The 106,653-nt window shown below is 46.4% G+C and overlaps 2 protein-coding genes and 3 long non-coding RNA genes across 17 annotated transcripts; all 5 read right to left on the minus strand.

Annotated features, from left to right (window-relative positions):
• Positions 1 to 8,692: 8,692 nt before the first annotated feature.
• LOC311429631 lies at positions 8,693 to 12,326 on the minus strand. Its single transcript, XR_014688307.1, has 3 exons — positions 12,179 to 12,326; positions 10,568 to 10,696; positions 8,693 to 9,885 (listed from the first exon to the last, which is right to left on the minus strand). It is a non-coding gene; the product is annotated as an uncharacterized lncRNA (long non-coding RNA).
• Positions 12,327 to 12,542: 216 nt separating this feature from the next.
• LOC311429630 lies at positions 12,543 to 16,953 on the minus strand. Its single transcript, XR_014688306.1, has 3 exons — positions 16,746 to 16,953; positions 14,926 to 16,099; positions 12,543 to 13,230 (listed from the first exon to the last, which is right to left on the minus strand). It is a non-coding gene; the product is annotated as an uncharacterized lncRNA (long non-coding RNA).
• A 6,784-nt stretch (positions 16,954 to 23,737) lies between these two features.
• Positions 23,738 to 63,244, minus strand: PFKFB3 (6-phosphofructo-2-kinase/fructose-2,6-biphosphatase 3). 5 transcript variants are annotated; one of them, XM_084505572.1, is made up of 17 exons: positions 63,171 to 63,244; positions 44,563 to 44,677; positions 39,494 to 39,619; positions 39,277 to 39,373; positions 38,763 to 38,829; positions 37,987 to 38,061; positions 37,644 to 37,700; positions 35,982 to 36,106; positions 35,067 to 35,274; positions 34,113 to 34,259; positions 33,638 to 33,742; positions 32,714 to 32,843; positions 32,433 to 32,495; positions 32,226 to 32,290; positions 30,653 to 30,823; positions 29,477 to 29,499; positions 26,627 to 29,220 (listed from the first exon to the last, which is right to left on the minus strand). In XM_084505572.1, the coding sequence occupies exons 2-17, from the start codon at positions 44,639 to 44,641 to the stop codon at positions 29,187 to 29,189; spliced, it is 1,572 nt and encodes a 523-aa protein (XP_084361698.1). In that variant the 5' UTR covers positions 44,642 to 44,677; positions 63,171 to 63,244; the 3' UTR covers positions 26,627 to 29,186. The 5 variants fall into 5 exon arrangements, with proteins under 5 accessions (XP_084361700.1, XP_084361699.1, XP_084361701.1 ...); XM_084505574.1 differs by lacking the exons at positions 26,627 to 29,220; positions 63,171 to 63,244 and adding an exon at positions 23,738 to 26,610 and having other exon boundaries at positions 44,563 to 45,016; XM_084505576.1 differs by lacking the exon at positions 63,171 to 63,244 and having other exon boundaries at positions 26,627 to 27,578; positions 44,563 to 45,016.
• A 7,056-nt stretch (positions 63,245 to 70,300) lies between these two features.
• On the minus strand, positions 70,301 to 72,280 carry LOC311435745. The gene is made up of 3 exons (XR_014692350.1): positions 72,197 to 72,280; positions 71,061 to 71,166; positions 70,301 to 70,418 (listed from the first exon to the last, which is right to left on the minus strand). It is a non-coding gene; the product is annotated as an uncharacterized lncRNA (long non-coding RNA).
• Positions 72,281 to 77,076: 4,796 nt separating this feature from the next.
• RBM17 (RNA binding motif protein 17) lies at positions 77,077 to 91,205 on the minus strand. Of its 9 annotated transcripts, none has more exons than XM_084517201.1 (12): positions 91,126 to 91,205; positions 89,445 to 89,585; positions 87,258 to 87,374; positions 86,199 to 86,365; positions 84,678 to 84,772; positions 83,669 to 83,725; positions 81,159 to 81,300; positions 79,376 to 79,527; positions 78,557 to 78,630; positions 78,073 to 78,171; positions 77,503 to 77,575; positions 77,077 to 77,357 (listed from the first exon to the last, which is right to left on the minus strand). In XM_084517201.1, exons 2-12 carry the CDS (start codon positions 89,565 to 89,567, stop codon positions 77,254 to 77,256), a joined length of 1,203 nt encoding a protein of 400 aa, XP_084373327.1. In that variant the 5' UTR covers positions 89,568 to 89,585; positions 91,126 to 91,205; the 3' UTR covers positions 77,077 to 77,253. The 9 variants fall into 9 exon arrangements, with proteins under 9 accessions (XP_084373327.1, XP_084373325.1, XP_084373322.1 ...); XM_084517199.1 differs by having other exon boundaries at positions 78,557 to 78,633; XM_084517196.1 differs by having other exon boundaries at positions 84,678 to 84,775.
• Positions 91,206 to 106,653: the final 15,448 nt, after the last annotated feature.

The following is a 106,653-nucleotide window of genomic DNA, read 5'->3' on the forward strand; positions in this document are numbered from 1 at the left end:
TGCATCCCGCCGCAGCAAGCTGAAGCCAGCACCGGCACAGCGTGCTGATATCAAGGCTGTTTGCAGTGGGTCCCAACACAGCAAACTTTGCACAAGTACCCCCAAATCCTCCATCCTTTTGCAGAGAGCAGTTCCCACTGAGGTTGACTTGAAGAGAAATCACAGCTTATCTACTGTTTTTTAATATTTTTTTTTCTAACCCCACTCCCTTACTATTTTCAGGTTATTGCACTGAAATATCAGCTTGGGGCTGCAGGCAGCTGCTTCACTTTTCTTTTCTGAGCAAGGTTAGCACCTGCCTATTGCTGGACACGGGGCCCTGACCTTCCCCTTTCCTCTCAACATCCTTCCCCACATGCTTACACCCATACCAAGGATGAATTATGAGCTGTGAAGACACAAACATGTAAAAATAAAATAAAATAAAATAAAATAATAAAATAAAAATAAGCAAGGCAATGCCTCTCCTTTCATTAGAGGAACCAATATGTTTGCAACCTGCAGGACTACACAAGGCTACAGTAAGAGACTTTTAATCTGGTTTATCAACAGGTCATATGAATCTCAGGCAAGTGCTCCAGTCTACCTCATCCTCTCTTTTTTTTTTTTTTTTTCTTTAAATAAATAAATCAGACTTCATAACATAAGCAAGATGTTATGAGAAACGCCCCTGAGTTCTGGTAAGGATATTTGTTTTTTCAGCTTGTTTTTTTTTTTTTTTCTTTTTTTTTTTTTATTTTATTTTATTTCTTTCTTCTTTTTATTTCTTTTTTCCCTTTGGGGGTGTGTTTTTTAATCTTTTAATAACTCTGTCCGGAGTTGTTCCTGCATGAAAATTGCCACTCTGCTCTCATAAAAAGTAGAAATAATAATCTGACACCAATGCAAAGGGCACCTTTTTGTTATTTTAATTTACTTTTAATAAAAGGGAATTGGGGATTGAAACAGGTGAGTCAAGGAGGGAAGTTTTGCCCAGAAGCACCTTTTTAGTGTATACAGCTGTAAACCTGCCCTCTGCCCTGAGCTTTCTGGGCTCTCCTGGTTTATCCTCCCCAGTGCCTAGCAAGGATTCAGCCCCCTCGACACCAATCCCTCATCATTCCACAAGTCTCCACAAATTTCTGCATTGCTTCCTTGCAGATATTTAACTGAGATGTTTTATGCTGAACAGCTGGGACCCAGTGTACAAGAAACAGGTTTCAAAACATCCGACAGCTACATCCAGAGCCGTCCAACCCTATTTTCCAAGCAGCTCAGACCAAGTGGAAGACACAGAGCAGAAATAACCCACTTTCCCAGCAACCTTCCTATGTGTGTTTGTGTGCTTGTCTTGGTCTCACAGCCTGGATCTTCACTACAAGGAGGACAGGAGGCTGCAGCTGGGGTTGGTGCATCTGGATGCAAGTGGCATGGCTGCTGCAACAGACCTCAGAGTTAGCAAACCCCAGGAGCCAGGACGGGTTTGTCTTTGGAAATGCTTGTCCATGACTCCCAAGCACTAGAAGAGCACCAAGGGAGAAGGTTTCCATATCCCAGACATCGCTTCTGGCCACAGTGTAGGCAGACCATTGGGCTGATCCCATATGGCTGCTCTCACGCTCGTCGTGTTCTTGCAACATTTGCCTCCCCTCATTTCAGGGCTGACTCCCATCCCACTCATGTGCTCGTCTCAGGCACTTCGGGCTGGAACCAAGCAAACACAAGAGTTGTATTTATTTGTACAAAACAACAGAAAAATGACCGCACTATGGCCTTCTAGCCCGGTATTATGGTTGACAGAAGTGACCTAAGGGAAAATATGACAAGATAAACATACAGTGACTTTTTCCTGAACGCTCTCCCAGTGAATTTGTCCAAATAATTTTCAGATCCCTGAAAGCAGCAGGGCTGTGTCCATGGCATATTTGGTGATGGAAAGTATGTCCCTGGCAATAGAGACTGTCTGTGGACACGTACAGCCCAGCTTTTCATCCCTCTTTATTTTAAGAGGCTGAGACAAAGAGGCTGAGTGTGGAGCAGCCCCAGGGGCAGTACCCTCCAGGGGTAGGCATGAAAGTCCTGGGGAAGCAGGACAGCATCCTGCAAGGTCAAAACTATCATTTTTGTGGTTAGATTTGAGTTATTTGGGAATAATGGTACCTGTCAAATTAAATAAAATTTTGCCTGAACTGTGTTATCTGGAGCAACTCTATTAAAGCCAGTCCTGCTGCACTAAAGCATGAGCAGTGTGAGTTGAATCCAGCTGTCTGATGTGCTGGATAAGGATCTCTTTGTGTCCCCCAAAACAGCCACGTCTGTGTTAGATTTCTTCATGGGCAGGTGTTAGATTTTGCTGGTAGGTGTACCAGCTATTTCAGAGTTTGGCTGCAAATATCCCAGGCTACAAAATGCCTGTGTCCCCTGAAAAGCCCAAGCCTTTAAAGACAAGCAAATCATTTTGGAATTTAGAGGAGGTGAAAAATCATGAGGAAGTGTGGAAAAGGAATGTGCATAATATGACACGATCAAGTCACCTTTCTTTAAGCATTAGAAACTGCAGGGGGGGGAATGACTTAAAAGAACTGAAACTGTCTAGGCTCTGCCTTAACAGCAGTACCAAGGTTTGTTTCAGAACCAGTTGCAAGAGAATGGTTGTAAGAAATATCTCATTCTCAGCCAAGCTGCTACTCAGACATATTCTGCCACAACAAAATAGGCCCCCTCACCAGAATAATCCTGCAGATGAACAGTTTTTGCCTGCCTTGTAGCAGAGCATCCATGGATATCGGAAAAGAGTCACGTGGAGGCACGCAGGTGCCTTGATGTGCATCCTCCACTGGAGTGAACCAGAAGCAATTGCAACCCATTTCTGCTCCCTGTTCCTTTGTATCCAGCCGCCTGGAAAGGTAGGACTGATGAAAGCACATCTCAGCTGATCTGACATTAGCATATAATAGGATGCCTTCAACAAGTCCGACCCATTAACCCTAATCTCATAAATACTCTGTGATTGATCAGGAAGTGTGTACTAATTAGCAGGGCATTAACAGAAACACACCAAACCCATGAATCATGAGCTGAATTATCAGCTCCTCTCTTGTCTTCATTAGGGTTGGAACTACAGCTGGCAATATTATAATCACCCTCTTTTTGGATGGAAATGGCATGCAATTACATGAGAAAATGAGCCTCATCTTTTGTCTCACACCATGTGGCTTTTGTCAGCATCTCAGTGGCAACACAGTCCCAGAAGAATTCACATCACACAATGGTCTAAATGTCAGCCAAGTCTAGCCTTGCTCTTTGGATGACACTAACTGAAAATGAAAGGCTCACAGATGATTCACATTTATGCTGCCTCCTGTTCTTACTCAAAATGACCTGGGAAAACCAGAGGCTGCCAGGTAGAAACAACTTGGGACCGCCAGGCTGCAGGACCCACACTGGATGTGCAACTCACTTGCATTTTCCAGTCTTTCCCTCTATCTGGGTTGGAAGTCCTGGTGACCAATGTAGGCAGTTGGTCCTTGCAGAGGTCTCCTCCTGGAACTGCTCAAGTTTGCTCCTCCTGGGGAGGAACACAGACTTCATCTAAGAACATGCCCACCTGGTGGGGCTCCTACAGTGGTGTCAGGTATGGTGGAGCTGAATGGTTTTGCAAGGCTGGAACCTGCTGGGATTTATTGAGAGACTGGGATTTTAAGGGAGATATTGTGCAGGGAAAGCCTCCTTCCTAAGCTCTGCAGGGCCCAAGGGGAGGGCAGGCCCATGGGAAGGGCATCCTGCTATCGATATACAGTCACACCAGGGTTCCCATAAGGTTTCTCGTCGTAGATACAAGGTGCACAAGGTTCAGGGAAAGGTGTCACATTTAGATGCGTTGGCTATCTCCACGGGACAAGTTGCACCTCTGCCTGCCATCTCGAACTTTAGCCCCAGGTTTCACAAAGGGCAGGGAGCTGGGCCAACTCCAGAGCACCCGCTGGGGACAACGCGGAAGAGGAAAGAGCTTCGGGCTTTGCAGCCTCTCACTTTTCAGCTCACACAGACAGCATTTTTGCCAAAAAAGGAGCTGGGACTGAACAACGTGATTTCTACCTGCAGGGTCTTGTGCAATGCTCAAGAGGAAAAGCCAGGGGCAAAGGGCTGTTTGGTTTCACATCACCATTCCCGCTGAAGATTAGGCATTTCTGGTCTTATGAGTCCTGTGACTGAGGGTTCAAGGAGAACCAGCTGCACACAGGGGCTGCCTTTCTCCTTCCCTTTCTGCTTCTGTCTCCTGGGGGCATTGCACTCACCATTTTACCATGAAGCACAGCATTTTGCAATCACCTCTTATACTGCTATCAGTTTCCCCACAAAACACCCAGCCCTCCCAGTGCTCTCCACAGTGCCCAGTGTGCAGAACTGGGACAGCAGCTGGCACATGGGTGCCCCTGGTCTCACACAAATAAATGCATTTTGCAGAAATGCTGCACTGGTGAATTTTGTGATGCTTCTGCACCTGATGGGAAGGACGTTGTGGTGCTCCTCATCAGAAAATTTTAGCTTTTTTTTCTTTTTCATTAATTAAAGTTGATATTATTGATATATTGCAGTGTGATATCAGTGCATTTAATGACTAAGAACATCCCTGGATTAGCACTCTGATAGTCCCCAAGCAAAGAGCTCCCTCCCACACAGCCCGGGTTGAACCTGTGCTCCATGACTGTGCGTCAGGACTGAGTACATTCAGCTCCTCACTTGTCACATTAAAAGCCAGTTTTAATTTCCATCTTATTTCTTATTTCCAGTGTAGAAGGAATAAAATAATAATAAATAAAAAATAAAGAAAAATAAAAAGGCCATTGTTTTCCTACTAATGTCTGAAAGGTGAGAATACAATTTTCAAATATTCCCTAAATATTTAGGTCCCTAAATCCTGGCCAGCTCCCATACCAAGAGATTAATCTTCTAAGAGTGTTATTCTGCTTCATGTCTTTGAGAACTTCTGCAATTAAACCTCAGGCTTTTCGTCCCAGACTGATAAATTACCTGCTAGCTTCAAAACTCCGTTTTCAATTCTTGTGAGCAACTTGTGACTGGAAACATTGACAGAGGCGGTACAAAGTCCCCCCTCTAATTAGCAGCCCGCCCTGCAGCAAGGATCAAATTCCACCGCTGCATGTGGTGCGTTTTGCCCTGACCTTGGGATCTTTCTGCTTCACGTGCCTGGAAGGCAGAGTCTATACTAATAATAATGATATTCCTGCCTTTACAGTCTGTCTTTCATCCAAGGACCTTAATGTGCTTTAGAAATACGGAAAAGCTCTGGCCAAGTTAAACATCACAACTCTCCCTGAATTGTTTTTATTCACTATTGTTTCAAGCACCACGTTTGCATTCCCTAAACATCGCTGATTGCTTAGAAAACTGGAAATGTTCCACACTGGTTGACTTTGTATCCTGCGTGTGACTCATTGTGCTTCCCCATGATTTTGGTGTGATTCCTTGCAGAGCTGCAGGAGGGCACAGGTTGGATGCTCATGTAGGCAGGACTGAAAAGACAATTTTTCCCCGACTCAGCTTTCAACTTGGGGTGAAGGACTCTTGGAAATGTGAGTCGAAGTCACATCCTTCAGAATCTCTTCTTACTTTTATGGTTCTTCCACACATCAACTCAGAAGTGATGGGGACCTGGGGAAAATAAATAAATAGATAGATAAATAAATAAGAGAGAATGAGAAAAAGAGGGGAAAAAATGGAAATTGCTAAAGCACAAATAACAGCACAGAATGAAAAACACGTGTAAGAGGTGAACCTGTGGTGGATGAGAATGGATTGCATGTGCCCCTTTGCCCCTTTTCTCCCACAAAGGGTATTTTATCTATTTTTAAATCATTGTTTGAAAATACTTATCTCCATGGGTCTGAACATAGCCACATCTCCGAGAAGGCAGTCAGATGCTGCAGTCTGACTAATTAAAAGTCTGAGAGTAAAAGAGAAGCAACTTCGATGTGGAGAAACATCCTCAGGAAAGCACCCATGGGTAGAAACCACATGACAGGCACTCAGCTCAGACCTGCAGACCACATCAGCTGAACTTGATTTTTTGACTTTTCATGTAGAAAAACTCAGTTGTCAGTCAACTTAGAGTCTATGTGTAACTTTAAAAATCTCTTTTATTATGTGTTTGGAATAGGGCAGATTTGCCCCAGCATTTTCTACCAGAGGTGTGGATTCCTTTTGCTCATGTTAGTTGTTGCAAACCAAACAAAAACTTGCTGCCACAGGCCCCTCCAGAGCTCTGTGTGGATGCCAAGACCACAAACTGAAGCCACGGGGAGGAAAATGATAAGCACTTTTGCATTCCCTGGCACTCAGGGCTTATCTAGTGAGGAATTCATCCTCTCTCCAGACAGCTCAGTAATGTTTGCACTGTTTTACATGTGGGTAATGTGAGCCACTGAGATGCTCAAGTGTCCTGGCCAAGGTCTTGGAGATGTCATGGTCATGGATTCAAGAGCAGAGCTCGGGTGTCTCGTCTCTAAATCCTGCTGACTGAGCCCTATAAAAGTTTCTTGTCCCATCACCTCAGGTAGATTCCTTTGTGTTAAATCACTGGTAGTAAAAAGGCTACAACAATTAGAATAATTAACTCTCACATAACCAAGTCATGGTGCAGTTTGCAGAGATCTCCAAGAATTCCTTAGCATTGTTTTCATTGTTTTTTAATCTGGGTCCACTGAAGCACTAGAAAGTGAAATCAGTCAACCCCAGACCTGTCCTTTTGAGGCACAGGTGTGTCTGAGGTCAGAGGACCCCCATTATGAACTCCCAAATCCCAGCTGTCTGCATCCTAGGGTGCAGGGCTGCCAAAAAGAGTTGCAATATTTGGCAATCCCAGGAGACCAAAAAGGGGTGAGAAGATGTGTTAACCTTACTACATGCCTGCAAGCCATGCCAGGAGGGTTGGCTGCAACACATCTTCCCTCGAGTATGCAGCAGATTATCAAGGTCCTATTCTGCATGTTAAATTTTCCAGCTGGAGACCTGGGCGATCCCACTAGGAATTTGGGTGCGTTTGCATGAATGTACTTTTCTCTTTGCATTCAGCAGAGACAACACAATAATAATAGCTAGAGAGGATGCTGAATGTGGCAAAATTCATGTGTGTTTCTTTTATTGTTGTTGTTTGTTTGTTTGTTTTTGTTTTTCAGGAGGCTCTCTTCGGGTGGAAGAAGTCCCCATTACTCATTACCCCTTTGCAGGAGTGGTCATTGGGACTGTTATTCAGCAGAGAAGGCCAGTGTTTCAACTGGAGTTTTGTTTCTGCAGAAACCACTCTGCATTTTTTTGTTGTTTATTTTTTTTGGAAGGGGAAAGCCTTCAGGTTGCTATACAGAGGACTCCAGATTAATCCAATCATCTGCAGCAAAAATCTGGTGACTAATCAGCACCAGTTAGAGCCTAGCAGAAGCATTTAGGTTGCAATTATGCTAGGCTATGTTCTGAACCTTCGTTAATAGAAACCTCTTAATTCTTTCTAAAATCTGCTGCTTTCCTTACAGTGCTGAATCATGCTGACCATATCCTCACCAGAAGACCATGCAAGAAGTCCTGAGGTGGTATTTAACTCATAGCCTAGATGTGGTCCTAGATGCCTGATGGTAGCACAATGCAAACTTTTTAATGAGCTCAGTCTCCAGTTTTCAATTTCTCTTCCAAAATCTCATTGCTTTGGGGTTACAAATTCCTCAAAAACTCATTTATTTTCCAGGTCATAGAGTGTCTGACAAAGTATCAGACCCTGGGGGAGGTAAAGTGGTATGGGAATGTGCTGAGATCTCTTCCCAAATCTCTCAATCAAGAAGTCCAGGCCACCTGTAGGATTCCCTGAACTGTTCAAGGATCACAGGAGAGGTAATTAAAGTTGAATGTACAAAATATATGAAAATTGTGACTTGGAGCCATCCCACAGCCCTCTCATTAGCTCAAAATGATCTCAGTTCCTAACAATGATTTCACTAACCAGTAAAATTAAATGCAAACAAATGTATCTTAGCTTCTTGGCCATCAGCTAACACGAGCAAAAAATGTGCTCCCTAAACAGAAGCATATTCTTCTAAAAGAAGGTTGAGGACAGGGATTTTTCTGGAGCCCCAGACACCTCCACTTGCATCAGTAGACCAGGAGATATCCAAGTCCTGCTCATTATGTTGAAAACCTTTCATTGCCCTGTGATAGATTTACAGATGGTGCAAAATGCTTCCACATCATGGTGCTCATTCCCCCTTGCCTACGGCATGGAGTACTGAGACTAGAAAATGCTGAAGCTTCTGCATGGCCCTTTGGGCTCATCTACAGAAGATGCAAAGCTGAATGGACTTGGTATTGGGTCTGTACTTTGGAAAGTTATTTACCAGGTTCTTGCAGGGAGAAAAGAGGAGCAAGTGCATCTCCTACCATTACTACCACTGGAGAATGAAGGGGAGGAGCTTGGCTCACAAAATGCTTTAACATGACACCAGCTCCCAAATGGCTAAAGAGATGGTTTCTGCACCTGGTCATCAAAGCTGTTATCATATCGATGAAATCCTGAGGCACATTACAGATGATTTGCTATCCTGATCTACAGATTAGATCTTTCATAGTCCTGGCAGAGCTGTTGAACTTCTATGTTCTCCCCAGAAAGAACGCGCTGAACCAAGTTCTGAGCTAATTACAAGTGCTGTAAATTCAACGTGACTTCACAGATTCCAGACGACTTGCTTCAAGGTGATTGAGATTAGAACATGATGTAGAGACGCATATTGCTTCAGCCACACCTATCCCGTCACATGTTCATCTAACGCTCCTTCGCTGCTTAATGCAAGGAATGTTTCAGACCTGATGTCAGACGAGCCAATAAACCCAAAGCGATAACCACTCTGCTTCCCTCTGACCTCCACCGAAAGGTCTACTCAACCTTCACTTTATAAGGTTATGCTGACAGCAGAGAACACGATAGTGGAGAACATCCTAGAGCCAGAAACAGACCAGAGGGAACAGCACCGTAGCAGTTTTTTTCCCAGCTTTTGCTCAATGCCAGACGAAACTCCTCAAGTATTTGCTTTTTCTTGCCTTTTATATGAACCACGTTTTGTTTCCATACATCAATACATTTTAAAATTTGCACTCAGCCCATAGGATCTGCAGGGCAGTGGTCGTTACTATCCCTATCCTGTGCGTCTAAAAGTCTCCCCTAAACCCGTTCCTGCAGGGATGACAAGGGAGCCAAGGCTTAGCGTGGCAGTAGATGGCGCTGAAGACCTTGGAGCAAACCAAGGACCCTCAGACAACCCACAGCCACCTTGCAGGGATTCCCGAGAAGCTTTCTCCCCCTCCGTTCATTTCCAACAGAGAAAGCACCACAGACTGACACGGGAAAACGCAGCCACTGCAACTTGGGTCACTTTGGGATCGTGCAGAGCAGGAGCTGGCTTATGCTGAGCTCAGAGAAACTCTTCTCAGAAGGGGGGTTGCACACTGCTGGTGACAGTTACTGGGTCTAGCAGGGAGTATAAAAACAGCAGCAAGCGACAGACCGTAGAAGGACCCCATTTCTGGACATCAGCCATGTGCAATGCCTTCTCCATCACTTTGCCACCAGTCTATTCGGAGGGTTCTGAACGATGGCGGAGCAGTGGATGTCTTTCTTTTCCCTGATGTCAGTAATCTCCTAAGATGCAATTAAGTTTATAGCTTCACAGGTGTGTCTCCAATTACCAAAGTGCTGCAAGTCAGCTCCAAGCCACTGTCTGCCACTGTTACCACGAGGCTGCTGGGAACTTGTGACAGCCTGTACTGTGAGATTTCAGGTCAGGAACCATCATACCTTCTCTTATCTGATAGAACATGTTGTATCTTCTATGGAACTCAATGTATCTGATTGAAATGAATAAAATAAAATAAAATTGACCTTGACCTCCCAGACTTCTCTGCCTGTTCTTCCTGGTTTCAGGGCAAAAGGAGAAGAAAGTACTCGCTTGGTGTGTTACACAGCAGGGGATGTACATGTGTTATGGCACAGTGCCATACCCTGTGTTGCCTTGGCTTTGGGATTACATGGGTTTCCTAGGTGGAAAGTGCAAATTTGTGTCATTCCAGTGCCAGCTAGGTGCATCTGTGGCAGAAAAGCACACTTAGAGGCGCCCACGGCTATTAGCGGTGGAGGGATGACTGCAGGTGCATCATGTGTCATAGTGAACCACTTTCTGGCATGACTAACACAGGTCTTGCCTTCTATCCATCCTAAAAACACAGAGGGCAGAGCAGATCTGATGCTCTCCAGAGCTGCCTGAGCTCCCCATCCAGTCAGTGGTATCGATGGTACAAGGACTTTTTTATTGCCTGTGCCTAAAGAGAGCATCACACCCACTGCTTGCACTGTGAGCCAGGCATCGCCCACCTTTGTCTCGAACTTAAACTGCAATGTGGGTGCTGAAACATGTTGCAGGTGCTGCAGCGGAGCATCTCCATGCAGGTTTGTGTCCTTTTAGAAAATTGCTGCCATAAAGACTATAAAAGCAGATTGTCACTGATAAGGATAAAACACCTCCTTAATTACCTGTGGGTTTAAGGGGCAGACAGAGCTGGGTCAGAACAAAATCTCCAAGCTGTCCTTAACACGTCTCTGAGTTCAAATTCACTCCCTGAGACTCACCAGGGCAACAGAGAATCACCCTAAGGATCACTTCTGAAAAAAAAAAAAAAAAATCCTGGCTCAATAAAACACTCAGGTTGGATGAGGGCTCCCCTCCCTTTAATATCCTCGAAGACATTCCAAAAAAACCTTTCCCTGGGGCCCATTCCCTGACCTCTTGCAGCCCATCAGCTATTCATCACATTGCAGGTCATCATGACCATTTTAGGCAGGAAATTAAGCTTCTCGCTAAACACCCTTATCTTATCACCACAGTCAACATTTCGAACTCACTTGCCCCACAGACATTTCCCTTAATATCCATAAAGCTGGGACAGATCAAAGGGTAGTTATCACATGTCATGTGTGCTCACCATTAAGGAAAGCTTTTCTCCCAGGTGCCACACCTTCACATTTTCCCCGTGGCTTAATTCAACCTACCAGTGGATGAAGTGCATTAGTGGCCATGGGAGTCAATCAGGAACTTTTCCTCTTGAGTCATACAAGGACATTTAATTCTTTTCTTGGTAGCTACATCAGAACGATCAGATCATTGAGGCACACTTAGATTCATATTGATTCAACCAAATAAAATTGGTATACAGTTTTAACTAAATGGTTCTACTGTTGTTTGCTCTGGTAGAGATATCAAGGATTTTATGTTTATTCAACCCCATTCTCATAAAAGAGCATACTGGTGTTAAGTGCATCTCTATATTGACATGTTTGTAACGAAGCAGACTGAGAAAAGATGTGCATGCAAAAATAAAAATGGCATCATGTGCCACGTATTCATTTCTGCAGACATCAGATATATGCAATATTAATGCCAATGCATCCAGACTATCACTTCCAGCAATGGATTCATACCTGGGTGAATGTGGGTGGATATATTTATATATGTATATATGTATATATGTAAATGCATATGCACACATACACACAAATATATGTAAAAATTTGTGCATGCATGAGGATAAATGGATGGATGGATGAGTGATCCAGAAGAGCATTTGAGTGGAGGTCCAGATATCCAAAAAAAAACATTCTTGTGCATGTGGACATCAAATTTCTAGATATTCTAGCATATTTATAAAAACCTTGCAGGCAGGATATCCTTCCTGCCCTGCCTCTGCAGACAGAAGTGAGCCCAGGTTCTTTGGGAAGGAAGGTGTCTGGCATGCAGCGTCGATGTGAGTGTGTCCATGAGACAAAGAGAAACAAATATTTGTATGCTGAGTGGTGATGAACAAATACTTGCCAGTGTTTATCCCACACCCCAGGGTGGGGCTGGCACTCAGGCTGATCAAGTGAGCCTTTTTTGTATTTGTTCTGGCACTCTCTGGGGTTTTTCCCCAGACCTTTCCCAGCCCTCTGGAGGGGTTTGGTTTGGGAGGTAGGGGCGTGCTGGACAAAGCTGCTCTGTAACTATCAAGGGTGCAGAGATGGGATGGGGACTGGCTGATTGGGGAAGATTAATGAGCAGTGTGGGGAAAGGGGAGGCATCTCTCTAAATACAGAATGAGTCAAACTCACCTCTGGGGAAGGGAGAAGACAACCTGAAGCAGAGAAGAGGCGTTGACGAGGTACCATATGTGCACTCAGTCACATCCACTGCTGTTTACTTAAGCTGGAGGGATGTGAGCAGAAGCAGAACCTGATTTAGGTCACATAAGCCTTTCTCTTTGCTCAGTGCTGGAGTCAAAACATCCCTTGAGCAAGAGAAGGAGGAGACAACGAGCTGGTGCATTGTGTGGGTGATCAGATAGGACGTGATGCACAGTCCTGGATGATGCCATTTCTCCCAGCTGAGTGCTCCAAGCAGAAGGCGGTTTTGCAGATCTCTAAATCCCTTTTTTTTTTTTTTTTTTTTTTTTGGTGTGGACCTTATAACAGGCTATTTTGGTTTTATCTGACACTTTATTTTCATAACCATGCGGCTTTGCATAAGTAATGAACACTGCTCTCAACACGTTCTGTAAAGCAAACACTAGCTGGCAAGGAGCTCGCCGTATTTATGCACCTAAAGGATGGGCATGGTTTGGTTCCCCATCTCCCTTCCCTCCCACGCTGCCTTCTCAGTGCACAGCCTCTGGGCTCTGCATGAAACCTTCTGGATTGTTAATTCTGGGCTCTGTACAAAACCTTCTGGATTGTTAATTCAGCACAGCGAGGACCTATGTACAGCTCCATGTCCATGCACGGCTCCGTGCCACAACAGTTGCATCTTGGTCAGCCTCTAGGCACTGCCCTCAGGACTTAATTGGACTCACCTGCAATTTTCTGACTTGAGGACCTGAGTTTCCAAAGTCCTTAGAGGTTTTGGTGAAGTCATGGTGTTCAGCATCTCTGAAACAAAGACAGAAGGTGCCATGCCAGGAGCACCATGGCAGCTAACCCAAAGCACCTGGACCACTTCTCTCAATTTTTTTTCAAGTGTAACAGTGGTAGAGCTAAACGTAGGTCCAGGGGCAAGACATTAAATCTGCCAGGCTGGCAATTCAAGGGAATTGACTGGCAGAAACCCTTTCACCAGGAGATTACATGTAGAGAAGCATCATAAAATCAGCGTTGATGGATGGTTGTCTCTGCCAGGGCAACAACAACAACAAAAAGGAAACAAATAAAAAAAAAAAAAAAAAAGGAGACTTTAAGACCTGTGACCAAGCAATAGGAGAGCTACCCAAAATCTGCCTAGCCATAAATTAGACATGGGTTTTGCCTAAGCCATGCAGAGCACACCAATTACTGGAAATGAGTCTCTGCAACACATGGTCACGTCCTTCCCCTCCTCCCCTTCCTCCCCCCTGCTCGCGGCCGCAGCTCTGCCCTTTCGTTTTGAGCAGCTGTGCTGCTTCCAGCAACCAGGCGAAGATGCAAATCTCAGTCACTTCTTCCACTCACTGCATGTGAGAGGACTGCATTTACTGGTGGAGAGCCATCACTACCCACGGCTTTAAGTGCTGCTGTATGCAAAGCCTCCAGACTTTCTTATTCAAGGGAGACGTCAACCCCACATGTTTTCTACAGGCTTCATTATAAATGGATAGTCAAATCCCATTTGAAGTCAACCAGCCTTGTTGCTTAGCAGGGCTGCTGCAAACTTTTCTCCATCCGGGTGGAGAATTAGGCAGTGCAATAATTAAACAATGGTTGCCAGCTGCAAGAGAAGCTGCAAATTTTTGCCAGGGGCAGCATGTGCCAGGCAAGGCACAGGTTGTAAATCAAAGCATCAGCACTACTAAACACAACATCAAGAAGTTAAGGATGGAGTAAACATCCAATTTCCCTTGTGTTTTGTGGCTCCACCAGCCCACCATCTGCTAGATCTGTGACTCTTGCTAGAGGCTACACCAGGAATTTATATGCAAAGAAAGACCGATCCCTCCAGGGATCAGTGAAGCCTGCCTGGGAATCCTGGCAATATGTAAGGTGACGATCTACCACTCCTTCTCCCAGATGTTTCCTGGACAAAAAGAAACCACAAAAAGGCTTTGGGCTCCTGGAGAGCTATTACTGAATCCACTGTGCCACCTGCATCTCTCTCTGACCTCCTGAGGTCGTGAGCATGTGACACTCCCAGGCATAGTAATAGTGATAGTAGTAGTGATAGTAATAGTGATAGTGGTAGTAAGTCATAGTAATAGTAATAGTAATAGTAATAGTAATAGCAATAGCAATAGCAATAGCAATATTAATAGTAGTAACACAATAATAGCAACTATAATAATAACTACAATAGTATTAGTAATAATAGCAATAGTAAAAATAATCATAATTATACAACTTTTCCATCGATCAGGAGACCAACCCATTTTGGGATGATTTGCACACATAGAGCCCAGCACAATGGGGGACCTTCAGCAGCCCAACACCTCCTGCCATGCCTTGCAGCTGCAAGGAGGTGGTCACAGAGGTAGGGACAGAAGAGATGTTTATCTGCACCCCACTGCACCATTTTGGACCTCAAGCAAGAGCAAGCTGCTGCTCAAGATGTGCTTTCTGGGGCACAAGGAGCAGCAGCTGCACATCTCACCTGGCTGTCCCCATAGAGGAGGAAGGAGGGCACTGTGGGTGAGGAGCAGGATGGAACCCAGGTGGTGACCACATTGAGCATCTCGCTGAAATCCCTCCCAGGGCATGTCCCCGTCACTGCTTTGGGAGGAAACCTGAGCAGGATGAGACCATCTCCTTCCATATCTGCTCCACAGGGTGATGCCCTCCATCAGAGGGGTGCACCATGGAGATGTCCCAAAAGGCAAGTGAGGAGCAGTGCCACTCACCTGTCCTCCTGGCAAACCAGAGACAATGTGCTCCAAAACCATCTTCTGCCCCTCAAAAGCCCACTCCTCCTGCCTTCCACATGCAAACATTTGGGACGCATTGGGACTGAGTTTTGCTCTGAGCTCTGGGATTTGCCCACTTGTGGCATGACCACGGTGTGCATCACGCCCTGGTCTGCTCCTTGCCCAGCAGTGCCCAGGCTTCTCCAGTGCAGCTGTCACAGAGTTTGAGCAGCCCTTGCCCTGACCCTGATTGTTTTGCCAATACAAACATGGCCTGGCATGTTCCTGCAGAAAGCTTCAATTTTTGACTAACCAGCCTTTTCTGATGGAAAGAAGCTCGCCCAGAAGAATCCTGTCTGGCTTTGCCTGCACTCCCAGCCCTGTTTAAAAGGAGCTGACTTCTCCCACAGCCTCTGCTCTGCTCCATTCCTGCTCGGGCGAGCTCCTGCAGACAGCGCAGCTATAAATAATCCTAGCCAGCATAAGAAACAGGCTCCTTGACAGTTTTATTTTCTGCAGGCATGACCAATCTCAATGATTTCATTTGCTCTTTGTGCATATTTGCTTTGGTTCCTTGCTTAATTACTTGAAAGCAGATGCTACTGGATTTCCACCCTGGAATATATCTGTTTTGCAACGAAAGCCTCAGTGCTGTGCATTGTCTCATCTGCCACAAGCAGAGGTGATGATAACCAAGAGCAGCTGGGGAGCAGTTAATGAGATGCAAAATGTATCCAATTCAATGGAGGAGACAAATCCTGATTCTGCAATATCTCTTAGGCCTATTTCTTTCGGCACATTTATTCCTAAGCCCTCGCAGCAAATGTTTATTCACACAGAGGTGTCTTGACCTCTGGCATTTGTGCACTATTTGCTTGAGACTTCCCACGCGGCCTGGCTTTGAGCACCCTCCCACAAAACTGGACTCAGAGCACTTGCAACAATGGGTCCTGCAGGTGTTTATCTCGAATCACCCATTCAAAACAATGGAGGGATGTAACAGCTGCTCGGTATTTCATCTGACATTTGCACCAGGGGCAAACACAACCCCTTTTGAAGTAGGTGGCCAATTTGCTTGTGCTCATTAGCACTTTAAATATCGACTTCCAGGGCAGAATGTCATTATTAGATATTGCTTGTGCTTCTTTTTGCACTGATGTTGATCCATAACCTGCAAGGGATGCACAGACAAGAGAGCTCCTATTATCACGCAGTCAAGGAATGGCCTGGGCATTACGCCTGTGTGGGGTCCTGCCTGCTCCTAGCAAACATCACACTTTGCAAAAACCCCTGCAGTGCCACGGAGGACAAGCCAGGAAGCCCAATCCTCCTTCCCAGAACAGCAGATAAACCCACTGGCACAACCAGATAGGGAAACATTGTGCAACGCACTGCTTGCACTGCCACTGGGAAATACCGGAGAGTTGTATTCCCTTGTTGCATCTATGCAGAAAACAAAAATAAAGCCTCCCAAAGAAGCTGAAAAACTCACTTTGTGGGCTCAGACACATGCCAGTGGCAGCCCACCAGCTAAATCCCAGCGGCCGAGCACGCGTGTGCTCTCGCCCCGTGGCAGGCGTGCGATCACCTGCCTTCTCCTAACCCTCACGTCGCTGCTGAGTCAGCCTCCTCGTGGACAAATCAGCTTCGTAAAGAGCCTTCCCGGGCTGCCTGACATCCTCAGAGCCCTTAATCGCCCTGTCCTGTCCTTGCTGGTCCTCAGAGCAGCCATGCAGGCAGCGGCGGCTTTGCAAGGAGAAAGCGGCCGGCCGCAGACATGCTCAGATCAGCTTAGCAGATAGGAATGTAATTAATACCTGCACTAAGCCCACCGCAGACACACGGGTGGGCTTTCTGTTTGAGCTCACTCCTCCCAACCCTTTCAGCCTGTCTGGTGGCCATCCGTCTCACGTGGTTTCCAAGAGCATTTCAAGGGGAGATAGCGAGACGCTGGAGACGCGGGGCTGAATCCTATCTGCATTCCTCAGCCCAGAGCTGCTTTCTGCTGGCTCTCCCAGGAGGGGCCTGCAGGTGACCTGTTGTGTGGGTAAGGCGTGTGACCAGCCCCACCTGAGATAAGAGCAATGAAACCCTCGTTTCCTCTTCCAGGAGCAACAAAGAGTGGTCCCCCACTCTATCACTATTGCTTCTTTATCCCCCAGCATTACCATAAATTTATTCAGCACAGTATTTCCCAACAAAGCAATGTTTTGACAAAAACAGGCCAATGGTTTGTTCCAAATATCTTCAGCTCAATGGATGGAGGACCACAAGAAGAGTTTTGCCCATTTTCCAGATCGTCTCTGCAGAGCGAGGGTTGTTGGAGGCTGCTCCAATGCACAGGGATCCACTTGGGACCTCTCCCCTTGCCATTGCTGTCAGGGGACAAGGATATCTTTTTTTTCAGTAAGTGGAAAGGAGCTTTGGAAATGTTAAAACTATTGGTTTCCATCCCATTTGGACAGGCAGATGTTTTTATTTTTATTTACATTTTTAAGACAAAATCTCTGTTGAACTGAAAGCCTTGTTTTTCACCCAAATTTAACCAGGAGTCCTGCAGACCTTTTATTGCAATCCTCCTGATTTCATTCACCTTGTTTCCAGTCCCATCTCTCTCCAGTGCTTTCTGATTCTTACAAATGACTTTATGATGTATGCAGACCTACATTTCTCACCTTTGTGCAAGTCAGGGGAAAACATGCCAGAAGAAGAGGCTCAAAATTAGCTCCTGTACCATGTCTGAGCTCAGGAATACTCACTACAAGCCTGTGCTCTGGTTTAGCAAGGATGGAAAGGCATCCTAGTCATTCTTAAAAATTAATTATGGTGAATATTAGTGCATTATTACTTTATTATCCCTTATTTATACAGCAGCTTGTCCCTGCTGGGTAATTTATAGACAAATAAGAAAACAACTTCTATCCTCCAAGTAGCTTGTAAATGGAGGGATAGAGTCCGACCAGCTCATTCACGTGGATGGGGGCTGTGACAGTGCAAAAATTTCAATGAGAATGCACCCAAAGAGATGGTTCCCTCCCAGGAAAAGCTGTGAGAAAATATTAAAAACATAAATCCAGGTGCTGGCTGGAAATGGGTTGGGATTTTGTGGCGATGATTCTGATGGGTACATCAGCTGGGTACATCTCAGATGGAAAAGGCAACCTCCTGCTCCTGGAACCTGCCCTGGGGACAGCCCCAAGGTTCCTTTTCTCTCCTTTTCTCCAGGAGGTTAAAGCCACCAGTGCAGCCACAAAAACCTGATGTCTCACCCTGGTACCCGCACAGCAGAAGCTGGGCAGGGGGAGCTGCTGCTGGTTGAGCAATTATGGGATGTGTTAATTAAAGAGATACCTGTAGTCTGTCAAAGGATAAAAGGGATGCTGTTCAAGGAAGACAAGCTCGGGGGATGCCTACACTGCACCAAAAATACAGAGTGAGAAGGGGCAAATGCCTGGCACATGGAGGGAGCAGGGCAGTCAGAAGGAGCAAGGTGGATGCATGGCAGGAGAGCACGTCTGCCACTTGTCACAGATGAATCAAGGCTGGGCAGAAGGATGAGCGGGTGAGTCAGGGTGCCTGTGAGGGTGGCGGCACCCGTTGGAGTGAGTGACATTAATCCTGGCTGGAAGGTGAAGAAGCAGCCCTGGAACAGCCAGAGTAAGTCACTGTCCCTGCAGCATCACCAGTGGGAGAGACAGGAAGGAAATAAGCTATTAACACTTGTACCACCACCCCAAAAACTAGGTCAATGGTGTGATTTGCCTGTAGGGTCCCTCCAAGGATGGTGTGCTTGCAGTGCAGAGTGAACGGGGTGACCAGAGAGCTGTATGAAACATTTTTCCCCTCCCTTCTTCCCCTCCTAAACTGATGCCTGGGGTAACGGGTGGCTAGAGATGGACCAAGATCCAGAGAAATGCACAGTGACACTTGCTTCTCCATGCTGCCATATCATGGGACTCCTGCTTTCCTGGGAGGACATCAGTATTTTTAGGTACCCTTTGCTTTCCCTAAACCAACACATCCTCTGCTATCCAAAAAGCCTTCTCCTGCCTTCAAGAAAAGGCAGCTCTGCCCACAGGTTGGCATCCAGCTTTGGTGAAAGCATCCAATGCAGTGCAATGCTCTCCAGTCTGGTTTGGATGACATTTATCAAAATGCTGGGTTTTCTTTTTGTTGATGCTGAGTCAGTTGTTTTGGTGGATAAAGGCAGCAGAAGGCAAGAGCCAGCTCTGGAAATACCTCCTCATAATGACCAAAATCACGGCTTAATTGTGGGGTTTGAGCTGCAGCTAGAAATATCTGGATTTGGGGCTGTGCTCCTTCTCGAGCCGCCCTCCGCAATGGTAATTAGTTGTTAGGTCTTAATTACTGCTTCTCTTCATAGCTCCCATTCAGCTGTGCTTTTTGGTCACAGCCTCAGCTGCCATCCACTTCCACATCAGGCCACCCACCCGTTGGTACAAATCTTTGCCAGCGAGGATGTGAGTGCAAAGAGCACCGAGATACCTGTCGTGGCAATAAAAGCCGAGTAACGTCTGCCGTGTCTGACATGAGGTGTGGGTGCAATCCAAGAGCCTGCACCTTGTACTGGAGAGAAGCATTTCACAAAGCCTGGGTGGTTTCAGACCTTGTCTCATCATTGTCCCTTCAGATCATGCTCACTCCATAGCTGAGGAACATGTCCAAGTCTTCTTAGACTAGCAGGGAACGATCGTCCCTCTTTGCCAACTTGTTGGGTGACCAGATGCATCAGCTGGGTTTTTGTCAGCCTTGCCATGAGGCTCACCAGACTCATTCACCCTCTTGTCACGTTCTTATCATGCTGCTGATTAGTTTTTCCTTAGGATCATGGAAGATAACACTGGAGGAGACCTCTTGAGGCATTTAGCACATCGTTGGTTGGTTTGGAGCTGCTGGCTCCTCAAGGGATTGTGTTGGATCATGAGGGGAGAGCCTGCCAGGAGATCTGAGGCTTGGCAGCCCTCAGTATGACAGAAACTGTTTTTCTTTTGTGTTATGAGTGTAGACACCACTGGTTCTGGGTAGGAATAGGTTCCCCGTGCACCACTTGGGACCACCTAGCACAGAAAAGCCCTAAGTCCAACCTCCAGTGTTGAGGAGCAACCAGATATCAGCAGAAGTTTGTGTTGTGTTGACTCTTTCTAACAGGGAGTTCATCCACATTTGTAGTTAGTGAAATTCAGATGTAGCCAAAAAATGCCTCCTTTAATCCATCAGATGGGGTTTTAGGTCCACACAGAGCACCGGTGTAGCCCCAAGACAAACCTATCCCCTTTTTGAATACAAAACACTCAAAACATTATTCCCTTTTTGGTGGGGCCAGTTTTGGTTCCTGTTTCTCAGGAAAAAATAAAATGGAGAGCTGGTTCTGACCCCATCACAGGGACATTTAATCAAAGAAGGTGCTCCTATGTCAGGAGAAGCCTGAGGTGCTGTTCTGCAGAGGGAGATGGGCCAAGCCCCAAAAAGTTTCTTCCATTAAGAGAGGATGCTCAGGACAGCTGCTCTGTAACTACTCACCCATGAAAAAAAAAAAAAAAAAAAAAAAAGGTCAGTTTGGACAGAGACTCAGCAGGGCACTTAATGGGGGGACACGAAACAGAAGCCAAATTTGTGAACACAGGCACTGAGCAAGAATTTCAGGGCAATGCCAACCATTTCAGCATTGCTCTCACTGCTGTTTTGCTGTTTCCCCATCCACGCGATGCAATTTCTTCTAGCATTGCTGACAACTAGATTCGGTTTCAATTCTCTTTTTCTACCCATCTCCTTCCCAGAAATACTCCCAGCAGGACCCAAGGGACCAAACCTTTAAGGTGTCCCCCGGGTTCTGCTATGGCTGTGTAGAATGGAGGCTGGATCATCCATGGCCAACAGGTCGGACCCCAAGAGGAAGAGATTAGAAAGAAAAAGCACATGGCTAGGGAAATGACACAATCTGGTTTCTCCTTTTGACCCCATCACCTGAAAAAAAAAAAAAAATCTATGTATTTGTTCAGGAAGCTGCAAGGGGTTGTCACAAAGCATCTGTCACTGGAAGGCCAGAAAGGTTTCCGAGCACCTCTGATGGCTGCTCCCACGGGGTGAGACACGGGCCAGGAGGGCACCATGCAATAGGAGGTTTTTTCTCTTTCACTTTCATCCTTTTTTATTTGACCTTTAAATTCAGAGAGGTTTTCAAAAAACACTCAGTGTCTGTAGGATTTGTGGATAGAGCAGGTAGGTTCTCCAATTTATTACCAGTAGGACAGTGGCTGGTGCAAAGCCAAGGCAAGGATAGTCTGGAGAAACCCCTGATGGGCATGGGTGAGCATCACTACAAATAAACCCTTCTTCACTGCTGTGCCTCCATCCACCTGGCCTTCTCCTGCCCCAGCTGGGTTTACCACCAGGCATTGCCAATCCCATTCCTGCAGATACAGGAGGGGTTGGTTTTCTTCCAGGTTTTTGGGCTTCCAATTTATTTTCATGTCTTGGAAGGGAGGAGGAGGTGGGAGGAAAAGAGCTTGGGGTCACCAGTGGGAGCCATGAGCAAAGGGTTTTATTGGGGTGCCAGGAATGAGCTCGCACTCCCTGGACCCACACTGAGCCCGGCTGCACATGGGATGGGCTGCATCACACCCAAAGATTGGGGAGATTGAGGAGACAAGCCCAGAGCTGCCCCCATCCCATTCCACCCCATTGTATCCCATTGTATCCCATCCCATCCCATCATAGAAAACATGCACACCTGCAGTTAGCTCCCTGGAACTGTTGCAAAGCTAAACAATCCCTATTAAAACCCTCAATCAGCAAACAGCTTCCTTGCAAAGCAAGGAAAAAAATCCTTTTTATTTTTTTTTCTTGCAGTGGAAAATAAAAACGACCCCCCCCAGATCCCATGACGCGGTGGCAGGCACTCCCCAGCCGCAGGCAGGTGAGCGGGGTGCCGGCTGCGTTGCATACAGCATGCTGCATTGTGTAGGTTTGCCCACAGTTTATTTAATCCCTCGCACGTATCAGACACATTCCTGAGCCATCAATCAGAGCTGAGTCAGCCAGCGTGACTGCTCTTCTTCTTCTTCTTTTTTTTTTTTTTTTTTAATGGCAATCACAAGTTCTCCAGGCTTGCTTGCTGGCAGAGAGCTTGGGGTTTATTTATTTAATTTAATGAAAACAGAACCCGGCGAAATGACAAGGACGCGGCTGCGAGCAGGGTAATGTTCCCGCTGTCAGGAGTGACCTTTAAATCCGCCCTGCCTCAAGGAACGTCTGCCATGGTGCAAAATGTGTTGTGCAAAAAAATAAATAAATAAAACAAAAGGATGCTGCAGGGATGGCTCTGAACGGTGCCCCCTTGCCCCGGCACAGATGGTGTGACACAATCCCCATCCTGCCCCTGCATGTTGAATAAGGAGCAAAGTTTTTTTGTGGGGCGCGTTTTCTTGCAGGAGAGCCTTAGAAATGCTGCCCAGGAGGCAAAAGCTTTCTCTCCCTGCAAGGACAAGGTTATTGTGGCTTCCAAAAACCCCTGCCTGCCCAGGGATGCGGGGAGCAGCGCTGCTGTTGTGTCTACATGCAACCTCAGCCTGCTGCAGCCTTCCGTCTGTGCATATGGTGGGTGCAAGGCCACGCTCCCTGCCCTGAAATAAAGCACAAACATTTTGTCCTTGCTTGGCTGGGGAGGCCAGCAGGTTGCTGGAGATGCAAAATAAAAAGGGCTGTGTGGTTTCTGGCTTTCCTGGCGAGCACGGGTGCACCGCGCCACTTGGCTGTTTGCAAGGATGAGCATCAGCACTTCCCCTATCTGCACATATACCTAGGAAAAAGTTTTGCAGCTGTCTTAATCAAGCTTAAAATCCTACAGAACAATGGGGCCAAGGGCAGAAGGCAGACAGTCCCTGCATGTCACAGCAAGGCTTGGTCCAAAAAGGCTCCTCCTACTCCAAAACCCCAGGGAAGATGAGATCAGGGGTTGCAGTTGGTTACCTATCACTAGCCAGCTACCCCGTGGCCTGCACATACAGGTGGTTTTTCTGCTCTTTCATCCCCAGACAGGCCATCAGAAGCACAGCTGCTTGAGGACATCGAGCTTTTGACCACACAGGAAAGATCAACCCAAATGCGCTCCAGAGCATCAGATCCAAATTACACCACTCCCTGAGACTCCTGTGCCACTTCTGCTTTGAAGCCAGGAAAAAAATAAATAAAACACACACAAAAATTCTCTTTACATGGAATTTGACAGGTTCACTGCCAGGTGACATCTAACGCTCTCCTGCCTTGGGGACAAAGGCAGCCATGACCTCACAGGGCAGCTCCAAATCATTTTGAGCAGGTATTTGGTTTCAAGAATCGCACCAGGTTTGAATAAACGGCTAAGCTAAGGCAAAGACTCAGGCAGAGTATAGCTCTGCACATAACCTTGGACTCCCTCTTATAGAAATGAGGGATGCAGTGGATAGGGCTTGAGGCACATGCATTTGCCCTAAATAGTGTTGGCACTTGGCTGGATGAAACATTATTACAGGTGGAATTTAGGGTCTCTTCATTAACCATAACAGGAGACATAAAATTGCGGGGATGGGGCTAGAATAAAAGGGATCCAAATGCCCTGGGATCCAAATGGTTTCTCTCCATTGACCCTTATAAAACCCACTGAGGGGCTGAGAGGTTTATAGGACACAGGGCCAAAGCAGTCCCCATATGTGCAAGGCAGGATGGCAATGCATGTGGTCACCCTCAGGGCCCCCACGCTGCAGGGGAGGTGCCCGAGGGCATAATTCCAAAGCAAGGGAAGAGCCAGTCATCCATTTTTCAACAAGATAGTTTATTGGTCCAGCAACTGCAAAATATACAAATTTCTGAAAGGCATACCCTGTTTTTAAGCTGGCACAGCTTTGTATCAGGCAATTATTCCAGATGTATATACAGAACAGTTAACATAGTACACACACAAAAAAAAATCCCAAGTAACTACCCTTCTCTCCAAGCTCTGCAGTATACATTAAATAAATAAAATGCGTTTCGCTATCAAAAAAATAATAAAAAAAATAAATTCAAGTATCACAAAGGAAAACAAAACCAGAAAAAAAAAAAAAAAAAGGGGGCGGGGGGAAAACTATTGGTGTGGTTCGACAAGTCCCCTCTGGCCACCCTCCTTGGCTGCAGTATCTCTGCCTGGCCCTGGCTCTGTTAGCCAAAACTCAATGGGACAGGGGTGACACTGTCCTGCCACCTACCCCCAAGCAAGAGAGGACCACTCTGCTGCTCCCTCTTGATGGGGGTTAAAAAAAAAAAAAAACATATAAAAAAAAAAAACAGACCAGGTTTTATCTTTTTGTGGGACTAAGACTTTTAGTATTTCCAGAAGAAGAAATAGTTTAAGGGTGTTCTTTTTCTCCAGATTTTATATATAAATTTATATACGTACACGCACACAAATACATGCCAGAACATCTGCAGAATTACACGCTTACAGGATTGATCAGGGGCAGCCAGACGTCATGTTTGCGTTTGCCAGCTTATCTTTTGGTAGCAGGAGGAGAAAGATAACTCCCCAGGAAACAGGCTACAAGGGCCAGTGAGACACCCTCCTCAGGCACTCGTCTCTCAAAGTCAGGGAAACCAAAAGGGCAGACGTCAACCCAACGTGCATACAGGACTCTGCTTTAATGCAGTTTAAAAAAAAAAAGGGGGGGGGGGAGGGAAGTGTTTTTGTTTCATCTGTACAGGAATATACATGTATGGACACACGCACGCAGGCAGGGCACCGCCAGGACGGGCTCCTGGGGTCAGATAGGGACTGAGCACTGTCCCAGCCCCATCCCGCTGTTGAGCCCATGCAACATGGTTTTTGCTGCATGAGACTGAAGTGCTAGGCACAGCGGTTTGCCTTTTCCCAAAGGGCAAACAGACCACCCCCCACCTCAAAATATATATATATATTATCAAAAAGTAAAAAAGAAAATCACTTTCCCCTACACCTCTCAGCTCCCGTCTGCAGGGATGTTTTTTCCTACCCAGGGGAGAGGAGGAAGCCAAAGGAGGGGTAAAACCAAAGGGCTGCCCATCTCCAGTCCCCCCCAAAAAAGGGGATGAAGGACAACTTGACCACCTTCACCTCCTGCCTCCAGCTCACTCGTGCAGGGGAAAAAGCACAAGACAGGGATGAAGAAAATGCAATACGTAGGACGGGGCAGGGAACCACAGATATTTGCACAAAGCAGTAGTGGTTAAATCGTCCTTTCTAACTGCTGGCTCGCAGCCTAGGCTGGGCTGCCAAGAAGGGTTCTTGTATCTCAAACCACCAGGAAGGTGGTTTGAAGGGCTGAAGGAACCCAAGCCAGGACTTTGCCCCATTTTCCCCTGCACACATACACACACGCACACCTCAGAAGCCATAACTACTGCTTTTATGTAGTCCCAGCTTCCCAGCACGCAAAAGGAAGAAAAAAAAAAAAAGTTGCCTGTATTCAGGCTTCCCCCATTTAGAGGCACAGCTTAAAAAAAAATAATAAAAGAAATAAAATAGTTAGCTCCTACCACAAATAAAGTGCAAAAACCAAGCGGTTTCTATATATACACATATACCCACACACACACGTGTGCATGTATATAGATTAAATTAAAAAAAAAAGTCTCTTCTCGTGGCTTTTTGCAGACACACAGGGACTCCTGGGAGCTGGCCAGACCTCCAACCACCTCCATCCAAGAGACCTGCAGGCCTGCAAAACACGTCCAGCTCAGCCCAGCCACCTACCTCCTGCAGCACTGCAGGGATTATCACCCCCTATGTCTCCTTCCTTCGAGCCAGAGGAAAGAGGAGGCCAATTACCAGCACATCACCTCAACTGGCACTCAGTCCCCTTGCCAAAAAAATCAAAACACACCAGAACTCGGAGCAGCCCTAAGGGCTGGGGTCTGCCCAAGCCAGCATCAGTGTGGTTCCCCCTCTATGCTACAAGCAGCTCACGGCCAGTTTCAGCAGCAGATTTATATTCTCTGCAAACCCCTTCAAGGTATATCAGTTGACATGTGGGGTTTTCTATATAATTTTTTTTGTTATTATTATTTTTTTGGTTAAAACCAGCAGCTCTTGTGCACCTCAATGAGGCATGTGGCGGGCTGTAGCTAGTGCGGGTCAAGGACCGCAGCACAGCGCGTTAGGGGCTTCCTTGCCAAATAATTAGTAATAATAATAATAAAAACAAAATCCCCCCACCCCTCTTCCCCCCGTTTCTCTGCTAACCCCGCACCATTCACATATATACACTCCACCCCAAGATGGATGGGTACCAATCAGCTATACAAAAGGAGATCAAAACTGCTTACAAAGGAAAATTAAACTCTAGCCTGCGCGCTAGAAGCACTTTACAGCTTGCTATGCTCTAGCAGGATGCCGGAGAGGAGAGCAATGCTGCAAGCCTGGAGACCTGGTGAACCCGGGAGCTCGTCTCCCTCCTCTCCTTCGCTCTCCCGCCTCTCTCCCCCCTTCGGCAGAGCAGTTTGCAGATGAACGGGCGTGGATAGAAACAGCCGAGGGTCGACCTCACCGCAAACGGAGGAGACCGGTTTAATAAGCAAGCTTCAAGAAATGACGATGGGATGGGAGCTGGCGTCGCTGGTGGCCTTGCGACAGTGCCGACGGAGTCACGAGGGCTTCTGCGAGTTGTTCATGTTCTGCAATGAGAGGGGAAGGAGCACGGTTGGGGTGACGCTGGGACCAGACCTCACCCCAGCCAGCGTCTTCTATGTGCACATCGAGAAGGGGACAGAGGCAGTAACAAAGCCACAACACAGGGCACTACAAGAGCATCCACCACGAAAGGAAAGGACACCATCCACCCAAGGAGAAGGGTGGGGAGGAGGTGCACCAACTCACTACCTGCATCCCTCAGCTTTATTATCTGCAGGGTGAGAAGCCGGCAAAGATACCCCTAAAAACCAAGCTACACCTGGAGCCACTCTTTGGTCCATGCAAGACACGGAGACAGGACACAACAACCCTTCCAGGAGCCCTCTTAGGCATTTCTCCAGCTTCCCTTGGGACTGGGCAGCATCCCCCCAACCTGCCGGGCGGAGGCCACTGTTTGCTCATCCTCAGCACTGCCCCAAAAAGGCAGCTCAGGATGGAGCAGCAACAGTGCCAAGGAGTTGACGTGGCCACCAGCCACCACCAGTAGTGGAAAGGCTGGAGCAACGCTCACCCATGACATCCTGCAGGCACCAGAGCTGCTTCGAGCACAGCCCTGCTGCCACCACTGTGTCAGGAACATACACCACAAACCCAGAGACACCCAGCAAAACATCAGCCCCCAGAGGAGAGCATCCACCAGGAGATACCCAAAGAGATGACCACCACCACAAAGACATTTCCCAATTCACAGAACTACACAAAAAGGTCAGAGGGAAAGGGACTAGAAAACAGCTAGAAAGGTTTCTCAGCATTTTTAATCTCTTACTACCTAAGCTGCCTCTTACAAGCACCAACAACTGTGGCCAGGCTACGAGAGGTAGAGTGGGACAAGCTGGTCTGCATTATCTAAGGAGACAGGGTGAGGGTTAGGAAAAGCCACATGCACCCAACAGCCATTTACCTTGGAAATATTAGTAAAGAGAAAACTTTGAGAAAGTGACAAACGGGTCGTCTTTAAGCATGAAAAGTGAAGGGAAGAAGAAGGGAGGGGATAGGAGAGACTTTTAATCGGGTTGTCATTACAAAGTGCACTTTGGATCACAAACCAAGCAAAAGGAGAAAAAATCATCACAGCAGTTAGTCCTGCAAACCCAAACCAGCTCAACCCCACAGTCAGGAGGCATGCAGCTGTATTCCTGGTCTCTCCAGTTGTCCCCTTGTTCTTCTGGATGGGGACAAGCCCCCACTGGTGATGGTCAATGCAACAAAGCACCCACTGCCAAGTGCCTCCAAGCAGCACAAACTGGGAAAGGAGGTAACCTCCACCTCCCCTGACCCCATACAGGCTGTAGGGGGACATGGTGGGGGACAGGATACCCATATGAGGTGACAGAAGTGAGGGTGCCACCAAACCTTTGGTCTATGGAGTCTTCCAGGCTCCCTCAAACCCAATCCCTGAGCCCCACACGTAGGTGAAGGAAGGCTCCCAGCAGCTGGAGTTGTTCACCTTGCTGCTCCCAACCCACCTAGGATGAGTAAACCATCACCTGCTCCAGCTGAGCTCAGGTCCTAGCACAACCCCATACAGCTGTCCCCAAACTCATGCTTTTCATGTCCCAGCTGGCACCAAGGCACGCAGTGCTTTTACTATTGCAACATGGATGGGGAAAGAGAAGTGGATGGAGGGATGTACAAAAACAAAACCACTTTGCAAGCAACCCAAGAGGACCAGGCACTTCATCCAGGGCTTCTGTGCCTAAGAGCAGCAAGGAGCATGGGCATGCAGGCCATGCTGAGCAACCCAACCTCTACATTCACCCAGGAGCATCAGCATGCTCTTCCCCAATAAACCCATCAGCAAAGCCAAGTCTGACTTTTCTAACATCATTTTTTGGGGGAATAGGGAAGAAACACGAGGTTCACCAGTTACACACAAGCAGCACCAGTTCATAGCAAATTCCTTCACCTTCAGCCCACAAAATTAACCAGGATAAGGATGCACATAGGCTGATCTAAACCACAGATGACAAAGAGACCCCTGGGCACTACGCCAGCCTCAGCATCTCCCTGGTCTTTAGGAAGACATTTGAGCACATTTTCTAGTGGCTGATTCTTTCTTAACTCAGTGATGTATCATGAAATCAGTCCAAAAGCTTCTGGATATGTCCAAAGCAATCTTGTCCCTAGCACACAGGGATCTAACAGCACTGAGTTTAAGTGTCAAAGCCTCAATTAATCCTAATCCTAATTAGAGCATTACATGTCGAAGGCATCTTGCCTTCTTAATAGAGCTAGATGAGGAGCACATCCTTGTGTCTACTCTGCCCAAGTTGTCTGGGCTGCTGAGCTGGCTGCTCCCAAAAACCAGGTTGGCAGAACTACAGATGCCAGGACCCAGGATCAGCCCAACTCTCCAAAAACACATTCCTGCTCCCACACAGGTGATAAAAGCCTGCTGGGAGCTGAGGTCAGAGCCTTCCCCAGGAATCTCTCTGGTGCCATCGCTCACAGACACAACTCAGCCCCCAGGAAGGACAGACCACCGGGGTCTATCACCTACGTTACAAAGCGCTGCCACAGAGAACTCCAGGAAAACCCAACGGCATCTCCCATCCAGTGACTACTCAGGGAGGAGGCAGGAATTTAGGCAGCATCTGCAAGTGATAATTCACTGTGTTTCCCCAACGAAATTGGGGCATTTAATCAAGGTAGGACACTCATGGTTTGGACAAAACATCACCCACAGTCCCCTCTTTATCACTCCCAAGACACACCCAAATCCCACACTTAGAAATATCAACTCCAAGAAAACCATGCTCCAGCTGGGTTTCACAGCAACTACAAAATAACCAATGGCAAGAAAACACGGGAAGAGGGTAGGAGGGGAATAAGACGCAAGAAGATACTTACAGGCATGCCTTTCCTAGTAAAGGCTGTAGAGAGACAGAGAGAACGGAAAGAGAGGTGTCAGTAACGCCGCAGGAGACAGGACACAGGACAGTGGGCAGCAGCAAGGGGCACCCGAGCGCTTCTAAACCCCAAAGCAAAGAAGGGCTTTTGGCAAGACTTGGCCAGCCCAAGCAGAGCTCCAAGAGATGAAGGAGCCAGCTGGGGTGGCAAGGTTTGTGCAAAGCAGAGCAGTGGTTGGCACACGGCACCCTTCCTAATCCCACTTGGGGCGAGCAGACACCAGGTAACACGAAAAGCAGGCAGCAAGAGCCAACAAGCAGCCAGGGGGGACAGGCGGCACAGCAAAGGGGTTCATGAGCGTCTCTGGTAGCACCCCAACTCCATAACCAAAGGCTTTTGCTCCTGGAGAAGCATGTGCCAAGGAAAGTCTTTTTCTTCATGCTTTCCCAGTGGGTGAGAGAGGACACATAAGCAAGAGGGCAGCAAAAAAAAAAATTTCACCCAGGGATGCACAAGGCAACTGGGTTCACCGTGCCTCATGCATCAAAGAGGCTTCTACTTGGTTTTGGTCTGTTTTGCCTATTGCTCTGGGAAGGAAGAGAGACCTGCAGGCAAAGAAGGGTCCTCATAGCATCTTCAAGGAAGCCCAAGAACCCTGGTCTTATCGCAATGACCAGGTCTACAGTGGAGCAGAGCACATCCCGGAGGAAGGCACGAGCCATTCAGTCTAGAGAAGTGGCTCCCATCTGGACATGGACCTGGGCAACCCGCTGTATTTTGTCCAGCCTGAGCAGGACCTGGACCAGATGACCCCCAGAGGTCCTCCTCCAGCCTCAACCATTATCCTGTGACACGGCGATGTCAAATGGGGGACACGGAGGCAATTCCTAAATTAATGCAGTTGCTCAATTCAGCCCAGAGCTTTGGGGTTTTCTGAGGCTCTCAAAAACCACGAGAGGGCCGACAGCCACCCTTCACTGGGTGCTCCTGAAACCAACGCGATGCAGGAGGACAGCAGCCACGGGAGAAGCGGGGAGAGAGCATCTCAGAGACAGCAGCACAGGATGCGGCAAGTGCAAGCCGTTCCCCAGCTTCAGGAGCGACAGGAGGAGGACAACAAACAATAAACAACGAGAACAAACAACAAAACAAAACAAAAAAAAGAGTTCAACTAACTTGTCCCGGCAGCTGCGTGGGCACTTCCTGAGGAACACAGCCTGGCAGGGCGGAAGAAACAGCCACATGCTCCTCAAAGCTGTTGATGCGAGGTTTTTTGGTGGGCTCTGGGCTTGCTAGAGGGGTAACGCTATTACGTCTCATGAGCGGGTTAGGTCCCTTCTTTGCTTCCTAAATTAGAGTGAGAAAAAGAAAAAAAAAGTAAATAAAAATAAAATAAAAAAAGGGAAGAAGGCGACAGTTATAAAGAAAAAAAGAAGCAGATTGTTTGTTGTTTTTTTTTTTTTCCTTAAAGCAGCCTCTGCTTTTCCCCCACAATTGCTGTCGACGTGCAAAGGATTAGTTGGATGCATTGAAAGGTTCTGGACACCGAAAAAAAAGGAAACTGATGCAAAACGTTCAAGAGTACTGTGTGATTTCCCAAGGATGGGAGGAAATGGGAGGCCCTGCACTCAGAAATGAGACAGAATTTCTCCTCATTTGAGCCTTTGATCACAAAAAAAGGTAAATAGGTATTACAAAGCGCAGTAGTAATCAACAGCCACGATTTCACACGCCAGAGACGTGCCCATTGGTCTATTCCTCAGAGGTAGCCCCTCTGCCCCAGGGCATGAAAGCAAGAAGAAGAAAGAAGAGCGAGCCCAGGCTGATAAGAAAGACTGGGGAAGTTGCACAGAGCAGCCAGCGAGGGTCAGCACCAAGCTCCAACTCAAGCCAGGTGGGATGGAGGGGCAGCTCCTGCACAGCCGAGCAGAGGAACCCAAGCACTTTGCACGTGCCTCACTCCGTGCCCACCGTGCCACGCAGCCCCCTGGCCACCCCCAGCCATGGCAGTGGACGAGGGCATCAATGGCCCTGACACACCATGAGGAAGGATTGGATTCACCCCTGAAGATGTGGCCCAAAAGGGGATGGATCTGACCATCCAACAAGCGGCTGGGACCCATCACCACTACATGCAAGTTGGGAAGTTGGACACGGGGTCCCCTTCCTCTTCAGCCCCAACACCAGGCTGGCATCCCCTTGATCTGGCCTCTGAGCTCCTCGTGGAGCACCCAGACCAGACCTTACGGGGTTTTTCCTCTGTGCAAGGGGTCTTTTCCCCCCAGCACCCTACAGAACAGCACTCTGGTAGCCACATAGAGCCGTGGGCATGCCAGGAAAAAACAGAGAGGATGGAGATGTTGGATGAGCCACTGAGCTTGGGCTCTGCCAACCAGCTAGGACACCTGGGAGAAGCCACCTTCTCCATCCAGTAGTCCATTCCCTCTTTGGGCAAGCAGATGATTGCAAAGGCGAAAGTCAGAGCCCAGGAAAGACCCGTCCCTGGGTGAACTTTCATCTGAGCAAGCACACTGGGAAGCAGGCACATGCAAGAGTAATTTTCCCTTGGAAAACCCTTGATTGGCCACATCTCTGCAGAGCAAGAACCCCTGTGATGCTCCAGGGGCACTTCCAAGCAATTGACTGTGCAATAATCTCCCCATGCCCACCCTGGGCATCCTCACTGCCTGGTGACCGTAGGGGAAAGAAAGGGGACACCAGGGAATGGCTGAGGAAGAGCAGCACTCACCTCTGGCCTCTCCCTGTGGGTGTTAACGGCTTCGATGTTCAGAGAGATGGATTCCACCCGGCAGCCTGCAGAAGGGAACACAGGGAGATGGAGAGGCTGTCAGAAAAGCCAAGAGGTGCAGGATGCTCGACCCCAGAGCCCTGCCCATCTCCCAGAGGAGGCACAAGTCTAACACCCAGGCACATCAAGGTGAAATGCCACACTTACCATAGGCCACTGGGGTCAGCTTCAACACCGTGTGAAGAGGACACTTCAGGTAGGGCATTTCATCTGCAGAGAAAGCAAAGCAGGAAGGTTAGGTTACCCCATCCCCTCTCCAAAAGCAGGTTCGGACATCTTCCTCAACACCTAAAGCTATCCCATACCAAAGGACTACATTTTCCAGTCCCTGCATGAACAGGAACCCCTATTTCATCTCTTCAGAGCTCCATCTGTCATCCCTTCTCCAGCAGGATCAACCCCCCCACACCCAGGGTTGTGGAGCTCACCTGCACTTTTGTCCAAGAAGTAAGCAAGGAGACAGCGCATGACCGCCTGGTGACAGATCACAAGGACGTTCTCTTGTCTCTCCAGCTCCATGATGACCGGCTCCAGGCGCTGCACCAGATCTTGGTAGGACTGGGACAGAAGAAGGGCAGGGAGATAAGCACAGAGTCAGGAAAACAAGGACCTTACGAAGAACAATAGGCATTGTCTTGGTCCATCTATTATTTTCATGCTTCTGACTAAACTAAACCAACAACAAGGGATTTGAAGGGTTTCAAAAAGCACCACAACAGGCACCCAGAAGGAACCCCATACATTTAGAGTCGGTGCTGGCCATTCCCTGACATTCTTTTGTTAGGCGTGCTGGCATTGGTATGTCTCCAAACATTTACATTTCCCAAATGTCAATGTGCAGGACTTTTAATTTGGTGCTAAAAAGCCCAGTTCACTACCTAAAGCATCACCCAAGACTGACGTCAGTTCCCACCTCAGCGTGTCACACCTTGAAATCAGGTCGTGTTCCCCATGCCAGAAGCAAACAGAGATATCAACATCAGCCCACAGCAAATGACGCAGAGAGCAGGGGCTGAAATTACTAATTTGGAAGTGGAAGAAAGGGAAAAACCTCAGCACCACAAGACCGAGTGTGGACCTAATGACGGAGGCTAGACTAGGAGGCCTTTGGACTTTCCCAGATAATTGACTATGAAGTCATTTGGCCTGTTTGCTAAGTGTGCTTTTTAATGTGATCTTCATACACCATATTACAAGAGCTAAAAGCAAAAGTTAACAGGAACCCTGACCCTTTCTTAGTTCTTGCTTCTTGGAGCATCTGCTTTCTCCTCTACTCTCCTGTCCTCTATGCCCAAGTAGCATGAAAACAAATCGGTCATGTTCAAATAACAGCCACGTCTCTGGAGGCCTACCTCTCCAGAAGGATAGCGGTAGTAATATTTATCCTGATCGCGTAAAACAAATTCCTCTGGATGCTGTTCCCTGATTTCTTCATAGGTCATTTCTTCACACACACCCTGCAAGAACAGGACATCCAAGAGGTTATGGGCCTAGCTGAAATCAAAAGTAATCAGCACCCCTAATATGCAAACCCTTCTCCAAGGCATTTGTCTTTAATCCTTAGAGAGATCAGATACAGGGCAGGTCCAAGCAAATGTCATCTTATCCTACTTATTCCAGCCAACATCCTGGAGGTTCTGCATAAGGTACATTTCCAATGCCAAGTTGTGATTACTAGAGCAGGAAAAGTACTATTCCCCCTCAGAAGGAAAATTTCCCCATAAAAGATGAGATCTAGGCACGAGTAAGGGGCCAGAGCTATCACCCCCTCTGCCAACCCATGACCACCACAATCCAGCCTTCCCTACTGCAACCAACGGTACTTACAGCATCGATTTCATTGAGAGCCTTCCACTGCTCATAGGGCAGCTGGAGTGCTTCTGCTGTTTGGATTGTTCTCTTCAGTTGGCTGGTCCAGACTTTGAGGTCTTTTAGGTTCTGCTCCTCGACAAATTTGTTCAGTGCCAGCGCAAACTGTAGGACACAAAGAAGAGGTTGACTTCTGATCCACAGCCTCCCAATGGGCCTTCCTCCCTGTGTCCTAGCAAGTCTTCCCCAGGACCTCTTTTGCCTTTTGTAGGCAGATGTATTGGCCTTCTGCTCTAAGGTGAAGAGCAGCCTCACACACCATTTTTTCCCCAAAAGCTACAAGGGACATGCAGACAGAAAGAATAGCAAGAACTGCAGCCTAATATGATTGAGTAGTATCCGAGAAGCCCCATCACAATCTGGCCTCTCCTATGATGATGTGAAAGATCCTAGACCATCCTTAATCACAGCTACCACAGCTTTTTTTTTTTTTTGTCAAAGAGCTAACTGGATGTATTCTGTAGTTCTTGATTATAGTAACACCTTAGTTGATTTGATTTGGACTTCAGAATGGTGATAAAAAGCCAAAATAGATATTAACCCTTCCTGGAGCAACTCCCTTGACTACATCCATGAAGCAAAGTGAAGGCACCCTTGGAGATGACTAGCTCACCCAAAGGGTGGCAGCAGTCCTCCCACATCCCATTCTACCTGTGTTAGGGCTGAACCCACCCAAACAATGAAAATATTTTCTCCTAAAGAGGTCTGCAGACCAGCCTCTATCAACTCCTAACTGCACAGCAGTGGCTGCAGTCTTGTTTTGAGGCCATGCTCAACCCCAAATTTAACCAGCCCCATGGACAGATCCTCTAAGTACCCAAGGTGACATCAAATATACACTTAGGTCAACATACAGCACCTCCTACAGCCACATCACTTACAGAGCCACAGGGGAATATTCCTTCCCCTTACCTTCTTGCCCCTGTTGGAGAGGCCCGAGTCACCGCCAATCTTCCCCTTGAGATTGAACTCACTCTCGCCGTGCCGACACAGGTAAATGGTGCGGGGCTGGACATGGATGTTCATCAGGTAGTAAACAATCCTGCTCTGGATGTGATCCTGGACCCTGTTGACCAGGAACCGCCGGCCAACATCGATGACTTTGATGAGAGAAAGCTCCCTAGGGAAAGCACCACAAGGATGAGGGGGATGCCAGTGGGGAAAGCAGAAAACCACACACGACCCCCACAAAACAGCCTGGTGAAGTATCTCAGTCAATATAATCACCCAGCTAAAAGGATTTCCTGCAGGCTATTTTCAACAAGAAGCTGATAGGCAACGGCAATTCACAGAGAGCTAAGTAACACCAGTGTAATCGCCCTTCCTCCCTGCAGCAGTAAGAGGATTAAACCTAGCAGGGAGCACGTTCCACCCCAGGACAGCGTTCAGCTGGCCCAGGATTATCTGCGCAGGACACACAGATGCATTTGTGAGCAGTGGAGAGGCTGGGAGGCAACACGTTGCAGCCTACATGGTCATGCAGGACAGCAAAGTTGGAAACCACAGGGTCTGCTCAGCCTTGAGTCTATCTAAGCATTCCCTTCAATTGGGAACGTGACAAAAAACACCCCAGAAACCAACACAAGTGGATCCACAAGAGCTTGTGAAGGTTTTAGTGCCTGGCTTCCTGTCAGAGGGTTGGAGAAAACGGTACTGAATATTCAAGGAAGAGGCCCGAATTTACAGCAAGGCTTGGCCATATGTTACTCCAGCACGGTCACGTACTTGAACACAAAGTGAAATACAACCCCATACTTCATTACCCCTCTCCAGGCAAACAAAAGGCATTCAAGGCCAGCCCAATCCGAGATCAGGAAAGTTTCTTACCGGTCATAGTCATCAGGGTCAAGTGGCTGGTAGCTGGCCTGGTAACAATTGATTCTCTTCATGAAGTCCTCCATGGCATCGGTCGAATTACAGTCCCGATAATCAGGGCTGGACAGTTTTACTTCCTGCAGCAGGGGAGAAAACACACCAAAAGGAGTGGTTAGGAAGCTTTCCAGGCAGGTAGGGAAGGCTGCTGCCCCATCTGAGGCTATGGGAACAGCAGGGATTCAACAGTCAGACCATGCTAATCTCAAAGCCCTGCCAAGATCCAGCTGTTGGCTGAGCCATTTTACAGCCATCACTTATTATAAGAAAGAAAAGAAGCGAACAAGACCCAAAGTGGGCCATAGAAATATCCAGAACTCATACAGAGTTCTGCCTGAACTACTCTAACAGGTGGTCCTGAAGATTTGGTTTTGAGCAGCAGTATTACACATCAGTAACCTCCCGAACAGCACTGAAACCATTAGGATAACCAACAGGATAACAGCCAAGCAATGTAAGCAGCAGCACCCCAGGTTCACAGCTATTTTCTGCACTGATCCCAGCACGAAAAACATTATTCATCCACAAGCACCCCATGGAGCAAAGATCTACACTGAGATAGTAGTTTTTGTTTTTTTCCTGCCCTTCAAGAACTACTTTCCATCAAAGAGAGGGATTAAATACTGCAAAAATCCAGCTTCAGGGTGTTGCAAAGGAATCATAATAATAGTAAAAAAAAAAAAAAAAAAAAAAAAAAAAGAACTAAACTGAGCATTTTAGTAGGGTCAAGGAAAAGGCAGCATGCAACCACCCTACCAGCCACAGGGCAGAAGCTCCCAGCAGGAGCAGATGCCATGTGCTGACCCCTACCCTGGTGCCCATTGTGGAGCCAGTCCTGGGGGCAGAACAAAACCCAAGGAAAAGCCTCTTGTAGACATTTGATATTGCATGACACATTCCCGGATGCTGTAAAACAACTGGCAAAGTGCAGACCTACAGCTGGAGATACAGCTGGAGCACATCCCAAGGGAGGAAAGGACACTTGCATTGACATTAATCATACCTAGGTAAGCCAAGTAGCATCCATGTGCCCTAGCCAAGCCCAAATGGCAAAGAAGCATTTCTGCTGGTGGGAAACCAGAGATCCAGAAGCTTCCAAAGGAGCCAGTAAGCAATGTTTTATGCTGCTCCCCCAGCCAAAATCTCAACTAGCAGCAAGAAGCCTCCAAGCTGAGCTTCTATTCTTCTCAAATCTGACCTCAATAGACTCTGTAAAGCTGCATGTGGCTGAAGACACCAAGTCTGACTGCTCTCTGATGGGATTTAAACACTTAACCACACCCATCACTTCCAAAAACAAGGGACATTGGGGTCACTGAAGCAGCCTAAATACACATCCCTCCTTGATATCAACTTAAACATTAACAGCCATGCAGACAGAGTGGAAGGGAGCTGGGGACAGGCCACCACAACTTTTATTTTCACTACTTCCAGTCAGCCCTGGAAAAGCTCCTTTATCATCCCAGGACAAATATGTCATAAAAAAAGATTAAAAAGAAACTCTTAACCCTCAACTGAGTCTGGCAAGACATCAGTTGTCTACTGATAAGAAACCAATTGGACACAGGTGGAAAATCCTACACGAGGGAAAACAAAACAAGCTGCTTCCATGCTTACCATAACGTTGGTGGCAACTACCGTGGGATCATTGCAGACAGACTCAATGAAGAACACCTGCAAGGCAAAGCAAAGCTCAGCTGAAGACCAGCAATAATGTTTAGGACATCCAACCAGCTCTTGTTCAACCCAGCTTCCTTCCCAGCTTCACTCCCTCCACCCTGCTGCCGTCCTTTCTCCAGGGCTCAGGATCAGGAAGGGTTCACGTACTGCTGATCAATCCAGCACTGAAATCCCCCTTACACTGGAGCCTCTTCAGGACAACACCATAACGTATTCTTGATCTTTATTTTTTGCACTATTGTGGACTACGAAACATGGGCAGCAGCCTGATGGTACCAACCTTGAACCCATTTTCTTTGGCAAAGTTTAGGATCATCCCTCTTCTCTCCCGTGTGGTATTGGTGGCATCAAAAACCTTTAAAGAAAAATGTTATCAACACAGCTGTCTGGTTTCTCACCAAGCCCTTCCTCAACTTAAAACTAGGGGAAGTAGTGGAGATTTCAGAAAAGCTCACACAAGCCACACGCTTTTTTCTCTCATGGAGGGCATTTTGTAACATCCTTCCTCACCTCCCAGCTGCCTAATTTCAGGAAACTTTACAAAAATAAAGGGAGAAGCAATCAACTCACTAAAATAGCCTGAGAGATTGAGGGAAGACCCCAGAGCATTTACTGATGAAGTGCTGGGGTTTGGGACCACAAAATAGGATGTATGAGAAAGGTTTTTTTTTGTTTTTTTTTTTTTTAAACTGCTTTCTCAGCTTACGTAAGAGTCACAGCTTCCTCATCACATTTTAAATGCAAAATACACCAGCTGCCAGTGGGGAGGATGCAGATTGCCCAGAGGATCTCAAAAGTGGGATTAGCAAGCAGAGGAAGCACAACCACAGAGCAGGACAGGATTGTTCATCCCCAGCTCTGATTTTGCAAAGTCAGAATTTCCCCATTTCTGTGCAAGATCAGGGCCAATGATGCAGCATGGGGACATCAGCACCAGACAAACACTGGGGTGAGCAAGTGGCCCCTTTTCCCACATGTGATTTGCCCTGAGCTGCACTGGAGAAAGCACCTTTAGGACCAGGACTAGTGCCAGCCACCACAGAGGGCATCTCTTACCGCAATCTGGCCAGCCTCCTCCGTCAGGTACTGCTTGACGTCCCTCAGGGCAGCCAGGGCACACTGCCTGCAAGAGAGATGAGAGCCCTGTGGTCCTGATGTCCTCACAATAAGTGGCACACAGACCCCCCCAAAGGTGGTGAGCGACCCCAAACCTGGCCACATTGCTCCCTCCCAGGGACATCTGACACTGATACTACAGAAAAACCAAGTGCCACGCTGCTCTGCAGGGCAGATAAAGAAGTAAAGGCCAAACATCACTGCAGACCTCATGGTGAGCCTGAGCATGGGGTACCCGTGATGGAGGATGCCTTGTGGACCCTGAACCACCAAACCCCAACTGCTCCAAGTTTTCAGCTCTTGGCACCTCTAAATCACCTAAAGACGATCCTTGCATGTGCAAGGAGATCTCCAGCTCCAGCCCAGCCCTTCTGGCATCCCACAACAAGCAGGGTAACCCTGATGCTAACCATGAGCTCCACCACCCCATTTGGGATACAGGTCCCACGCTTACCTCCGGACTTTCATGGCCTCCTCGTTGTCGGGGCGGAAGAAGTCGTAGGAGCTGTAATGCTTCACCGCCTCGCGGCGATACTCGCCCACGTTGAAAACTGCACGGGAAAGGCAAAGACCATCAAAACCAGGAGCGTGCACCAGCACAGCTTAACTGTGCAGCACCCAAAGATGACATTTTCTACAAACGAAGGAGAAAAATCCTTAGGGATGCTCACCTTTTGTTGGGACGCCGATCCAGTTGAGGTAGCGAGTCAACTTCTTGGAGATGTAGGTCTTCCCTCGGGCTGGGAGGCCAACCATCACTATCACAGTGGGGGAATTGGCGAGCTGTGGCCCACAGGCTACAAGGGGGAAGAGGAGAAAGCAAAACATCAGCAACTGTTAATGCACCAGCTCATCTCGTATCAACCCTGCACAGCGCTTGCTTTTGAGCCAGCCTCTTCCAGGTCCTTTGGAAGCTGGAGAAAACCCAAACCCTCTGCTCCCCATGCACCATCATCTCATCATCTCTGCAGCATCTCCTCTGCATCCCACTCTGCTGAGGGTGGACAATCAAGACCCCGAGCAGGGGAACCCACCAACTTATTTTCATGATGAGATCTGCTGAGTACATGCCAGAGCAGGGACAGATGGCTCCGTGAGTCAGCAAGACAAGTGCCCCAGCTCAGCCACCCTGACCCAAATTCAGCCCTGACAGCCAGAGGACAGCATCCTGATGGCTGCAAAGCAAGGAACCTCTTGCTGTCCCAGGCTCCTCCGTGCCTCAGTTTCCCCATTTGCAAGAATCAATGCAAACACAAGCCCTCATCCCTGTGGCTTGGTTGATTCTAAGAAAACCTAAATGATGGCCACAAGCAGCCTGGGCACGTGCCAGGGTATGGGAGACGGCACCACCCGAGGGAAGAAATGCAGCCTTCGGTCAGCTTTTCCACCACCAGCTCAGCAACTCCTGCCCATCTGTCTGCACTCACAGTGTCTCAGACAGTAAGCACCAGTTCCAAATAAAAAAAAAAAAAAGAAATCAAAGACTGCTTTCAGAGGCGGCCGCTGCACTGAAACACCAGGTCTGCACTCAGGTCTCCACCCACCAGGAGCAACTTTTCAAAAAACACACAAACACTTTGGTGAGCTTTTAAGCTGATACACATGCAAATGCAAACTTTTTTTTTTTTTTTTTATCCCTGAAGGCAAGCAGGACCCTAACATTAGCCAGCTGCAGAACCATCAGCATTTAAAAGAAGATATACAGGAGTGACTTATCCCTTTCTCCCAGGAACCTAAGGCTGGTTACATTTTGTCCTCAAGAGGTTCCTGTGTCAAACAGCTGGAAATAAATCCAGAGAGATGACTTGGCCAGCTAAAGGAAACTCCTCTGATTCAACGGAATTGCACAAAATGCAGACAGATCAGCTGCCCAGGTGAGTCGCTTTTCCCCAGAAAATCCTTTAGAAAGTAAACTCCAGGGCGCTGGTTCAACTGGGAGGAAATTGCACACCGGCAGCATCCTCCTGCCCTGCCTCCCCACATCACCTCCACGCTGACATTCACATGGCGCTACACATCCCAAAGGCCAAGGCACCGAGCCAAGTGCTTTACACGCAGGAAAGGAAGATCTTAAGGATGCCTAATGGAATTTGGATTAACCACCCACCTCTCATCCTGCCTGGCCTCACGTGCAGGGAGCCTTCCTGGCAAAGGCAGCCAGGAGCGAGCCCCTCCGGGGGATTTCTCATCTCCCCTTCAAGCCGCCGGAGCCTGGAGACCTCATGGGAAAGGAATGCAGGGAGTGAATGGCTGATGGCAGCGCCGTAAAAATGTGGTTTAATTATGGGCTGTCCCACAGCGCGCCCGCCCCAGCTCCCCTGCCTGCCTGCCGTGGGGCAGGTGGGACCAGCAGTGGCAGCAGGATTCAGGGACACGAGAAGCTGCTGGGGGGATTTTTTTCTCAGGGGCAGGCAGACAGACCGAGAGGTACGAAGAGAGAGCACGTGAAGCACGTGGGATCAAGAAAAAAAAAATCCATCAGCTAAAGAAACCAAATTAAGGCCACGAGTTATGGTGCCAGAACAGCAAAGAGCCTCTCGTCATTTGCCTGAGTGTCTTGCCAAAGCAGACTCAGCAGACAAGAGATGAGAAAACTCTCCAAGAGGGATTTCTTTCTTCTTAAATATTCTGCATTCCTGAGGCCGGAGCTGCCCTTGCACTCGCTGCTCCCTTTGTGTGACCTGGCTCCCCGGTGCCGCGTTTCAAAAGCCCACGGCAGCTCCCACCGGCTTCAGTGGCAGGCACTGATTTTGCACGCTGGGGTGCCCGGGGGGGCTTTGAGGTGTACCAGAGGAAAACATTTTTCCCCTCTGACCGTTTAGAATGGACAGCAACAGCCCCATGTGCCCAACAAACTCCAGGGCTTTTTTCCACACACAAAAAAATAAATTAAAAATGGAAAGAAAAAAAAAAAAAAAAAGAAATTGTACCTGAATAGACAACAACTCCTTTCTCTATCTGCCAGCAGACAAAGGATCTCAAAGATCAGAGCCAAGAGGATTTGGGGCCATTAAAATAATAGTACTTGACATCGGGACAATGCCGGGTACTGTTTCGTGCCCCTTTACCTCCAGGCAGATAAAAATCGAGCTTCCAGAGCCCACGCTGTGTGCACACAGGCAGCAAAAACACCTGTATTTGAGGAATTTCTCCCAATTCAGTTTGCTATTAAAGGACCGATGCAGGTCCCCCTCACAACATGAAAAATTACGCATAATATGGACCCAGGGAGCACTCCCCAAAATGCCAGGTCAGCGCTGGGCACGGCGTGTGCGCCTTCTCACCAGGAGCCCGAGCCCAAGCCCAGCCAAATCACAAAAGCCCGCCCCGAGCTCCAGGAAACTTTGCAGCAGGGATGAAACCGAGCCCCGTGTTTTGCTCCGGGCGCTTCGCAAAGACCTAATTCATCATTTCTTTTCACCACCCTGGAAAGCTATCAGGGATTTCAATGCATATTCATCACTCATTATCGACATCTACCCAGGTAAGTCAAGGTCAGGGATGACTTGTGAAAGGCTGGAGCTGTATATTTAGAAGCGGCTCATCTCGTGCCTCACAGCAGCTGAGAGCCAGTGTGGGTGCGCTCCCGTGCTTCGCTGGAGGGGGCGGAAGGAGGGGGGAAAAAAGAAAAATAAAAATGGAAATTTGCATCTATAAAAGGTTAAATAAAATAGCTGCCTCCCTACTCCGGGCATTTTTACTGTCTCCACGTAGGCAGCATTCCCACATGCCTCCCCCTGCATCTTCCGCGTGAGCCCTGGGCTCCTCTTTTCCACCTTTTTCCCCCATTGCATTTTGCAGACAGCTGCATCTCCTGTCCATACTTTGCATGCAGGCTGCGGGGAGCCTACGTAACCCCTGGGATGTGCATCCCAGGTTTCGCATGCCCACGGCCGCTGCCTCCTCTCTCCTCCAGCATCCCCCAGCCCGGCCCCCTCCCTGCACCGCCTCGACTTCCCAGCCCCTACGTGAGAGACGTGCAGCTCGGCAGAAATTGAATGGATCGCCGTCAAAGGGCCAGATGAAGGCATCACTTGGAGCTGCCACGACCAGGAGGAGGACAATTGGGCTAATTATTTCCCGCACCGAGCAGCCCGATGATGCTGCTGCTGTCCTGGGGACCGTGCCGGTCTCGAGGGAGGCCGGGGCTCGCCATTGTGCCTCCCGGCCCCACGCCTTTGTGCCCGTGCTCTTTGTTGCTGCCGAGGAATTAGTATCGCCTATGGGAAGCCACGGGTTTCAAAAACCGAAAAATGCCCAGCCGGGCTCTTCCCATAGATCGCAGCGAATGATGCCGAGCGCGGCTCGTTCCCACCCCGAGAAAAAATAATAATCATATTATTATGATTATATTCGTATATTAAAAGACGTTAGCTTTCTCCTCTGCAAGAGGGAGCTCTCCCGTCAGAAACCACGTGAATAAATTAGTGAATTAAAAAAAAAGAACAGTGAGGCACCACGTGCTCGGGAGATTTCTTTCAAAAGTGTCAGTCCTTGAGAAAAAATAAAGAAACCCAAAGCACTCAGACCCAGCTGCAATGCATTACACCCATCCCACCCCAGCCCAGCCATTTCTGCCCCACGGCCAGCCAGATGTTCAGCCTGTTGCTGCTGAAAGCCATTTCCTCGGTGCCTTCCCCTGCACATGTGCCCAGACACAAGGCTCAGCATCCCTCGTGGCACGCCGGGACCCACAGCTATGGGGCAGCAGCCGTGATTCATCGGCGAAATTAACGGCATCATTCATTTCATCCCGAATATATATTTTTTTTTCCTTAAAAGTGGGTAAACTGGCCAAGAGAAACACGAAGTTAAAAATAAATAAATAAATAAAAGCAGCAGCTGCCTGCTCGAGAAAAGCAGCGGGAGGACTGATTCACCTCCGAGCCACTTCCATCCCTCTCCGGGCTGCAAAACGCTGCCTCCAACCTCGCTCTCCGCAGCCTCTGCGGGTTCCTGCGATGTTTATTTGGCAGCTCTGGTGGTTTGGGAGCTCCGCGGGGTGGCACAGCTGCCGGGTGAGTTAAAAGAGCCGGCTCCCAAATCAGCCGTGATTCACGCCGCGTTTGATAGTAGCGCCGGGGCGACCCAAGCGTTGGCTGGTATTTATTTTTTTAAGCGTGGGGTTTGGTTTTGAGCACCCCCACGCTTTCTTTTCCTGCAGGACGCTGAGCAGGCAATTTGTTTGCCCTCTCCCCTCCACCTGCCTCCTTTCTCCCCCAGGCGCAGGGGCTGGTGGCAAGGTGCAGACAGCTGGTGGTTATTTGGGTTTATGAAATCCACAATCTTACCCACCCCCCCCAGTAAAAGAAAATCAAGCCAAACATCAAGGCAAGGTGCTGAGTGCCCTGAAAAATCCCAGCTGAGCTAGCCTAAGAGCAACCTGCCCTATCCGCTGTTAATCCTATAAGTATTATGGGGTGGAAAGCGAGGAGGAGGGAATGTCAGGACGTGCGTGGGGCCGGATGCAGCCGGGCTGCACCTTCCTGGGCTGGAAGCATGCACAGGGATGCTACGGGGAGGGGGGCACACTCAGGCTGCAGGGATAATATGGAAAAATAGAGTATGGGGGGGGGTCCACCTTGGGGGGGGTCTACCCTCGGAGAGGGCATCACAAGGGGGTGCACGGGAGGAGGAAAAGGGGGGGGGGCGCATCCCACCCCCGCCGCCCTCCTGCCGGGGGGATGCTGAACCTCCCCCCAGGTTTCCCCCCCGCATTTTTCCCATCTTTCGTACTCACAGCGGCGGGGCAGCGCCGGCCGGTTGTCATTGGGGAGCCAAATCTTCTGGATGCGGCTTTGCGTCAGCTCCATGGGCATTTTTAAAGCCAAGGTCTTTTGGCGCTCCGCGTCCACCTTGGGGCGTTCGCAAAACGGGGGTGGAAGGAGAAAAAAAAAAAAAAAAAAAGGGAAAAAGGGAGGGGGGCAAAAAATATAAAAGACGATAAAATAAGGCTTGCCGCTCGGTGAGGGTTTAGAGGGGGAAGGAGGGACGGGGCACAAAGCGGGGAGGTGGGTGAGTCCCGCTGCTAGTTTTAATTTAAAAAAAAAAATGCAAAAAAAAAAATATGTTTCGCTTTGTTTTTTTTTTTTTTCTCCTCTTTCTTCCTTTTTAAAGATAAAAAGAAGGCTGAAGGCGAGGGCTGGCAAAAAGAAGCGGCCGCGCTGCTGCTGCCGCCGTTCCCACGCTGCGCTCGCACTGGAGGAGACAGCGGCTGCGGCTCCTATTTGGAGCCGGGAGGCCGAGGGGGGGGGCCCGAGGGTCCCCGCCCTCCGGGGCGGGGTCCGGGGGGGGCCCCGGGGGGGGCGGGAACCGAGGAGGAGGGCGGAGGAGCCGGGGGGGGGCGCGGCGCGGCGCTGCCGCCTGCTGCCGGCCCCCCCGCACTGCAGCGGGACAAAGGCTTTGTTTGGAGGATGGGGGGGATTCGTGGGGGGGTTAAATGGAAAGGTTGGGGGGGTGGAAGGGGAGAAAGAGGGGAGTGGGGGTGTGGGGGGGTGATGGGGAGAGAGGGTGGGATGGGGAAAGGGGGTACCGGAGGTGGGGTGTTGGAGATGGAATGGAAAATATGGAGATGAAAGGAAGGGAGGAGAAAAGAACAAAGGAGAAGAGAAGAAAAAAGGAGAAAAAGAAAAAAGGGAAAGGAGAAAAGAGGAGAAAAAAAAAAAAGAAAGAAAGAAAAGAGAAAAGGAAAAAGAGAAAGAATGGAGAAAAGAGAAAAAGAAAAGAGAAAGGAGAAGGGAGAAGAGAAAGGAGAAAAAAATGAAAGGAAAAAAGAGAAAAGAAAAAATAAAGAAAAGAGAAGAGAGAAGGGAGAAAGGAAGAGAAAAGAAAGAAAGGAGAGAAAAGAAAATAAAGGAGAAAATAGAAGAGAGACAATAAAAAAAAAAAGAATAGAAGAAAGGAGAAAAGAAGAAAGAGAAAAAAAAAAGAAAACGAGTAAAGAGAGAAAAGAAGAAAAAAGAAGAAGAAAAAAATAGCAAATAAAATAAAAAGAATTCTAAAACCAAAGCAATTCTGCAACCAAACTCATTCTAAAACCACAATTATATTTTTTTAAAAAAAGAAATCCTTTCTAAACCCAAGGGCTCCCCTGAGCAGCCTCCTCCTCCCCCCCCCTTCTTTCCGCACCCCCTTTCCCCTCCCCGGCCCGCGGCGGGTGGGAGGCGGAGGCCGGGGGCTGCGGAGGCTCCGCACGTCGCTCACGTCGCACAGGCAGGGCTGGGGCCCGGCCTCCTTCACCCCCCCACCTCCGCCGGGGGGTGCCCGGGCTCTGCTCCGCCTCCGCCTCGCTCCGCAGCCGCGCAAAAAGGCTGGGGCGGAGGCTCCGGGGGAGGCTCGCAGCCTCCCCCCACCTCCCGGCCTCCGCCCCGGGTCGGGGATGGAGGAGAGGAGGCTGCGGAGCCTCCCCTGAGCTGCCTCCGCTAGGCGCAATTAATGAATATAGGTGTATTTTATTAGGGTGAGTATTGGGTGTTTTTATCCCAAACGTAGCCACGCTTGGGGATTTTTAACCCATTAGTTAGATTCCCGCAGGTGACCTCGCCGCCTTCAACTCAGCGGTGAAAAGCACTAATTCCAACCCAAACGTGGCAAGGACGATAAATAAAGGTGTGGGGAAATCCAGCTTTCCCCTCCAAAATAATAATAAAATTAAAATTAACATCACGATTTGGGGATGCTCACATCCCAAGCGATGCGGTGTGCCCAGGCAGCAGTGGGATGCTGGGTGGTCGGTGGGGAAAGTTCAATATTTCATGGCTGGGAAGTGCTCCACTGGGTTTATTCTAGCTTGATTTGCTAAATAAAGCAAATTTTGCACGGAAATAAAGATGCTGGCAAGTTAGCATCTCAGCTACATACTGAATAGCCTCCGGTATTATTTTAGGGCATCTTCCTCTAGGAAAAACAGGCATGTGTTTTTATGACAAAGAATATCTTTTTGGCTGTCTCCTTACATGGAGTCGAGATGGATGGAGTAAAAAAAAAAAAAAAAAAAAAAAAAAAGTGCACAATCCCTCAGTGTGCTACGCAGGACAAATATATTCATAGACAAAAAAAAATGGTACTGTGTGGGAGCTGCAAAGGATGCAGAGATTTGGGATGTGGGAAGGAAGAGGGTGAGAGCATCAGCTGGAGAGGTGGGGGTGAATCAGCAAGACAGAGATGTGCTCCCCCAAGACAATGCACAAAATACATCCTCGGGGAGGGCAGAAGACTATTTTGATAGATTTTGGCTATTTTATTTTCCCCCTTTCTCCAAAAATCCATTTCAGCAATGGGTTTTATGCCACCCTGGGTGGAGGCAGGTTAATCAGATGCTGTTGCCGCTGCTGCTAAATTAATCTTTCCCCACAGAGGGCAGGAAAAATTCGGTAACCAGCTAAAACGCAACTCAGAAGAGAAGAAAATTCACATGCTGATGCAGGACAAGGATTTGGGGCATTCCCCTTCCTTCTGCAGCTCCGTGCTCCTCTCCATGTCTTTCCCAGAAGCTTCAGCCGCTTCCAAAATCACCACCGCAAGAGCATCGAAAAGAGCAGGAAAGCGAACCTCCGCCTGAATTAAAATCACAGTCGCTTCAAATTAGATCCACCTAGTAACTCTTGGCTAAAAATGCCTAAATAACTGGAGCGGAAAGCTAGACCATACTTAAACTCCTAAATAAGTGGCCTGGTTTCCAAAGGCACGAACACGCAGCTGCTCCAAGCGAGGTCAGCTGGAAGGAGCATCATTACTATTTATAAGGCACTCTTGGTTGTGAGGGTGGCGGCAGCACAAGGTGCATTGGGAGGTATAAAAATGTAAAGCCAGGGATTGAAATCTGCAGATGAAATCACTTTGAGTGGGAATCCAGTGGGAACGGGGGAAAAATCCCAAATCTGTGAGAGCAATCTCTTATGGGGATTGTAGCCTGGTGACTTCTCTGAAATACCAAAATCCAAATACCTACTTTCCCTTATTTTGTGTCCCTGCTGTTAAAACACTGAAATGACCTAGCAGCCCATCCCAAATGGTGGGAAAAGGTTCTGTATAGGGCCCAAAATCCAAACCCTGGGCTCAAGTCCCCATCCCCTGGGGAAGAACCTACCTGGGTACCAATCCAGGGGATGGCAGCCAGCCCTGGCACCGTTCCTATGCCATCAAAATGCAGGGAACGGCAGCCCCAACTCTGACTAAGCTGTGATTCATCACCTTTTTTTCTTTCTTTTTCCTTTTTTTCCTTTAAAGGAAGATTGTAAGGAAAGCACGAGTCCCATTCATGCCTACGTTCAGTACAGCATTGGGGCCATCGTGGCGTCAAAGATGAGAGGGTGCAACTTACGGGGAACCCGAGCGCCTCTTCGCATGGATAAATTTGGAGATGGTGCCTCAGGGCTTGTATCACCATGAAGATACAGCTATAGGTGAGCTCAGCTAACAGCAGGGCAGCAATTTCCAGAACAGCCTCAGTTTACCAGGCTGCGACATGGGCACAATCCTCCCTTCAGAGGCAGGTTGCAAAATTTAAGCCAGCAGCTGCCCAACTTCTTGCTAGCGCGCTGAAGGCACCGTTTTGCAACAGAGCAAATTACTCATCCAGGAGAGAGCAGGGGTATTTATAAACAAATTTGAAAAAAAAAAAAAAAAATTTTGCTTCCGAAAAAAGAATCAGGGGGGCCATGGGGAAGCCAGGAAAGCTGCCTGCAGCACACCAGGGGAGGCAGGGGCTTTCGGAAGGGTCAAGGAGGAACCAAGTGGTTGCGTCCTCCTCTTGACTGCTGGACAGGGAACTGCTGTCGCTGCTGGGGTGGCTTTTTGGGGGAGTCCTGGAGGAGTTTGCAAAACTTCTGGGCCTGTTGCTCATGGCCCTTTGTGCCTGCACGTTTAAATTGCTCTGCTTGTGGTGGTGACAGATTCGCTCTCCTGAATGTGGCAGGGAGAGCCCAATTCGGTCTCTGATCCCCCCTTCAACTCTGCAACGGGGAGAGCAGGATCGGGGCAGAGCAGAGAACATCTTGTGCCCCAAGCCCTCCTCCCTTTACCCAAACATCCAAGAAATCAACCCGTTCCCCCAGCTGGGGACAGGCTGTCCCCTTTGTACACTATTGCACTCTGCAATTGGACCTGCCGTGTTAACGAAACGGCTTCCTTCCCCAGCCGTAAGCAACTCGGCTTGGGGTGAGCAGCCGAGCACCAAAATACCCCACAGAGCAGGCACTCAGGGCCACCTAGCATCTGCCAGTCGGCACAAGCAGCACCTTGCTTAAAATAGCTGCAAGTGGAGAAGGGGAAAAATTCAAATGGGTTTGAGGAATGAGGGCTGATAGCAAAAGGGGGAAATCCCCGGGGAGGAACGAGGCGTTGCTCAACCCCACTCCATCGGCCCCAGTCAAATGCCCTGCCGGGAGCTGAGCTCGCCTTTTCTTGGCAGCCAAGAGGCAGGAAAAGCCACGAGGGATCTGCACAAATGCATGTGGAGGCTTTCAGCAACGCTTGAGCAACAAGTGCCAAAATCAGCTCGCGTGCACGTGAGCCGGCTTGCAGCAACGGTGCTAGCCAGGAAGGAAAAAAAAAAAAAATCCAACCAAAAAAGCTCACATCACCGTCTACCAGCAAAATGAGGCTCCCTTAAGGTTTCTCTAAATGCCTTCTTGGCCATATCCACCCCTCAGACCTGGTCGCTCTTGCTCGGTCCCTCTGCTCTGAGCACCGCCGCGTGCTGTCACTGTCGTGCTCCGTGCTACACAGATAGTATTTGGGGGGCAGTAAATTCTGCCTGAAGTCAACCCTCTTTCCTGCTATGCCGTCAGCCTTGCTAAAAGCATTTTTTTCTCCTCTTTCTTTTCATTCAGGAGCCCCTCAAGCAGAAGAATGAGGGTTCAAGCCTAGTTAGCACCTGATTTACTGCAAGGAGCTTTGCAAAGGGAGGATGGCAGTGCTGTGGTTTAGGAATTTGCACTGATGCTGATACAAGGCAAGAGACACCCAAAAAGTGAGTGATTTCTGTGCTGTTAGGAAAAGGAAACACAGTCCGGGAGGAGTGCAGGTGATGAGAAGCGTCAACTGGCAGCACGGGAGAAAGTGATTGTGGCTCAAAAGAGGTGCCAAAAGTAACAGGAAATATTTCAAGCTGTCGGATTTGTGCCCAAACTAGAGACTTTTGGTTATAACTGGGTGAGTTAAAGGCAAACAGCAAAGGAAATGGGAGAGGTGCAAATGAATTGCCTGCCCATGATGAATATGTGGAAGAAGGAAGGATGAGAGCCTGGATTTCAAGTGCATTCCCCAAGCTAGGAGTAGAATCCCCAGGGATCCTTCTGTCATTGTGCTGAGATCTCGGAGAGGGCTGGCAGGTCCCTGGAAAGTCCCAGTAAGACTCAAGGGCTTAGGCAGGTATCCAGGAGCCAGGACTGATGAGCCCAAAGGAGCCTTTTAGATTGATGTTCCTATTTAAAATCCCATGGAAGGGGTTTTATCTCTGATTCATGGACCAGTTTTGCCTAAACCAGAAAATATGATGCAGATGCATCTCTTCTTCCAAATTACCCCAATACACTGTCCCATAGAAAGCACCAGGATGAGGTCCCTGTGGCCTGTCCATGAGAGGCCTCTCAGGGGACACTAGCCGAGGAGATAAAATTTATGGTCTGAAAATCTCCTGTAATTTTCAAGAAACAAAAATAAGTTGGAAATAACATTCTGAACCTGCAACGTCCATTGGAGCGGGAACATTTCTCAATGCCGGCTGAAAGCCTGCTCAGAAACGTGTCCAAGCAGCTTGAGCAACGTCCTGTGCAAGTTCCCGACCTCGGAAGGCAAGTGCAAAACAAATCTCCCCCCGCAAGCAGCTAAATCAGACAGACAACCGGCTCCCTAGGCTGCGGAGACAAACACGGAGCTTTAAAATTGTTAGAGGGTAATTACACAGCCAGGAGCCGGGGATATTCCGGTCTCAGGAATCTGATACTGCTTTCCCTTGAAATGAAATCCGGCTGAAAGATTCCAGGCTTGGTCCCAACAGAGAGGGTCAAAGGCTGCAGAGCTGTCAGGGAGCCAAAAAATCCAGATTTTGACGCTGCCGGTGACTCCACGACGCCAATATTCACCTTATTGTGCCTCCTCCTGATGGGTACTTTCAGTTATATCAAACAAACAATTCACACTTTGTCCTGGCCTTTTATATCAGGTGTGAAATCCCCCACTGGAGCCCTGGGATTGAATCAGGGTGTAGTGCCACGAGATGCTAAACTCAACCGGAGGTTACCCAGCTCCGGGGTAAGACACCACAACCACAAGGCACCGACCCAGCCCCAAATCCTGCTGGGTGGAAAGAAAAGGGCAATTGTAGGGCTTCTGTGTCCCAGATGAGGCTGTGTCAGCTCAGATTGCCCCTGTCCTGCTGCCAGCACATCCCATAAAGTGCCAAGGTGCTTTGCCCAGATACATCAGCAGAAATAGGGCCACATGCTCATGCCTGATCCAGACCCAATTCGTGGTGCAAAGCCATGCAGCAGGTCCAAGATTTGCCCTGCTCTGAGCACAGATTGCTACAGGGGTCATTTAAATGGCCTATTTTTGGGGTGGTCTTGTAGGAGGTTGGGTTAATTAGGAGCTTAATTCCCCAGCCCCGTGGTGCATGTGGGATGCAGCCCTCCACCTCCATCGGAAACACCCTAGGGACCAGCCTATTTAAGGTGGAGGCTGGTCACCCTCCGGAAATCACAGCCTCTCATTATCATTATCATTAGAGGACTCTGCTGTTGAATTATTGCCCAACGCCTTATTTGCACCTGCCTTTCATTAAGGGCCGGGATCGTTATCTCATCATCATCGCAGCTTATTAAATCAAACAATGGCAAAGGCTGTGGCCTCTCATTCGGGGACTGACTCACCTTGTGATGTAACAGGGACAACCTCAGCGGTGCCATGGTGACCGGCAGGCTCCTCAGGAGCACTGATGTCACCGAGCCAGCTGCTGGGGATGCAGGGGAATCTCCTGGAAGAAGCCAAGGAGCACCAACACAACGCTCTTGGCTCACTGTGAAAGTTTCACGTTAGCCTGAGGGCGGCCGGGGTTAGGGAGGAAGCAAACCTTGTGGTTTGTGCTCGTAGGCAGCAAAATGTGGCAGATTAATCACAGCCTGGGAAAAAGGATGTTTTATTTATCTCTGCCATCACCCCCTGCTCATATCAGTGCAGGTCCTGGTATCGTTTTTTTTTTTTTCTATCAGGGGTGATAGAACACCACCTTACTGGGCAGCATCCTGGGAGGATCTGCTGTTGGGAGCATCCGCAGGAAGGCTGTGGGTAGTATTTGGGAAGGATTTGTGTCACTTTGGGTGTCTGCAAGGAGCTGGTTGCTTCTGACCATCTGCAGAGAGAAATGGGCACTCCCAAAGTGATTCACCTGCCCTGCCACGGACACTGAAACCAGGCTAAGTTGTGTTCTGGAGGTGTCCGTGGCCTGTGAGCATTGGTCTACAGCTAAAGCCATCTGATGCAAATCCTGGTGGGCTTCAGGATGAGGTGATCCAAAATGCAATTCCTTGTTCCTCAAGACTCAAGCCTTGCTCCTCGAGACACAAACCCACGCTGGGAGCTAGGATGAAGCTTTGATGAGGAGCTGCATTTCGAAACTGCGTACGTGCTGAGGATCTCTCCACACCCTTGTGAGCACGTCTGCTGTATCGACAAGCCGCTCGTCCCTGCTTCCTTGCAGGGCTGGGACCATGCAGGCAGTGGCAGGTGATGGTTGCCCAACAGCATCCCACACCTTGATCCCAGCTGAGAAGAACCATGATTGGGACCAGCACCACTCCTTGGTTCCCTCCCCAAGGGCTCACCTCTCCATCCAGCTGATGGAAACCACAAGCCACCAAGAAGTGAGGTTTAAGTGTCCCAGGCTGTTGTCATATGCTCTTAAACCTGAGACCTGCAAGGATTTTAGGATGTCTGTGGAAAAACAACCAAGCATGTATGGTCAATATGTTGAAATTCAGAATGGGAAGGTCCATGACTACGCTGAAAGATGTCCAAGGACCAGCCAACTGAAAGGCCATCATGAGATGGCAAGGATTTCTGAGTTCTCTGAACCAGGAATGAAAATGATCAAGAGATGAAAGACATCTTGATGAAAGATGAGGATCTGCTCTTGAGGGACATCTCAAGGAGGTCTGTCTTCAGCTGTGGGAGCCAGGCTGAGTCTCCGTATCTCTTGCTGGAGCTCTCCACAGCCCCAGGTAACCTTTCAGATCTCCTAATGACTTAGCCAATTCCTGGAGCTGAATAGCTAGAAGCAGTGCACACAGGTTGCTGGAATGCAGAGGTTAAATAACCAGACTTTCTTATCAGGCTTTTCTCAAATTTTGTTCTGCATGGAAGGCAAATATTTCAATTTATCTAATTCCTACCAGAAGTTTTCAATTTGTGTATTTTGTTTAATCATTTCCATACCATGAAGACCTAGCCAGAAAAAAAGAAAAGTCAAAACCGGTCCAAAAATATCTACAGAATTTCGTTTCTTCTTTCACTGATATTTTCCAATCAGACATGAAAAATATTAACGGGAAATTTCTCTGAGATATTGGGTCAAACTGAAATATGGGGAGCTTGTTGCCAACATATTTTCTCAAATGTATTTGCATTTTCCAAGCCACAATGACAAGCAGTTAACAGCTTCTTGGAGAGAGGGTAGGGGGGGAAAGAAAGGAAAAGGAAAGAAAACTTGGCTGAATGTTTAGATTTCTGCCCTGGACTTGGTAGTTTGGTAGGGAACAGGAGGGCCGCCACCATGCTTTGTAACACTGGGAATGACCCAGTTTTGTCCCCAACCAGCTGCTGTCACTTGAGCTGAGAAGCAGAGCCAAGAGATCTGGGACACACACGTTCCTATCCCGTTGACCATGAGCTGTCCCCACTGAGTGTGATGGAGAAGGGGGAAAACAACTCTTACTGCACCTGCTTTGGTATTTCTGGCACCACCGCTCACTGGGGAATCAGAGCACAAACTCCTTGCCCTAAGGGGGCTGCAATTTCCCCTTCCTACTCCTCAAACCCCAAACAAACAGCTGTGGGGGGATGTGGGCTCATCCCACGTGTTCCTCTGCACTGTGTCCTTGTGCTCAGCGCCGTGCCGGGGGCTCGGCACGTCCCTGCTTGCAGCGTCCTGGCGGTGACGGCGAGGTCGGGGTGAGGGTTTCGCATTTCCCTGCCCGGCTGTTTACCCTGGGCTCAGGCTACATCCAAACAACTGCTACAGTACGTCCTGAGTCACCACAGGCTCTGGCAGACGGGTGGTTTCGCCTGACAGCTTCCCAGTACAGAAAGCAAGCTGGGCTCAGGATGAAGGCACAACCTGCCTTTGCTTTGTGCCATGCGTTTATCACCAGGGCTTGGGTGGTTTGGGGCACCTGAGGGATGGGCGCATCGTTCCTGTTGCTGGGCAAAGCATCATGATGATGTGGTTGGAGAGGTTATGGGGTCGGACAGGCTCTGGGGTCACCCATCCCACGCGTTGAGCCAGCAGGAGCCCCAGTCTGCACCCCGATGGGTGCTGGCACACGTGGAGGTGTGCATGGAGCCCAGAGCATCTCCCAGACCTTCCAGCTCTGTAAAAGCAAGGTCTTCCTGCAGCCCCAGCCCGCAGGCATCCCACCAGCGTGGGCTTGGGGTGAAGGCAAGGGTCATGGTAGCTGCACTCCCCCTCATTTTCAGCACGTGCTGTGAGCACAGATGTGCTGTGGGTCCCCTCCCCATCTCACCTTAAACAGATGCTTGTTCCAGAGGTGGCCAGCCCCAAAAACCCACCCCACACAGCCCACTGAGCCTGGTCAAGCACAGCAACTTTGGGCCATGGGACACGTGCAGGATCACACGCAATCACCTCCATCCCTGCTGCTGTCTGAAGCTACTTAAAAATCTGGTCATTTTGCATTCAGACAGAGGCAAGTCATCGATGAAACGAGGTGACTAAGCCCTGGTGCTGGCACACATCAGCCACATCCCTCGCTGCTTTGTCTCGTCTCATTCGTAACTGGGCCGTTAGCCACCGCGGCCACGTTAGCCAACTCAACCCCATGGCTGCAAGCACGTCCCGGTAGCAAAACCAGACCCAAAAACAGAAAAGGTATCCATAGATTCTCCAAAATTTGGCTCTCAGGCTGTAAATTTATCTCTCTAGAAAAGCCCTCTTTCCACCCTCGTGTACTTCACCAAGTTACTCAAATCGCTGCCATTGCAACAACAATTTGTTGGGCATTCTTTGATGGTTTGTTAAATCGCTCTCAGATTCATGGTGTTTGGCTTGGCTTGGTTTCTGAGCAGCTCAGCTACACGCAAAAAAAAATAAAAATAAAAAAATAAATAAATAAGAGGGGAAGAGAGATTGAGGAAGAGGAAACCCAGCAGCAACCAGAGGCAATTTCACATTTAAGAAGACCAAAGGGTTTGCAGACCGTGCTCCCCCACACACGTGTTGTTCCCAGCTGCTGAGGTGGAAACCCACTGCCTGCCTTTGGCAAAGAAACCTCGGAGAAACAAGCAAACATATCACTGCTGACAGGTGCCTCTTCTGCCTCGACTCATCCCGCTCAGGGCACGGTTCAAAACACAGCAATTTTGGTAGCAAAGCTGCTTCAGAGTCCCTCATCCCACCCTGGAGCCCTGTCCTCAGCTGTCAGCAGGACCTGTTTCTCTCTTTTTTTGTATATTTTTTTTATTATTTTTGCAAAGGTAGCATTTTTTCTCAGCATGGGTCCATCCCCAGGGCAGTGGTGTTGGCACAAAGCTGGGCAGCATCCCATGGTGCTGGGGTGAAGGAGTTTCCTCGGGCTGCCAAAGCCCTAATCTCAGCCCTGGCCACATCCTACTGCTCCTGTTAGAAACCCCTCATTAATCAGAAGGGTTTCTAAGAAAATCATCGAGCAGGATTAAAACCAGGTCAAAAGCTCCAATCTCTGCCCTGGGCTCGTTACAGTCTCCTATTGGCATCAAGGCTGGATGCTTGCCCAGGTCACACCCTGGGGTGAAGGGACCAGTTTCCTCCAAAATTATATCCCTGGCTACAATGCATTTATTCTGCACTCGTGCAGGATAAACTGGCAGTGCCCATCTGTATTTTTAGGGGCAGAATAACTCAGTTTCCCTGAAACCTGCACTGTGGCTCTGCGGAGGGCATTTAGTCCTTGCCTTGAAGCCCACGAGCAAGGCACCAGAAGTGCAGAAGCAGCCAGAGCACCCCAGGGACTGAAATTTGTGCACAGGCAGGGGGGCTCCATCCCCCTTGGGGGCTTGAAAATAGACGTGAGTGCAGGAGGCAGGATGCCCGATTTCACCCTGGAGCCACTTGCAATAAATCCCGGCGAGTTTAACAAATCCTGCTGTTTACCAAGCCGAGCTGTTCCCGAGCTTTCCTAGAAATCTTGGTGGAGGAGACCCAGGCACCAGCTCCCGCTGCTCGCGTCCCTGCTGGTGGCTGGGGAAGTGGAGGCAGTGAGGACGTCCTCCCCGTGCACGCGTGAGCGGGGCGTGCACAGCCCGTGCACGCTCTGCAAGCTTGCATGTGCTCGGAAGCCCCACGGCCCCACCGTCTGCCACGTGCCGGCCAGAAAAGGAGCCGTAAACAAGTTTACCCTACAAAAGGGCTCTCCCCGGGTCAGCTCGGGCAAGCCGGCTGCCAAGAGGAGTGCTCGGGGAGGGAAATAAATCATCTTGTCTGGAAGGGGTTTTGGGTTGCAGCTGGTTTAACTCCAGCCCTGCCGCGTCCCGGCCCAAAAACCTGCTGCTGGTTCTACCAGGCAAGCCGAAACCGGGGCTGAGGCTGCTCGGGGATGCAGCAGCCCCTCCTTTTTTTTCTAGCAAACTTAATGTTTCCCATTTCCCAGCCCCAAAACAGCATCATTTCTACCCAGGTTGTTTCACGGGGAAATATTTGTACACCCCAGCCTGAGCTCTGTTCCCAGAACAAGTACAATTTTCCTCAGTTTCCAACCCAAAACTCTCTGGATGGGGTTTTAACACCCTGTTCCTCTACACGGGCTGATGTTCAAGCCGTGTGTCACACTACCCTGAGGTGCAGAGCAGCGATGCACACCGGGATGTCCCTGCCCTGGGATAGGGGACACAGCACCGCATGTTTCAGCAGGGACAGGTTTGATGCAGAGTGTTGGAGCTGCAGATAAGGAGTTTGGATCCCTGCCACGCTGCTGCCGGAAAGGAACCAGCAGCAGGACTGCAAGCACCCTGCAGAATTTTGTGTGTGGCTCCAAATCACTGGGCATGCACCGGGCTCCAGCAGGGATTTAATTTTTGCATGTGGCAGGGAGGAGATGGCACCCGGAGGGATGCTCTGCCCGGGATGGGATGCAGCCAGACCCATGGATTGCAGCGTGACCCACAAGTCCCAGGGCAGAGCCACCAGCAGGTGCCCAGAGATTGCCTCACCAAATCCCCCGTGAAGTCCCAGGGCACGGGGAGGTTGGGGACAGCCCGTTTGGGTACAGTAGCAGTGTCATGGCCACACGCAGCCAGGTACAGTGCGTCGGACTCGGTGTCCCATCGTATCAAATCACCGCCTTTGCTAGAAATAGCATGGGCTTGTTGCAGCCCTGTGCCTCTCTGCTTGTGTCCCAAAGGTCTCCAAAACGCCACAGCCACTGGCACAGCGCTGCACCCTCCCCTGCCTCAGTTTCCCCTGCCATGAATGATAAATCTGGTAACCCTCAGACTGGGATTAAAGGACTGGGGAGAGGGGCTAAGAAACTCAGCAGCCAAACACGAACCAACAGCATGATGCCCTTGGGGTAAAAAAACAAATACATAAAAATCCCTGATCCCTGTTTATTCAGCCTTTCTGCTGTGAAAATGTGTCTGCATTTCAAAAACTCCTGGGTGCCCTGCAGAGACCGAAGGCAGCACCTGAGTGCGTGCGTGCACGCACGCAGCAGGTGAAGGGCGATCACGCCTTGCCGGCTGCTGGTTTTGAAATCCTCCCACGTCCCTCGGCGAAGAGCCCGCGGTCATCTGATTTTAGGCGAACACCTCCAGAGCTCGCCTTCGCCAGGCAGGATGGCTCCTGCCGCACGCAAGGATGCAGGGATGAAGCTGCTGTCATCGCAGCAGGGAGGCGAGGTGAAGGGAGGCAGGGTTGTGTTACGGCGAGATGAATTTCTCCGTAGTTGAGGGTGTGTTAGGAAGGGGTGAGGCATGCCCAGGTGGTTTTTTTTTAACATGAGGTGGTCACTGAGCAGGGTGTTCAGCTGGTGGCATGCGTGAAATGCAGTTGGGTTGTGTCAATGCTTGTTCATCATGTAAATATGGCATAGGAGAGCCCTCCATCCATGCAGGAGGGAGGCTGGAGACCAAGGGGAGGGTTTTTTGAGGGTTCCTCCAGCAGCCCGAGCTGCCTGCTGGGTGTCTGGCCCTGGGAAGGCAGGTTGGAGGCACGTCTGCCTGCTCCCAGCTTAGGAAATGCTATCAGGAATTGCATCTTTACGTGGTTTCAACTCCCAGATTCAGGAAGTCTGAGAGGCTCTGATGACCCGCTTAATGCACCGTCTGGTTTCTGGGTCCCCAAAATCCCCACTGGACATCACAGCTCCCCCGAAACAACTCTAAGCCTCCTGCCCCCATTTAAAGCTGGGCAGTGGGTCCAGCTACAGCACAACCCCTGGACATGGTAACTTCTTAAACCCATTAAAAGCTCTTAATTAATGTTATAAAAGCTAAAGAAAGTGTAATGTCACAAAGACGGTGGAGAGGTCATACTCATCGAGTGCTTTATTACAGCTGAGGAGAGCAGGGACGTGCTCGAATGGATGGGATGTGGGCACAGACACCTGTGAGTTTGGGTCATTTGCTCATGTTTTTGCTCCAGAAGCCAGCCAGGCGAAAGGAGCTCAAATTAAACCAAGAGCCACAAGGAAATCACCCCGGCAAGAAGCACAGTCCGGGGGGAAAGCGGGACACGAGGGAGGTTCAAGGCTTCCAGGAAAAGATGATGGCTGAAAACAAGGTAATGGTTTAAGGAAAGCACGAGCCGGTGAGTCAGGGAAACCAGAGACAGCTCCACGGCACATTTCCTGCCTGCCCTTTGAGCAGACGGCTGCGAGCAGACGCCCACACGGGCACGGACACCAGGACGGACACCACAAGAGGTTTGGGACACTCAGACCACCCCCAGCAGCTCCCTCCTGCTTCGCTTGAGCCGCGTCACCCGGAGGAGCAATTCACTGATGCTCGGAAATCCCTCTTTGAGCCGAAACGCCGAGGAGTGCCAGGAAAGCAGAGAAGAGAGGAGCGAGAGCTGACGTGAGCAGCAAACCCAGCAGTGTGCGGAGCTGTGAGGCATTCCCAGCAAGACAGAAAGCAGCAGAAAGGGGGGAGAAAACACTTGCTTAAGGACCAGGAACCTGCATAAAAGCACATCTCCGCCCTGAGCTGGAATCGCCCTGGAAATGCCTGCAGCAGGGTGTGTTACCACCTGAACACACACACACACGGGTTGTGATTTAAGGGAAGAGTGCAATAAAGGGATGCAGAGCAAAAATAGCAGCAGGATGTGGCACTGGACTGACCGTTCCCTTCGTACTCGTGTGCCAAAAGCTCCTCTGCTCCCTCCGACCACTCAAAGAGCTTCCGTGACCTCAATGAGCAGAAATAGGGCCAGAAGACATCCGTGTCCCCCCAGAGGGGACACTGCAAACCAGGGCTCCAGCACCTGTTTGGAGGTGCTGTGGGACACCCAGCACACCTGTAGCGGGGTCAGTAGGTGCAGCACACCGTGGGGCTCTTTGCAGAGCAGGTCTCTGCCCTACAAGTGGCCCCAGGGCTGAATTTGGGGGTTTTGTCACAGTCCCCAAGATCTCCAGACAGCTCGGGTGATGGGGAATGGATCGGTCCAGGAGGTTGGTGTGATGTAGGGAGGAAGGAGCCAGGTCAGGGCTCTGGCTGGATCCATCTCAGCCACGTGCTGCCAGCATGAAGCCAAGCACCTGGCTGTCCTTGTGGCCACTGGAGATGGAGAGGTCCCCTTAGGGATGTCAACCCCATCCACCATCACCACCCCTCCTCTGGTCTTGTTGCCTCCAGGGGGGACCTGGATGCCTGGCCCATGATGAAGACCTTACTCCAGGGTGTTAAGCAAGGTGAGACCTATCTGGCCCCATGTAATACATGCAAGGACGCCCTCCAGACCACTCTCAGCCCAGGGAAGAGATGTTTAACCCAACTCATGTGCGCAGCAATCACAGGGCACTGCTTCCCTTCCTGCTGCCAGCCCTGCTGATAAGGGACAGCGCTCAGGTTTCGGCCACAGACCCCACAGGAGCCCCCAGACCCACCCATTTGTGCATTTTCCAGCATCTCTCCTTCCTCTCCTCCTCCCTCCTCCCCTTCTCCCTTCTTCCCTCCTTCCTCTCCTGCCCCAGACACCGTGTGGTAACAAACCACTCCGTGCGTGCCACAGGGCACGCTCCCCAGGGGATTTCCCCAAAACACACCCAGCAGCCCTGTCTGGAGACAGGGTGTCCTCCAACCCTGGTCAGCAGGTCCATCACACCCATGGCTCTGCTAATCTCCAGCTTGCTATCAGCTCTTCCTGCACAGACAACATGCTCAGCACCACCAGCTCTCTCCCCGTGGCCCCTAATCCAGCACTAACGTGCCCTGAGGACCAGCAATCCCAGCAGGTCTCCCTGTCCAACTCATTTGTCCTTTGACAGATGACAAATGCCCTGTTCTCTGCCACGATCCTCTCTGCTCATCACCTGCACTCTCCCACTCTTCCCAACATCAGTAATTAAATTGTGTTTTTCGGGCCAGGGGCAGGGCGTTTTAGCTGGGAGCTCCCTTGGCTGGGGTTTGCCAGCACCCAAGAAGGGGACTTTCTCCAGCACGTTGTAGCTGGATGCTGTAAGAAATCAGCTCCTGCCCCGAGCCTGTCCCTTCTAATTGTCCTCGAGCATCCCTGCCAGAAACGCTTTCCCCCGCCAGAAACACTTTCCCCATTACCTGAAGCTGCCAAAAGAGCCTTGAGGTTGGCTGAACGGCAGCTGCTGCGGGCAGGAACCGCAGACCCCGGGGCGATGCCACTGCCTGCAGTGCCTGCAGTGCAAGGAGGCAGAGCAGAGCCAGGACACCCAGGAATTCAGCACAGATTTGTCAGGGAGACCCAGCAAAGCGATGCCAAAACCACAAGAAGCAAAAAGGCAGCAGAGCTAGGGGGGAGTTTGCATTTTAGGCCCACAGGATGCTCCGTTTCTACACGCAGAGGATGCAAGGATGGCTCAGAGCCTCCCCAGGAAAAGCCCTGAAGGCTCCATGTGCCTCAGGCTACCTGGGATTTGCAGAGCAGCAGCCTCCAGGCACAGCCTCCTCTTTGCAGATGCTCGGAGAGAGCCCTGGGGTGAGGTGCTGCCCCAAAAAGGCTCCCAAAGGAATCGCTCAGCCTCCTGGCCAAGCTGGCTGGAGTCCCCATTTCCCCCTGCTCTCATCCAAACTCCCACAGGTCAAAATGGTCTCAGCGAGCCGTGCAGCCTCCATCTGCAAGAAGAAGAGGTCCTTGGGAGGCTCTTCAGCACGAGCTCATCATCTCGGCTCAAGGAGCTGGACCAACCCCATCCACACCAGCCTCTGAGCTGTGCTGGACCTGCCTGAGGTCCTCCTGGAGGAGCTGCAAGCTGCTGGCAGCTGCTCTGGCGTTTCAAGGTTGACCTCTAGAGGAGGTTTGTAGAGGAGCTGTGGCTGAGACAGAGACCACGAGGTAGGTACAGGACCGAACTGCTCGCAGCAGGGTGACGAGGACTTGCAGTGCCCCCAGGACCTAGCGGTGACAGCGAGTGTGGTGCCGTGCCACGATAAATTGGTCCTCCCCAATTCAGGCATGCAGGGAAGGACCACGAGGAAATAAAGCCTCATTCCTGCAGCCCCACCACGTGTCCCCAAGGGCTGGAGATCTGTGTGGGGTTTCTGTTATTGGGAACAAGGCTGAGAACACGGCAGGACACAGCTGCCCTTCAACACGGGAGGCTCCCCTTCGCTCTCCATGCTTTTAAAGCCTGACGTGCTTGGCTTTCCTCCTACTGCCCACCACCCACTCTCTCCCTCCTCTCTAAAGGAAACCATTTATCACCTAAAATTAAATCAGGACCCGAAACCTGCTGTGCTGTCAGGATGCGAGGGTGTGAACCACATCGTTTTTCACTGAGCCTTACATCTGACATAAATCTCCGCGCCGGGGACCAGGCGCGCAGCGAACACGGCTGCAGGCAAACCACCACACGCCCAAACCATCCTCCCCACAAGAGGGAGAAGGTAGAAAAACCCAGCCCAGCTGCCTCTTCCAAAGCCCCATTTCCTCCCCTGATGCCCTTGCATGCCCCACTAACCTCAGGGTTTAGGATCCCCGTGGTGGTACCCTCTGTCCCAGCACAGCACCAGCTGCACCCCAGTTTGGAGACATCTACTCCAGCAAGGTGTCTGGGTGAGAGGCCGAGGAGCATCTTCTCCCCACATCCTTGCACGTTTCGACCTCCCCCTGCCCTTGTGCCTGCTGGGGAAGACTTCTCTCCCCTGAGTTTCTCCTCCCCGTAGAGCTCCTGGAACAAGGAGCCACCCAGAGCATCCCCACCTCGATCCCCCGATGGGACATGCCGTGATGAGGAGGAGGAGGTGACGTGAAGGCCTCCGGTTTGCAGCAGCCCTGGGGAGGATGGGAAGCTCATCCACCCATCCTTGGGGCAGCAAACGCGGCCACCCGGGCTTTGGGGACCCAAGGCTGGGTCCTCCTTGCCCCACGCTGCCAAGCTGGGGAAGGGCAAGACTGCTCTGCTTGCTGGGATGGGGTTTCATGGAAAAAAAAAAAAAAAAAAAAAAAAAAGAGGTGATGTGGGCATTGGGGAGCAGCACGGTGTGACAGTGGGCTGCCCAGGTGGGATGACCCTCCTGAAAGCCTTTCTTCTCCCAGTTGCCCACCAGCACGGCTCCTCGGGCTGAGCATCTCCCCCAAGGACCCACACAATGCGGTCAAGTTGCCATTCTCAGCCTTCATCCCCCAAAACACAGCACGGAAACCTTCCTCCTCCCCTCTCCTCCCTTCCACCACCCAGAGCTGACTTATTCCCCTATAGCAATGAGAAAGAAAAACCCCACAACCAAGAGGACACAGCCTGCCTTTCTCCCACCCCATCACAGCATCCCTGCGCCCCATCACAACACGAAAACAGGAGACGCAGCAAAACCCGGCGCCCCCTTTTCTCACCACTGCAAGGAGGCCCCGGGGACACCCCAGTGCCCTCCCTGCTCCCCTCCCCGGGCCGGGGGGGAGCACCCTAGGGTGCTGCCACCCCCTGCCCCCCATCACCCAGCCCCTACCTTTGCGGAACGGCATGGGCGGGAGGAGGCAGGGCTGCGCTGGGGCGCGATGTCCGGCTCCGTTTCTCGTTTTATTGCCCTTCTTCCTCTGCTTTCTCCTTCTTCAGAAGGAAACGGACATATTTGGGCAGAAAGCGTCGTCATTTGGGGGCAGGCGCTGCGGAAAGGAGGAAGTTCGTGGGGTTTGGCAGCTTTAACCCTTGGCACCCCGGAGACTGCAGGGCTGGGAGGGAAGATTCTCCTCTTCTCTTCTCTTCTCTTCTCTTCTCTTCTCTTCTCTTCTCTTCTCTTCTCTTCTCTTCTCTTCTCTTCTCTTCTCTTCTCTTCTCTTCTCTTCTCTTCTCTTCTCTTCTCTTCTCTTCTCTTCTCTTCTCTTCTCTTCTCTTCTCTTCTCTCTTCTCTTCTCTTCTCTTCTCTTCTCTTCTCTTCTCTTCTCTTCTCTTCTCTTCTCTTCTCTTCTCTTCTCTTCTCTTCTCTTCTCTTCTCTTCTCTTCTCTTCTCTTCTCTTCTCTTCTCTTCTCTTCTCTTCTCTTCTCTTCTCTTCTCTTCTCTTCTCTTCTCTTCTCTTCTCTTCTCTTCTCTTCTCTTCCTTTCCCTTCTCTTCCTTTCCCTTCTCTTCCTTTCCCTTCTCTTTCCCTTCTTTCCCTTCTCTTTCCCTTCTCTTTCCCTTCTCTTCCTTTTCTTTTTCAATTTTATTTCCTTTCTATTCCCTTCTCTTCCCTTCTCTTCCTTTTCTTTATCAATTTTCTTTCCCTTTCCCTCTCTCTTTCATTTTTTCCTTTTCTTCCTGGCAGGACCTGTACAGAACTAGGTGGAATAGGGTGGATGCAGATGGGATAATGGTGTTTTGACCTCCAAAATTATCTCCCACATCATCTCTGCCCATCCGAAACCAACAGATTACCGATCCCATCACCTGTGTAGTGATGCTGGGCTAAACCGGGAGCTGCTCCCGACACCAAAAGCTCAGATACCCCTCTCAGCATCCCCTGGCACAAACAAGTCCAAGCCCAAGACTCTGGGTATGGCTGCTGCACATGGAGATGTCCCTGAGCATCAGCACAACAGGGGGGACAAAAGCAGGGAAGATTTGGTGGCACAGGCTGCTGGGTTTCCTTTCCCCCAGCAACTGGAACCAGTTGGGACAGCTGGCTTCTGCCCCAGCCCCAGCAAATACAGCAGGACATGTGGGGCTGAAGATCAATATTGGGTGGGCAAATATTTTTTTGGAGGGGAAATAATCCCCAAAATGGAATTTCTTGGGACATTTAGCAACTGCAAAGGGAAACAGGCTGGGAAAATTCCACACAGCCTGTGGAGCCTCTCTCATGTCTTTCAGGCTCCTTCCACTCCTTGCTTTACCCAGAAGGAGGCTGCTGGATGAAGACTGTTCTTGCACCGCAAAGCCCTGGCTATTCCTTGCAGCCGACTTGCTGTCATCTTGCTGGTAAAACCTTTATTTATTTATTTATTTCCTTCCATTTGTTGGCTTCGTTTCCTCTGTGTGCTGTGGAGCAGCTCTGCTGCTCCATCCCCAGCAGGACCAGGAGCCTGACTCACCATGCTGCACTCCTCCAGCTCCCTGGCTACACCCTCCACCAAATCTGGTCCCTAGAAAACAATTTGAAAATGAAGAAAACCCCTGGATGCTAACTGGGATTTGCTCACCTTGCTCTGTGCATCAGGCTAGAAGGCTCTCAGACAGGACCATTCTTGGTCTCCTGCTTCTCCATGAACAATCTCTAGAAAGCAGCCTACAAGCTCCAGCTGAGGCCATCGTAGGAGTAGGAGCATCTCGTTGCCTCATCCTCTATATGAGATCCCATTGTTGTTTTCCCACAGAAAGCACCTCAGGCATCTAAGTGGTTCCGAGCAATTTAAATATACAGGAAAGCCTTCAAAAATAGTCTGAGGATTTCTGATACACTGGGATTCTCCATCCCTTACCCACTGTTCAACAGCATTGCTGTCTGGGGTCTAAGATGAATGGCATAAAATGTCATGAATGACATAAAATGTCATGAATAACAATAATAATAGTAATAATAATAATAAATACATATGGAAAGTGGTACCAAGAATGGGTTTAGATGAGTCTGAGCAGCACGTGGTTCAGGCTGGGGAGGCGAGGACGACTCTTCTCTCGGTGGAGCACAAGCACCAGGCTGCACGGGCAGAGAAGGCAGCTTGGCATCGCTCAGGCTTTTAGGAACAGGTTGGGTGAACCCTCTGGGAGCAGTCCTAGCCAGCCCGGATCCTGCCTCGGGCCGAGGGATGGTTTAGATGGCTTCTGAGATCTTCCCAAGGTTCCCGTGTTGGGAGGAGCATTGGCGAGTGCCAGCGCCTTTCCCAGATGTGGTCTGTAGGAAAACAGACCTCTACAGGAAACAACAGCAAGGTTTAATGACAATCGATATTTCAGTGGGGTTGTTCAGTTAAAGGTAACCCAGAAAGGAGTCCTTTCACCTTTATACCAGGTTTTAAGCCTGCGTTTGGTTGGGATGCTGACTGCATGCAGGTCTGCAGGCAGGTGGGCAGCGCATGCAGACAAAATGGGGTGAGGATCCAGCCCAGGCTCCAGACAAACTCCTGCTAAAACCCCAAACTGCTCTTTTTCATCAATATTGCATGCTTCAAGGGGCATGAGAAACGGGATGCGCTGCCAGGCCATGCTGCTCAGCATTTCTGCACGTACCTAAGGGAATTGGAGACAACTCATACAGGGAGGAAGGGATATTTCCACCGCTGATTGCCCGGCCAGGAAACCCGAATTGAGCTGACCTCCCTTTCCCATCAGCGGCACGGTGAGATGATGTGCAGCAGCCGTCTGCATGCCAGGGATGTGGGTGCTTGTCTTGGGCTGGAGCCACGAGGTTGTTTCATGCTGCAAATCAGAGGCAGGGATCTCCTCTGCTGTGAGGTTTGTACGCTACAAGCAAACGAGAACGCAAACAGCTCGTTTAAAATATTTATGTCTGAAAACTACTTGCGTGGCACGAGCCCAAGAAAAGCAAGGGTGTTCATAATTGCTGGCGCTGGATGCACTGTAGGGCATGCTTACATGAGCAGCCCTGCTTGCATAATCCCATTTTGTCCTTTTATAAGATGCTGGAGTCCCTGGGCAGGATCTCAGCCCCTGGCCTCACCCCGTGGATGACACCTTGCTCAAAGGTGCTGCTCTCCCAGACCTTATCCCACTGCTCAGCTTTTTTCTGCTGCTGTTACCCTAAATAAATCTTTCCCAGCTCTCTGCAGTGACCAGTCACAGGCCAGCAGGGTGTTGTGAATAACCCCAAACCCTCTATTTTCAGCCTGTGCCCACATTTCCAAGGTTTTTGCTAACTATCCCCTGCTCCAGCTCCACGGAGCAGTCAGAGAGATGGCACCGAGCCACTTTTTGCACACATGCTCTCCCCACATGCTGATAACAAACCCGATGCTTCAGCCTTGCAAATTTAGCAGAAGGGAAAGTTGCAGAGAGGCTTGTGGCTTCTCACTAGCAGTGACAATGCTGTTTCTGCTCGGACAGCAGGCAGCTCAGGCAGGTCATCAGGGCTTAAGGCACAGCACGGACTTGAAAAAAGCAGCTTTTGGAGACTTTCCAGCCAGGCCCCACGTGCTCTGCAGCCTGACCTAGACAGATTACTTTTGCTAGCCTAATATTAGAGCTGGCATCTTCATATCGCAAAGACTAGGTGCTCTATAAAGGTGTCAAGGCAAGATTGGATTAGAGAGATGCAGGTCAGAGACTTAGGAAAAGGTGCTCTTGGTCTCTCGCACGGCTCTGGGTCCTGGTCTCCCCTTCTGCTCACAGCAATCAGCTTTGGGGTTTTGGAGAGAAAGGCCCTGGAGCGGTGAAAGGCAGTGGACAGCATTTCCCATGAGTGATCTGCATGCAGCAATTACTGCAGCAGCACCACCCGCTGTCAGACACATACCTCAGTGGCTTTCCTGCAGATGCCTGCTCCAGCAGGTTCCTAAATGTGATTGTGCTCTTCCCATGCAGCAAACCCAGCCTCGCCTCTCCAGGGACCTTCCCATTGATTTCCATGGCTTTGAACTGCTGCAACACACCTTCCTGGCACTGAAGGGAGTGCCACATTCAAAGAAAACATCTACATCCTTCCTCTGATGCATCTGGGGTGACAAATAATCAATTCCTTTGCACAAAGTCCAGGATTAGTGAGCCTACAAGGTGAATCCATGCCACAAAGTAATATATATATATATATTTTTTAGATCAGAAAAAAGTGTGTATTGGTATTTATCAATGTCAACATCACAATTTTTATAATATGAAAATGATTTTATTCTCAGTCTTCCTGTGTTTTTCTTTGTTTGTTTGGTTTTGGTTGGTTGGTTGGTCTGGTTTTGTTGTTGTTCTTTGAGCTTTGCCTCCAAAAGCACCACAGGAAAAACTAAGATCAGCAACCAGGCTTTGCCCATGAATAAGGCAAGCCACTGCATAGAAACGAAACTAAGCAAAACACTTTGAAATGATCAGGCAGAAAGCAAATGGAAGACAAAATATATAAATATAATTGTGATCACTGACCTTGTTATCAGGACTTCCCTTTTTTTTTTAACTTTTTAGCCCTAAATTCCTGATTTCTTCCCAAAGCCAAGCCCTAGCAGGGAAACATGATACTTTTGGGACTGCATCTGCAGAAGCAACTCCGTTATATGGGAGGATGTGCAGAGCTTAAAATGGTTCAGTGCAGGGAGCACTCCTCTTAAATCTGTGCTTGAAGCAAACTCTTGAACCGTGGTTTAAGCAGACTTCTCAAACAACATGAAACCCATCCATTTTCTGTATGTGTCTTTACATGAGGAGCAGGTGCTGGAGGAGCACTGCTTGTTTTGCTAGGGTATCATTTCAGTTTGGGTTCTTGGCTGCCATGCAAGTTTTACAAGTCTGAAGCAGCAATATCCAAAAAAAAAGCTACCCAGCTTTCTGCCCACAGCAAAAGGTGGAGAAATTTTTGACGAGCTGAAGACTTTTGTCTTGGCAGGACTGAATGGATTCCTGAGCACTTCATTGCTGCGAGCTCTCAAACCAGAGATCACACCTTAGAGACTGGGAGAGTAAAAACACCTAAAGGGCTATGAAGTGGTAAAGAGCTGAAAAAACACCTTGGGAAAAATGCATTTGTCCTGCAGGAGGAATAAGAAGCAGAAGAGAGGCAAGAAAAGGGTTAGGGATCTTCCTGGGAAAGACCTTGTTTTCTGTACTGCTGAGGTTCTCTTGTGATTTATCAGCAAGCAAAGCATGTGCAGCTTAAAGCCTCCTTGCAAAATCCCTGGCACCTACTTCATCTGGCTTATTCTGGCTTATTTTGTAAACCAAAGATATTATTGGAGATGCTACAAATGCCAGGAGATGAGCAGCCAAGCACCAGCCTTCACACCTGCCAAAGCAGGGTGGTCCTGTGCAAGAAGCACAATGGGGTGGGAGCACAGCTCTGGTCCCATCCCCTGCTGCCCACATTTATAGGGCTAAGAGCTTGGGGTGTATTAATGCTGGATGGCGACCAGCAGCAAAGGGACCACAGCCAGGGCTGTCAGAAGCAGACCTAAGGCTCTGCTCTCACATTCCTGCACTAACAGGAGAGGAATGCAGCACTGAACGCCATGCTTTGGGATTTCCCAGTTTACTGATGCTCAAAAAGAAACGAAAGGGAATGCCAGAAAGCCACAATCATGAGCTCTGCACGAAATGGAAACTGGAAAAAGCAGATGAGAGGAAAAACCTGCACAAGTGTGCATGCTGTCCCTTCTGCAACTAACTGCTTTGTTTTCTTTGGGTCTCATCTGCTCTGATCTTCCACTTCAGCTTTTCCACCCCAGTGTTCATTTCCCACCCCATTCATGTAGGGCTTTGCTTTCTGATGTGGGAAGCTGTGGGTTTGCTCCTGGGTACAGAAAAACACGAGCAATGCCCAGTGCCACCTGACCCAGACAGACAGCAAGATCACTAAAAGAGGACAACTCACTGCAGGATCACATTCGTATTTATTGTGAGCGACTGCATAATTTTGGGTAAGGTATCAAGCACAGGCATACAGAGTTTGTCATGTTTCTCTCTCCTGAGGCACATAGAAGTGGAAATGTTAGGTTTGCCCCCCTTTTATCAGCAGTTAAAAGCCCTACAGACTTTATTTAATTCTCTCCTCCTTACCACTAACTTCATGAATTGCAACTTGAGTAACACCAGAGATTTATTGCAATAAAGAGCAAGTGAATTCACCCTGCACATTGAAGGCAAGCAGCACATCTTACCTGCTGGCTGCCTTTCTCTTTCTGCAATCTTACCAGCCTAAGCACTTGTTTAAAGAAAGTTTGAGTTTACAGATCCTTTGGTGAGGAGGAAAAAGGAGCAGGACTCAGTTACTGCTCCTGACAGAAGACATAAATATCTATGAGAAAGTCTAGAGCTGCCCAGCAGTGAAGGTCCGTAGGCTCTGGAGCTGGCTGACATTATAAGCAACTCACGTACTTGATAATTTTTGCATCCTTGAAAAATCCTGTCAGCTTCTACGATGCATAAAATGTCACTGTAGTTCTGTGAGGTAAAGGTTCATTTCCAAACTCACTCTGCAAACACGTAACAGGCACAGATAGCAGACTTCCCATGAGACCTGCCTCCTCTCTCACAGACCACTTACTCAACCAGCACCTCAAAATACCCACAAATGCATCTCATCCATTACCCCCAGCACCAGCACTCCCCTCCTCAGCTCAGTGTTTTCTCCAGCAAGCCAACACTGAGGAAAAAAAAAGCAGTTGTAGTTGTCCACTAAACTGGTGAATTCCAAAAGTGTCTGGAATTAAGCTTTGGGCCAAAAGAGAGATGTGGTTCATCTATTAAACACCCCGTCAAGCACCATGTGTCCTTCCAGGAGCTGCCTGAGCATCTCCCACTGGGCTGTGCAGAAGTTTCCAGGACAGATTATCAGAAATCAGTGGTGTTGTGCAAACAACATACTGCAGAACCTTTTTTTTTTCTTCCTCCCAATTATATTGCACTAGGCTAGCCTGCAGCCTGTCCCTGGCACTACCATAATATGAATAAGCACAGGATAAAGTGTTTATGTTTTAATTCCAAAAGATCTGGATCTGGTGAGCAGGATTCAAGAGAAACAAGTGTTGGAGTCTCGGAGAGCAGAGTCCATTATTCACAGAGCAGATACAAGGGTCAGTCTGTTGTTCTGCTGCGTTGTTGTCTCTTCTGTCCTCTGGAGGAACATGCTGTAAGGGGAAAGAATCACACTGATTTTGTACTGAGCCCGTTTTTATTTCAGTCTTTAGGAAAGTCACTGGTGGGTGACACAAAGCAGGCTGCTGGAGAGACCAGAGTTCAACAAAGGGAGAATTTCCAACAGGAGAAAAGCTCCCGGGAACAGTGAGAAGTGTTTGCTCCTGAGGTTGAGCACTCTGTGCTTGCTGCCATCCATGCCTCCCTGTTGATGGTTTTAACCCACAAACTAATCTCAAAGCCTTCACATCTCCGAAGGCCCATGGAGGTTTTCAAAGGAGAGGGCAGCCTGTGAATCACACAGGGCAAGCCCTGGGGCAGTGAGAAAAAATACTGATCTTTCACATATAAGCCAAACTGATCAGGTGATAAAGGCTCTGAGATTGCTCTTTAGCTGCAACTAGAATAAAATCTTCAGCATCACAGGGCGAGGAAAGTCGTTTAATAGAAGTCTTGCCAATAGGACGCACCAAAAAAAATTCCCAAGCCCTGGAGCTATTCTCAAACCCATCTATGAAAAACCCAACTCCTCCGCAGCTCAGCACATCAGAAAGCCAAAGCTCCTGGCTGACAGACCCAGAATTTCACAAAAGCTCAATTCTTTCCTCTGGCACGGGGCAGAAGCCTGAACTTACATCCTGACTGCCACCGAGCAGGAGCTGGAGTTTGGCCAGTGGGTGGACCTAGAAGCGGTGGTGTGACAACCTGCCACGATGCCCGTCTCTCCTGAAGGGTCTCCTTCTGTATGGGAACACAAATAGAGGATTTAGGAAGCCAAACAACCTGAAAAAAACACAGGAGTTTTCAAAACAGCATGCAAACCTAGTTGCAAACAGGCTGTAGGTTCTCATTGCCCTGCTGATGGCAAATTAGCAGCCTGAGAGCACTGCTAACACAATCAGTCCTGATTCCTCTTCTAAGGATGAGTGCCTCATCAACCTGAAGGCATGCATTCCCCTAGGGAGCCCAGCCATTGCCACACAGCACTGCAGTTCTTGGACCAGAGGGTGCTTGTAAGCAACATAATCATCTCTCTTCAGTCGGAAGCATCTCTTGATTTGGGAAAGGAGCAAGGTTACAGCCCTGTACCTGGTCAGGATCTCTTCATCAGTGGTAGATGCATCTGCAGGCAGCCCTCAGCTGTATGGATGCTCTTGTAGTTTCAATTTTTTAGATTTTTTACATTTATTTCTAAAATTCTGGAGCAGCTCATCCTGGAAACCATTTCCAGGAACATAAAGAAGAAAATTATCAGGAGCATGGATTCAGCAAGGGGGAGTCGGAATCCCAGACTGGTTTGGGTTGGAAGGGACCTCAGAGCAAACCCAGTGCCACCCCTGCCATGGGCAGGGACATCTCCCCCCAGCCCAGGCTGCCCCCAGCCCCATCCAGCCTGGCCTTGGGCACTGCCAGGGATGGGGCAGCCACAGCTCCTCTGGGCAGCATGGGCCAGGGCCTCACCGCCCAGAGAGTGAAGAATTTCCTCATTACATCTAACCAAAATCTCCCCTCTTTTAGTTTAAAGCCATTCCCCCTTGTCCTATCCCTACACCCCCTGACACAGTGTCCCTCTCCAGCTTTCCTGCAGCCCCTTCAGGCCCTGGCAGCCTGCTGTGAGGTCTCCCCAGAGCCTTCTCTTCTCCAGGCTGAGCACCCCCAGCTCCCTCAGCCTGGCTCCAGCCCTCCGAGCATCTTCACAGCCCTCCTCTTGCAAAAATGCAGCCTAGAGGAGGCACAGCTCGGAGGAGACCTCATCCACGTATATAAATACCTTAACGGAGGCATGAGGACAGTGGATGCAGACTGCTTCCAGCGCTGCTCTGACAGGACAAGAGGCAACAGACACAACCTGGAGCACAGGAAATTCCCTCTGGACATCAGGAGACACTTCCCTGCAGGTGCAGGGGGTTGGAGCAGAAGGACCCAGAGGTCCCTTCCCACCTCAATCACTCTACAATTCTGTGAGATTACGGGGAATGAAAGACCTGTTTTGACAGATCATAAACATTCGTGATTTCCCATGTGATCCAGAAGTCAAATATAAGCATTTCGTGGATTTTGGAGGTGCATCACTTCGCAGCCCACTCCGGCTGGCCATGCCTGCTTGTTGGTGCTCTCATACTGGGAAAAAAAAAAATTAAAAGAGCTATTTTAAGTGCTATACTCTTATTGCTGCATCTCCTGGCAGATATGGAAGCAGCAATAACATTTTTTCCATCTTCTAAAAGATTATCAATAATTCACAACTTGAGGTAAGCTGCAACTCACCCATTTCTCATGAGTAACACGAAGGCAGAACTACTTGCAGGATGCATGGTTTCGAGATGAGTAAGCAGGACCCAGAATTTCAGCCTCCTGGTCCTGTGGCTGACATTCCTGCAGCAGCTGCCAAGATGCATGGCTTATCTCAACCTCCTCTATAAAATCAACAGCCATTTACTATTTTACTATTTTTATCACGGTTCTGTCTCACAGGAAATATGCTTCAGAAGTACAAAGGGTGTCATTTTCATGAGCTCTGGGTAATTAAAGGAATAGCTCATCATAAAGCCTAACTCCATTTTAACAAACTTTGGAAAAAAAAAACAAACAAACAAACAAACAAAAAAAACCAGTATCTTTAATTTAACAAATTACTGCCTTAAATTTAACATAGGATGAATCCAAGTCTTCTTCAGGGCCTCTTTCTGCACTACGTGCTGTGAGGACAGCGCATCATTCGACTTTCTTCTTTAGCTGAACTTGCTTCAGCGTCTCAAGTTGAAGGCTAAGAACCCTCACCACCTCCTGCCCTCAAAATAAAAAGCAGCTCCTCCACGAGGAATTTGGATTTGGTTGCACAGCTGCAAGTGCAGGGCAATAGGGTGTAATCCCAGCCCTGCAACCAACCTGCTGCACGACCTCGGGCAAGGTTTTTTACCTGCCTCTCTCCCTCTTTGGATCGCTCTTTACACAGCTCCTGGTTCTTTGAGGCAACAGTTCTCACCTTTCATGTAATATTAGCACGTCAGGCTTGGATTTTGACAATAGTAATTTAAAACTTTAAAATGTTCCCTGTGAGCGCATCGGGATTCTTCAGTCTGACAGCAAGTGGGCAAGTGATAAATTGACAGCTGAAATTCAACACAGGCTAAATACAGAACAGGGCGCATAAGAAAACGCAGTCATAACCTGTGTTCCTAATGATGTGCTCTGAAATAGCACTCGGGAATGAAACCTGGAGGTTATAAAGACTACAAAAGCACGAAGGCAGTGTTTCTGCTATTAAAACAGCAATTGCTGTTGGAATTTCAGAAAAGAAAAAGGCAGGGAATGGCTATGGCACTATGCAAATCCCTGCTCTTTAGACTTCAGGGTGGATAACGCACCAGGGGCACCTTGCGCAGCTCCCAGCTGACACGTCCCACACGTCCCTCCCAGCTTGCTGCTAGCATCAGGACACTGCCAAATCTCCCTTAAGTAGCATCTAATCTAGATTCCCCGGAAGTAATGAACTGCTCATGTGCTTAGCCTGGGAGGAGATTCGGTTATTCAGCACATCAGAGAATGAGAGTATTTACAAGGGTATTTAGAACTGGGAATTAAAGCTTAACTTTAGGAAATCAGGCTTGAAAAATACCAAAGACATCACCTGAAGCAGTATAACCAATACTGTAGTGCCAGTAAGGCAAGCATCATTTTACAAGTCACCATTCTCTTCATTTTCTGTAATCATGGTCTTTTAAAGGCATCAGAAGAGAAATGAATATATTGGAGAAATAAAAGACAAAAAGAAATAAAAATATTATTTCTTGAGACCACAGTTAGGAAGTTATGTTTACAATGTACCTTACAGAAAAAAGGTGGACGCATAATTTCAAGAATGAAAAGTCAAAGAAACAACTGAAAGAACTTTGTGGGTGTAGCAAAGAGCTCTGAATTAAGGGCTGCTGAGTTTTTTGAGAGGGTGCTGATGAACCATGGAAGGAAAAAAATGGAAAAAAATAGAAACAGAAAATACAAATAGAAAAAAACTCACAACAGTTTCCAGAGGAGGCAGGAAGTAGAGAAGCAAATTCAGACTTCAGATGCAAATTTTTAAAGGCATGAGAGATACAGCCTTATCTAGCAAAGCCTGAGATAGCACATCAACAAGTTAAGTGGAAGAATGTACATCCAAATAAAAAGAAAGAAAGAAAGAAAGAAAGAAAGAAAGAAAGAAAGAAAGAAAGAAAGAAAGAAAGAAAGAAAGAAAGAAAGAAAGAAAGAAAGAAAGAAAGAAAGAAAGAAAAAGAAAGAAAGAAAGAAAGAAAAAGAAAGAAAGAAAGAAAGAAAGAAAGAAAAAGAAAGAAAGAAAGAAAAAGAAAGAAAGAAAGAAAGAAAGAAAGAAAGAAAGAAAGAAAGAAAGAAAGAAAGAAAGAAAGAAAGAAAGAAAGAAAGAAAGAAAGAAAGAAAGAAAGAAAGAAAGAAAGAAAGAAACTTGCTACAAACTACTTTATTTATCACAAATATCTGCCTAAGGACCCCAGTCAGCACGTCTGATCCTTGTCAAGTTTCCACATCCGTGTAAGTGCTTACATTTACTGTAGCAGCACCTAGAGGACAACTGCTTACAAACCAGGCTCCAACATCACGTGTTTGTACTGCACCAGCAAAACAAATACCTACAAGGAGACAAAACTAAGGCTAATGCTTCGAGTGGAGGTAAGCTGTCTCAGTGACCCCATGGTGCAGATTAATATTTTATTTAAAGAATTATCTCTCCCCTATGCAAATCACTAAAGCATAAGTCACCTCCCCTCTGTTTCCAGTGATAAGTATTAGTCACTAGTCAATGGCAATAAGGATTTTTATAACTAAATGGTTACAGAGCTTGCCAGCAAATCGGCTCCTAGACAAAAGATGACCTCAAACACACTAAACTGGAAGCTGGTATTACAGAGAAAAAGGTAGAGCAGCTAATTAGAAGACAAAAACAACAGTCTGTATACCTCAGGAAATGCTTACGGCTAGTCACTCAGAACAGGAGTGTTTGCTGAAAGAAAAGCTGTAAATAAATCATGTTGCTCAAAGCCACGTCATATTTCAAGCTAAGTTCAGATCGCACTAAATGGGTTACCAGCGGGTAACTTTCCGCAGCGTGACATTCAATTTACGTGACTCTTGTAAGCAAATCCATGTTAATTCATATTAGGCTAATTTCTTCATTTTCCTACATAGTAGCAAGGGCTTTAATGTGTTGCTCAAACAGAAAACTGACAGCAGAGTCAGTAACATAGTGTGGATTCTGTTATTGCCCCAAGTCCTGTGGTTTTAGGGTTAGTCAGGCTGGTTCTTCACCTCTGCTGCAGTGAGGTTTTTCTAGTGGAGGACCGCAGCTAGTGCCAACAGCACACACGTCGTAGAAGTGACCAACTTGGAGGGCAGGCAACAGAAGAGGACAGTAAGGAAGCTGACACGCGGTAGGTAAAATACAAGTTTTTTTTAAAAATCGTTTTCTGTTTTACAGGCAAATGTTTGTACAGAGGTTGTTGGAACACAAACAGACAAAGTAAGCGGAAAACAAGACCATGGGTTTGCCATATGGACCTGCAGCCAAAACTTAATAAAAGGGCAGTAACTGGAGATACTCACAGCATTGATCAACTACAGGTCTATATCCCCTCCCCCCAGTACATGTGTATAACAGGAAAAAGACATCCAGCATCAACTTCCAAACAGCTAAAACACCCTCAGAGCTCTCTTCCGTTTTAATATCCGTACAATTTCAGTGGCAATTCTAGATGCGACGGAGCAGAGACGACCCCCACCATTGCCTAGCCACTTCTTAGTCACATATTGTTCCCAAACAAAAAGCGAACACAAAACCTGGAGCAGAATGCTATGCGTTATTTTTACATCAGATTGAGAAGTTGTAGTGTTTAGAAGTTTAGTTCTTCCACTCTTCGGATTTTCTTATGAGAATTTTCTTCCATTGCTTCCTATTTAGGTGTGAAACAATTATACAAAAATTAGTTACCTACACATGACATCAGAGGAAGTGAGAATCTGACAGCTGGCCAGGTACAAGAATGAGCTTCAGTTCTACCTATAGCATTTCAATGACAGTCTGCAGTCAGTTAACTCTGGATACTTCTAGCAAAGACTGCCTGACAGTACAGAGCATCTGCTAACAGTCCACTCATTCCGATTCAAATGGTTAAGTATTTTAAATTCCTTCCTCCTTCCATTTCCCTGGGGGTTAAACGTGTATTTTCTTTGGATTTAGGAAGAAATACAGACTCATTTCTTGTTACTCTACTCTCCATTCTGGCATAGGAAGTAATATCCTGGAGTCAGGAGAGAACAAACTAGCTGCCAACTGTCCAACGACCCCAAATCACTCTGATGTGCAGAGGCGGAGGACTTACGAGCAAGGCTGGAACTCAGAGATATCATCAGGAAAGAGAAGCATGATAGCACACAGTCCTTTTCCAAAGCTTCCCACTTATTGTGGATGCAGCACAGGGACTCCGTGATGAAGCACCAGAACAAGGAAAGCAGGAATACAGACAAAGCATTTCCTCAGCAGTGGGTTTTCAAAAGAATGAAGTCATCTGAAAGCTCAAAAACACAGGATTCCCAGAGCAGTAAGCAGAATTGTGCAATTCAAAAAACACAGAGACGTGAATCTTACTTTCAAAGGGCTTTATATTACAAAAAAAAATGAAGTCACAACGAATGCGAAAAATCCATTCAATGAGGCTTGTTTCCAGTTTGCTAGGAAAGCTGCTTTCTCTTCTTTATTCCCAGCCTACTGCTGAAAACATGATTGCCAAAACAGTGACACCTTGAGCTAGATTTTTAAAGTCAAACTTGCTCTGCCAGATCCAGTACTCTGAACTTGTCCAGGTTGTAGAAACAAGCCTTCACCACTCGGCCTCCGAAGTATCTTCCATTTAGATCCACAACAGCTGAAATTGAAACCAAAAATAGGTCAGCAAGCAGCAATTCAGTAAACTAAAAATGTCTTTAGCTAAAGAGTTTAATGAGTGGGACTGTTTAATCTATTTGAGGAAGTTAACTCTGAAATTCATATGACACAATTTAGTAACCTACCTTTGATTGCAGATTCAACCCGTTCAAACTCTAAAAATATTCTTACAGCTTCATCATCAGGGGCACCAGGAATCTAAAAAAAAAAAAAAAAAAAAAAAAAAAAAAAACAACAAACATGATTAGAACGTAAGAAAACTACTGTTTTACGTAACTGTTCTTCACAAAAGTAGCAAGAAGAACACAACAAAAATAAGTAGGTATAATTCAATTCTCCTGTTGTCAACGCGAGGTTGAATACTACCAAATTTTTGTCCCCCTTCTCTAAGGAAATCTTTCAGAGCAACTGGATTGAGAAGCTTCTACAATTTAATCCCATAAACAACTCAAAGTAAAAGACTAATTTAACAGCAGGAACTAAAATGTTCCAAAAGCACAACACCTGGGGATTTTGCCCATTTTCTGACATTAAAAGTTTGTATTGTACATATATTGAAAATATAGAATCGCTACAGAGTAAATAACCCTGTGAGATCTTCTAATCTATGCCCCTTCTGTACAGCAGTAGCATGCCAGTCCTGTGAGACAGATACTCAATTCACTTTTGGAGCAGCCAGAGAAACCATCTCTTACCTCGAAGATGACACACTTCCCAACCTTGCCGTATTTTTCACATTCTTCCTTTGTTTCAACTTCTAGATCTTCGTCTACCTCCCCAGCCCCTACCATGTTCTGAAAGTTTAAACAACAAACAACCCATTGGATGTTGTCTGAAGAGACAGTTACGTCAACAGATCACGGATGCATGCAGCTGTGAACATGAATTCCCCAAGCTTGTATTTACCAGGTCAAAAACCATTCTGTCAATTGCCACAGGGCTAGATCGTTCCCTAGGACTGAGACACTGTGACATGGTCATGGTGTAATCTAAATCAGTGTTGATTTATAGTCACAACTTGTATCTCAGGGAGGTATATTTCTCCACAGAGCACTATGTAGGTGCAGGACAGAATTGTCCAATCTTGTACAGTTGCTGTAATAGGAGCTCAGATTTAAGCATTTAACCCAGTTGTGTACACTGAAAATATCAAGACACAACCCCTTACTCACAACTTACCCTTAGTAACACCACTTTAGTTGGGCATTTCAGTATCTCAGTCAACGGGTTAGAATCCGTTTTCTTGGTTGCATCTGCTATGAAAAGAGTAAAGTGAATCATGGAATAATTTAAGGCTGAAGCAGATTTAAAGCTCACATGAGGCCTTTTTATCAAATCTTACTGTTACCAAACAGTGAAATAAGACAATAAATGTAGTTTCATATTGGAGAGGAATAGTGTTACAGAACTTGTAGCTATGGAAGGACAATAAGCAGAATAAGACTTGGAAGGACAATAAGCAGAAAAATCATTGCTACAGAGAACAGAGACAATGTACTATTTCTTCCACTGAAGTCACTCCTAAGTTCAGAATTGCAACAGATCCACTAAGAACTAAAAAATCAGATCTCCTGACTTCCAACACTTGTGCTAAGGCAGAAGTGCTGTTCTAGTAAGCCTAAATGTTGTCTCTAGATCCAACAACAGCATGCAAACGAGGACAGTATCTAATGCCCATGATATGGAGAAAGCCAGAGAAGCAGAGCGGAATCATCCCTTGAAGAGAAGGTACAGACAGGCTTCTGAATACTGAAGGAGGACAGCTGATAGGGAAGGGGAGAACGAGATAAAATAATTAATAGAAGATCACCCCCAGGAAAGATAAATTTCCACAGGAGGGAACAGGAGTCATTCTTCCAACTAACTAGTATTTTCTGCTAGGACAGATGGCAAACAGAAATACAGAAGCTCCCACTGAGCCTGAGCTATTATTTCCCCAACCAATTTTTTTTTTTTTTTTTTTTTTTTTACAAACTTATTGGCACAGGACAAAATTACCTTTCTCTGTAGCATCGCCAACAATGATCTTGCCACCCCTTTTGCTTGTTTTCTCTACTGATAGTGCTGTGCTCAGCCCCTGTTCATGCTTTCCCAGCCCCTGACCCTCTCTGAAACCATACTTCTGCATGATTTTATGAGCTACTGTCCCTCTGCAAAAAGAAAAAGCATCAGTTAGTAAAGGTTTCTCACAAGAACATCACCATTGCATTTCTTGAGAGTGCTCAAATACTCAAAAGTTGTTTATAATTTTTCAAACACAACCAAACTCCTATTAGCAGTGCAAGTCAACATCATAAACTCCACAGTAAGTCATACAGCATATTACAACAAGGCCCATTTAGCTCAGTTTCTTATCTTTGTCAGTGGCTGCTATCAAAAGCTTGAGAGAAAAGGCAGATGAGGAACCATCTGTTTCCCGCGTTAGATTACTCCTACTATCTATTGTTTTGAACTCTGCATAAGCTCCAAAGTACACAGCTTTGCTAGCCCTTCCTATGACAACACGGATATTCTTAGTATTAATTTACATGTCTCTCCTTTCTGAGTTGTGAGGCAATGATTCCCTCATCTATTTAAAAGTGTTATCTTTGTTGGCATTTCTTTGGTGACCGTAACAGGCCAAGGCATAAAAGAAATGTCACGGTGCAGTAGTTTACACCACAGTCAATATTCTACTCTCAGTCACTCCCACTTTACCAATACGCACGCTGCACAGAGAACATCACATCAATGACTACATAACCATTTTCTAGCCATACCATATGAAACATACAAAGGCCCATTAAAGAAAAAAAAAGCTAAAAAGTCTGTCTATGCAATGCTTAAAGGTCAAGACACTGAGTCGCAGAATAAGCAGCAGCCAACTGGGTAGTCAGAATAAGACAGGTTAGGTAATATTTTCAGCACTTCTTTCAATGTAGTGCAGGCTCCAGGGTAGAGCTAACTAGAGGCAGTAACAATAGATAAATTGGTCCACCAGCACAACACAGAAAAATTTATAATTTTTCTGAGCAATGTTAAAAAAAAAAAAAAAGTGTTTCCATTAAAAAAAGCTGCATGAAAAACTGTCTCCAAAACCAGAAATGTAGTGTAATAATGTAATAAATCATAATTTTAGGGCTGTGTTCCTCCTGCATGCAGTTTGGATCAATGAGGCTGCACTTCTGCAACACCCAATATGACTGATGAGAGGGCCATAGCCAACCACTACACCTTTCAAATGGGTTTTCGAAGCTGCTTTTAACTGTAATTTTGACTTTGCCACCACAGTAGTAACACAAGCACTGCACACAATGCTAACCCAAGGCAAAAAAATTGAACAGACAGATTTGCAGCCACAGCTGCCGCCACAATCATGCAAATATGCCTTGAATTTTGGAAGAAACAAACACACAAACCAGAGTTGAAGTGATTTGCCTGTTGGTACGTCACAAATTCAGGACAAAGCTGGAAAAGAAACCTAGAGGAACTGAAATGCCATCTGTGCTTTCCTGCAAACTACATTAGCTTGGCTTGTACAAGCCATAAACACTTCATATTGGAATGTGGCTCCAAGACTTGCCCTAAAATCACAGCCTTGAACACAGCCACCTCCAATGCATTTCTCTAATTCAAGAAAATCCACTGCTTTTTCTGCATCCTGTCAGTTAGGACAACACGCACTCAGACTAACCATATGCACGCAGTAGGTTATGTTCTTCTCTACTGACAAGTATTTTAACTTTTGGTTTCCACCACCTAATATTTTTTTCCACAGCACGTAAACATGTCAAACATTTACCCCATGTTAGCAAGGAAAGAGTTGCTAGGTCCCGTGGGGGAACGAGGTCTGTCTGGCTCATCATACACTGGAGGAGGAATAGCTGCTTTAGAAGATGGTGCCCGAGGTCTTGACTCCTCTTCAAATGGGAATGATGCTACAGCTGAAGAAAAGAGATGCTTGATTATTCACTAAAATATGCTGAACTACCTATTTGTTATGAACACTACAGCACTGTACCTTCAAGTTAACTCACAGAAAGATCTCCAACTGCAAATTGTATTTTTTTTTCTCCTTTAATACTAACAAAGTCCACATAAATCCAAATCAGAAGAATGTTTTCTTTGCATGTTCAGTTTTATTATCCCCCTGTCTCTATCTCCCTTCCTCTCCCTCTCTATCCCCTTCACCAACCAAAATTTAAAGAGTTATTCTGGACTTCCCTCATAGAATGAGTTTGTATCCAGAAGTCTATAATGCATGCATTACTCTCTTACTTATCAACTGGCAAAAAGAAACATTACGAGGCCACCTGCACTACAATGAGTTTATCTAGACAGAGCACAAGCAAACTTAAAGCTCCATTCATCAGAACATGATTATGACAAAAAAAATTATCAATGCACACAGCCTGGAGCCTGAGGGCTGCAAAGAAAAGAACACTGTACATTTACACAAAGGAGAAATCAGTCTTTCAAAAAAAAAGAATTCAAAGCAAAATATTTGTACAGTCTTAAGAGATCTTACTGACAATTTTTGAAATGAAACTTTTCCTGGGGGATGGACACACACACACACACACATATATATCATACTGATTAGATTATTGTACTATCTTCCATTGACAAGTCGAATTGAAAAAAAGTTAAAAAAAAAAAAAAAAAAAAAAACACAACAAAAAATCTACAGAACACTAAAGAAAGTATGCAGAACACACTTTGAAATGTATCTATGGACTGACTTCATTATAGATTATTTTCTTGAGAACTAGTGTTTGTAACTTTCCAATATGTCAGATGTGAAGTTTGAGAACACCATATGAGGAAAAAAAATCCTTATTTAAGCAGCAGACAGACTGGACTATGGGACTTCTGCTACAGCAATATTTTCTGAGGTTTTTCCAGCCTAGCTTTGGGTGTCGAGTAACAAGCAGCACAAAGATTTCCTTGTGAGATCATCTCACTTTTTGAAAGCTCTCCCCCTTACGATATTTCTACCATTTCCAGCCTATATTTATTTTTCCTTGACACCACTCAATTGCTCTTAATTATTGACTCAAAATGATCTTTCTGTTTTTAGTGTTTACACACTTCAAATACTTTCACTGTTGTATCATTCACTTACTCTGCCAAGCTTCATTTTTTATTTGAATCTTCTCTTAAATAAAATCTGGACTTCCAAAGGGAAGTCTTTTAGGTGCATTTTCATTAATATTTTTAACAACGTAAAATAACAAACAGCATGTTTTATATTTAAAAATGTAAAATAATCAGACATGCAAACAAGAGCAGTTTTCTTCTTACAGCAAGATTATGCCATCTAGTGGACAACTCCAGCCATCAACCTGAACTCATTAATAGAAACCCTACTAGACAAAACTCTTCAGTAGATAACACATCCATCGAAAACTTACAATTTAGTGTCTGTAGTGCATGACCCCTTTAGAAAAAGCATTCATAAAGTATCCCCTAAAACAAAGGACAATGGAGAAAATCTCTCTGTACCACAGAGGTTTCTAGCCTACCTAAAGAAACCCATCTGCAACATTTCTTTTACATCACAAATCATAGAATGGCTCAGGTTGGAAGGGACCTTAAAGACCATCTAGTTCCAACCGCCCTGCCACAGGCAGGGGAACCACCCACTAGACTGAAGCCCTGAACAACTCATCGAGCCTGGCACTGAACCTTCCAGGGATGAAGCATTCACAGTTTCTCTGGGCAACCTGTTCCAGTGCCTCACCATCCTCAGAGTGAAGAATTTTCTCCTAACATCTAATCTAAATCTCATCTCTTGTGGTTTAAAACCACCCCTCCTTGTCCTATCACTATCTGGCTGAGTAAAAAGTCACTATCCATCTTTTTTTATAAGCCCCCTTTAAGGACTGGAAGGCTGCAATGAGGTCTCCCCAGAGCCTTTTCTTCGGGCTGAACACCCCCAGCTCTCTCAGCCTTTCTTCATAGAAGTGCTCCAGCCCTCTGATCATCTTGGTGGCCTTCCTCTGGACCCACTCCAACAGGTCCATGTCTTTCTTTTGCTAACAGCCTCAGTGAGCAACTAAACATGGTTACAATAGACCAGCCTGTTAAAACACTTCTCTAGCAATACAGAAACTATCCTTTAGAACAGAGATGTGGAACAGTAATATCACAGGCTCCTTACAGCCTACCCCCAACAACAAGCAACTAGTACAGGTCCTTGGACCAGAAAGAACCACACAAGAATTGCAGGATGACTTAACTGACTAGAAGGTTGAGTGATAATCAAGCGACACTACTAGATTTTAGAGAACAGGGTTTTGTTGTACTTACGTTCTTTGTCCTTCTCAACAAGAGAAGTGGGTGGTGCAATAGCAGCCCCTCCCATACCTATGAAGAAAACAGAAGAGAACATGGTTGTATGGTTAGGTTCTGCTGCTTGGAATAGCTTCACTGAATTTTAACACAGCTGCTGGCTCCTTGCCAGCCAACTCTTAACATGCATCACTGTAAGGAGAAAAGCAGCAACCAAGGAGTTCGAGTTAATAACTAGAAACAAATGAAAGGCACGTCCAAGGAGACAACATCACACTGCTGTGATGTACTACGTATGGTATCTATAATAAACATACTCTGCAGGATTTCAGAATTAAAGACTACAAAGGAAACAAACCTTCAGTACTAAAACTGTTCAATTAAGCCAAATGAAGAAGATAGTCTGTGCAAGATTAACCACACTTTCGTAAGAGCACAGTACAAAGCCCCTTTCCTATTTTAGTGTACAATATTTTAATGTAGTCCCAAACATCCAATGTAGAGCACATGTTTTAAATGTCCTTTGTCAGAAATTTTCTTTTCTAAAATAAAACTAGAGCTGAATTATTTACGGTAACTTTGTTGCTAAAAAGAACAAAATTTGTTTATGCAAAGATACGTCATTACCCAGATCCACATCTTGCTAACCAGTTTTAAGGGTATTCAGATAATAAATACAGGAATGGTGAGCACTAACAGTGAAAACTCAACCATGATTCCCATAGCCTGATTAAATCTCATATTTCCCTTCTTTCCTGGAACCTACACCATACAGAAACTTAAAACAGGTATCAACAAAGTGTGAATAGGGTTTTTTTTCCCCACAAATAATTAAACTGATGTCTCCTTCCATGGGAAAAAAATGCTTTCTCTATTAAAATGGTTATGATGTAATAAAATGCTTTATTCTAAAGGCTCAGAAGTAACAGCACACCTCTCAGCTGAAAAGAGATGAATACAGGACTGCGAACTTCCCCATATTTCTCCTTTTCTTTCCCCCCATGAATAAGATGAACAACTCCCTTACTTCTTTTTCTTCTCTCCCTTTCGTAATCTTCATCTTCATCAGAATCTGGATCTGGTCTTCTTGAAAACCCACTGGCTTCATGTCTGTCTTTACGTCTTCTAGGAGACACAATAAGTTAGGATAAGAAACAATCAAAGTTAACTCTGCTTTAATTCATGATACCACCACTTGCTGTGTGAGATACAGTTACACTCTAATCGGCATTTTATAACATGTTTTTCACAGCGCTGTAAGTAAACACCTTTACTTTTATTTTTTTTGTTTGTTTTTGCTTTTATTCTTACAGAATATTATTTCTAAAATATAAGATGGATTCAAAGCAAGAAGATTATTTTCTGCTTGCAAGCCAGCCAAGGAGAATATAGGGAAATGAGGAAGCATATGAGTGAATCTAGTCCAAATTGACTACACTGACTGAATGACTACAATTAAGAGGTGTTGGATACAAGCAACAGGAAGGTAACAGAGACCTTAAAGAATCACCCTGCATATACTAAGTTACAGTCTTGACTAAATAGCAATCAGCACTGAAACTGTGGAAATGCCAACCCAGAATTCTAATATCCTGTGTGCTAGTTAGAAAGAAGTACAACAGAGCCTTGAGCACTCCTCCTCTACCAGAATAATGAAGATCATAAATAACAGAAGAGGCCAAATAACTAGAAATATTAACTTCCACAGTCTATGCAGGGAGACAGAATATGCCTCCTCTAACTCAACCGACTTCAGGCAATTCATACCATGATTAAATTGCTTATTAATTTCATTTAAAATGAACAAGTAGTATCTTATTGTCGGGGTGACAGATGTTCACCACCTATTTCAATAGGACACTGAGTCTACATTCAACATCTTTAATAAGATTAAAAAGATTACTTATTTCAGGGAAAGGGCACTGAAATGCTTAAAAATAAGTAGCATTTTCTTTTGTCCAGAGACAAGAGTAATAAATATACAATTAACTTACTTAAACTGAGTGTAGAATATTAAAAAAAAAAAAAAAAAGGAAACTATGCCTCTCAAAGACAGTGCAAGCTATGTAGCTATGTCTTTAAAACTGAAATGCATTCATCTGTCTGTCGTATGTAAAAGCAGAAAAAATGGTTTATCATGATGAGCAATGAAAGGTATTTCTGAAGCCAGGTTATACTGACATCAAATACTCTAAAGTATCTGTGAGGTCATGGTCCGATATTGATGAAGTACCCAAATACTGCTACTAGTATTGAAAAACAGGAAATATAGATGAATTTGGCAAGTGTCTTTCAGATTGCCCATTACAAGACAAAGAGGATGTACACATGATAAATCCTGTGACTTTTGCTATGTTAGGTGACTTTAGCAAAAGAATTAAAATACATTAATTAAAAAAATTGTGCTTGTATCTGAAAGCATAAAATATTTTTCAATAAATCTTTTTAAAAGTTCCCTGAAACTCTTCAGAGGAACGAAAACAAACATCAATCTTTAGATAACTATTCTTAACAGTCGATATGCCACAAGTTAAAACAGAAGCCTTACTTTTCTCTTTCTTCAATCTCCTTTTGCCTCTCCAGCTCACGCTGCCTCTGTCGTTCCTCTCTCTGACGCTTTACTACTTTTTCATAATCATTTGGAAACATAGGATCATACTCATCTGCCAAAGGAATCAATACATCTCCCGCAGAAAAACCACTTGGTACAGGATCCTTACAAGAGAAAAGGGAGAGCAGTGATGTTTTTCAGGTGAGATTTGAAAACGACTTCTAGTTGGATACAAAGTTTAACGCTTCCTTCTCACTCCCAACACAGAGAACTCAATTCCTAACTTCTGTAATGGAAGTAATAATATCCCAATCTTACTGGCATTAGAAGAAATCTTTGCTTTATTTCAAAACATTTCACCTAGTCTATCACCACTTCAAATTTTTCCATGAAGAAAGAATCCCCCCCCCCCATCAAACAAAGCAGCAGCAAATCAACATGGACACGAATTTTTCAATATTCATACTAGAAAACGTGTCTTGCTGCTGCAACTGTCTGCAAGGGGTCCTCCCGTGCAACGTCAGTCTTTTTCATCATCTGCTACTAATACAATACCAAAGGTAGGCATATAGTTCTCCTTTTATCTGGAAAAACTATTTCAGAACCATCACCTTTCAAGAAGTTTCAGGGAAGAAGTTTCTCTGAATTATTTGCCATGAAAAGTCCACTTTAAAAATAGGTGGCTTTTGTTTTGTTTTTAATGACTATTTTTATAACGGTCTAGTTACAACAGTGGTGCAATTACAATTAATCTTCATTATTTATCTGACCAAAGCGTCATTTTGCAAAATACTTTGAAGCTGTCCAGCAGAAATATGCTAGGAAGAATGTTTTAACTTCGCTTTCATCGGGGTACTTTCACACTGTATCATATGGAAGTCCATATCAAACTGCGACTTTAATTCATTTAAGATCCTCCAAGCAGAAGAAACCAATTTCAGAAATTGGTCACTTCTCTGAACACTTGGAAAGACAATTCAAAACTAAAACGCAATCAAATAATTGCAATCCAGAAAACTCTGTTAACAGATGCATTTTTATATGCCTTGGCCTTACCTTTAACCCAGCTGCTACATGAGGTGGAGTGTCCACAATCTGTCTCTCATCAGAAGAGCTGCCTCGTTTCAGGTCTATCACTGGAGCAAGGACTGTTGTTTGTTTTGTTCTCTGACTCTAAAAAATTACCAAAATACAAAATGTCCAAAAAGGTTAACAAAATAGCTTTCTAAAAAGCAGCTTTATTTATATACTTGAAGTTGATTTCTCCAATTTCTCTTTTAAAGGATAAAAACCAGTATCAGACCCTTCACCGTGCAAAGCTCGATATATCATTTATTTTAAACTTACCAGCATACAGTAACTCTCAATATTTCTAAAAAATATTTCTGATGTAGCTAACTTAGCTTATTTCATATTTTAGTGGTGGCAAAGGCCAACTCAGCTCAAAGCCAGATGTTTGCCAACGATGGTTATAAAACTAGTACACAAATACAGATCTGATGCAATACTTCAAAGCAAGCTTCAGTTAAACCAGCGCAGACCTTCCCCTTTTTAAGTGAGAGGGATCAAACTTTGCTTGCATATGTACTAGAACATACAGTGAATGGTTTGGACTAGGACTAAAACTACGTGTCAGAAGTTTGGGTGATCTCTCTTCAGATGAGTTTGAACCCAGTGGATTTTTTTTTAAGAAGGGGCTCAGAATTATTCTAAAGACAAATTATAGTGTTTGTCACATCTTTCCATCTAATAAAATGCATCAAACTATTTTGAATTTTCAGTTGTCCAATCCTATTCTATTCTTCTATTACTATTATTATTATTCTATCTGCAGATACGTGGACAAAAAAAATACCTAGGAGGAGACATTTCACTTCTCATTCATGCAGGCTCTTCCAACTAACAACAAAATCCTGCTCTCAACTTTAGTGACATAAATTAGGAGTAATTCCAAGAAAGGAAAAGAAAAAAAAAGAAAAGCTATGCTTAGATCGTTATTCTGTATTTGTACCACTACTACTTTTTTTAATTAAATAATCTCACTCTTGACCCTACAGACCACAGAAAACATAGATGTGTCTCACATGAGCCAAACAATCAACACTGTTTAAAGAAACTGGGTGAAATACTGTAGCAACAAAAAGAAAATGGCTCTGTCATAGTTGAAGCTCAACGAATTAGCTTGCACTCCTTTTCTGTCTTGTACACTTGATATTTGGGAAGTGATTGTCCCCCTGTACTCGTCTCTGATGAGGCTGCACCTCAAGTACTGTGTTCAGTTTTGGGCCCCTCGCTACAAGAAGGACATCGAGGTGCTTGAGCGGGTGCAGAGAAGGGCGACGAAGCTGGTGAGGGGCCTGGAGAACAAGTCCTACGAGGAGCGGCTGAGGGAGCTGGGCTTGTTCAGCCTGGAGAAGAGGAGGCTCAGGGGCAACCTTATTACTGTCTATAGGTACGTTAAAAGAGGCTGTAGCGAGTTGGGGTTGGTCTATTCTCCTATGTGCCAGGTGACAGGACGAGGGGGAATGGGTTAAAGCTGCGCCAGGGGACGTTTACGTTGGATATTAGGAAAAACTTCTTTACCAAAAGGGTTGTTAGGCATTGGAATGGGCTGCCCAGGGAAGTGGTGGAGTCACCATCCCTGGAGGTCTTTAAAAGGTTTAGATGTAGAGCTTAGTGATATGGTTTAGGGGAGGACTGGTTAGTGTTAGGTCAGAGGGTGGACTTGGCGATCTTGGAGGTGTCTTTTAACCCAGACAATTCTGTGATATATTTTCTGCAAAAATTTCCAAAGCACCACAATTTGCACGTTAGCACCTAAACCCATTTAAAACAACAAGCATAAAATGAGGCAAACAGGTAAGTAACAACTGATACAAAGAACGACCAACAACCAGTACTAACAACAACCAAATGCATTATGACCCTTATCTACTCTGGAAAAAAAAAAGGCAGCTTAATTTCATTATCTTCAAAGTTAAAGAGAGCTTTTGGCTCTCCAAGTAACAAAACTTGAGGCTCACAGTAAACACATCACTTCTTTGTTCAATTTTAGTCTTGCAAGACGTCCTACAACACACTTCAAGAAACAGGCATCTTGTTTTCTCCCCACCTGTTTTGCTAGACTCCTTGCTACAAACTGATAGACAAATCCTAAATTACCCCAAATCAGCATCCTAAGGTCAAGAACTTCTATTAAAAGAAGTTTTAATAATAGAAAGTGAAATTATAAAGGGGCTATACCTTTGCTTGAGTGAGAGCTGCTTTCTTCACCTGCAATTGAGACTGCAGTAGTTTGAAATTTTTGGACCAGCCTTCTGTTTTGGAATCGCTGGTCTCAACTCCCAGATCATCGTAAAGTGACATTTTCTCTTCAATTTAAAGCTACAAAACAAAAACATATAAATCAGATTATTTAACAAATCTTACTTCCAGTACATAGTTGCTACGACTTTGGATATGTTTGTACACCATATTTTTAAATATATATTTTTTTCCAAGCGATAATATTTTTCTGCTTAGTAGCAAACATACAGACTATAAGTAAGGCTGTGCAAAAATAACTCTTTTAAAAGGTAATGAATACTCTTCAACTGTTAACAGGTGCCGGGAACTTTCCAAAATTACATTTGTAGTTTTAGATATCAATCATTTCAAGTTCTGAACCTACACTGTAGTCCATGCCAACATTTAGAGGTTGCCCACGAAATCCAACATCAAGCACGACGCAAGCTACAAGACTTCCAGATCCAAACAAAACAATTCCTGTCTCTCCTGACATTAGAGTTATCTGCACAAACACATCAACATTCTGATCCTCTTTGTTAACATCTCTACTTTTTGCATCAGTGTAGGCTGAAAAAGAGTATCTTTCTTATAATAACTATACTTGCCAGAGCATTCTTTGCCAAATTATTGTTAAGTAACTGTTTTCACAGCATGTAATGGCCTCACAAATACATTGAACAGACACAGAAAGTATATATATATATATATATAAATAAGTTAGCTAAATAACAACATCAATGACGTGACATGAAATATACCACTTTGTCTGATACTGTGCCTAACACGAAAGGAAAAAAGACAAAATTTGAATGCAAACAGAGGTCTGTTACCTGTGGAACAATCTGTAAGGCCGTTATTTAGCCTTTGTTAGGCCTGGATTACAGTCTCTCTCCAGCCAAAAGCTTTAACTTTCTAATTTACTGCAGGAATGAACATTACTGATAAATGTTCTGCAGTGAAATGTTATAGGCTCATTATAATAAGGCCCTGCTCCCACAGAGGTGACAGATAGTTCCGTTTCAGAGAACCTGCTCTGCTATAGGTCTCTCTTAGATGTGTTTAAATTTATGTGAAAAGTCTTAGATGCAGGAGACAGTACTCCCAAAGGGGGGGCATGCTCAGCAAAAATTTATGAAAATAAATAAATAAATAAATAAATGCAAATTTCATCCAGCTGGGGAATAGGAATAATCAGGGCTCAGTGGAACATAATTCACCTAGAAAATAACCCATTCTATGGAAAAGGAAGGATTTTTGGGGTTATTATAAACATGGGCACAGGCAGGGGTACATACAGGGGACACATTTTGATGCAGATGGGAACGGGGTGAAAATAAGGCACTAAGTGCCACAGGGAAGAGGGGATAGTGCCAAATAGGGGTTAGAAAGCCAAGCACAGGCACTATAACCACAATAACACCAAAAATCAGCCTGCTGCTTCTGCCCACACAGGGGCCGAGGCCTGAGGGACCCCCCCCACAGGCCTACACCCCCCTTTAGGGGAGCAACCGGAGGGTGCCGGCCGCCCTCATCCCACCTCACCCAACGCCCTCCCTTCCCTCTCGGCACTCCCGGAGCCCGAAGGCGGCCTCCCCGGGCATGCAAAACCGACCGGGGCCCGCCTGCCGCCGCTCACCCGTCACGGCGCCGCCATTAGCCGGCCGCTGAGGCAGCCGGGACGCGGCTCCCCTCAGGGACGGCCGCGCCTGCGCCCCGCCGCCCGCCCCGCCGCCATCTTACAGCCCCCTGGCGGCGGGAGGAGGGAGCGGCCGCCATCACGCCTCGCTCCCCGCCACGGTGTTTTCTCCAAGTCCCAGTTGGAATATAGAGTCATTAAATTTAAAAAGCCCTCCAAGATCATCTGGGCCAACCATCCCCCTACCACCAATGTCACCCACCAAACCAAACCATGTCCCCAAGCACCACATCCAACCTCTTCCTTGAACACCCCCAGGGACGGTGACTCCACCACCTCCCTGGGCAACCCGTCCCAGTGCCTGACTGCTCTTTGTGAGCAGAAATGGCTCTTCATTTCCAACCTGAACCTCCCCTGGCACAACCTGAGGCCATTCCCTCTGGTCCTATCACTTGTTAACTGTGAGAAGAGGCTGACCCCTGGCTCCCTACACCTTCCTTTCAGGCAGTTGCAGAGAGCAATGAGGTCTGCCCTGAGCCTCTTCTCCAGACCAAACACCCCCAGTGCCCTCAGCCGCTTTTCACAGGACTTGTGCTCCAGGCCCTTCACCAGTTTTGTAGTCCTTCTCTGGACATGTTCTAGGGCCTCGATGTCCTTGTAGTGAGGGGCCCAAAGCTGAAAACAGCACTTGAGGTGCGGCCTCACCAGAGCAGAGTACAGGGGGGCAATCACCTCCCTGCTCCTGCTGGCCACACCATTCCTGACACAAGCCAGGATGCCCTTGGCCTTCTTGGCCACCTGGGCACACTGCTGGCTCATGTTTAGGACAGCATCTATCAACACCCCCAGGTCCTTTTCCTCTGCACAGCTTTCCAGCCACTCTGCCCCAAGCCTGCAGTGCCACATGGGGTTGCTGTGGCCAAAGTGCAAGACCCAGCACTTCGCCATGTTAAACTTCCCAGTGCTCACCAGTACGGCACTGGGAGGGAGCCCCCAGCCCTGCTCAACACTGGGAGTTGTAGGATCAGGGAGACTGTGTTGTGATGGGGGAAGGAGGGAAGTTGCTGTCGTTTCTGACCTCCCCCTGTGACCAGATAATGTTTTTTAATTAAGCTGCCAGAGCCCCAGTGGAGCACCCATCTACAGACTGTGGTGCCCCCAGTGCAAAATTTGATATAAATAGCAATGAAAATGGTGGGTGTGAAGTTTCTGGCCTGGGCAGGACTGCCTGGAGATGTCAGCAGGTGGAGAAGGCAGCAATGGCTTGCGCACCCCTCAGGCCCCCCAGGTGCTCCCCAAAACATACCCATGGCATACATGTCATGGCACACACTCAGGTTGAATACATGCCAGAACATATACACCTGACTTCATGGCACGTCTGTTTTGCAAGCAGGACAGGGTAGGATGCAGCCAAGTGGAATTTTGGGAGGAGTTCTGCAAGGAACTGACACCCTGTTTGTCATCACAGGCATGAAATTTGGGCTCACAGCTTCCTGAGTGCCAAAGAAACCCGAATTCCTTTTGGTTTGCACAGCTTCCAGTTCTGCTAAACGGAGATGGGAGTCATTCATCCCACCACCTACATGTGACATTGGGGAGATCTCTACAATGATCCTTGCAATAACCCTCTAAAGAAGGCGCATGAAACCATGGAAATAGGGACAAACACAGAGAAAACAACCATAAACGCAAACTAAACTTTATTTTGGCAACACCAACCAGCAAACACTATTGGATGCTCTGCATAGTTTACATGAAGAAAGCCACTAAAAATCCCAATGGCACCAGCAATCCCCAAACTCACGTCAGTTCTGCATTCAGAAACTGAATAATCATCTGGGGCCGCCAGGGTTTTCACTCCATGTCATGCATGGAGCCCCTGTCACAGCTGAGGAGGGAAGAATTTTTTTTTTTTTTTTCTGAATTGTGAGGTCTCTGGGAAATAGAGTTTTGTGTGGAAGTATGCTTCAGCATTGTCACAAGATACCATTGACCCTTGTTTTGTTGGGGCTGCACTGGAGTTTGAAGCAGATTTAGGATTTGGTCAGCAGAGGGCAGGATTATATTTGTTCCTGTGTTCGTTCGCTGTATTCGTTCACTGTATTTTCCCTGTACACGATACCACATTTCTATCCTCTCTTTCAAACTCCTTAAGAAATCTTTAGTAATTTACTGAATGAGTAATCTGTCAGCTTGTCTCCCCAGGCATTCAGCATTTCCAGTTACTTACCAAGCTCATCTTAATTTCTGGAAAATAAAAATGGAGAGAATAATATGAGTTTGACAACACAGTTGTACTGAAAGAGTTAGGAAGAAAGAAAACTCACACTCATTTCACATCAAGTGCGTTTCAGACATCCCCATCTATTATTCATACATGTTTGTTACCATTTCACAGTGCTGTAACTGCCACTAATGCTGAGGTTGCTGAGTAATCGTGTTATTGCACAGCATTTGGCTGTTAGAAGTATTGATAGCATTCATTTTCCCAGATAGTCCCTAAAATTCTGTGTCTGTCCAAGCCTAGAGTTCATCCAACCACACTAATTTCCCATCTTTTCCAGGTAGTTCACCCCAAAGCCATTTGCTAATTATCCAAAGCCACCTTTTTGACAGTGGCAAGAATCTTCTTTTTGGCTTATAATGGGCAGAGGGATCTCCAGCTCATACCAGGCAGTGTTAAATTGGATGAGCTGAGATTTCCAAGAACTGCAGCCACTTGCACCACATGATAAAGCGGTGGAAATAAATAAACATGCAACCCTGTCTGCAAAACAAAGCAAAACCTCAAAGCAAATAGCATTGTCACTTCAACCTCAAAATACTACAAGCACTATCTCTTTATTAATCAGAAAGCCCTTATCTCCAGCATTGCTTCTGACTGTGCTACTATGCAATTTCCTTGTGGTGATGAAAAAAGGTGCCAGTAAGTAATGCTGCTAAATTGAGAAGATTTGATTCCAAGTTTTGGGCTACACCAGCCTCTTCCCCTCCTGGTTATGCTGGCCCCTACTAAGCGAATCTTTCTAGGCAGTACATTTCCAGATGGATCTATTTTAATAATAACACTGAAAGCTTCTTAAATGTAAGAAAAAATGTTCTTCAGTTTATTTACGGAGGATCTCCCAAGTGTCTTCCTCCTGTTGCTTGCCCTAGAAATGCCTGCATTTTAAAGGAAAGGATTGATATGGTGCACATTTCTGTAACTTTGTGAAGGAAAGAAAAACAGCAGGATGCTTGAATACCAATTTGCAATGACAAAATCTCATTGAGAAAGGGACGGTATCGTATGCTGAAGGAAAGAATCAAATAGTTAATTGCATCAAAAGGTTCTGAGAAAAATCACTGTGGATTAGAACAACTCACCAACCAGCACAGAGCAATATCACAGCATGAAAGTCATTGGGAAAAGCTAAAAAGAGATTAGAGCCTGCAAAGGTAGAAAACAGGATCATGATGGGAGATTTCAATTCATGCTAGGCAGACTGGGAACAAGTCACAACACGGAGGGCAACGACTACATTATTAGACCTATAAATAACTAGCTACTAAAGCAATGAATCAGATAAATCAGAAGAAAAACAGCTCTTGGTTAAGTAAATCTGGAAAGTACATTCAGCGTGGATCAAAATGTATCTGTTGCTCTTTGCAAGAATTCCCACAGCATACTTGTGTACACCTGAAGCAGCCAACAAAATCCACCTCATTAATTTCAGGAAGGCACAGAGCAGCTGTAGGCAGGTAGAGAAATCTCACCACGCTGCAAAGTGTTGAGGGTCCACATAAGGTTACAGGCAGGACCAAAAGGCGATGGATAAACACTTTATTTTCACACTGGGAGAAGCAAGCAGCAGAGACCCCTCAACATCCCAAACCAGAAACCTGCAAAAGGTGAACAGCAAAGGTGCTAAAATGCGCTGTGGACCCCAAAAGATTCACAGGAATCAGCCAAAAGCTGAAAGCACGAAGTTGCAGAAGGATGGCAGAGCTCTGGCTGGGTGATGAGATGGCAGATGGGACCCAATGTTAATGAATGCAAAGCAATGCACGCAAGAGAAAATAGCACTAACAAAACACACAGCGGCAGGCTCTAAATCAGCTGCTGCCATTAAGGAAAGAGATGCTGCATTCATTGTGGATAATTTGCTAGAAATGCCAACTCAGTGCTCTGAAGGAGGCAATAAAGCAAACAGGCTGCTGGAAATATTAAAATTAAAAATAAATAAATATATTTTTTAAAAAGCTGAAAACATACTCAATATAAATGCACCGTGCACATGTACTTTTAATGGTCATCTACACTCCTGGGCATCTCATCACCTCCAAGCAGCAACACAAAGCAAAAACTTAAGAAAATCAAGTGTTGGTTAAAAAACAGTTGAAGAGGAACCTGAGACCATCTAACATCCAAAATGGTACAAAAAAAAGGAAATAGCAAGTTCTATTTTTTCTCCCTCACAGTGATCTGTGATGCCAAATGAAGCAAAAGAAATAGAAATTGTGGATCTCGGTACTGTAGGACACTGGAGGATAAATGGCTCTGAAAAGGGATGGGAGAAGGTCCTGGGGTTGTGCCATCAGTGCTGGTAAATGTGATGGTGAAAGCACAACCCGTGCCCCAAAAATCCCACTAAACCACTGACTGCTGGAAGCAGGGCAGAAATACTAGAAAAAAAAAAAAAAAAAAAAAAAAAAAAGCTTTGATAGCAGAAGATAGCAGAAGAGTTTGAGCATTTATGCTGTGTGTTGCAAACATCGTCGTAGGACGCGGGCTGCTAATATGCCAACATGGCATTAGAGGGCAGTGCATCGCAACCTAACTGCAGCCCTTTAGGGTGACGGTCGTGGCCAAGCAGGTGGGAGGCAATGGGGATCACAGAGGGGCCCAAAAGCTCTAAAAAGGGTCCGTCGGGTTAAGAAGGTGGTTGAAGTCCATGAGATGGAGCGATGGTTTCTAGTTGAGGGCACAGGTACCGATAGACCCCACCGTGCATCACGTTTCTTGTGAGGATCCTGGCAGCATCCTCAAACTGTTCTGGACTTTTTTTTTTTAATTAAAAAAAAAAAAAAAGAAATTACCACAGTCATCTTCTCAATGACCAATGACCTTCAGCGTTGCCTATGTGTTGAAATGAAATATGAGGAGGGCAGTACCAGAAGAAAATTAATCCTGGCTTAGGAAGATCAGTGAAAACAGTGAAAATCAGCTTAGGTTTGGAGGAAAAAAAAAAAAAAAAAAAAAAAAAGCAACTCTCAAAGGAGTAACAATTTGAAAGAACTGAAAATAGTTAGAAAGGCGTTTAAAATATTCCTTCTGCTAAGGGAACAGCTGAAAATGCCACAACAAAAGCAATGAAGAAAACACTTCTTGTCATAAATAGAATGAAAGAAATAGAAAGAATAGAAGAAAACATTCTTGTCATAAATAGAATGACCCAAAACCCCAGAAAACTGTGTCTTTTTTCACCTAGTTTTTACTTACTTCATGTTTTTACCTAATTTCACATTTTGGTTTAGTTCCATAATGAGAATGAGCAAGAAATATCTCAGAAGAGAAATATTTCATCGCAGATTAACGTCTCTGATAGATATGTTTAAATATTTTTTTTATCACAGCTAAAGAAAGCTCTGTTGCTATTGACACTGAGCAGTGGAGTGTTTGTGTTTGGCCGGTGATGGGGAAAAGCGCTGCAAATGGGAAAATGACCATTTTGTTCTACCATCACTGTCTCAAGCTTGTCTGAAGAACTGAGAAAACATGTTGAAAATGTAACAGTGAAAATATTGCACACGACTAGACTCGGTACAGATGGGACGTCTGCCGTCACCAAGAGAAAAAGATGGTTGTGCTGCTCTGCTAGGGGAAGGTTTTGGATGGGAACTTATTCAGATCGCCCCACCGTGTTAGCCATAAAGAGACACTTTGTGCCAAAGATGCAGGTTTCTTCCATGCTTAAAATCCCACCGAGGCATCAGTAACATTGGAGATGTGCCAGGAGTTTTGAGTTTGCTTTTCTGAAAATGAAAAGGGAGGAGAAAAAAAAAAGAAAAAAAAAAAAAGAAAAAAAAAAAAAAAAAAAAAGAATTAAACCTCCATTGCATCGGTCATCGGCTTTAAAAGGAAAAGCTTTCAGAAAGATTTTGGAAGCCAAGGCAAACAGTGCGGGAGGATTTGGAAGGGAAGGGACAAATTAGCTTCACAAGCTGGCTTGCCTGCCTTCCCAGCCATTACTCTGCATGCCTGCAATAAAAGATTTCTCTCTCGTCTTACCGTCTGTCTTTTATTCTTCTTTTATATCAGAGCCAAACCATGGCAAAACCATTATTTTTTTCAAAAATTTCAAGAGCCTACACTCCTATTCAAAGATCAAATGATGATAAGTACTACAGTGGAGATCCTGCACCATTAGGTTTGTCTCCAGGTTTGAAGATTTTGTGCCAGGAAAAGCCATTGGTTAAATTCACTGAACTCTTGCTGTGTAAAAGTGCTGATTTCCTTTTAAAATCACTGAGCCCCTTTGATTTTCCATCCTAAAATATCACTTGAATCTACTGCAGGTTTAATAACGACACTAGTGCATTTCCGATGTTTTCGAGAGCCCAACTTGAGGCCATTTGAAGGATTCTGGGCATCAGTTCTCTGCAAATGAATACATCTCAGGTTCAATGCTCAGAAAAATGGAAAGAGTCTCAAACAGCAATTTTCAACATCGGTGGAAACATCGGAGTGAAAGCTCCCTCCAAACTTACAGGTGCATTTTTTCAAACTAAAATATAATTCTGGATTTGAGATTAAATTCTAAGAAAAGTGAGTTGTTACTGAGCATTATGACATTGTTCTGGAAATGCATCTGTACTGTTGATTTACAGATAGGTAAGGTTGCTCTTCTGCTTGCTGCAGATTTGTATCAAGTTCTTGTGAACAACCATTTTCAGTCCAAAACAGCTGGGTCCAATAACTTAAGGTTCAGAGAGAGCGCTCTGAATTCCCTGTAGACATCCATCATGGCACTCTCAGAATAACCAGGATTGTTTGGTGTTAATAACACATTGATGGGCACTAAAATGGCCATGGATTGTCACACATTGTCCAAAAAGGTTGTGCAGTCTCCACCCTTGGAGTTTTTCAAGACCCAACTGGATAAAGCCCTAAAACCAGGTGGGATTTCATAACCAACCTTATGTTAAATGGCAGGTTGGACCACTCCTTTGCAGTCTGGATGAATTTGTGATTATTTCCCTGGCTTTGTTACTTGTAATACTTTTCCAGAGAATTGAGACCAAAGAAAGAACTTGGCATGAAGGCTTGAGAAAATATGCAAAAGGAATCCTCTACCTCCTCCATTAATTGTTTAACTAGGGAATGACATGGGAATTGTAAGGTGTAAGTGGACCTGCTGTGTTCCCTGAATCAGCCTCCTGCTCAGCCTCACCGCAATGAATTTCCTATTGCCTTATTCCAGGTGACACCTTCTCCATAGAGGAGCACCATGCCAGATATCCAGACAAGCCCTGCTAGGGCTATGAAGAGGGCTGGATATTTCCCCTAAAGCCTCTGAAACCAAAATCTCACCTTGACAGTGCAAGGGATTGTCAGCTTTCAAGCAGAAGTGAACAGAATTGCAACTCCTTTCCCATGTATGCAGTCTTTTTTTTTTTTTTTTTTTTTTTTTTGCCTGGTTTTGTGTTTGTTTTTCCTTCCCTTTTTATTTTTATTTATTTTCCCCCTTATGACTCTTTCTTCCTCTATGGGAAATCTCCTGTATCCTCAGCCCCAGTTTATGTCCAAGTGAATAGCAAAGATATTCTGGGTGGATTTTTGAAGCCGTGATATTCAGGATCTGTTGAATGAAGGACTGCTGATTTGGATCAGTCCTTGAGGACTTGGGCAGCCCTAGAGGACTTGCACGTTAACCTTTCCAGGTTATCTCTGCCACAGAGATGCTCTGTCCAAGCAGAGACAGGTGTACTGGAACATCCTCATCCTCATGGGGAGTGGACCAGTCTGATGTAACTGGTACAACTCTGCTGTAGAATTCACACCTTCAACAAGCCCCAGGCAGCTTGCCCAGGTGTGTAGCAACAATACGTTCCATCCCAAAGCAGGACAGTGTATGTTGGATATGTGGACATACAAGATTTGGTAAGAAGTGCTACACAACTATAGTGTAATTAATCTCATGCAATTTTAGTTGTCTAAAACTGAGATACCCAATAAGTTTTCAAGCATGAGCTATGGGCAGGAGACAAATCATCTCTAGGAGGCAGTCCATAGAAGGGCACTTTCTACTTTTACTGTAACAGTTTCCATATTCCATTTTACATCCTAGGAATTATTTTTGTTCATAGTTGTAATTTCATAAAGAGGTTTGTGTGCCTTGGGGTTTTTGGTAACTCTACAATTCACAGCATACTGTACTAAGAAACAGAGAGCTGTATGTGTATTCAGAATATGCAATCTTATGAAAGAAAGAAAAATGTTAACGCTGTATGTTATCAAATAACCCGATGACTGGAAATTAAAACAAGACTAATAACAAGTACAGATTATTTTGCATTTTCAGGTGGGTTTTCTTGCCTCTTCCTTTGGAGTACTATCCAAAGTACTGGAAAAGTACCTGATACCAAATTAAATTGATGGGTAATATAGACCAGTCTATGAACTCCCATGTTTCTTAAGAAAAAACATTGTAGCCAGAAATAGAGTACCCTAAAATCCTTAATGATCTAGTCCTGTGGCATCATGCAATGCAGAATGAAGAAAACTGGATGTTGAACTTTCATCCTTTTAAAGCAAATATTCACCATGTCTCTTGCTTTTCCTCCTATGCACTTTCCAATCTCTAGAAAACCAAGACCTTAACCACAAATGAGCCAGGTTTGAATACCATCCATCCTCCCGTTCCTGAAAAATAAGGAAGATACTGAAAAAAAAAAAAAAGAAAAAAAAAAAAAAAGAAAAAAAAAAAAAAAAAAAAAAAACGCTCTTCAGGTAAGAACCTTGTAAACAGCGTTATCTCCACCGTCAGAGCAGACCACATGCACATAAAAGGATGTGTTATCAAAAATATCTATAATGGTGACCTTAAAAAGGTACAAGAAGTGCTAATGAATTTCTTGTTATTTTAGAAAGGGACTTTCTTCTCCGTTGGTGCGGGGAGCTTCCTGAAGCAAAAACAAATGAAGTTCTTCTCTCTCTCTCTCTCTCTTTTTTTTTTTTTAATATAAGTTAGAAAACTTTTTTGACTAAGTTTCTGCTCAGTTGTTTTCTAGCTATTTGGAATTAGGAGATGATGCTCCAAATGAAGATTTTTAATGTACTGTCCTTGCTCGAAGGCTGCATGACGTTAAGCAGGAGAACATAGAGACATCCCTGTAGTTACAATCAACATTGCTATAAAGAAAATATATATTTATGAGCAGTTTACCAGGGTTGGGCAGACAGAAGGTGAAGAAGTGCCTTCTCCAGGCTACTTTTAGGGTTGGTGAAGGAACCAACACTATCATGAGGTGCTCTTAGCCCTCTCCTCTGGGCTCATCTTTTTGATGTGTATTCCTGCAGTGGCAGGTCTTTCTCAACAAACTGTCCCCCTGTTAGCTCATTTGGTTGCTCAGTTATGTTCATTGGTTATGATTTCTCATCCTAAAGGCCCCCATTGAAGTTGGCCATTGTTTGGATGGAGCCTGCCAAGGGCAGAGCCACGCTCTCCCACCAAGGCTTGCTCATGGCAGTGCTGGTGGCAATGAGTCAGTACCAGCACTTCTGTAGTGACAATGTCACTTTTTGGGGAGGGTGAGAAGCTGAAGCTTGGTTGTGCATGGCTGTTTGGGATGCCACAGCAACCTGAGTGCAAACCCAATTGCTTTACAACTGGTGTCGTTACCTTCTCCCTCCTGAAACCCAAAGGAGATTTTTTTTTTCTGAACTTCTGCTAAAAATTATACTGTGGGTTGATGCTGACTGGCACAGCCAGCCATGATGAGCCACGTTGAGAGGAGGGTGCTAGTTTTGTACAAAGCTGAAGCAAGCTATGTCTTTGGAACTTGTCCAGTTCCACCATTCTTCTTTCTCTCTCCTCCCTGTAAGATTTATTTAGCAAAGATGTAGGGCAGTGTCTATGGACAACAGAGCAGAAAGACACCAAATCTGGGCTCTGTCACACTGCAAAACCCAATAAGGTGGAAAAAGGATCTAGTTATATGTACCAATAGCTGGGCCAAGAACTGGGGAAGAAACCGTTCATTTTAATGTGTTCATACAAATATGAATTCGACTTAAGAGAGGTGATACAGATACATTCATCTTGGTGGACATAGTATGAACACTAAACAGCCAAGCAGGCAGATACTATCATTCTATTATACTTTATATTTTCATATTGTCCTATGTCTGTGCTTCCTGCAGTATCTTCAGTAGCAGATCTACATGTATCTGACTTGGCATCTGGAGTACTTTCCTCTTCTAACTTTAAATAAGCTGACAAAACACTCCAAAGGGCTTGCTCTATCTGTGGTTTTTATGAGTCATATCAAATATTTTGGGTTTTCCACTTGGTCACCATAAAAACGGTTCATGAGGCTTTTTTTTTTCTTTTTTTTTTTGAGTGCTACTGCTGTTTGCATCATGCAAGTAACAGATGTAATGAGGATGGGCACAAGGGCAGCTGAGCAAGGGGCAGTTAGGATCTGCTGATACAAACTCAGTCAGTCCTGGAAAACCTCGTCCTCTCTTTAGCTTAGGGATATGGTTTAGTGGGGACTGCTAGCGTTAGGTCAGAGGTTGGACTCGATGATCTTGAGGTCTCTTCCAACCTAGAAATTCTGTGATTCTGTGATTCTCTTCACTGTTTCAACACAAGTGGCTTCAGCCTCTCTATAACATCAGGCCACGTGAATCCCCCACCCCACAAATCTTCACTTTCAAAGACTATTTCTTCTACTTTAAAGTTTTAAGTAAATTACATCAAGAAATATTACCTACATTAAAAAAAAAAAAAAAAAAAAAAAGATACTGTTGCAATTAAAATTCTTCAGATTAGGAAATGTTAATCTTTGGAAATTAGAAAGAAAGAAATTTAGCAGATTAGACATTTAGGAGATTGGAGCATGCACCTTAGGACAGGGCCTCTAATTATAAGATTGTTTAATATTTTCTTTATAAGACCCTGTACTCTAAATAACTCTCTGGGGTTAATAGGACTTCAAAAAGGCCAAACATTGAAAATTAAAGGTATCAACAGAGAAGAGAGTGTATAAACCTACATATTGCTTTTTCATCTAATCTTTTTTCCTCTGTAAGTGTTGCTGCACCCTTCTGAAGCGCGAAACCATCCGACGTGATGGGATGCTGCTGGGTCTACAGCAAAGTCTACATATGTCTTGTCCAGCTGGGAAATGCTGCCAGTTTTGAAGCTGACTGCATGCACTGCCTGAGCTCAGAGTGTCGGGGCCAGGACCCCTTTTCAGGACTGAATGTTCTGTAGTTACAACGAGCTTTGTCCTGGAGTAGGGGAGAAAGTGTGATGCCTTTTGACAAGCTTGAGTGAGACCTCTGCAACTTCCAAAGCCAGCTACCAGCCTGGCTCGTGGTCAGATGGATGTAGGTGATGAAATAGAGTCTGGCTATAAAGTCTGCAGAGTTGTATTTATGAAGGTCAGAGGATAACTTTCTGATGGTAAATGGAGTTCTGTTGAGCAGCCTGATAAATAGCTGCTGTTTTATTTTTCAAGGAACAGCTACAGGGCATGAGATACAACTTACTTTATGGAAATAAGCCCACTTATTTCTTATTGCACTTCATTAGCATGTTTCACACTCAGCTCAGTCCTCTCTAGGCCACCTTTCTCCTTCCTTGTCCTCGCAAGCCCCACAGAGGCACTGACCCTCAGAAGCTTGAACAGGACAAGTATTAGGACTGCTGTGGACATCACAGTCCTGTCAATACTACACACTTGCCTGCTGCAGTTTGTTGCTTCAAGCCTAATGGCATTCACCTCTAAGAGCAAAGTTGCTCAGAGCTCTGAGCTCAGTAAAGCCAAGAGGGAAGGCTTGGTGGGTATCCTCAGACCAAAGGTGACATCTGCATCGTCTGTAGCCAGCGTGGAGAAGCAGACACTTGTGCAAGGCAGTTCATTTCACCCAAATGCAGACATCTAAAATCACAGAATCACAGAATCACAAAATTTCTAGGTTGGAAGAGACCTCAAGATCATCGAGTCCAACCTCTGACCTAACACTAGCAGTCCCCACTAAGCCATATCCCTAAGCTCTACATCTAAACGTCTTTTGAAGACTTCCAGGGATGAAAAAATAGGTCAGCTGAGAGGTGCCAGCTCCTCTCCATCGCCCGCAACGACAGATGGGTGACTAGCTCAAACGTCTGTCTGCATCAGCTTCTAATGGTAAGTGAGAAAAGGTGAAAACCACCCTATTTATCCCCAAATGTTTCCTTGTCTGGCAGCCCCGCCCCTTTGGGTCACTCAAAGCCCTGTGCCTCAAGCGTCCATCATCTCGTGGTTATTTTCTAGCACCGAGGTGCCCATCCCAACCCCACACCTCCACCGCACAGATAGTGTTTGGTCCATGAAAACAATATCAAGGTACCAGTAACGAAGTGGGGTCACAGAAATCTAACCCAATGGAAAGGAAACCAGCAAGCTAACTGCTTAGTATTTCACCCATGAGTTTCTCTCTTCAGACATAGCTCTGTTTACTGGCATCGTGCTCCCCCATTAACCAGAGCAATCTTAGGTGACCCATTTTAAATTGCCTTTATCTACAAGCCCTTGAATGCTGGTGCCATGGCAGTATATGAATCAGCTGAATATGCATTAGAAAAACACCCCAAAGAGAAAATCCTAAAGCAACCACAGGAAATTAGGATTTTAAAATGATGTCCCCAAGCATGAGGTCTGACTTTTGTAACAGTCTCAGCCTGGGTTACTCTGGCAATTATTTGAAGGATTGCTCTTGATACTGTAAGAAGAGGCTTGGGGACTTCTCAGAAGCATGTTATAAAAGAGTCCTGGGCCTCATTAGGAGCAAAAAACAGGGCATGACTTCTTAATCTGCAGTGAATAAAAAGCTCAGCTTTAATAATTTATGCTCACAGAGGAACGACTCATACTATTTTCTGTTTCTTTAGCCTTGCTGATGCAAAATGCATCCTGACCTTTCTACATTCAACTTTTCATTTTCTCACTCTGTACTTCCTTCCTGAGGACCACACCGATTTTCTCACTTACACACTAACATTTCTTGGTTAGTGGTTAGATTTAGAAACCTCCAAGTTACTCGAGCTGAAGAACTCTAACTCAACTTCTAAACATTTCCTACCCCTGATATTTGCATTTAAAAGTTATTTTTGCATTCCTGTAAGGATCAAAATCTATATAGTCCTACAGTCCATTTTTTTCTCACTTTCAGGAAAAAGGTACTGGATTATGAACAACTAACTGAAATGCAAGCACTCACATTTATTTCTGTGGTGTAGTATTTAGCCCTGTTTTTTTTTTGTTTTTTTTTTGGAACATCTGCAACAGCTTCCTATGAGGTGGTAACTTCAGAGCTGACTCAACAAAATTCACACAGCTGAGATTAAATGTGCCTTCACAGAACCCCTAAAGAGAAACAACTACACCGCTCGTAAAACTAAAAACAAAACAAAGCAAAGCAAAACAAAAAACAACATAGAAAGCTGCCTTATAAACCAGAAAGATTTCTAATGGTGGTCTTCAACAATGGGAAGTTCACTTATGGCAATGTAAGGGCCAACGGTGGGGTGGGAATAGTATGCTTTACTACTAGTAGTAGCTATACTATTTGTAGCATGCTTTACTGTTAGTAGTAGCTTTATAGTATAAAGCCTGAGCTTCAAAATTTTTTGGAGGTCAGATTCATCTCCTCTGATTTTAGATGCCTAGAATACAAGGTATCTATCTGTGAGTTTATCTTCTAGGTCCTCTTTATTTTCAACAGGGAAAACCAGATACTTAGGGGGCATGTTCCACCTGACCTATTTAAAACGTGTTTTCTAAGATACCACCATGACCTAGTTTAGTCTTTGTGTCTTCATTGATGGCAAAGGGAGTCTAGACAGCCAGCTCAAGTGTAGACATCTCCTCTGTGCGTTTCTAAAGGTGTGAAGGTGTCTCACCGTTGGTGTCTAGTTATTGGGCAGGGAAGAAAACCTCGTTGGTCAGAAAAAGGCAGATCTAGCATTTCCAATATTCAAGTCAGATATCACATAGAGTTTCTGTCTGACTTCTTTTGGAACAAACAACACCATTATTTTATACAAATCTTAGTCTTGGAGCTGGTACAGTCACAGGCTCCTTTAAAACTGAAGGCCAAGCACTTTCTCTGGGCTAAAGAAGGTCTAGTTGGTACAAAAAACAGTCATTCTCTGAGACTGCCCAGAGAGGTGGGTTAGATGGCAAATAAGAGCTAATGAAAACGAAAATTGAGAGGTCATTTACTACATGCCCAGGTAGAATCAGCTCCACCTTAACCTTTGTTCAAGACTGTTATCTTGCCACCTTCTTTATCATTGTTCTTCAGACAGTCTCAAGTTATTCAGTCTTTCCTTTTAGGTCATGTTTTTTAGACCCCTTTTGTCATTCTCCTTGCTTTCCTCTCAACTGCCTGCTGCTGCTTCGTGCTTTCCTAACTGTGTGGGGACCACTGCTGGTCACAGCATCCTATCCATGACTTTATTGGACAGCCATGGACAATTACTGTCACAGCATAAAACAAGGGATTGCTTACAAATTTTATACATTTCAGAATTATATGTACATTTTTCTCTGTGTGACGTGGTCTATTGGTCTTTTGCATGTGAGCCCTAGTTTGTTTTCAGAAGAGCTGTCTAGTCAGTGATGCAACTATTCCACTTTGCAGGTAGGCAGTTTTATTCTGCCTACGTACGTTGCTCGCACTTGTTCTCTAAATTGAAGCCTAATTTTTCTATCCAGTACATTGTGGTCACTTTGAATTCCCTTACTGCCCTTTAATATATGCATAGTCCCTCCTGGCTTAGCATCTTCTGCAAGTGCAGAAAGGATTGTCTGTATTCTTTGCCCAGATAACTTGCAAATGTTAAACAGCCCCACAGCATAACCTGGGGAACACCTGTCACCACATCCTTCTCTTGCAACGGTTAAGCAGGGCCACTCAATATGCTCTTCCATTTTGACATGATTTTGAACCATTTAAAGACTCCTCCTTTTCAGGGATTTTCCAGCTAATTGGGTACTCACCTTATAATTCAACTACCATATATAACCTAGCTTGACAGATAATGTAAAAATTCTTACTAAAGTCATGCAAAGAGATGGGGCATCTTGGATAAGGAGCTCACTACAGAGACCCTCTCAAGATTTGTGTGCTCTTTACAGGACTAAATATACTAGATTAATTGCAAGTTGACTGTGATATAGAGGAGAAAGGAAGAAACAAATATGTTCATAAAATGTGTAATTTATCAGCATAATTTTAGTCCCAATTTTCTTCTGCTTGGGCCAGAA

This window comes from Aythya ferina (assembly GCF_964211825.1).
Source record: "Aythya ferina genome assembly, chromosome: 1".
Taxonomy (NCBI): domain Eukaryota; kingdom Metazoa; phylum Chordata; class Aves; order Anseriformes; family Anatidae; genus Aythya; species Aythya ferina.

What these genes read in the sequence shown, in the direction of transcription:
- PFKFB3 (XM_084505576.1), bottom strand. Translation starts at nt 44,641, where the DNA reads ATGCCCATGGAGCTGACGCAAAGCCGCATCCAGAAGATTTGGCTCCCC. An exon ending in GCCGGCGCTGCCCCGCCGCT is followed by an intron (nt 39,620 to 44,562) that starts GTGAGTACGAAA and finishes TCCCCCTTGTAG; the next exon opens with CCTGTGGGCCACAGCTCGCC. An exon ending in TCTCCAACAGGGGCAAGAAG is followed by an intron (nt 34,260 to 35,066) that starts GTAAGGGGAAGG and finishes TGTGTCCTACAG; the next exon opens with TTTGCGCTGGCACTGAACAA.
- RBM17 (XM_084517193.1), bottom strand. Translation starts at nt 89,567, where the DNA reads ATGTCACTTTACGATGATCTGGGAGTTGAGACCAGCGATTCCAAAACA. An exon ending in TGTTGAGAAGGACAAAGAAC is followed by an intron (nt 81,301 to 83,668) that starts GTAAGTACAACA and finishes TCTTTTCTTCAG; the next exon opens with CTGTAGCATCATTCCCATTT. An exon ending in GGAAGTGTGTCATCTTCGAG is followed by an intron (nt 77,576 to 78,072) that starts GTAAGAGATGGT and finishes TTTTTTTTTTAG; the next exon opens with ATTCCTGGTGCCCCTGATGA.